General features: G+C 45.0%; 2 protein-coding genes and 1 non-coding gene across 3 annotated transcripts; 2 read left to right on the plus strand and 1 right to left on the minus strand.

The window, feature by feature from the left end:
• Nucleotides 1-11,514: 11,514 nt before the first annotated feature.
• On the minus strand, nucleotides 11,515-97,051 carry RAB7A (RAB7A, member RAS oncogene family). The gene is given in 6 exon segments (NM_001133944.1): nucleotides 11,515-12,981; nucleotides 18,578-18,706; nucleotides 19,657-19,875; nucleotides 27,942-28,068; nucleotides 30,594-30,654; nucleotides 96,852-97,051. Coding segments are annotated over 5 exon segments (624 nt in total). The 5' UTR covers nucleotides 30,647-30,654; nucleotides 96,852-97,051; the 3' UTR covers nucleotides 11,515-12,885.
• On the plus strand, nucleotides 57,397-60,031 carry LOC112132615 (ferritin heavy chain-like). Its single transcript, XM_063722453.1, has one exon. The coding sequence runs from the start codon at nucleotides 59,291-59,293 to the stop codon at nucleotides 59,840-59,842; it is 552 nt and encodes a 183-aa protein (XP_063578523.1). The 5' UTR covers nucleotides 57,397-59,290; the 3' UTR covers nucleotides 59,843-60,031.
• Nucleotides 97,052-109,004: 11,953 nt separating the features above from the next.
• On the plus strand, nucleotides 109,005-109,135 carry LOC112132896 (small nucleolar RNA SNORA24). Its single transcript, XR_002914598.1, has one exon. It is a non-coding gene; the product is annotated as a small nucleolar RNA SNORA24 (small nucleolar RNA).
• The last annotated feature ends 35,044 nt before the right edge of the window (nucleotides 109,136-144,179 follow it).

The raw sequence follows: 144,179 nt of genomic DNA on the forward strand, positions 1-144,179 counted from the left end.
ATAAGGCCATGTATGCTCTGAATCAGCATCCAACATACGGTACTGTTTCTCCCATAGCCAGCATTCACAGATCCAGGAATCAAGGGGTGGCACCATTCACCATCACCCCTAGTGACCCACTAGCAAAGTTTTGCTTCCTGTTCCTGCAACATTATGTTCTGCTGGCCTAGAGGTTTCAGTTCTAGAGGGAGGAATGTTGGCACCAGGAGACAAAATAATAATTCTATTAAAGTGGAAGATTGCCAACTGACCACTTTGGGCTCCTCTTGCCTCTAAGTCCACAGGCTAAGAAGGGAGTTACAGTGTTGGCTGGGGTGATTGACCTGGACTATCAAGATGAAATCAGATTACTACTCCACAATGAAGGTAATAAAGAAGAGTATGCATGGAATATAGGATCCCTTAGGGCATCTCTTAGTATTACCATGCCCTGTGATTAAGGTCAATGGGAAACTACAACAGCCCAATCCAGGCAGGACTGCAAATGGTCCAGACCCTTCAGGAATGAAGGTTTGGGTCACTCCACCAGGTAAAAAACTACAACCAGCCGAGGTGCTTGCTGAAGGCAAAGGGAATACAGAATAGGTAGCAGAAGATAGTTATTAATACCAGCTACAGCCACGTGACCAATTGCAGAAACAAGGATTGTAATTGTCATGACTATTTCCTCCTTATTTTGTTAAAAATGTTTGTGCATGTATACACTTGTACTAAGAAAACATCTTCATTTTATTTCCTTTTTCCATTATCATGTGACATAAGATTTATTGATTTTATATCAGCATTTAAATGTTGTTAACTTTATGAAATAGCATTTAGGTTAAGGATTAGTGTGCTTCTGGTTGTATGAAGGATAGCTGTATTACATTAGGTGTAATTATGACCTTATTATTTCCTTTATTTGGAGATTAAATATGATTTCAGGAGATGTGTATGGGTTCAAGTTGACAAGGGGTTCAAGTTGACAAGGACTTGTGATGTTAATATAGCAACCTGATCGGATTGAAGGATGCCTAGATAGCTGGTAAACTTGTTCCTGGGTGTGTCTGTGAGGGTGTTGCCAGAGGAGATTAACATTTGAGTCCATGGACTGTGAGTGGCAGACCCACCCTCAATGTGGGTGGACACCATCTAACACCTGCCAGTGTGGCTAGAACAAAACAAGCAGAAGGTGGGATAAGTTGGCTTGCTGAGTCTTCTGGCTTTCATCTTACTTCTGTTCTGGATGCTTCCTGCCCTTGGACATCAGACTCCAGGTTCTTTGGCCTTTGGACTCTTGGACTTACACGAGTGGTTTGCCAGGGGCTCTCGGGCCTTTGGCCACAGACTGAAAGCCGCACTGTCAGCTTCCCTGCTTTTGAGGCTTTTGGACTTGGACTGATCTACTATTGGCGTCTTTCTTCCTCAACTTGCAGATGGCCTATCATGGGACTTTGCTTTTTGATTGTGTGAGTCAATTCGCTTTAATAAACTCCCTTTCATATATACATATATCCTATTAGTTATGTCCCTCTAGAGAACCCCGACTAATACATTATCTCTCTCCCAGGGGCCACAGACTTGCAGGCCTACCTGGCCGGGGAGATGATCTAAATCTGCCTGAGAGGCAGGAGGTGAGGAGCCGGTGCTGGAGGTGCGGTGGCCCTGCCTGGTAGCACCAGCGGCTCCAGTTGCTGCAGCAAGGAGAATGGGGGCCTGGGGCTGCAAGACGGTTTGAAGAGATGTGGGCATCAGCATTTTTTATGTGTCATCTTGTGTGTGTGTGTGTGTTTTGAACATTGGAGCCATAAAACTTCAGATTAAAGAAAAACTGCAGGACTTAAAACCCACTGGCAGCTCAGGGCTGGCCTGCAGGCCTGTAACTGGTGCAGTTTCCAGCCTGTGCTGCCTGTGACTGCAGCAAGGCTCCACTGCACGCCCCATGGACACGGTCTCTGTCTGCGGCTGCAGCCCTGAGTGCCACAGAGGTCCCTCCCCATTGACAGGGCTGTCTGGCTCTGAGTCTGTGCGCTCCTGTGGGTCAGGCGTCAGCTTCTTGACCTGGTTTTCCTTCATAACTGCTCTCTGAGGGTAGCGGCTGGCCAGAGATCCTTTGCCAAATGGATCCTGGAATCCAGCCCCAGTCCCTGGGCCTCTCCCCACTGGAGCCACTCACCACTGCCAGGCTGGCCACCAGGGTACATTCTTCTTCCCTTGACTTTCTGTCCCAAGCCTGGAAGGCATCCAGAAGTCTCCTCCTAGCACCAAGGAACCCAGAGAGCAGGAGAATGGAGCAGCAGGGTCACAGCCTGGCTTGCAGGGCCCGTTCCTGGCAACTGCCACACTCAGCTGTAGGTTTCCAAACACAGCCTGGAACAGCTGCAACCCCTTCTCGGGCCTTCTCTGGTTGGTCTATGTGCAAATTAGCAACCTGCCTCTGTCCATAACCCAGCACCCCATGTAGACACAGTGGCTCAGGGGTCCCATCATTCCAGGGAGCCCCTGCCTCCTCCAGACCTTGGTGTGGCCTCTGGAGGGGACAGTAGAGCCACAGCTTCCTACAGGAACCAAGTTCACATACTAGAAAGGCCAGGTGGAAGAGCAGTTCTGCTGGTTTTGGGCCTCAATGAAGAAAGATGGGATTTCTTTTCCTACACAGAAACACCCGAGCAGAAACAGAAAGAGATCTTTTGTGCCCACTGATATATGTCTCTCTTGCCCAGTGTGTCATTGTCCAGAGCCATGGGTGGTGGAAGGCAGGAAGTGCGGGCTCCCTGCCTGCTTCTACAGAAGCCCTGGGCCAAAGGCCTCTGCTGAGAGCATCCAGTGCTGTGCGCTTCTCCACCCTGGCCACACACTCCAATCATCGGGTGAGTCTTCAACACACCCAGACCAAGGAAATCCATGGCACTGAAGGTGGAGAAAAAAAAAAGCATGAAGTTTTCTTAAAGCTCCAGCTCTCCAGTGAGTTTCCTGCCTTGGTACTCCTGGAGAGGTTGTGTGGGCAGCTCAGGGGCCTGCAACCCTGCCTGAGGCAGAGCTCCAGGGACTTGCAGGGTCAAAGGTGCCTCAGGCAAGCTTCCCAGCATCCCAGTCTCCACACTGGCCTCAATGGGTGTGAGTGACTAAGGCTGGGAGGAAAGGAAGGCCACTGAGTTTCCAGGTCCCTGCTCCACTGGGAAGAGTCTTCTCTGCACTCTCTACCTACAGCCTCCTTCAGCAGCAAAGCCGGCTAGAGTTGCCAGGGGATGCTTGCACAGCCTTAAGGCCCAAGAAATGAGTCCTAACTCATGTGTCCCCTGAAACTGAGTAAAAATTTCTGGCCCCCACCCTGATTCAGAGCCCTGAGTTCCAGAAATGTGCGTGCAGCAGGAGGCTCAGCGCCAGGACTCAGGAGCTCTCAGCCCGGGGGAGCCCTGGTCTCCTGTGCTCCCTCTGTCTCCTGTGCTGGGTGAGGCCTCAAGGCCAGCATGGCTGCTGGGAGGGCTGACAACAAAAGGGCCACCAGCTTGGGGCTCAGAGACACATGGGAAGGGGGCAGATGCAGAGGCAGCTGGCGTTTTTGTGAGGTGAAGCCTCATTTTCAAGTTCATGGGCTTTAGGCACTCATTGATCTTTGATTTTTTTTCACTCAGAAGTTTCTTTTTTCAATTAAAAAAAGTATAAAACTTGCATAAAATTTACCATCTTGTGTCAATTCCAGCATCATTAAATACATTCACAATGTTGTGCAAACATCACCACTGTTTACTTCCAAAACTTCCATCATCCCCAACAGACATTGTGTACCCTTTAAAGAGTAATTCTCCATTCCCCTCCCCGCGCTCTGTTCTACTTTTTGTCTCTTATGAATTTTCCTATTCTAGGTACTTCCTAAGAGTGGAATGATAATATTTGTCCTCCTGTGTCAGGCTTATTTTACTTAGAATAATGTTTTTTCTTTTGAGATAGGATCTCGCTCTGTTGCCCAAGCTGGAGTGCAGCAGCACAACCACAGCTCACTGCAGCCTCTCTAGGCTCAAGCAATCCTTCCACCTCGGCCTCCAAGTAGCTGGGACTACAGGCGCATGGCGCCACACCTGGCTAATTTTATTTTTTGTAGAGATAGGGTCACACTAAGTTGCCTAGGCCAGTCTTGAACTCCTGGGCTCAAATTATCCTCCCACCTTGGCCTCACAAAATGCTGGGATTACAGGCGTGAGCCACCGCACTCGGCCTTGGAATAATATTTTGAAGTCTCATCTATACTGCAGCATGACTCAGAATCTTACTCTTTTTTTTTGAGACGGACTCTAGCTCTGTTGCCGAGGCTGGAGTGCAGTGGCATAATCTTGGCTCACTGCAACCTCTGCCTCTCGGGTTCAAGCGATTCTCCTGCCTCAGCCTCCCGAGTAGCTGGGATTAGAGGTGCGTGCCACCACACCCAGCTAATTTTTGTATTTTTAGTAGAGACGGGGTTTCACCATGTTGGCCAGGATGGTCTCGATCTCTTGACCTCGTGATCCATCTGCCTCAGCCTCCCCAAGTGTTGGGCTTACAGGCATGAGCCACCATGCCTGGCCTTACTCCTTATGAATAATATTCCATTCTACATACATATCACATTGTGTTTATCCATTCCTCTGTAGATGAACACCTGTTTCCACTTTTTGGCTAATGTAAATAATGTTACCACGAACATGGGTGTGCAAGTATCTCTCTGAATCCCAGCTTTCAGTTCTCTTGGGTACACATCTCAAGAGAGGAGTTGCTGATCCCAGGGTAATTCCATGTTTATCTTTTTGAGGAATCAACAGGCTATTGTCCAAAGTGGCTGCACTGTTTTACATTCCCACCAGTAAAACACGAGGGTTCTGATTTCTCCACATCTTCACTAACACTTGCTGTTTTGTGTGTTAAGTAGCTCAGTGTGGTTTTGATTCACATTTTCTGGTGGACTGACAGTGATCATTGTATCTTCTTTGGAGAAATACATATTTAAGTCCTTCACTCATTTTTGAATCACTTTTTAAAACTGAGTTGTAGGACTTCCTTATATATTCTGGATATTAATCCCTTATGAGATATATGGTGAGTTTTTACTCTCTTTGTAGTGTCCTTTGATGCACAAAAATTTTTAATTTTCATCATGTCCAATCTATCTGTTTTCTTTTGTCGCCTGTGTTTTTAGAGTCATATCAAATAAATCACTGCCAAAACCAATGTCATGAAGCTTTCCCCCTATTCAAAGGGTTTTACAGTTTTAGCTCTGACACTTAGGTCTTTGATCCAGTTCAAGTTAGTTTTTGTATATGGTGCAAGGTTAAGACTCCAACTTCATTCTTTGCAGATGGGTATGGGTATCCATATCCCAGCACAATTTGATGAAAAAACTGTCTTTTCCCCATTGAATGGTCTTGGCAACCTTGTCAAAAATCAACTGATCATAGATGTGAGGGTAGTTTCCTTTTACCCGAGAGTGCAGCTAGAGAATCAAGTGACTTAACAAAATCTTGATGATCTCTCCAAGACAACCTAAGTTAATGTCTAGAGTTGGAGGATCCTGTTCTATGGCAAGGAATGAAATTTGGCAAGAAGTTTCCCTGTCCTTCCACAACAGTACCCCAGCAGGCATTCCTATGAGTGCAGAGATGACTAGGGACCCAGGGTACTTTTACAAACTGCAAGCCAAGCTTGCTTCTGAAAGCAGAAGCAACAGATACCAATGGAAACCCAACTACTGAATTCACCACCTCCATTCAATGGGCCATCCAGAGTGGCCTTTTCCTCCTCTAAGCTAGGGATTTTCTATATAGCCTTTACCCTTTCTCTTTCCTGGCATAAAGTAGGGAGTAATAATACACCCACGGGCTATGATTAGACCCCAAAAAGCTAACAAAATTCCAGTTCTGGCTCCCTTCCATGAAACTACAACAAAAATAAGCAAAAAGGGGCATCTTTAGCCCTGCAGTGTGAATGGAGGCAGGACTTCTGGCAAAGGAAAGGGGTACTGTGAGGAAGGGCATTGTGAAGGCACATGGTTCCTTTCCTTAAAGGAAAGAAGTGGGGACAGGATGTGCCACGCTGGCAGTTTTGGGTTCTCCTCCAGACTTCCAGTATCTTCTACCTGGCCAGGAAACTCAGGACATGGAAACTTGGTAGTCACCATGGACCAGGCCGAGCTCACTTGGCAGAGCAGCAGCACTCAGTGCACCACATCCCAAAGCCCGGTCTCTTGGAGCACGCGCATTCCACTTAGAAGCTGCCGGGCCGCCCTCAGACATAAGTTGGTTTCTTAGCATGGGAGCCAGGCAAGCAAGTTTAAATAAGGTGGGTCCTCAATTAGTGGTCACTATGAGAAATTCAGGAGTGTGATCCAAGTGTTGCACTTTCTTCCAATTTTTAAAAGACAAACTAGAGTTGCATTTTATGTGCTATCTTCCCATTTACAAATATTGGTTGGAAGTATGTAGGGAAAGTGGGTCAAACAAAATCTGCAGTGTTGCAACTCAGTGGCGGTGGTGGTGGGGAAGGCTAGAGCATACATTTGAGATCTTTTTTTTTTTGAGATGGAGTCTCACTCTATTGCCCAGGCTGGAGTGGCACTATGTCTGCTCACTGCAAGCTCCACCTCCGGGTTCACACCATTCTCCTGCCTCAGCCTCCCGAGTAGCTGGGACTACTGGCACCTGCCACCACGCCCGGTTAATTTTTTGTATTTTTAGTAGAGACGGGGTTTCACCGTGTTAGCCAGGATGGTCTGGATCTCCTGACCTTGTGATCTCCCGCCTAAGCCTCCCAAAGTGCTGGGATTACAGGCGTAAGCCACTGCGCCCGGCCGAGATCTTTAATTTTTTTTAAGGCCAAACTTTTTCCTGTCTCTTAGCAACCAGCTGTGGACTTTACACATTTGTGGTTGATAAAATATTTAGGGAAATATTTTTATACCAGTTCAATGCCAGCTACACATTAGAATCACCTGGAGGGGTTTTAAAAGCATACCTGAGCCACACCCCAGCACTGTCAAGTTCAGTAAATCAGGTGGGACACAGGCCCTCAGGTGATTCCAACATAGAGCTACTCTTAGGAAAAATGAACCTCCCAGCAAGTGCTCAGCTTTCTAGATCTGTTGTTTTTTCCTCTTTACAAAAAGGGTGGGTTGTACCTCACAAAACTGTTAAAGATTAAAACGAGTCAGGGGAGGGGAAATTTGGAATGAAGCCAGATTTAAGGAAAGAAAAATTAGACAGTGATGGCTATGAGAGCTAAGATGTACATAAGGGAGGTGATAGGGGAGGTGATGTGCTGAGCTGTGTCCCCCTCCAATTCCTATGTTGAGGCCTAAACCCCAGTACCTCAGCAAGTGACTGCAGTTGGAGACGGGACCATTAAAGAGGTAACTAAAGTAAAATAAGGTCATATAGTTGGGCCCTAATCAAATCTGACTGGTGTCCATAGAAAGGAGATTCAAACCCAGAAAGGCAAAGAAGGGAAGACCATGTGGAGACACCAGAAGGAGAGAGGCATCCACAAGCTGAGGAGAGGGGCTGAGAGGAAACAACCCTGTGGACACCTGGATCTTGGACTTCTATCATCCAAAACCGGGAGAAAAGACATTTCTGCTGTTGAAGCCCTGCAGCCTGGTATTTGTTATGACAGTCCTAGCAAATGAATACAGGACACATCCATGAGAAGAGCCAATGGAAAAGAAGAAAGTGGGCGCTGAGATGTGCTGGTGGTTTGGGACACAAGCCAAGGCTCTAAAATGGTCAGTCATGTTCAGTATCAGGGTCAATTCAGATCAATGATCATCAAAAAATCAAAGCACATAAGAGTGAAGGTAAGGATCGGAGTCAGTGCCAAGGCCAATTTTTTGGGTAAGATCATTTCAATGTTGGCGTGGGTCCAAGCATGGATGTCTGTGTTCAAAGGATAGTTAAGGTCAGGATCCAAGTAAAGTTCAAGGTCATTGTCTGTACAATGGCAGGATGAAGGTAAGGCAATTTTAGAGTTAGGTAGGGCAAGATCAGGATGATTATGTCAAACTGAGGCTCCATGGTAGGGTCAAGGTCAAGTGCAAAGTCAAGTTAAAAAAAAAAAAAAAAACTAAGACAAGGCTAGAATGATGTTCAAGGTGATAATCAGAGTCAGCCTCAAAGTCATGTCAAGGTCCGAATGGCTCAAGCTAAAGGTAAAGTTGAAACGTAGGGTCAGAATGCTGGTCAGCACCAGGACAAGGGTTGGTCCAACATCATACCAAGGCTAAGGATTAGAGCCAAGAGGATCAAGGTCATTTTAAGGCCAGAGCAGTTCAAAGGCAGACTATCATCAGTGGCAGGATGACTAAGGTTAAGGATAACTTAAGAATGGTTAAGGTCAGCTAGATTCAGGTATAAACTTAGGGGAAGTATAAACTTATGGCCAGGACAATGTTCAGGGTTGGCTTCAGATTCAGATTCAGGGCCATGAAAAGCATCAGTGTACTGGATTCAAAATCAATCAAAGTCAGTTTCAAGGACAAGTTTAAAATGAGGGCAAAACATGGTCAGGGTGATGGTTAGGGTGAGGATAAGGGTCAGAATTAGGGCCAGATTCAAATTCAAGGTCAAGTTCATGCTTATTTCAGCTTAAGGTCAGGATGACTGTATATGAGATTCAAGATCAGGATCAACACACCTGTAATCCCAGCACTTTGGGAGGCCAAAGTGAGCGAATCATTTGAGGTCGCAAGTTCGAGACCAGCCCAGCTAACATGGTGAAATCCCCTCTCTACTAAAAAATACAAAATTTAGCTAGGTGCAGTGGTGCACACCTGTAATCCCAGCTACCCAGAAGGCTGAGGCAGGAGAATCGCTTGAACCTGGGAGGCAGAGGTTGCAGTGAGCCAAGATCGTGCCACTGCACTCCAGCCTGGGCCTCCGTCTCAAAAAAAAAAAAGAAAAAAGTCAAGGTCAGGACACATGGGTCAGTTTCAAAGTTAATCCAAGGTCGCCTCAAGGGGATCACGGTCAGGATGATCGTTAAGTGTAAATCGATTAGAATGAGTCTCATGTGGTAATGAAAAGAATCCATATTAGTACAAGTACATCCGGTCTCAATCATTTGATTCATGTAACTCCTAATTGCATGCGAGTGACAACTGAGAGGAAGGTAAGCAGGACACACACATTCCTCTCTAGGGCACATTCTTACTGCAAGGTAGAGTGAACCAAGATGCACCTACTTCATGCTATTGGAAGGCATCATTTTCAGTGCAAAAAAGCTTAGTCTCAGACATTTATCTTAAGGTGAAATCTTATTGCTGGTCAGTGTTAACTGACATCAATGTAAGCAATACAATACACATTAACCTCAAAGGCATATTCCTACTAAAAGATGAGAGGAATCAGAATGAACCTGAGTAGGAGTTTGGATGAGAATTCCTGTTAGTACAACAAACTCAGGCATTCTTATTAAAACCAACTCCTCATAGCTTATTGGGGGAGATGAAAGTCGGCACAGCAACACACACTCACATGCAGGCAGAATAAGCTGGGATCTGAGGAAGGAGTACTACTGAAACAAGTACATACTAATACAACAAACTCATTCCCAGACGTCCTTTCCAAAACTTTTTTTGTGTGTGTGAGATGGAGTCTCACTCTGTTGCCCAGGCTGGAGTGCAGTGGCGCAATCTTGGCTCATTGCAACCTCTGCCTTCCAGGTTCAAGCGATTCTCCTGCCTCAGCCTCCCAAGTAGCTGAGACTACAGGTGCCCACCACCATGCCCGCCTAAATTTTGTATTTTTATTAGAGATGGGGTTTTGCCATGTTGCCCAGGCTGGTCTCAAACTCCTGGCTTCAGGTGATCCACCCACCTCGACCTCCCAAAGTGCTGGGATTACAGGTGTGAGCCAGTGTGCCTCGCCAAAAGTAACTTCTGAATACTTGTTAGCGGAAACTGAGATGGATACAAACCCAGCAACACACTCATCTCATTCTCACCTCAAGGCAAATACAAATGAACCCAAACAATCCATAGTACTGCAGACAAACTCAGTCCCAGATATTCTTCGCAAAAGTAAATCCTTACTGCTTATTCCAGCAAAATGACAAGTTCCCCTCTTTTGAGAGAAAACACATGCTTATGCTGAATCTAAATAGGAATATAGAAAAAGGCACTGTGTTGATGCAGAGCTCAGTCTCAGCCATGGCTTCCTATTGTGGTTAAGCTGAATCCCTTAGATGAACATTACACAATTTAGGGTTAAAATATGACACCAAGCTCAGCCATCAGGCTGATGGGACATAAGACTAATTAGTCCCAGGTCAGAGAGTAAGACCTATTGTCATGGTAGGGTTCCATGTTAACTTCAAAGTCAGGTGATGATTACGGTCAGGAGGTGGGTCAGAGTCAAGGTCATTCAACAGTGATCATGTTTAGGGTAAAGTCAAAGCCAGTTCAAAGACAAAGTCATTAAAATTAGGGTAAGTTATGATAAGGACAATGGTTGAAATCAGCCAATTAAAGATTACATTCATCTCAAGCTAAGTAAGGCAGGTTAATATCAGGATGATCATCAGTTTTAGGATAAAGGTCAAGCAGGTCAGAAGTCAAGGTCCATTTTAATGTCACATATAAGGTCAAGACCTGTGGAACACAATCAGAGGAACAGATGCCTGATTTGCAGAGGTGAGCATCACACAAGGTCCACACACTGTGGCCCAGTCACTGGACCCCAAGCTGGAGAGAACTCTGCTCCTCTAGAGGACAAACACCTGATGAGGCCCAAGCAAAATATAGGACCAGAGAAGATTTAAGCCATGCACCACCAGCCAGGGTGGAATTGCACTGTGGATAATCTCACATTGTGCAGCATCTGAGCTTCTAAACTATGCTATTTTTAACACATAAAGTACATGCCAAGAGGAGCCACGAGGAAAGAAACCAGCTGAGAAGCCTGAGAAGTGGAAATGTAGAAAAGTGTAGCAAAGTAGAATTCAAGATCTAACTCAATGAGGCACTTCTGCAAAACCTGAAGTGACCCACGACCTGAACTACTACTATTTTAATAAAATTGCTTCTAAGTGGCAACTATTCCATTCCAGGTGGGGGCTTACATATGTTGGAATACAGGGCCTCTGCTGCCAAGTCTTCCTCTCCTGTGACAAATGCAGAATTACACACCTAAGTGTTAGCAACTAGGTCAACTAAAAATAAAACACATAACACACGACTAGGTTACAGTTACATCTACAGGATATGCATGGCTCAGAGTCCCCAGCAGTTTGTGGCTGCTCTTCTAAAGGGACAATGCTTTCTCCATCCATGGTCCTCAACCTCCAACAATGTGATTAAAATACACCCTCCCTGCCCCGAAAAAAAAAAAAAAAAACTAGGGACAGGCACTACAGGACCAGAAATGAGAGGGCCTTTCTGCCTCAAAGCACCACACGTGCCCATTTATGGAGGGCTCTCTTGCTTGACAAGGCATTGGCTATGATTAGCTCATGTGGTCTCTACTGAGCCAAGGCTCTTGAAGAAGGAAAAAAAGACATGGCAAAGGCAGATGATCATTGTTCTTGTTCAATTTTATTGGCATTGCGTTCATCTCTTTACAGAAGAACTCAGCCCACACCCTAGAATGTAGACCTTTGGAAAAAGGAGAAGTGCTCCGTTAAGCAAGCTACAATGCAGGGGCAGATCCTAGGAAGGGAGCAGAACTGCCAGGGTTCCAACCAAAGAAACAGGTTAATTAATAATGGGCAATATTGGGGAGATGGGTGGGGAAGAGGAAAAAGCTCCGCTAACCTAAGGATACCACCTGAAAGGAGTGCCTTCTAGAACAAAGGTAAAATCACTAGGACAGATCTGTTAGGGTTTTCCTTTCACTCTTGTAGTAGGATGCTGATCTAACAGGGGAGTTTTGAAGTGTGGAGCAGGGGGGAAAAAAAGAAAGAAAATGAGAATTTTAATTTTTGAAATAACGGCAATTTATCCATTGCACATACCACTGTATTATGCAAATCAACCTTTTGGAAAATTTAGACACAGAAGGGAACTAGACAGTTTTCCCCCTGGAGAGATGAAAAGCTTTTTGGCTCTTAAGTCTTTGATAAAAGGCGTACATAATTCTTGTGTCTACTGTACAGAATACTGCCGCTAGCTGGATTTCCCAATTCTGAGTAACACTCTGCAATCCAAACAGGGTTCAACCCTCCATCTTACATGCCTGCATTACAGGACTTAAACACATAATCCAAGAATTTCTTACACTAATTTATACATTTTAATTGGTTGCATATATTAACATGTACTATAAGATTCTTTTCTAAGAAGCATTACATAATAAATGGATACTGTAAAAAGATCTGATTAGTTAAAAGTAACAAGCATTAACAGATAGATACATACAAAACTCAGCCTGATCAGACTGGGTGTGAGCCTGTAATGGGGCATGGGGCACCAGCCTTCCCAAGGGGTAGCCTTCAAGGAGGGAGGGGAAAGGGGGGGTAAAAAGACCACAAGACCATTAAAAAAAATCAGATAATTAGACACAGATTAACTGTAAACAGTTCTCTCTCTCTCCAGTGAACAAAAAAAATAAGCTTCCAATGCCAACTCCATATCAGAATGACTTCCACCGCTGGCTTGTCCTGCTGCCATACTCGCGGGCTCATGTGGGTGGGCAGGCAGACCCCAAGGAGCCATCACGGGCAAGAGCTGGAGTTTGATTACGTCAGATCTGTGTGTGTGTGTGTGTGTGTGTGTGTGTGTGTGTGTGTGAGATACGTGGGGTGTAACTGTGTTTGATGGGGTTTTCTTTTGGCAGCTGGATGTGAGAGATCAATGTATGTTTTGTTTGGAAGAGGAGAGGGGAATTGTGTTGAAGGCCTACGTGTGTTCTTGGTTTGTGAAGGACTCTGTGCTCAACTCTCACTGCCCCCTCAGCAACTGCAGCTTTCTGCCGAGGCCTTGGCCCGGTCATTCTTGTCCAGTTTGATAGGTTCAGGAAATTCGTTGTACAGCTCCACCTCCGTTTCCTGGACAAGGAGACAGAGAAAGGTTGGTTACTCAGGGAACAGAAACATTTCAGCCCTCATTGCGGGCACTTTCTGCCCAGGAGGGGCTCACTTCTGCTTGGGCAGAGTGGGTGGGGAGCTGTGGAGCAGAGCCTGCCCACACAGTTAAGGGAGCGCTCTGGCAGAAGGTGCCATGCTCAGGGGAGTAGCAAGAGAATAACAGATTTTGTGACAACTCCAGGTCAATGTGAAGAGAGGAGTCTTGCCAGGAGAAGCAGCGGTCTGCACCGAGCAATCAGGACAGAAGTTCATGGACATTCTCGATCAGATCATGATCTGGGAGCTCTGGGACCACATCCAGTTCAGATGCTTTCTGTATGTTCCCTATAGTTGCCAATGGTTAACAATGGTCTGGATTTCTAGCTTTTCTCAAACATCTGGCAACCCTCAGCCAGTGTGTGCACGAGGTGAAGTGGCTGGAGCTGAGTGTGAGCTGCCCTCTCAGCCTGGAACATTCCTTCTACCTCCCCATCTTCCATCTACTTTTCGGGACCAATGGCCTCTGGTCTCTTTTTTGTTCCAAAGGTTTAGCAGAGTTTTGTCTCCCAAATGCTGCAGGCCTAGAAAGGCAGCTGTGAATGAATTTTACCACCATCTGTGACAAGTGATCAGAGCAGATGGACTATGGTCATTTTAGTGGGACTTTGCTAAAGTAACATGCTTTCAATGAGGAGCAGCATTCTACTTTTGGGTGCAGGAAAACAATGTCACTTAAACACTGAGCACTTGTGTGCCAGTGACTGTTCTAGAATTTGGAGATAAAGCAGGAACTGTTTCTATTCATTAAAAGTTATCTAGGAAAAAAATCATTCCATTGACAATAACTATAAAAGTATAAAACATCTAGGAATACATACTTAAAAAAATAACAGCTTTGGCTGAGCATGGTGGCTCACGCCTGTAATCCCAGCACTTTGGGAGGCTGAGGCAGGTGGATCCCTGAAGTCAGGAGTTCAAGACCAGCCTGGCCAACATGGTGAAACCCTGTCTCTACTAAAAATACAGAAATTAGCCAGGCATGGTGACAAGCACCTATAATCCCAGCTACTCAGGAGGCTGAGGCAGGAGAATTGCTTGAACCCGGGAGGTCAAGGTTGCAGTGAGCCAAGACGGTGCCATTGCACTCCTAATAGCTTTACTGGGTTTTAACTCACATGCCATAAAGTGTACAATTCAATGGCTTTTAGTATATTCAGAAAGTTGGGCAGCCAGCAACATTAAGTTTAAAATACTCTCATCACCCCCCAAAAAACCCTATGCCCATTAGTAGTTCCTTCCCACTCCCATTCTACACCATCTTGGACCCAGCAACCACTCATCTACTTTCTGTCTCAATAAAGTTGCCTATTATTCTGGACACTTAATTTTTAAACATTATTTATTTATTTTAATTTTCCCCATTTCTTCTAGTGGACTGTGATTTCTTTTTTTTTTTTGAGGCAGAGTCTTGCTCTGTCCCCCAGGCTGCAGTGCAATGGCATGATCACAGCTCACTGCAGCCTCTAACTCCTGGGCTCACACAATCCTCCAGTCTCAGCCTCCCAAGTAGCTGGAATTATAAGCTCCAGCTATGTTGCCCAAGATGGTCTCAAACTCCTGGTTTCAAGCGATCCTCCAGCCTCAGCCTCCCAAAGTGCTGTGATTTTAGGCATGAGCCACTGCATCCAGGCTGGACATTTCACTGAAATGGAATCGTACAACATACGGTCTTTTTGCAACTGGCTTCCTTCACTTAGCACCCATGTGGCAGCATGTGTCACTACTTCATTCCTTCTTACAGCTGAATAATATTAGAATGCATGGATAAGCTGCCCTTTGTTTATTCACTTATCAGTTGATGGACATTTGAGTTGTTCTTACTTTTTGGCTGTTACAAATAGCGACATTTTATATTCCCACCAGTACCTAGGAATATGTTTACTGTGAAAAGCAAAGGATCATATTATAAATCAACTATAGCCTGGGTGTGCCTGTAGTCCTACCTACTTAGGAGGCTATGGTGGGAAGATCGCTGGAGCCCAGAAGTTGGAGGCTATAGTGAGTGATGATTGCACCACTGTGTATCAGCCTGACTGACAGAGCAAGACCCTGTCTCTAAAAAAAACAAAAAGAATCAATCAATCTTACTGAAGGAACAGAAACAAGACCTAAAATAATATCATGGGTGGAATGTTTTGGTTTTTTTTTGAGATGGAGTTTCGCTCTTGTTGCCCAGGCTGGAGTGCAATGGTGCAATCTCGGCTCACTGCAACCTCCACCTCCCAGGTTCAAGCAATTCTCCTGCCTCAGCATCCTAAGTAGCTGGGATTACAGGTGCCCACCACCACGCCCAGCTAATTTTTTGTGTTTTTAGTAGACATGGGGTTTCACAATGTTGGCCAGGCTGGTCTTGAACTCCTGACCTCAGGTGATCCACCCGCCTCAGCCTCCCAAAGCGCTGGGATTACAGGCGTGAGCCACCGCACCCGGCTGGGCAGAATGTTTGTGTTCCTCCAAAATTCCTGTGTTGAAGCACTAACCCTTCAGCTGGCTGTATTTGGAGTAAGGAAGGAATGAAGGTTAAATGAGGTTGCAGGGTAGGGCCCTGATCTGAGAGAATTCGTGTCCTTATAAGAAGAGGTGACACCAGAGACACCTTGCTCGTGTGTCCTCTCTCTGTGCACACAGCGGAAAGGGCATGGGAGGACACAGTGAGAAGATAGCCCAGAAAAGCACCCTCACCAGAAACATGTGCCAGCACCCTGCTCATGGACTTCCAGCCTCCAGAACTGTGAGAAAACAAAATGTCTGTTGTTGGACCCTCCCAGGCTGTGGGGTTTTGTTAACGCAGCCTGAGCAGACTAATGCAACAGCCCCAGGAAAACTGCAATCAATGAGAAAAAAACAGTGGGCTTGAAGAAAAAAATTCCAGTCAAAATCTCAACAGAGTTTTATTTGGGGTGTGGAAGGTAAGAGAGGAAAATGGTGGAACTGAAAGAAAATTATTAAAAAAGAATGTGGCAGGCCAGGCGCGGTGGCTCACGCCTGTAACCCCAGCATTTTGGGAGGCTGAGGCGGGCGGTTCACAATGTGAGTTCCAGACCAGCCTGGCCAACATGGTGAAACCCTATCTCTACTAAAAAATACCAAAATTAGCTGGGCATGGTGGCGGATGCCTGTAATCCCAGCTACTCAGGAGGCTGAGGCAGGAGAACTGCTTGAACCTGGGAGGCGGAGGTTGCAGTGAGCTGAGATCACGCCATTGCATTCCAGCCTGGGGAACAGAGCGAGACTCCGTCTCAAAAAAAAAAAAAGAATGTGGCAAGAGGAAACTTGCCTCATCAGGCAGTCAAATCAACACAGTCCAGATAAGGGAACATGGCATGGACATCACCAGAACAGACTGGAAAGACCAGAAACAGATCCCAGCACATATGAGCATTTAGCACAGGCCACAGTCTATTCAGGGAGAGAAATGGCTTGTGTAACATAGCCGAATGATTTCAAACAACTGGCTGAGCTCTCTTGAGAGAAAAGGCAAGTCTCTCTTTCCTGCCATAAGCCAAAACAAATTCCAGCTGAATTACAGAAAAATCTGATGTAGACACAGGAAACATAGAAACTTAAAATGACATAACCAAATAAAAAAATACTTTTTCCCTATGTTCAAAAGACTTAAAAAGACCACAGAGTTGGAAAAGTCACTTAAGATGCAAGTAGAGTTAACTTCAATTCACCAACAGCTCATGAGAACTGAGAGAGGCCCAACCATGTGCTGTGTGCCGGCTGTGTGCAGCAGAGAAAATCCAAATGGCTAAGCCCCAGGGAGGGGGACTCAGAGGGACCAGTAGTCACGATGGTGGCAATTTATACACCCAAAGATCAGCAATGTCAGCAGTGACAGGTGACACCTATTGTTGCTGGCAAGGAGGTAGAACAAAGCAAGCCCACACTGCTGAAATGTTATTCCCCTTGGGGAAAGCAACCTGGCACCCTAACTTACAATTAAATAGACCCTCCGATGTAACAATCTAACTTCTTAGGGGCTAGCTCTAAAAATAAAAGCATAAAGACAACAGGGACAGTAGTGATGGAAGAGAAAAACTCAGACAGTGATGCCAGGCAACAGGGAACAGGTGGGAAACACTTTCCTACACATATTTGGATTTCCCTTCCCTTATATGAACATTAAGAAAAACACAAACATTATTATTTGGGGGTGAGGGTGGCCAAGTCTGCATCTTGGTCTGCTCCTTACCACTTGAGGGCTCTCCTGGCATTCTGGGTGGAACAATTTCCTCATTGAGTAGATCTGTCCCTTTCATTCTAGAACACTTAGTGCAGACCCCATCCATGCCAGAATTTCCCTGGTCCTTGGAGCAACCATTCCAAACAACTCTTTGTCCTGCTGAAAGCCATTACCTTCATTCAGCCGGCTTCCTGGAGTCAGCAGAATCTGCCTTGCCCTTCACAGCCACCATGTGCTTCAAGTGTTCTATGCATCCTCCCAAACCTGCCACACCTCTGACCACCCCCAGACACTGTCTGATGAGGCTTCGTGACCTGCCTTAATCACCACTGCCCCTAACAGAGCTGTACATCAAAACAGACTTTCAACTCGCATGAGTGGTTGTATCTAATCACAGAAACAGTAAATAAGAAATTCTAGGTATTGTATTCCTTGAATAGTTTTCCTACATCTTCTTCCTTCTTTGTGTTGTTTACTTAACTGTTTCTAAGGAAAAAAGTTACCAGTCAGTATGTGAGAGCTGGAAGAGTCTGTCTCATTTAATCTTCATAATCACCCTGCAAAAGCAGGTATTCCCATTTTTCAGGTGAGGGGGTAGAAGTTCAGATATAATTTTTTTTTATTTTAATGTTTTATTTTTTTTAGACAGAGTCCCACTCTGTCACCAAGGCTGGAGTACAGTGGCATGATCTTGGCTCACTGCAACCTCTGCCACCTGGGTTCAAGAAATTCTCCTGCCTCAGCCTCCCGAGTAGTTGGGATTACTGGCGACCGCCACCAGGCCTGGCTAATTTTTTTGTATTTTTTAGGGGAGAGGGGGTTTCACCACGTTGGCCAGGCTGGTCTCGAACTCCTGACCTCAAGCGATCAGCCCGCCTTGGCCTCCCAAAGTGCTAGGATTACAGGCATGAACCACAGTGCCCGGCCATAATTTTTTTTTAAGCCCAAACTAGATATAATGATTGGTAGGCAGCAGAGCTGGGATTCATATTCATGTTTATTTCCTCCTTAAATAGAAGCAGCAATCTGTTCGGGGTCTCCCAGTGACCTGATCTCCTAATCGCAGCAAAGAAAATAAGAACAAGCCTAGTAAAAGAAGGGCAGCCTCAGACTTCACAGCCTCTGCATCTTTTAGATTATTCCCCCCAAAGTGGGATTTCTGGAAGCTTAAGCAGAACATGTCATACCCTTCCCAGATGAACCATAGGGTATTCTGGCTATACAGAAAAGAGTGGGTTAGGGAAGAAGATTAAGGGCAGGAGGCCAGGCAGGGACTGGGTCAGTGGTCCGGCATCACCAGAGTGGGCTGGTCAGCTGTGGGAGACCCACCTGCTTAAGTGCATTCCGTGCAATCGTCTGGAACGCCTGCTCCACGTTGATGGCCTCCTTGGCACTGGTCTCAAAGTAGGGAATGTTGTTTTTGCTGTAGCACCAGGCCTGTGCCCGCTTTGTGGCCACCTGAAAGAAGAAGCAGAGTGCACATAGGCTCATGACAGAAGCAGCCAGCACTGACTCCATCCTCCCCAGGAAGTGTCATGGCCCCTTGTCTACAGGTGGTACAGGTGAGGACACAGACACGGGGAAAGAGGGTGTTGGAGGAGACCTGCAGACCCGTCCAAACTTGTCTTGCTGGCTATGCTCAGGATTGCTAGGATTCAGCTAGAGAGCTCAAAGCCTGTCTCGGTCTACAGCTCATACCTTCTGACCCTCAGTTATACTTAAAAGCCATTTGTGAATGGAGTAAGAAGCCAGTCCAGGAAGAAATGAAGAGTGTTTACTGGGACCTCAGGGATCCCAGGACAGGAAATGCCCAGCAGCTTGGTCTTAAGGTTTATAGCCCCTTCACCATTACTGCTAGTGTGATATCACCCATGCCACTCACACATTCTCATTCCTTCCCCAACCCCTAGCCCATTTTCAGCCAAGAGATAAGGACTAAGTCACTTAAGAAAAGATCCATGGTCAGAAATAAACCTAGTTGTAATTAATCAAAGAGTCCATGTTCCAACAGAAATGATATTTGAAACTACAGTACAGCAATTTCACTCAAAGCCCAAAGCAATATTCTGCACACATGGAGATCCACGCATGGCCTGGAGGTACTGGGAGGGCACTACTGAGAATGACAAAACCGAATTCCCTCCTTCAAAGTGCAGAAAGGGAACTGAAGCTGAGAGAGCCAAGACAATAGCCCAAAGTCACAGCCAGCTGGGGGCAGGATGGGGACTTAACCCAGGTCACCTGGGTCCCAGCCCTTAAAGGCAGTTGGCCTGAGGGGCTGGCATATGGTAATGAAGACTCCACCAGCACCTCCTAGAGCCATGTGAGCTTAGCAGAGAACCCTCCAAATTCACAAGGCCCCTGGGGAGCAGGTGTCTGTGACGATATCTATCATCATTGGTACTTACTTGTCTGTTTTCGAGGTCAATCTTGTTTCCCAACACAACAAAGGGGAAGTTTTCAGGATCTCGGGGACTGGCCTGGATGAGAAACTCATCTCTCCAGCTATCTAGGGTTTTGAATGTGTTGGGGGCAGTCACATCAAATACCAGAACGCAGCAGTCTGCACCTCTGTAGAAGGCCACACCGAGAGACTGGAACCGTTCCTGTCCTGCTGTGTCCCATATCTGTGAGAGACAAAACATTTATTCCTTGGGAGAATGCTAGGCAGAGCACCAGGAGCATGTATGCAAGGGGTGCCAGAAGAAAGAGGCTAGATTGTGGGGCCACCCACAAAGACAAATGACACCAGACTTCAGGAAGCAAATTTCAGCACCAGAGTATCTGAAACAATCCTCACAAATATTGTAAGTATGTGTCTGTCTATGAGCGAGTGACATTGAGTCCAATCTCCAGGGTGCTAGAAATTTCTTATATCTTGATCCAAGTAGTGGTCACAGGTAGGTTAAGTGTGTAAAATTTGAACTATAAATAAAACTTAGGTACTCTGGGAACTTTCTGAGAGCAATGGAAATATAGGGAAGTGAGGTGATGACTCACGAATGATACAGTTCAATCTATGCATTTTACTGTATGAAAAGTTTGCCTAGCCAGGCACAGTGGATAACCGGAGGTCAGGAGTTTGAGACCAGCCTGACCAACACGGAGAAACCCTGTCTCTACTACAAATACAAAATTAGCCAGGCATGGTGGTGCATGCCTGTAATCCCAGCTACTTGAGAGGCTGAGGCAGGAGAATCGCTTGAACCTGGGAGGCGGAGGTTGCGGTGAGCCAAGATCGTGCCATTGCCCTCCAGCCTGGGTGACAAGAGCGAAACTCTGTCTCAAAAAAAAAAAAAGAGAAAAGTTTGCCTAAACAACAAAAAAGATTAGCATGTTATATTTCATTTGTATTATACCTCAATTAAAAAACAAAACAAATGAAAAACTCTTGACAAAAAGAGATCAAGAGAAAGACAATGAGAACACACATCAGAGTAAAGATTAAACCAGGTACTACTGCCCAGCTCTAAGCTGGTCACATCAATCACTGCCATGCTAGGTTTAAGAGCAAGGCTGGGTATACTTACTGCCCTAGATCCGTAACAGGCACTCAAACAGAGCCGGACGAACATGATAACAACTCAGATATAAGGATGAAGGGCAAAAAAGACAAATTTATTTCTAATGATTCCACTGCCTCTCAGCAGGCTAGGGCACTAAATGCTCCCTTGCCCAGGTACAATAAACAAAGTCCACACATGTAGACTAAACAGGATCGGGGCTGCTGGTGGTACTTATCACTGTGCTCTCCTGGTTCTCCAATGTTCTACACGGAATATGTATGCATCTCTGTCAGCGGAGAAGTGACCCCATTCTCAAACAAACAACAAACAAAAGAACACTTGGCATCCTCCCACACAGGAAGGAGTTCATGTCTTGTTCTAGTCATATGCGCGGAGAGGTTTTCTGGAGCTGAAATCCTAGACTGCACACGTGACACTCTCCACATTCTCCCACGTTCCTCCCCTCTACCCTGTCACGCACTAGGGCACTCTGGCAACAGCAGATGGGGTGACATGGGAGAGCAGGTTCACTGGACTTTACTGCTGCCCAACAGATTTAGTGAACCATCGATTCCTATTTTTAAGAAAATATTGCTGACAATTTCCTATCATTATAAACAACTCAGCAATGAACTTAGCACAGGGAGCTTTCTCTGTATTTCAAATGGCTTTTTTCAGATGGACTCCTACAAGCAGAATTACATAAGAACTCTGTTACTGTTAGGTGGAACCAATTCATCATCTGGAACTCAGATACACAGAGAAGGCAAAGTAATACATCAAAAAGAAGTCAACAAGTTGACGGGTTCCTAGAAAGTTACCAAAATTAATTTAACTTTACAAAAGTAAAGGCCATATTTATCAAAACATCAACAAGTACAGTCCTATGGTTGACTGTGATCTTTAATTTTTTAAATATTTTAATTGAAATTGTTAACAGCGACCCGGGTTCTTGGAATCTTCCACGATAGAAATCAAGAGAGATCACCAGACACAACAGCAAAGAGAAAGTGAAAGTGTATTAGCTTGTGCATAGTGAGCTAGCACTGCAAAAGGAAAGGGGCAGCTGTTCTCTGAAAGCAGTGTGGGAGTTAACTTTAAAGGGCTTTCCTGTGGGGAGGGGTGATGTCAGGGTATGTATATAGGAGGGGTTTTTCTAGTGCACGCACAGTGGCTATACATGCTTCTTCAGAAATTGCGTGTAGCACTAGCAGGTTAAATCTCCACCTTGGGTGTGACTTTTGGCATTAAATGAGGAAAAGGTAACTGTAAGTTGAAGTTTAAGTCTAACTGCACATGCTGGGGGGCCCCAGGGAGGTCCCTAGCCCCATGAAGCAGGAACTTTTGATAACAGTTTCTCAGGGTTTTTTGTTGCTGATTGTCTGGAAGTTAGGTAAGCTACAGCTTGAGTAAGGGGCTTTTATTCTTTTTCTCTAGACCACATCAAAACAGGAAACCAGCCAGCCTGCTTGTCTCAAAATGTTTTGTTTTCTCCATTTAAAATTATACCCTTATAACTATCTACCCAATATTCTGATGTGACAAAAATTAAGTTATTTTAATCCGTTTTTTCCAAGAGTTAACCCTTCCCCCATTGCATTTTCTTTCTTCTTCACCACAAGTAAACGCTCCTGAAGAGATGCCTTACATAAACAGTATCATCCTGTACAGCTTTCTGCAACTTGTCTTTTTTCATTCCCAAAAGTTAACAGTTATATAATATTTCATTGCCTTAATAGACTACACTTAGTTTCCCAGATCATTTGAGTTATTTGCAGTTTTTCACTCCCCATGCAAGGCTGCAATGATAACTCTCATTACACCTCTCTCATAATGCCCAGAAATAAGTTTCTCTAGGCCATACACTCAGACTCAGAACTCTGGATTGCTGTATAAGTGTATGTTCAACACTGGGGAGCAGAGTGGCAGTTTCTACTGAAAAGGTTGTACTCATTACTACACTCCTAACATCAACCTGAGGCTGTTCCACTCCCTATATTCTAGCATCCACCAGGTTGCCTACTGCTTGGATACTATTAGGCATTATCATCTTTTTCGCCTGCTTGTGTGGTTTGTTCTTGTTAGTCTGAGAATTTTGTTATTTAGATGTTTAATGTAATCTATTAATCAATCTTCAACATTTTATGATTTGTACTTTCTGTATTTTCAAATGCCAAAGGTGAAAAGTATTCACTATTTTCATTTTTAAAGTTTTCACTTTGTATTTTTTCCACCTTCAGGTCTTGAATCCTCTGGTTCCCCCAAGCTAGAATGTAAAGCCCTGTCCTGGTCCCACTTATTTACCCTACTGGCTGAGCGCAGTGGCTCACGCCTGTAATCCCAGGACTTCGGGAGGCCAAGGTAGGTGGATCACCTGAGGTCGGGAGTTCGAGACCAGCCTGGCCAACATGGTGAAACCTCGTTTCTACTAAAAATAAGTACAAAAAATTAGCCAAGCGTGGTGGCAGGCGCCTGTAATCCCAGCTACTTGGGAGGCTGAGGCAGGACAATTGCCTGAATCGGGGAGGCGGAGGTTGCAGTGAGCTGAGATCAGGCCACTGCACTCCAGCCTGGGTGACAGCAAGACTCCTGTCTCAAAAAAAAAAAAAAAAAAAAAAAAGCCTGGGTGTGGTAGCTCACGCCTGTAATCCCAGCGCTGCGGGAGGCTGAGGCGGCCAGATCATGAGGTGAGGCGATCAAGACCATCCTGGCTAACATGGTGAAACCCCATCTCTACTAAAAATACAAAAAATTAGCTGGGCGTGGTGGCACGCACCTGTAGTCCCAGCTACTCGGGAGGCTGAGGCAGGAGAATTGCTTGAACCCGGGAGGCGGAGGTTGCAGTGAGCCAAGATCACGCCACTGCACTCCAGCCTGGGCGACAGAGACTCCGTCTCATAAATAAATAAATAAATAAATAAATAAATAAATAAATAAATAAAATAAAATATGTACCCTACAACACCCTTCTCCCCATGTATTACCAGAGAGGTGCACCCTGTGCCCTCTGTTCCTGTGATCTGTGTATTACTATACTAATATCACTGTTTAAATTACTACGAACTCACAACATGTTCCCTGGAAATTTGTCATGCATGCCTATTTGATTCCATCTAAGATACTAATCAATTTCCAGATTCTTTCTGAACAGTATAGAGAACTTTAAAAAACAAGAAACACAGCAGTCACTAATCTTTCCCTACACATTAGATTACATAGTTCTGATCTTTGTTTCCTCATATTACTTTGGAAGTTACATACTCATGATTCCAAAAATAGATACAAGTATACTATTGAAGTGTTCTTCCTTCAGACCTATCTACATGAAATCACTTTCTGCCTGGAGTTATCCTTTAGAACTTCTGCCACTAGCCCTTAAACATGTACTCTTTCATTCAGGAGGGTTATTTCAGCAGAGACAGAACACTGTGCTGCCTGTCTCTTTCCCAACATACCCCACTGCCTGCTGGGCTCTGCTGCTACTGCCAAGAGTCACCTGGCAGCCTCAGTGCTGTGCTTGTCAGGTTTTCCTCAGTCTATTTTTAAGACTTTTTTTTTTTTTTTTAATTTCATTATGACTTACACAGAATTCTTTTTATTTATCCTTCCTGGAATTTGGGCTTCTTGAGTCAGTGGATTGGTGCCACACCAATTCTCGAAAATTCTCAGCAAATATCATCTTTGATCTATTATTCTCTCTCTACACCTTCTGAGACTGATTAAAAGTAAGTCCAACCTTCTCACTTTCACTTATCTCTTTCATATTTCCTGCCATTTTTCTTTCATTCTTCCAGACCTTTTCTGGTGTGGCCAATCTGCTATGCTTTAGCAGCATTCTCTGAATTTCCAAATTTCATTGATTGTGCTTCATTTTCTCCCCCCATCAATGTCAACTGTTTCGTTTCTTCCCTGCAGATAAAAGATTATCTTATCTTTAACCAAAGCCCCTTTAGTGAGGTATGGCTGACATACGAAGGCTGCACACATCTAATGATCTAATGCATACAACTCATGAGTTTGGAGAGAAAACCATCATTACAATGTAGGCCACAAACCTACTCATCAAAAGGTTTCCCCCCATCCTTTTATTACTACTTTTTGTGATAAGAACCCTTACAATAAGATCCTCTTAGTAAATTCTTTCAAAAAAATTTTTTGTAGAGATGAAATGTTGTTATTTTGCCCAGGCTAGTCTCGAACTCCTCTCTTGGCCTCCCAAAGCACTAGGATTACAGGCATGAGCCACCGCATCCAGCATGCAAATTTTTAAGTGTACAATACAGTATTGTTAACTACAGGCACCATGCTGTACACATCTCTAGGATTTATTCATCTCATATAACTGAAACTCTGTATCTTCCTTATTTCTTTAAATATAAAAAACACTCTGGAATTACCAGGGAAGTTTCCACTGGTTCTTTCTGTGGTGCCTTGTTTTATTTTGATTATGTTTTACTGCAAGCTGCTAAAAGCCCTCGAAAAACACATGAGGATTCCTCAAGATCAGGATAATGACGCCTTTGTGCAGAGACAATGATTTTCATCTACTTCTAGTATTTGAAACTGGCTGCAAAAGCACAAGGGCTATCCTTTTGCTTCAATCTCTTGGGAACTTGTTATCTTTTTCCACTCTTTCCTCATCTACATGAAATCACTTTCTTCCTGGAGTTATCCTTTAGAACTTCTGCCACTAGCCCTTAAACATGTACTCTTTCATTCAGGAGGGTTATTTCAGCAGAGACAGAACACTGTGCTGCCTGTCTCTTTCCCAACATACCCCACTGCCTGCTGGGCTCTGCTGCTACTGCCAAGAGTCACCTGACAGCCTCAGTGCTGTGCTTGTCAGGTTTTCCTCAGTCTATTTTTAAGACTTTTTTTTTTTTTTTAATTTCATTATGACTCACACAGAATTCTTTTTATTTATCCTTCCTGGAATTTGGGCTTCCTGAGAAGCCCATAGTGCCCTGTGGATCTCCTGATGGGGTTTACTTCAAGAGTGCAGCGCCCCAAGGTCCCAGCTTAGTAGTACAGACAGGAGTGTTATGACAACCCCCGACCCAGCAGGGGCCGAACTCTGATTTCTGAAGTCGCTGGCCCACATGGCTATCAAAACCACAGCTCAGCTGGAGAAGTTCTATTTTCCCTGAGCAAAAGGCAGTCTGAGTCTTGCTGCGACACATGGAGAATCTTCAGATGGGCCTTTACCCCAGCTCCCTGAAGTAATTCTACTCCCTTCTGCCTTCTGTTGAGAATTTGTCAGTCTGTTGTTCCTTTATAAGTCATGTCTTTTTTTTCTATAGTTGCTCTTAAGATTTTGCTTTTCAGTCGTCTACAATTTTAAGTCTTCTTTTAGAAAATTTGCTCAGCTCTTACGGCTTACTGCTTTTTTCAGTTGCATTTAATCTACAGTTTAACTGTTCATTTAGCTTATTTCAATACTATGTTTTCACTTCTTGAAGTTCTAAGTTTTCCATATCCTCATTTTTTTATAGTATCCCTTTCCATTATGGTTTCTATTTCTTTTTAGAACATCTCTAGTCATTGTGAACATCTCCTGTGGCACATTATTTCCTCATGTGGTTATGAACTCATCTTCTCTCCTGCGGTAGAGTACATGTCCCTACAGAGTGGTCTTACCCTTGTTTTTGCCAGGAATGACAGGGATTTATGTTAAATCCTTTGAGACAAAGATTTCTGTACATGTGGAGAGTGGGACTGAGATTCTCCAACAACTGCAGACACAAGCTTTGCCAATTCCTTGGGCCAAGGTTTTCCAGTTCTATTCTCAAGATTGACTTGCTTAAACTGTAGTTACATTTTGAAGATCTCTAGGTGTATGTGTGTAGGTGAGGTAAGGATGAGAGATTCATACTAGCTCTGTCCTAGAAGTGTGAGTCAATTAAGAGTCCTGATCCTCTAGGAGCATGCCATGGCTGGAGGTCAACACGTGCACAAATTTCTACCTTTAACCTACATCATTCACACATTTCAGCAAGCCCCACTATTTGCCAGGTACTTTCTAGGACTACAATGGGATTAGAATTGTATTTGCCTCCAGAAGCATATAGGAAAGAAAAACTGCCATAGAGATAGAAGTTTCAAAAGAACTGAGCTAAAAGTTGGAGACTTCAGGTGGGTATACAGGCCCTGCTGGAAGCAAAGACATATCCACCAACACAAGTCTGTAAGAGCAGCACATGATTTGGAAGGACTGGAAGGAGAAAACTGCCCCTGGAATGACTGGCCCCAGATTTGATGTGCAACTCAAAGATCTAGACAAACGACAGAATAATCTACTCCTATCCCAATAGTTGGGTTTCAAAGTGAGGTTGTACTGACAACCTCAGCTGGCATCATGGACCATGAAGAAAGAGATGAAAATACAGGAGGGAAAATCCTGGGATTCTTTTTTTTTTTTTTTTTTTTTAAATTTAGAGACAGGGTCTCACTCCATCACCCAGGCTGGAGTATAATGGAGCAGTCACAGCTCATTGCAGGCTCGAACTCCTGGACTCAAGGTATCCATCCTTCAGGGGTTTCTTTTCTAGGGATGTAATACATGTATACAAACAAAATGACTCAATGGGGGAAAAAAAGGGAATAATAATTTATAGCCAGAATGCGAAGGCTTTTCAACAAGTCATATGAAAGAATCTGTATCTTATCCTAACTGTTGAAAGGGAAACCCTTGAAAGATTAATAAGCTGATACATAAAAAAAAGATTGGCTCAATAGACACACAACTCTTGAAGTTACATATGAAATAGGAAGTCAAAAAAATAAAGAAAGTTTATGTCTTGCTAATGAGGTGAGACAAAGATGTTTACCTAAAGCACTGGGCAAGGATGTCAAGAGAGGCACAAGACAGAGACCTGCAGGTTGCCAAATTTAGCAAACAACAAAACTAAAAACAACAAAAAACAAGAAAGGATAAATCTGAGTTTTTTTTTTTAAGAAGAAGAAATTTTAGTGTGTCTTAGAAAGTCGTATCTGAGATACACTAGAAGTATACTAAAAAAGTATTCACTATTGATCTGAAATTCAAATTTAACTGAGTATCGGCCAATTATCTACAAATAGGAAAATAAGATTTGAAGAACAGGGAAGGAAAATGTCTACACATGAGGAAAGATTAAGACTAAATGAACTGTCAAGGCCTGGTCAGCACAGCCAAGACATGTGCTTACCTGCATTGTGACTAGCCTGTCATCCACCATCACCTCCTTTGTCAGAAAGTCAGCTCCTATTGTGGCTTTGTACTGATTGCTGAATTTCTTATTCACATACTGGTTCATGAGTGATGTCTTCCCGACTCTGAAAATGGAGAAAAACCAGAAGTATAAGTCAAATAGGAGGGTCCTGAAACTGACATGAATTACTTGAAGCATTTAAAAGAATCTGCCTGACCTGAAGGACAAGAAACTGCCCTCACAGCAAAGGGCAATGCCAGTAGCCTTCCAAGCATTACACTTCTGAAGTTTTGTGTTTTCTATCTGGGTAAAAATACAGGGTACAGATGTGGGGCAGATGTGGAAAAGCTGCTTACATGTTTTGGCACAGCCAGGTCAAATGGTAGAGCCTAGTATTATTTTTTCCATTCTAGAAGGATGCCAGCAAATATACTCCTTTCTAAAAGAAGCTTCACTATTAAGACTGCTCTGCTATTCCAACAGTATCCCTGCTATCTTAGATGTTTCTCCGTTTAGTGGCTGCTATTTAGCTTGATGAAGTAACACCAGGGGGAAGACCTTGGCTTTCAGCAGACATACACCACTCAGACAATTTGCTGCTTTAAAGTTTAAAATCTGAAGCAGAAAAAGCACCAATATATCACCAAAACAAATCTACCTCAAAGAATGCTCCTCCAAATATGTTTTCCAGTAAGAAAACTCAGCAAGAGACAATGTGTGATTTTTGTGTGATGAGGTTAAGGTAACCTAAAGATAATACAAAAACCTTCCCCCATAGCCAGTGATATCACCTTTCTTGGCCACAAAGGAACATGTTCATATTTGTGTTAAAGAACCTGGAGGTACCTAGACAGCCGAAGGCAGTGTTTTCCAACCCAGACCATCTGAGCCAGAATCTACAAGGGGAGAGGTGGCAAAACCTGGAATTAAACAAGGGCTTGGTGAGACTTTTTGCACAAGTTTGGGGAAGGCAGACCTAAAAGCACTATCTTTCCATCCCGACGGGGATGGAGTTGCAGGGTAGGACAGAGAGCACAAATCTAGGCCCTAGCCCACTGGTCTGGGGCTGGGCAAATGCTAGCAAATAAAAGGTTCTTCAAAGGCTGGGCATGGTGGCTCAAGCCTGTAATCCCAGCACTTTGGGAGGTTGAGACGAGTGGATTGCTTGAGCCCAGGAGTTTGAGACCAGCCTCGGCAACATGGTGAAACCCTGTCTCTACAAAAAATACAAAAATTTAACCAGGAGTGGTAGCACATACTAGTGGTCCCAGCTACTCTGGAGGCTGAGGTGGGAGGATAGCTTAAGCCCAGGAGGTTGAGGCTGCAGTGAGCTGTGACTGCACCATTCACTCTAGTCTGGGAAACAGAGCAAGACCCTGTCTCTCACACACATACAAAAAAAGGTTCTTCAGGTGATTCAAATAAGCCAGTCAAGACAGAAAAACCTCTGGCTTTTCAAAGGAAGGGCAGGGGACTTTGGAATAAAGAAGCATACCTGCATTTGCTATTGTTGTTATTTTAAAAAATACATAAGCTTCCAATGAGTCAAAGCTTTCATGGGTCCCTTCAGATGCCAAGTCTGAAAAGCCTACCACAGAATCTTTTTAAGAGTTGGGGTCTTGCTCTGTCACTCGGGCTGCAGTGCAATGGCATGATCATAGCTTGCTACAGCCTCAAACTCCTGGGCTCAAGCCATCCTCTCGCCTCGGCCTCCCCAGCAGCTGGATCTACAGGTACGGCACCTGGCTAAATTTTTTTTGTAGAGACAGGTCTCTAACTCCTGGGCTCAAGCAATCCTCCTCTCAGCCTCTAAAGCTCTGGGATTATGGGCATAAGCCATCTCACCCAACCTACCACAGAATCTTAAGAGCCATGAGAGTTAGCTACATGGTTAGTGGCACATCTAGAATTAGAACCCAGTTCTGCCGTCTCAGGCTCTTTTGCAGATAGATCTGAAGCAGGCACAGCAGCAGGATACTGTATGGTGTACTAAGAACGCACATCTGGGTCGGGCGCAGTGGCTCACGCCTGTAATCCCATCACTTTGGGAGGCCTAGGCGGGCGGATCACGAGGTCAGGAGATCGAGACCATCCTGGCTAACACGGTGAAACCCTGTCTCTACTAAAAATACAAAAAACTAGCCGGGCGTGGTGGCAGGCGCCTGTAGTCCCAGCTACTCGGGAGGCTGAGGCAGGAGAATGGCGTGAATCCGGGAGGTGGAGCTTGCAGTGAGCCGAGATCGCACCACTGCACTCCAGCCTGGGCGACAGAGCGAGACTCTGTCTCAAACAAAACAAAACAAAACAAACAAAAAAAACGCACATCTGCTAGGCCAGATGCCAATGGCAATACATCCACGTAAGGAAGACTCCCCAGCCTGGCCGGCTTGGAGAAAAGGGATTCCATGAAAATGCCTATCCTTAGTTGAGTTCAAATAGCCATCCGTTCCCCATAAAAATCATGCTAAAAACCAGAGAACAAAAGGTTATATAACAAGGGATCATCTAAATTTCTGCCATGGAGGGAAACATGTAAGGCCCTAAGCCTCACTATGAAAGCAGGAAGTGGCAGCACGGACAGTGTGGGCTCCGCAGCAGAGAGGCTTAGCTCTGAGCCAATCTGTTAGCTCAAATTCATGAGAAACTTACCCAGAATCTCCCAGGATGATAACCTTCAGCAACACTTTCTTCCTAGAGGTCATCCTTCAAACTAAAGGGGGAAAAGGAGAAATCACTGTGAGTGTGATGGAAACACCAAGACAAAACACCTCCCTTGCACAAATGTCTGAGCAGCCCCAACAGTGCAGGGCCCTGAACCTTCCTGCTAGTTATCTTCTTTCCACCCAGAGGGCCCTGACAAAGAACAGTATCACTCACCAGAACTCTGGACCCAAGAGCTAGGCAGAACAGCACAGCAGGGCCATCCTGCCCCTGCAAGCTGTTGGAGAGAATGTGTTCTCTCGCTTGGGTGGCGGATCAATTGAATGGATCGGCAATTTGAACTAATGCTCCAACTTACTCAACAGCTTGGTCCTTGCTTCATTCAGGTTGCTGCTTCAGTATCACTTTCTCAAAGAAGTGACCGCTTTATCTAAAGCAGCGTAACCCCTCATTTGCTCTCTATCCCGTTACTCTGCTTGCTTTTTCTTCAGAGCACTTACCACTAATTGACATTTTTATGTACTATATTAATCTGTTCTATCCCTTTTCTAATAATCTCCATGAAGACAGTTTTACTCCCCACTGTATACTCAATGCCAAGTAGAAATGTATTAAATGTTGGGTACCGTCTGAATACTTGACTCTGCAGCTCTAGGGACTACTCTTTTCCAGAAAATCTTTCAGGCAGCCTTGTCTACTCATGACCAGAAGATGTGAAAAATGCCTGATCTCTGCTCAACTGTCTTCCAGGACTTGCCACAGCATGGTCTATCTACTCATCAAGACAGGGCTCCTGCCGTAATTGCCTCTCATTTGCCAGGGTATGACTCAGTGACTTCCAGAAAATGAATGGGACTCAGAAGAACTACTTGTTAGTTTCCTCTTTAACCACCTACCTTTTGAAGGCAAGGCTGACAGCAGTGCCTACAGTGGGAGTGACTTAAGCAGCAGATATGAACCCAGGCCACAGGGATTTCTATTCTGGTTTTGCCGCTTATTAATTTAGCTATATGACCTTGAGCCAGTCATTTAATTTCTCTGCTGGAATAAGGAATACAGAGATGATAGCTCTTATGTCCTAAGAATGCTGTGAAGACTAAATGAATAAAATGCTCAGGACAGTGACTAGAATACAGTAGATGATTAGTAAATACTGGCCACTACCATCTTAAGGTATGCCAAATACAGAGATGAGTAACAGAACACAGAGTCTAGAAGACAGTGAGAGAAGCAGCAGGTTACAGCTTCTAGGCAAGGTAATCCAGCTCTCCCCCTCTTTCCAGATGCTCGGCTGTCAATTGTTCTCTTTCTCAACAGGTGGTATTACACCCAAGACCACTAACTAAAAGGAAATATCAGACCTGACTACTGTCCTAAAGGGCAGGACTTGCTAACAAGGCCTACGCTCTTGAAAGTGACCATCCTCGATGGCTTCAGAGTCTGTTTCTGGCTACAAGAACAGTATGGGAATAAGAGCCAGACTAGAGGATGGTTTGCTAGGCACACACCCCAGGTCCCATGACCTATGCAGAGGGTCAAGCTGTTTCTCTGCCAAAAGCCTCATGCCCATGGCTGGACTGTGAAGACACTGTATCTCAGCCCACCAGCATTCATCTAGAAAGTTCTTACTAGTGCTAGTTATGGGCAGTATAAGATGACTTGGAGTTCTGTCTTCCATCATAATCAGCACTGAGAGGTATACCCCAAACTATCCATTATATGTGGAGCCCCACTATTCCCCTACCTTTCTCCCCAGGGACCGCTTTGACTGGTTAAAGTTTAAATGTCACACTCTAAGGTCTGGTATCACATTTCAAGATAGAGATCAGATGATGATAGTAGGGGCAAGTTTCAAATAGAAAGAAGGTGAGGCCAAGGTGGGCAAATCATGAGGTCAGGAGTTCGAGACCAGCCTGGCCAACATGGTGAAACCCCGTCTCTACTAAAAATAGAAAAGGCTGGGCACGGTGGCTCATGCCTGTAATAACAGCACTTTGGGAGGCCCGAGGCGCGTGGATCACAAGGTCAGGAGTTCAAGACCAGCCTGGCTAACATGATGAAACCCTGTCTCTACTAAAAATACAAAAATTGCTGGGCACAGTGGCTCATGCCTGTAATCCCAGCACTTTGGGAGGCTGAGGTGGGCGGATCATGAGATCCGGAGATCGAGACCAGCCTGGCTAACATGGTGAAACCCCGTCTCTACTAAAAATATGAAAAATTAGCTGGGTGTGGTGGCACGTGCCTGTAGTCCCAGCTACTCAGGAGGCTGAGGCAGGAGAATGGCTTGAACCCGGGAGGTGGAGGTTGCAGTGAGCCGAGATTGCGCCACTGCACTCCCGCCTAGGCGACAGAGCGAGACTCCGTCTCAAAAAAACAAAAAACAAAACAAAATTAGCTGGGCATGGTGGCACGCGCCTGTAATCCCAGCTACTCAGGAGGCTGAGGCAGGAGAATCGTTTGAACCTGAGAGGCGGAGGTTGCAGTGAGCCGAGATCATGCCACTGCACTCCAGCCTGGGTGACAGTGCGAGGCACTGTCTCAAAAAATAAATAAATAAAAATTAGCTCGGTGGGTGCCTGTAATTCCAGCTACTCGGGAGACTGAGGCAGGAAAATCGCTTGAATCCAGGAGTCAGAGGTTGCAGTGAGTGCTGGGGAAGGGAAAAAAAGGCTGGGTGTGGTGGCTCACACCTGTAATGCCAGCACTTTGGGAGGCCGAGGCAGGTGGATCACTTGAGGTCAGCAGTTCAAGACCACCCTGGCCAACATAGTGAAACTCCATCTCTACTAAATACACAAAAAAATAGCTGGGCATGGTGGTGCGCACCTGTAGTCCTAGCTACTCAGGAGGCTGAGGCAGGAGAATCGGTTAAATCCAGGAGGCAGAGGTTGCAGTGAGCCGAGATCACGCCACTGCACTCCAGCCTGGGCGATAGAGCAAGACTCCTTTTCAAAAAGGAAAAAAAAAGAAAAGAGATAAAAAGATGATAAAAGGATCTGCAAAGATATTTGGAGAATATTTATGAAAGTGACTGACTTTGAGAATGGGAAAAGGGATTTGCATAACTTGCTTTGTTAATAGGTTTCACTGGTGTACCAATGTTGTTTAATAATATTAAAAAGAAAAAAAAAACAGGAAATACACTTCAACCTCCACACTCCTACATGACAGAATTCATGTTTGTTTCCTTCCCTTTGAGTCTCTACCCACACGTGTCACAAAGCAGTGACCGTGACGCCACCTTAGGTCTTAATGTCTAATATTCCTCTGAGTGAATTAAGCATTTAAATAGCCATTCCCGCTCTTTATTTAATATAACAAAAATTTGGAAAAAATGCTGTAATCTATGGGATTACTTCCTTGAGATACAGCAACACCTTTGTGAGGGCTGAGGGGTGGGTACATCTTTCTAGATTCTGACTCATAAGACTATCACAGGCTACCTGTGGCACAAGTCCACTGAGAAAGACTGGGACAGACAAAGCTGGCAGGCAGGGCAGTGGCAGGTCATCAGCAGCAGAAGTTCTTGCAAGAGTCCATACAGAAGACGGCTCAGGCACAGGGAGACTGTGCCGACTCAATACCTTGACTTAGAACGCTCAATCTTGGGGGTGCAAGTATCTCTTTTGACAGATCCTTAGGCTCCCCATAAGGACATGCCCAGCAGAGTCACTGTGTTCCATGAAACAAAAGCCTGGGTGGCCCATCAGTCATCCATGGCTCTTTCCCATCCAAATGTAATTTACCAACCAGGGGACATTTTACCATAAGGACCATGCCCAGAAACAAATGTTATGTTCTGCCTTATCTAGCTCCCAGGGAAACAGAGCTAGAAAGTTAAACAAAGGTCAAATTCTCATGCAAGGAAAGGATTTTGTCAACTGTAACTCACAGATTCTGTTTAGGGATGGGATTACTGAGTCCAAAGCGAAGTTTTGGCCAGGCGCGGTGGCTCACACCTATAATTCCAGCACTTTGGGAGGCCGAGGAGGGTGAATCACCTGAGGCCAGGAGTTCGAGACCAGCCTGGCCAACATGGTAAAATCCTGTCTCTACCAAAAATACAAAAAATTAGCTGGTCGTGGTGGTGGGAAACTAATCCCAGCTACCAAAAAGGCTGAAGCAGGAGAATCGCTTGAACTCAGGAGGCGGAGGTTTCAGTGAGCTGAGATCACACCACTGCACTCCAGCCTGGGCAACAAGAGCAAAATAGTCTTAAAAAAAAAAAAAAAAAAGCAAAGTTTTCATGATTTTTGCTAATTCACTTTCCTGAAAGATTTTTCCAATTTATACAACAATCACTATTACAGTGGTTAGCAGGAGTACAGGACCTAAATGAGAAAAATAATTTTACAGAGAAAAAAAGAATCCGAATAAACAGTCTATGGGAGCCTTAATGTAAAGACTTGCATTCATGCATTCTCTCCTATTTAAACAAGTCCAGGGTTGTTGTTGTTTTTGTTTTTTTTGTTTTTTTTTTTTTTTTGAGGTGGGGAGGGGAGGCTGGGGAGCATTTAATTAAACAATTCCGTTTTTATTCATAAAAATAAATAAATACACAAGAAAATGTCCCTTCCCCTAAAACACTAATGACAAGAGACTTGCCTTTACAGTCTTGAAAAGCATGTTATAAAAATACACTATTAACAGTGGGGTGCTGGAATAGGACTAAACCAATCAAGGAAAGAGACACCAGAAATGAACAATTTTGACAAATATGGCATTATAAAATTCAGTGGCAAAAAGATGAACAATTCAATAAATGGTAAGAGCCAGAAAAATTTTGGTGAGAATTAAGATCTCTACATCTCCTCTTCCAAGAGATTCCCAAAGAAGTAAAGATTTAAATGTAAAAATGGTTACACATGAAGCAGAAAGGAATACACACAAATATTAGCAAGTTGTTCCATGTGGTGGGATTACAGATGTTTTTGTTTCCTTATACTTAACCGTGACTCTTAGAGGAGCACATTACCTTTACACTCAAACAGCCACCTCCACTTTGGAGAAAAATGTTAATCTGTTGATTTTTTCAAATCAATTTCCAATGACAAAAATCTCCACTCATCATGTAAGACAAATTACATTTAAATGCAGATTTTCATCTTCACTCAGGGCTTGCTAAGCATTTCAGAGTTGTTGCAAATGGTACTAAACAGCCGATCCTAAGAATTCCACATCTTCTTTTACCAGGACATTGATGGCTTTAAACTGGCAAAAGTTAAAAGGTATATTTTTGTACTTAATGTTCTCCCAGATCAAGAATGGGACACTTGTTTCTAGAAAAGAGCCAGGGGCCAGACGCGGTGGCTCATGCCTGTAATCCCAGCATTTTGGGAGGCTGAGGTAGGTGGATCATGAGGTCAAGAGATTGAGAAATCCATCCTGGCCAACATGGTGAAATCCCATCTATACTAAAAATACAAAAATTAAGCTGCGCATGGTGGCACGTGCTTGTAATCTCAGCTACTTGGGAGGCTGAGGCAGGAGAATCGCTTGAACCTGGGAGGTGGAGGCTGCAGTGAGTCGAGATCACACCACTGCACTCTAGCCTGGGCAACAAGAGTGAAACTCCATCTCAAAAAAAAAAGCCAGGAACAAAACACACTAAATCCAACTTTTGCTACAAGAAGCTGCCCAAGCAGAGTTAGCTTCAAAATGTCCACCAGCAATTTCTGCTTTTGTTACCAATTTCTATTTCCATCTTCATGGATTTCTGAAGACTGAAATTATTTTTTAAAAGCCTATGGCCAGGCATGGTGACTCATGCCTGTAATCCCAGCACTCTGAGAGGCTGAGGCGGGCAGATCACTTGAGGTCAAGAGTTCGAGACCAGCCTGACCAACATGGTAAAAACCCATCTCTACTGAAAATACAAAAATTAGCTGGGTGTGGTGAAATACACCTGTAATAGCTACTCGGGAGGCTGAGGCAGGAGAATCACTTGAACCCGGGAGGCAGAGGTTGCAGCGAGCCAAGATCGCATCACTGTGCTCCAGCCTGGGCAACAGAGCGAAATGAAGTCCAAAAAAAAAAGGCTACAAAGTTTGAAATTTCTAACTGGAAAGTAGTTCTCTAAAGCACCGACCACTTCCTCTCACAGGAGAATCTGCAGCCGGCAGAGTAGAAAGGAAGAAAGAGTTACATAAGATCTCTGAGACCTGGTCCTTCAAGGAAAGCATTTTAGATAACATCCATTAATCCATGTATATATTAATATCCTCTAAAAACTTTCTAGAATAAGGTATATTCATAACACATTTCTTTCCTTCTGCCACCAAACCAGACCTCACCAGTGTGCATTGGAAGAAGCTCCTCAGAGCGAAACTACCAGTATTGGTACCAGTATTTGAACGATGAAACAATTCTTTCTTTCAAGTACAACGTTTCTCATAACAAATCAAAAGCTGGCATCTTCCTTTATTCTCCTGCAGTCATCACCTTCTTCATCTATGCCACAGAAAAGTCAAATGGCCACATAAGCTGACAAAATAAGGAAACACCAGCAGGTAAAAAGATCAAGAAAAATATTGTTCAAGGGCTTGGGTGGGCAGAGGTCGGTGGTCAGAAAGAGGTTAACCAGGAATGCACAGGGGTACCTAGGGGAAGGGCAAAGGACTGCTATGGTGAAAATGAGGACAGCAGGAAAGGGCTAGGAAGTTGGGGGTCAGTTAGCAATTCGAAAGTCTGAATTCTTGCAGGTAGGATAATAGCTCACGTGGAGGTGAAGGCTTTATGGTGTTGCAGGAATTGAAAGCAAAGTATAGTAGTCCCCACTTATCCATGGGAGATAGGCCCCAAGACCTCCAGTGAATGCCTGAAACACAGCAAGAACCAAACTTGTCATCCGTCAGGACACACTGATGATGTTCATGTTTTCCACCTACAAATTTAATGCTTTTTCCATTGTAACTAAGCACTCATCATATACTGTGGCTTTTACCTTTTGCAGCATGAGGTGTCACAGCAAAATTAGCATGATTTTCTTTTTCCTTCTTCACAATTTCAAGGATAGAAAATATGTTCTCACAAATTTTAGCAACCTCGGCATACGATTTTTTCACTTTCCTTATTAAGTCAATAATTTTTACCTTTTCACTTCAAGAGCTTCTCTGTGGCATAACCAAATTGCCAGCATCTTGTGCTTTGGGACCATTATTAAGTCAATTATGAGTTACTTGAACACAAGCATTGCAATATTGATGTGATAACCAAGACAGCTACTAAGTGACTAACGGGCAGGTAGCATCTATGGTGTAGAAACCCTGGACAAAGCGATGATTCACTTCCTGGGTGGGACAGCACAAGCTTTCATCAAGTTAATCCAAACAGCACACAATTTAAAACTTATGGCAGGGTGCAGTGGCTCATGCCTGTAATCCCAGAACTCTGGGAGGCTGAGGCAGGAAGACTACTTAAGGCCAGGAGTTTGAGACCAACCTGGGCAACATGTTGAAACCCAGTCTCTGCAAAATATTTAATACATTACCTGGGCATGGTGGTACACTCCTGTAAGTCCCAGTTAAAGAATAGTATTTCTATAGTTTCCCGTTTAATATTTTCAGACCACGATTGACTGCAGATAAAGAGGATTACTATATCTGCAAAGCCATCAAAACAATGTAAAATGCAGGAGATGAAATTGAACCAGGTGTTTATCACATCCACGGTCAGACAGCAACGAAGTGGCAGAGCTGGAATTACCAGGAGTGTCAGCCCACGTCCTACCATGCCATTTTGCAGTACCAGCTCTCACCCAAAGGAGGATTCTGGCTTGTGAGGGCTGGGACTTTTAACAAGTCTTTTATGGCAATTCAGGCATACACACCAAGTTTGGAAACCATTGATGTGAAGAGTCTACAACTACTGTTCTGATTTACATGTTGTGCCCGATCCAAAACCGTAATGATAGCACTAGATATTTGAACAAATGCTAAAGGTTCAAAAAAGCCATGACAGTTAAACCAATTAATGTTCTATAGTTTGTTAACATTTTAGTTGCTTGGTGTTTCCAAGTTGCCTGTCTGCAACACAGCTGGGTCCTAATCAGAGTTGGCTTTTCTGCTCCCCTGCACTGTTCCCACCCTAACTATGGTATCAAATTGTAGAAAACTCAGGAAGGTACGAAAGAATGAAGACAAAAAGCTACTGACAATTCCATCTCCCAGAAGCAATCACTATTAGTATGAGTATATGTCTTTCTAGTTTTCCTTCAAATGGTTGAGGTTATATACCATGTGTAACTTTGCATCTTGCTTTTTCTATATTAAATATCTTCCCATGTTATTAACATTAAGGTTGCATGATATTCAGCACATGGATAATCTCAAAATTTCCCTTGCTGCTAAGTATGCATTGTTTTCAATTATGATGAGATGAACCTACAAATACACTCTGTCAGCATAATCTGATCAGACTCACAAATGTTTTAATCACTCGGCATTTCTTGGATTAGTAGAACACATTTCATCCATGTGCCTCTCAGTCTACTGATGGTCTTTGCCTACTTTGCCTACTAGAATTGACTTACTGCACATATGATCTAAATATAGCACTGGGAAGGAAGCATCATAGGGATACGGAGTTCGGAAGTAGCAGGCTTCTGAGCAGATTCCAAAGTAACATTCCACACTTTCACCAGCACGGAACATGGATAAATGTCTCTCTCTCCATCTCATTTTCTTCCAAGACTTCATGCTCTGTATATGACCATTAGAGAAGACCCAGCAGTCATCCTGCCCTCAAAACTGATAGACTTCAAGGCTCAGAGTGAAGTAGGCAAGCAATATTTGCTCATAAAGTTTTGGAGAAGGTCATGAGGAGAGACCAGAAAGGCATCGAAAGTCACATAATACTACTGCACTGGGCATCAAGCAGAACAGCAGTGTCTGTTGTAGGCAGACTCTTCTCAACTTCCCAAACTGAGGAATCTAATTAGGGCCTGAATAGTGAAGACCCCCTGAAACAGCAAGACATCACTACCACTTACTGAATGCACTTTGTGCCGGGGACTGTACTACAGACTTTCCTGGGGCAATTTGTTTACTCCTCCAACAAACCAAGCCTATAGGGTTACAATGAGCCTATAGGGAAACAGATGAAGAAAAAGAAGCTCATCAGCAGTCACTTGGTTTCTAAAAATACTCATTCTGGGGAGGGGGTAGGAATAGAAAGACCAGTAGTCTGACAAGGAAGAAGGAAGGGGATGAGTGGATGGCTCTGGCCAAGCCACTTTTGTGGAATAATGAAGTCATTTGGGGGCACTCGGGAAGTAGGCTGTCAGTCTGTTGTTCCATTTAGAATTACCACCTCTAGTAGGAAACTCAGTAGGAAAAGATAGAAGCCTTCGAAAAGAAACATTAAGGATCTAGGGGGGCAGGATAAACACTTTCATTACAATGAAAATATCTAGTGAGAGAAGCACATCAAGGAGCTGACCAAATATCTTAAAGAATTTTTTTTTTTTTTTTTGAGACAGTCTTGCTCTGTCGCCCAGGTTGGAGTACAGTGGCACGATCTCTGTTCACTGCAACTTCCCCCTCCAGGGTTCAGGCAACTCTGTCTCAGCCTCCCGAATAGCTAGGACTACAGGTGCGAGCCACCACGCCTTTTTTTTGTATTTTTAGTAGAGATGGAGTTTCACCATTTTGGCCAGGCTGGTCTCAAACTCCTGAATTCAAGTGATCTGCCTGGCTCAGCCTCCCAAAGTGCTGGGATTACAGGCATAAGCCACTGTGCCCAGCCTAAAAAATTCTTTTAATTTTTTTATTTTCAAGAGACGGGTTTCACTATGTTGTCCAGGTTGGAGTGCAGTGGCTTTTTACAGGTGCAATCCCACTACTGATCAGCATAGGAGAGATGTTTGATCTGCTCCAGTCGCAACCTGGGCCAGTTCACCCTCCTTGGGCAACCTGGTGGTCCCCTGCTTCTGAGGGGTCACTCTACTGATGCCAAAGTTAACGCAGACACCCAATTGGTATAATGCCCTAAAACTCAGAACTCCTGTGGCTCAAGTGACCTCCTGCCTCAGTCTCCTGAGTGGCTGGGACTATAGGTATGCACCACTGTGCCCAGATGCAAAAATTTAATTCTGTTCTCTCTTCTACAGAGTTAGGAAGCTCTACTCCAATATTTGGTAATCCCAGCTACCAGGGAGGCTGAGGCAGGAGACTCACTAGAACCTGGGAGGTAGAAGTTTCAGTGAGCTGGGATTGCATTACTGCACTCTAGCCTGGGTGACAGAGCAAGACTGTCTCCAAAAAAAAAAAAAAAAAAAAAAATCATGCCATGAATAGAACTTTTAAGCCCCAGGACTACTAATCATTGTGTTATTAATCTTACTAGATTATTCAAACATATACCAAGGGCAAAAGTAGATACGAGACTATAAGGAGAAATCATACCAAATGCAGAAAGTAAAATACTACTGTGATCAAGACGTGTTAAGTTTACTTTAAGGGTAATTACCTTAGTTGGGAGAATTAGGGAAGGATTCCTCTGGGAAGAACTGAACCTGGATGTGAAGGGGGAAAAGGGAGCAAACAGTTTTCCTTAAAGAACGCACATGCAAGGCCTTACTTGGAGGGGGATATGAAAATGAGGTGCTTGGGCCTGATCACGCAGGACACAGTGGGCCGTACTAAGGTCCCAAAACCACAGAGTAATGAGAAGCCTGACTTGTGGAGATTTCTAAGCAGCAGTGTTCATCCTGCAGAGCCAGCGCCCTGCCTGCCTGCAGTGGGGAGGGTAGGAGACCCTGCGGTGGACAGTGAGGATGCTGCGCCACCTTCAGGCAAGAGAGGACTGTACTAGACCAGTGTGAAAGCAGAAAGGAATGGGGACAAAGTAAAGGTGGATGGCATCTAGTGATGGATTGGATTGGGATGGGTATGGGAAATGAGGGAAAACGCCAAGGAAGTCACCTGTGTTTATGTCTCATGGGACCAAGAGGATTTCTTAGATCAGGGAAGTCTGAAAAATAGTGAGGTGTTTCTTGGGGAGGAATTGTGTTTAATTTTAGACATGGTAAGTTTGAGGTGACTCTCAACCAAATCTATTTTTAAAGATACAGTGGTATTTAGTTATATTTAAGCTTCACTGTTAACTGAGGGAATACTAGTTTGTGCTAGGATTTTATGGCTGAAGTCTATCTAGACGCCTGTGCTAAACTGGGAATGTTATGTGCATTCACCAGACATGGAGAGCAAAAGAGAAGAGATGGCTGGACCTGCCATCTAGAGGTCTGCTGTCTGGTGGCCCAGATGACATAATCATGGCAAAGTACAGCAAAGGAGACAGCACTACCAGCAGAAATACTGAATGTTTTCAAAGGCAAGACTAAACAGCTGAACGTGCAATGCCTAAAAAGAAGTGTTCAGCATGTTAAAAATAACTGGTCAAAACATTTTACTAGTTATCAATCCCTTAACAAGCTTCAGAGAAGTTCCCAGAAAGCATGCTGGAAAATGTTAAATGACTGGAATGAGTAAGAGCAAGATTGATGGGTCAGGTACAGAGAGCAGCTAAGCATCAGGGGGGTGGTGCAGTAAGTTATCTTGGCAGGCCAATGAGACAGTTAGGATTCAGGAACAAGGCCCAAAGGCATAGATCCACCAAGGCTAGAGGCCTGAGCGGGCACATAAAAGCAGCCAGGTGAGGGAGATATCTAGTCTACCCTTACAGTCCTTCTCCAGAATACACCTCGTTCCCAGCCACCACACGGCTTGTCTCAAGTGGGCTTGCCATTCCTCCCACAGGGTCCCACCTTTCCCCCTAATGTAATGCCCTTTCTGCCCAGGAGCTTGCTCATCTGGAGGGGGCAGGTGAGGTCTAGGCAGTGTTGAGAGCCTGTCTTCCTGGATACCACTCCCTCAAACCCAAGAGCACCTGGGGGCCAGACACCTTTTTAAAAAGCATACTTGAATCATGACTACCTGGGTCTCTGCCTCTCATCCAAGTGGGGGTAGGGCAGGAGGAGGATAGGGCAGGTGGGAGGTGTGTGTTTGTGGGGGGTAGGGGAGACGGGGGATAAATTCTCCTTGAAGGTATTCTCTCCTTCATCCCCAAATTCCTAATCCCAGTAGTGCCTGTGGTGCAAGGGCTTGGTAAACAATAGTGCAGGGACAGTGGACACGCCCAGAGGCCAAGGAAGAGATGATAGAGAATGCCAGCCTGTCTTTGTTTAGATATACATTTTCGGGTCACTGCCTCTGTGAGAGTGCCTTCTTTTAGGCTCCCCTGAGGGCTGCAGATTCTTAGCACAAGACACTCTCTTATTCAAATGAAGACTTTGAGCCTCTTGCCCATTATGACACCTCATATGTACCACTAAGCAAGAAAAGGTAGGCTGACAATTCTGGCCAAGGAGAATTCTCTGAAGCAGCAACAACAATAAGTGCTACCTGGACTCTTACTTAAAACGTATAGACAGTACTTCCTCATGCTTGGTGACCTGTGATCCTTTGGTAATAAACAGTTGAAGAGAGTAAACAAAATCTAGAGAGATTATACAAGACATAAAGAATGCCTGGGCACTTCCCCCACCGCCCCCCCACCCCTATTTCCAGGTTTCAATAAATTCTGCTGACAGCCCTGCATCCTACTAGAGCCTACTATGGACAACAGAGGCATGCTGATGTGTGTCACAAGAAGGGGTGGCTAAGTATCAGAAGGTACAGTCACTTTTGCTGTTACTACTGGTCACAGCAGGCCTTTGTGCCATGAACACAGTGCTGTCCCTTAGAGCCAGCCCATGGAGCTTATGTGGCACTATTAAAGGTGACATCGCATGCTGCTTGTGAGGCTGGGAAAAGGGCACAGGGAGGAAGACAGCAAGCATCTCCACCCATGCGGGCATCAGCCTGGATGGATCATGAGGGAGAATGGTTCTGGCATGTGCAGTGTTTGTGCATTCAGCTAGAGCTCAAATGGCATTTTCTTCCTGAGAATTCAAGATTTACACAACTTGTCTAAGGCTCCATAGCTAGTCATGTGCAAGGTAGCAGGCCAGGTTCTATTTTGTCCCATTCAAAGATGCTTAAGGAACTTGAGATCACAGTCCCCATTGTAGGTAACCAGAAGGAAATGCTCCCAAATTCTCAGGAAGACTGCTAATTATACTGAACACTGGGGAAAGAAAGATGGCTAGTAATTGCCAAAACAAGACAATGGAAAGCCAACCTTCTAGTTTTAGGATCACAACCATGGGTTTTGTTTTTGAGATGGAGTCTCGCTCTGTCACCCAGGCTGGAGTGCAGTAGGGCGATCTTGACTCACTGCAACCTCTGCCTCCCAAGTTCAAGGGATTCTCCTGTTTCAGCCACCTGAGGAGCTGGGATTACAGGCACGTGGCACCGCACCCAACTGATTTTTGTATTTTTGGTAGAGATGGGATTTCACCATGTTGCCCAGGTTGGTCTCGAACTCCTGGCCTCAGCTAATTCAGCGCCTCGGCCTCCCAAAGTGCTGGGATTACAGCAAGCCACAGTGCCCGGCCACAACCATGGGTTTCAATCCCACCTCAGATACATTCAGCTGTGTGAACTGTTTTTTGTTTTTTGAGACAAGGTCTCTCCCTCCTTCCCAGACTGGAGTGCAGTGGAGCATGATCACTGTATCCTCGACCGCCGGGGCTCAAGAGATCCTCCCACCCTTGGCCTCTTGAACAGCTGGGACTATAGGCACACACCACCATGCCCAGCTTTTCTTCTTTGAAAAAATTTTTGGTAGAGATGAGGTCTCTACATTGCCCAGGCTGGTCTCAAACTCCTGGGTTCACGCACTCTTTCCCACCTTGGCCTCCCAAAGTGCTGGGATTACAGGGATGAGCTACCCCATGTGGCAGCTGTGTGAACTTAAATACCCCTCTGCTTCCATGTGAAAAATGAGAATCCTCCACAAATGAGATAATGCACAGAAAGCTCCCAGCATTCCATTTGACCCATGAAATATGGGTGGCTTTGTTATGAGGGCTTTTCTAACTTGAATGAAAAATATGCACTTAATCAACAAGTATTATTCCATCTTCCAAATCTCACTACTGTAATCTCTCACACTAACTTCAAGATTTTTGCTATATCCATGTCAGTGAAGACATGTGTCTAAATGTCCTTGTTATATTTCTAATACAAATTATGCATTCAGCTATATATTACCTAAAACTGCAGTGTGATCTGCATTGGTGTACTGCATCATATGTTAACAAACAGGGCAGTGGAGAGTCATATTTAGCATAAGACCCTTGTCATTTGAGGAAGATATGGAGACCTTTGTGAAGTCCTAATTGGCCAATACCAATTTTTACAAAGGGCAAAAAATGCCCTTTGTTAGAAGAAAAACAAAGCAGCACTGAAACATGGGCACTGGGTCACTAAGTGGCTCACTCCCATATACTAATTTGAATTCTTGCCTCCACTTTTATTGTTTTGCAGTGACCACAAAGGCACATGAGCCCTAAGAACATGGGTTACCACTCATGATCCTATTCACTTCATGCTAAAATATCCTATGCCCTAACAGCCTCTTTCTGGGCCCCACTTAAATCTGATCATGTGTTGCTATTTTTAATTCAGAAGCAGTAGTCACTGACCATGAGCTAGGGGGTAAACACACCAAATCCAGTTCAAACACTTGCTGAGTGCCATGAAGTGTCCATTACTGAGCTAGGTGCTGGGGATGACCACAGACAAAACCGCAAACACTTTCTTACTTCAAAAAGGGGCCATCTCAGTTCTCTATAAGCTGGTAAGTACAAGATTGTGTCCTGTAGCTTTGTAAGTGTTAAACTGGAAACCTCAGTGGCTATATTCAACTAGCTACTTCACAACTCCTTCCTGGACAAGGACATCTACACAATTCTGAAACCGCCTCCATAGAGTTGACAAAAATGGCCTGCTGGTTCTGGATAGAAATATAGTTACAACAAAGCATTAATCAGACCGCACTTTGGCCCCTTTCCTTGTTGCTACAAGTCCGATCTTTTGCATCCCCGCTGTTCCTAGAGATAGGATTTCTAACATCAGGGTCATAAGATTGTGTAAAAATTGATTTGTGTCCCCACTGTTCCTATAGACAGCATCTCTGACATTAGAATCATAAGGCTTTTATTCAAGGATCGCTTAAGATGTATATCAGACCCCATTTCTAGCAACCAGTTTAAGACCCCCATGGAGGAACATGATCAGCACGAGAATACAGCTTCTCTCCCTGTCCCATGACTTCACTCTGCACTCTTTGACCAATCAACAATCTCCACACTTCAGCCCACTGAAAACCCTTAGAAACCCCAGCCCCAAACTCCCTAGGGAAATAGATGTGCAGTTCTCTCCTATCTCCTCATGTGGTGGCCCTATGATTAAACCTCCTTCTCAGCTGGGCACGGTGGCACAACTGTAATCCCAACAATTTGGGAGACCAGGAGTTTTGAGACCAGCCTGGGCAACATAGCAAGACCCCGTCTTTACAAAAAATAAAAAATTAGCCAAGCGTGGTATCGTGCCTAGACCCAGCTACTCAGGAGGCTAAGGCAGGAGAATCTCCTGAACCTAGGAGTTCAAGGCTGCAGTGAACTATGATCTTGCCACTGTACTCCAGTCTGGGTAACAGAGCAAGATCCTGTCTCCAACACACCCCCCGACCTCAACACACACACAGCTCTTTCTCTGCTACAACCCAGTGTCTCAGCATTGCTGCATGCATCAGGTAATGGACCTCTTATGGTTACAATTCTATGTATTTAGAAACGGTGAGGCCAGCTGTAGAACAAAACCAAAGCACCTGAAACTCAGCCACAATGAATCTCTTTTTTTTTTTGAGACAGAGTCTTACTCTGTTACCCAGGCTGGAGTGCAGTGGCGTGATCTTGGCTCACTGCAACCTTTGCCTCCCAGGCTCAAGCGATTCTTCAGCCTCCTGAGTAGCTGGGATTACAGATGCCCACCACCACGTCTGGCAAATTTTTGTATTTTTAGTAGAGACAGGGTTTCACCATGTTGGCCAGGCTGGTCTCGAACTCCTGACCTCAGGTAATCTGCCCGCCTCAGCCTCCCAACGTGCTGGGATTATAGGCATGAGCCGCCGTGCCCAGCCCCACAATGAATCTTTAAAAGTCATTTTATTTCAGCTCTATATTAGTCGATATACTTGGTCCACAACACTGAAACATCACCTGGTTTCTGCCCAAACACTTTCAATAATGATTAACTTCCTCCTATACAGTGTTCCATCTTCAAACTATTCTGGCTGCAAAATCATGCAGTGAACTAGATTCTGTCTCTGCGTAGTTCTTCTCCCTGCCTTGTTCTGTGAGGCAGCAAAGTACCAATCTAATCCTTTTCCCATATGATATCCCTCATTATTTGGAGACACCCAGTCTCTCGATCACCAAAACTGCACATCTCTGGTTCACTCAACTCTTCTGCGAGCAACATGGCTTCTAGATGCCTTAACTTCTTGGTTGCCTACCTCTGGCTGGATTAGGCTCCTTTTATTTCTTTAAATGTCTGTATCTTTGTACAAGTACTATCCATTACTAAAACAGGTTGATGCCTTAAGAATGTCACATATGAAGAAAAACAGGATGACTGAGCATTTTATAAACTTCCAAAACTCCAAAAACTTCCTCAGTTCTGAAGTTCTGAATAATACTCATCATAAGTATGATTAGCCTTTAGTGATTTTAACTGCCCAAGAAATATAACAACAGTTGGTTAGGCTTCACTATGAGGCCAATCCCTGATTAGTCTACACCACACATTCCTAACAGAGGTGATAACTAACATGATCTGCAGCCCTCTAGGAGCCACAACGTATGCACAGTATATCCATGGTATTAAAATTACACTGAAGCAGGGGAGACATTAGGAAAAAAAGGTCTAAAAAGGCTTGGGGGTAAAAGAGAGGTACAATAATGAAAAAAAATTGAGAAAACTAGTTTAAACCTGAACTGTCCAATATAACAGTTATTAGCCACCGGTGGCTATTTAAAGGAAATTGCATGATATCAAATACATTCTCTCAGCCATAGCTACTATATTGTACAGTTCTACTATACGGTGTTGGTCTAAACAATTCTGAGGCATTTTACTAGGATTAATATATACTCTTCAAACATCTCCAGACTCAATTTATAGCCCTTACTCGTTTCACTACTTGATATGTACACCATCTTCTTTCCCTCCTGACACACAATAAAAATACTGGCTCTTTGGCCAGGTGCAGTGGTTCATGCCTGTAATCCCAGCACTTTGGGAGGCTGAGGCGGGCAGATCACTTGAGGTCAGGAGTTCAAGACCAACCTGGCCAGCATGGTGAAACCGTCTCTACTAAAAATACAAAAATTAGCCAGGTGCACACCTGTAATCCCAGCTACTTGGGAGGATGAAGTGGGAGAATCGCTTGAACCCGGGAGGCAGAGGTTGCAATGAGCCAAGATCGCGCCACTGCACAGGAGACAGAGTGAGACTCCATCTCAAAAACTAAACAGAAATTGATCACACTGATTGACTGGAGCAGCTTTTATAGAGTCCTTGGCTGAGCAGGGTAAAGTTTTAAAACTTCAATGCAAATTTTTACAATTCTGTGTAACACCAAGTTTTCTCTGATTATGTGTGAAAATCTGCTAGTGATAGTTTAGTTTCATCAGATTGGAGACAGTCCTCTTGAGTTCTAAGGAGTTTTGTAAGGCAGTCACATGTGTTTTATTGTCAAGTATTATAAGAACCACAGAGGCTGGGTGCAGTGGCTCTTGCCTGTAATCCCAATACGTTGCAAGGACTGCTTGAACCCAGGAGTTTAAGAACAGCCTGGGCCACACAGGGAGACCCCATCTCTACAGAAAACAAAACAAAAGAAAACCTTAGCCAAGTGTGATGGCATGCGCCTGTAGTCCCAGCTACTTGGGAGGCTGAAGTGGGAAGATCACTTGAGCCCAGGACGTCAAGGCTGTAGCGAGCAGTGATCATACCACTGTACTCCAGAGGCTGGGTGACAGAGTGAGACCCTGTCTCAAAGAAAAAAAGAATCATACTGAGAAACAACAGAGTGCAGAGTTAATCTACGAAATGGGAGAATATATTTGCAAAACATGTATCTGATAAGGGCTTAATACCCTAAACATATAAGGAACTCAAGCAACTCAACTGCAAGAAAACAAATAATCTAGTTTTTAAAATGGGCAAAGGACCTAAAAAGACATTTCTCAGAAGAAAATAGACAAATGGCTAATAGGGGTGCGTGTGTGTGTGTGCGTGTGCGTGTGTGTGTGTGTGTAGCTCAACTAATCATCAGGGAAATGAAAACTAAAACCACACTGAGATACCACCTCACACTGTTAGAATGGCTACTATCAAAAAGACAAAGATTGGTGTTAGGATGTGGAGCAATGGAACTCTTGCACACTGTTGGTGGGAATGTAAATCAGTACAGCCATTATGGAAAACGGTATGGAGGCTGCTGAAAGTATTAAAAATAGAACTCCCATTTGATCCAATGATATAGCCAAAGGATATGGAATCAGTACGTGGAAGAGATCTGCACTCACATGTTCACTGCAGTATTATTCACAGTAACTGAAATATGGAATCAACTTAAGTATCCACCCATGGACAAATGGATCAAGAAAATGTAGTCGGTCAGGCACAGTGGCACACACCTGTAATCCCGCAACGTTGGGAGGCCAAGACGGAACGACTGCTTGAGCCCAAGAGTTCGAGACCAGCCTAAGCAACATGGTGAAACCCCATCTCTAAAAAAATTAATACAGTAGTTGGGTGTGGTATTGTGCACCTGTGGCCCCAACTACTTGGGAGGATGAGGCAGCTGGGCCCTAAGGGATCCGGATCACTTGAGCCTGGGAGACCCAGGCTGTAGTGAGCTGTGTTCGAACCATTGTACTCCAGCCTGGGCAACACAGTGAGACCCTGCCTGTAAAAAAACAAAAAAAAATGTGGCATATATGCACAGTGGAATACCAGTCAGCCTTTTAAAAGAAAGAAATTATGTCATTTGCCACGACGAGGATGAACCTGGAGAACATTACATTAAGTGAAATAAGCCTGGCACAGGAAAGACAAATAGAGCATAACCTTACTTATCTGTGGAATCTAAAGAAAACAAACTCATAGAAACTGAGAGTAAAATGGTAGTAACCAGAACCTGAGGGTAGGGTGACTGGGGAGACAATGGCCAAAGGACACAAAATTTCAGTTACCCAGGAGAAATAGGAGATCTGTTGTACATCATGGTGACTATGATTAATAACAGTGTACTGTATACTTGAAAATTGCTGAGACTAGATTTTAAACATTCACACCACAAAAAAAAAGGAAGTTAGGTAATGCAAATGTTAAATAACTTGATACAGCCATTCTACAATGTGTGTATATATATTTCAAAACATCATATTGTACACCACAAACATATACCATTTTTATTTATCAATTAAAAATTTTTACTTCTCAAGTTAAAAAAAAAAAAATTCTAGTTAACAGGCATTTCACGGGGCTAGATTTATATTCCTCAACAATTTCCTTACGACCACTTCCAACAACATCCCAAAGTAAAACAAATTCAGTCAGGTAAAGGATAATCTGTCCCCACACTTGGAATTTTTTAATGCTCCAAAACAAGTGTAGTAAATAATGCAAATCATAACATTATGCCTGCTCAGGACAAATGGAGAAAACTTAAACTTAACCTCTACCACCATCCATGGGATACAAGCCCCAGAGTTCTCAAATTAGGAAGCCCAGAGAATGTGGTACGGCACTGCTACTAAGAAAGGAGAGAAGGGGAAGAGGCGAGGGATGTTACACCAGGTGAAAGGCAAATGTGTCCTCTTCTCTGCTAGTGGAGGAAGGGTGGAGACTAACGGAAGACAGACTGAACTAGAGTTGACCAAGACAATGGGGCTCAACAGAAGGCAAGGTGAACAGTCTCACTAAAAGCCAGGTGGCCTACCAGTTCCCATCTGAACACAAGCTGTGGCCAAAGACTACAAATGTCTAGGTTGCATTTCTACCTCTCCTCCCCAGTACTACTTCTATTCTCCAATCAAAGGACCCCAACCAGGGCTCTCCCTGCTCAGTGGCCCACTCCTCATACATTTAAGAAAAGGACATTAAGAAGGGATGTCGGCTGGGCGCAGTGGCTCATGCCTGTAATCCCAACACTTTGGGAGGCAAAGGTGGGTGGATCATCTGAGGTTGGGAGTTTGAGACCAACCTGGCCAACAATGGTGAAACCCCGTCTCTACTAAAAATACAAAAATTAGCCAGGTGTAGTGGCCCACACCTGTAATCCCAGTCATACAGGAGGCTGAAGCACAAGAATCACTTGAACCCAAGGCCAGGCGCAGTGGCTCAAGCCTGTAATCCCAGCACTTTGGGAGGCCTAGGCGGGCGGATCACAAGGTCAGGAGATCGAGACCATCCTGGCTAACACGGTGAAACCCTGTCTCTACTAAAAATACAAAAAATTAGCCAGGCGTGGTGGCAGGCGCCTGTGGTCCCAGCTACTCGGGAGGCTGAGGCAGGAGAATGGCATGAACCTGGAAGCGGAGCTTGCAGTGAGCCAAGACCACGCCACTGCACTCCAGCCTGGGCAACAGAGCGAGACTCCGTCTCAAAAAAACAATAAATAAATAAAAGAATCACTTGAACCCAGGAGACAGAGGTTGCAGTGAGCTGAGATTGCGCCATTGCCCTCCAGCCTGGGCAAGAGTGAAACTCTGTTTCCGGAAAAACAAAAAAAAACAACAAAGATCCAAGAGCCTTTCAGTTCAAAAGATGATCCAACTGACTGGAAGAGTGGTTGAAAGGTGAACTTTTTGCCACCCTCTCCCAACGACTCTCCACCCAACACCACACAGAGTTAAGATCAAAGGAATCAAAAACTTTGGCCATATAGCATTTATCTCTTGCTGACATTAGAAAGGGGGAAGGGGGAAGTCACTCCTAGGGGCGTCAGACTGCCAACTCTTACCCTAACAGCCTAAGTTTCTGCAGGCTTTTAAACCCTTAATTGAGTCTTCCAAATCAGATACTAGGGACACAAGACAACCACCACAAGTCCAACAATTTGTGAAAGGGCACAAGTTCATTTTGTGGCTACCATCCTCAGAACAGATATCCAAAGTAGAACGTGCTTCTAAGTGCATCAGGCTTAAAATAAGTGTCATATCACCCAAGTACACTAACAGATTAGGCATAACATGTAACTATTAGGACATGTTAGGAATTTAATTCACAACCCCGTATTCCCATCAAAAACATTTTTAAGCAAGAGTTTTAAACATGTGTTATGGAAGAAAAAAAAAACGGAGACAACAGTATTATAAACTCTCACATTCTGTAAACAAATTTTAAATAAAAAAGACCATGGGATGTTTCCAATGGGAAACTGCAATATTCAGATTTATACTCTAAGCTTTGGAACACATCCTTCTGGGTTATATGATTCTAGCCTTTCACTGCCCTTCAGCAACTCTAAGTTGTGTAGAACTGATGGAAATGCAAATCACTCTTGTCTATGGATATGTAAATGAACTGTCTTGATAATCTTTCCCTGTGGAAAAGCCAGTTATGTTCATTTCGACATTACTGACATTACTACATGTATGTCTGCTCTTTGTTGTCCCCCTCTCCCTGAACTGGTTGTAACTGGTTGTCTTATGAGTTAAAATTTTTAACATGTGTTCATTTTATATTTAAAATGAGTCATGATCTTACCTTTCTTGAAAACTATCTTTTAACAATATCTCCACCTGAGTTTTGAGGGTGTTTCGATCATCTTCAGAAGGAAAATATAATATATTTAGGAGAGAATTTAAGGAGTGACAAGAGTCCTCATAGTCTACAAAATGGTTACACAAAGGTTGGTCAGAATGCAATGGCTTCCAGGGGTGAAGCCAAGGCATTCAGGTCTGCTCCTTATTCATATACAAAAACAACTCTGGTATAATAGACCAAAGAGACTCTCAGACGCTCTGGTTCAAATCAGGGCTCTGAAACTTTAAAAGTAATTGCGAAAACCACAATTACTTTTGCACCAACTTAATATTAGCTGTACAAGTAAAAGTTCAGTTATCTGGCCTCCTTCAAGCTTCTACTAAATCCCTAAATCTGTAAAAGGTGGATGGTTTAATTTTCTTGTGCTCCTGTGAAGATATGAGTACAAAGATTGTAAGATGCCAGAGACCAATGCCTGGTATGTTACCAATAAGTGGTATCTTATTACCATTCAGCATAATATCTCACCACCTCTTGAATTCCTGGAACCAATGCTGGTTACTGACAAAATGGAGTAAAACCCCTTATTAACCTGCTACAACATTCTCCAGCTCACAGTGCTATAGAATTCTTTCTTCTTTAGCCAGAGCAATTACAGAACCTATTTTAGCTTCCACTCTTGAAGATAAGCCCCCCAAACTGAGGAAATTTTCTACCAATTATAGAACTTAAAATTGTAGGCTGGGTGCAGTGGTTCATGCCTGTAATCCCAGCACTTTGGGAGGCTGAGGCGGCCGGATCACTTGAGGTCAGAAATTTGAGACCTGCCTGGCCAACATGATGAAAACCCCATCTCTACCAGAAATACAAAAATTAGCTGGGCGTGGTGGTGCACGCCTGTAGTGCCAGCTACTCAGGAGGCTAAGGTGGGAAAATCGCTTGAACCCAGAAAGTGGGGGCTACAGTGAGCTGAGATTGCACCACTGCACTCCAGCCTGGGTGACAGAGTGAGACCCTGACTCAAAACAAAAAACAAAAAACAAAAAAAAAAGTCACATTGCCTTTCTTAACATTTAAATATTAGGGGAAATAGCGGCAGAGCTTTCAGGCTACCCTAACAAGCAATCAGTTCCCAAATGCTTTATAGAAAAGAGTAGTATAACGATTTGCTTTATGTTAAAAAAAAAAATCATTTACACTTGGATTTTTTCAGGAAGAAAAAGATGGGAGATTTGCCTTCTTAATTACTATTTATTACGTTTTTGGATTTTTTCTTTATATATTCATTTGATAGCAGAAAGAACGAAACTATAAATCACAGAGACAATGCAGGAGATGGGGACTGCACACTGGATTACAGACCTGGCTCATGAGGGGCATTCACACATAAACTGACAGATGACTGAGCAACTGATGATCTACTTTTGTAACTGGCTTTCTTCCCCTCCCCCATGACTCTCCAGTGTATCCGGTGAGACAGGTTATAAACTTAAACGCCTTCTGGATACCTGAGATCCTAGCTTAGTTTAAAATCCAGTCCCATTTCAAAAGACTGTCAGATCTTGGGTTAGGCAAGGATTTCTTAGATATGTTAAACAAAAATGACAGGAGGCCACTGATTTGGACTGAGCTCCTGCACTAGGCCTCAAGAGACTAGATCAAACAAAACAGAGTCACTCGAGCTAAAGTTCCACGTCACCAAACGAAAAGTAAGTTGTGGGCTGGGTGTGGTGGCTCACACCAGTGCTGTAATCCCAGCACTTTGGGAGGCCAAGGTGGGCGGATCACAAGGTCAGGAGTTCAAAACCAGCCTGGTCAATGTGGTGAAAACCCATCTCTACTAAAAATACAAAAATTAGCTGGGCGTGGTGGCAGGCGCCTGTAGTCCCAGCTACTCAGGAGGCTGAGGCAGGAGAACAGCTTGAACCCAGAAGGCAAAGGTTGCAGTAAGCCAAGATCGCGCCACTGCACTCCAGCCTGGGTGATAGAGTGAGACTCCGTCTCAAAAAAAAAAAAGAAAAAAGGAAAAAAGAAAAGTAAGTTGTTTATCTGACCTTCTAAAAAATCAAGAGAGACAGAATACCCAAACAAGCCAGTTTTAGCAGGCATGATAAGGAACTACCCTCTGCTTTAATCATTACAAAAAAGTAACCTGATGTTAACCAATCAGTTATCTTTCAATTACTGTTTCATTGTTCCCACCTTACAAAGCCCATTCTTCTGCTACTGCCCATTGGGAGTTTTCATCCTATTTTGTAGAATGGAGGCTGCCCTCATTCGCGAATTGCAAATAAAAGCCAATTAAGATCTTTAAATGTGTTGTAATTTTGTCTTTTAACAGATATCACATCAAAAGCACAATCCCTAGAAGGATCGACAAATTGGACTTCATCAACACTAAGAGCTTCTGCTCTTCCAAAAACACTATTAATAGAATGGAAAGACACAGACTGAGAGAAAATATTTGGAAATCACATATCTGACAAAAAGACTTGTAATCAGAATATACAAAGAACTCTCAAACACAGTAAGAAAAAAGCCAACCCAATAAAATAAGTGGGCAAAAGATCTAACAGATACTTCACCAAAGAATAAGCAGGTTAAAACATGTCTGTTCAACATTGCTAATCTTTAGGGAAATACAAATTAAAAACATAATGAGACACCATCACATACCTATTAGAAAGGCTAAAAATTTTTTAAATGACCATGCTGTGTTGGCAAGGATATGGAGCAGATGGAACTCCCGTACACTGCTGGTAAGAATGTGAAATGGAAAAACCATTTTAAAAGTTAGATATATACTTCGGGGTGATGAAAATGTTCTGGGCCAGGTGTGGTGGCTCATGCCTGTAATCCCAGCACTCTGGGAAGCTGAGACAGGCAAATCACTTCAGCCCAGAGTTTGAAGAAATCCTGGGCAACATGGCAAGACTCTGTCTCTACAAAAAAAATACAAAAATCAGCTGGGTATGGTGGTGTACACCTGTAGTCCCAGCTCCATGAGAGTGAGACCCTGTTTCCTTAAAAAAAAAAAAAAAAGAAAGAAAGAAAGAAAAAAGGAAAGGAAAAGAAAAGAGAAAAGAAAAGGTTCTGTAATTAGATGGTGATGGTTGTATAACCTTGTGAATATTTGAACTGCACACTTTAGGCTGGGCGCAGTGTCTCACGCCTGTAATCCCAGTACTTTGGGAAGCTAAGGTGGAAAGGCTGAAGCTGGGAGTTTGAGAGCAGCCTAGACAACAAAGTGAGACATTGTCTCTACCAAAAAAAAAAAAAAATTAGCCAGGTGTGGTGGCGTGTGCCCTTAGTTCCAGCTACTCGTGGGGCTGAGGTGGAAGGATCACCTGAGCCTGGGAGGATGAAGGTGCAGTGAGCTGTGATCACACTATTACACTCCAGCCTGGGCAACAGAATGAGACTCTGTCTCCAAAAACAAAACACGCACACTTTATATAGGCGAATTTTATGATGTATTAAGTATTTCAACATTTTAAACAAAGTTAAAGCAAACGCCTACCATATGCCCCAACCATTCCCCTCCGAAACAGCTACCTACCCAAGGGAAATGAAAACACAGATCTAGACAGAGATTTGTGCACCAGTGTTCACAGCAGCTTTTGTTGTAACAGCAAGAAACGCAAATCAACCCAAATGTCCATCAACAGAAAAGCTAATCACAAACTGTGATATAGCTATACAATGAAATACCACTGAGCTACAAAAAGGAATGAACTATAGGTACATACAGCACAAATAAAATCATAATGTTGAATGAGGCCAGATACTCCCCCCCCAAATAAATACACAGTATACTTAAAGTATATATACAGATCCCATTTATACAAAATACCAGAAAATGCAAACTAGAAAGCAGATCAGTGGTTACCTGGAGAGGGGGAAGGAAGGGCGAATTACAAAGAAATACTGGGATACTTCAGGGTAATGGATTTGTTCATTCTCTTGACTATGGTGATGGTTTCACACAATACATACCATCTGTGAATGGTATGTATTCATAATACATATGTCAAAACTCAAAGTGTATAGTTTCAACATGTATGGCAATTATATTCCAATGAAGCTGTTCTTTTAAAAAAAAAAAAAAAAGGTATAGTCAGAGGCCAGGAGGCTGCAGATATCTGAGGGGATGACATGGAAGAAGCAGCCACTCTGCATTGCCTCATTTCTCACTGCATTCACGATTGCTGAATCTGGATTCCAGCTTCAGCTTTTCTTAATTCTCTGCTGCAAACATCTGCCTTGTGTTGTGTTAGCACCTAAAGTCACATTAGACAGAAACTTTCCGCTCACCCCATCTGTCCTTCCCAAGAGGAACACTTACTCTTGTTCTCATATCCAAAACCACTTCCTATGTCCCTTTACCCCAACCATCACATCTGGTTTAGCCCCAGCCATACAAATCTTTCCCTAACCTCTTTATATTTCCACAATCCTAGCTGCATCATTACTTCTTGACTCCTGATTTATTTCCTTACCCCAGGCTCCCTTCACTCTACTCCAGCCTGCTTTGCTACACACAGGAGCAGCTACTGAAAGCCAAAGCTCCTTGGGATAATTCCTCACACACTCCAAGAGCTTGGCTCCACATCCCTTCCGAGGGTCCCACAGCCCAGGTCTGTGTGTTTGCTTGCTACAGCTGACTTCCTCCTCTATCTTAAACCTGCCTTGCCACACTTTCCCAACCCCCAGATCCTGGAAGGGGCATCCCTTTTGTATTCTGTGACTCAAACCCAGCAACTCCTCAGGAGACTAGTTGCAAACACCTGACTGAAGGGACAATTCAGAGCAGAGGCTGAGCCACTCGGATTTTAAGTCAAATTGAATGCCAATGCGCAGCAGGGTGAGGCAGCATCAGGCACTAGATATGAAGGCTGCAGCGAGATGGTATCAGGGCAAATCAGACCCCAGTGATGGTCAAAAGAAAGAAGAATCCACTTCATACCAACTAGGACCACTAGAATAAAAAAAAAAAAACAGACAACGAGTTTTGACGAGCATGTGGAGAAAGTAGAACTCTTCTACACCGCTGGTGGGAATGTAAAGTGGTGCAGCCATTTTGGAAAACAGTCTGGCAGTTCCTCAAAGAGTTAAACATATGACCCAGGCCAAGCACGATGGCTCATGCCTGTTAATCCCAGCACTTTAGGAGACTGAGGTGGGTGGATTGCTTGAGTACAGGAGTTCAAAACCAGCCTGGGTAACATGGTGAAACGCCATCTCTATAAAAAATAAAGAAAAAAAAAACAAACACACATGACCATTCCTATGGGATCTGCTCTGCCATCTCTACAAAAAATAAAGAAATAAACCAACCAACCAAAATGTATGACCATTCCTATGGGATCTGCTCTGCCACTGTAGACAGTGATCTTTGGTTCAGGAGCTGCTTTCTCTTCCCCCAAGAAAATCATGGTTGACTTTTGATTTTTATTTTCAAACCTTCTTGGTAGTTGATTTTAAAATCATGATCCCAGAAAAGAACTCTACAATAAATTTAGTCCAATTTTATGCCTTCTGCCCTAGTGAAAGACCTGTCTTCTGTTTCCCATGACAGTGGTTACTCAGGCCTTCTTGGGTGTCCTAATTTATTGTTGAATAACTGTTATTTACTTGGTTTCACTGTTTGAAACTTACTGGTTAAACAACTGGTTCAGATTCTGTCCTCTGGAGAGATGCAATTTTGCAAACATACTGATTTTATATATTGAGGGTGCCATGTTTGAGTCTCTGCATTCAGTGGAGCATATCAGAGTTCATGTTAATTTTTACACTGGTATACATCTAAGTAGAGGGGCTGCTCTGGTCTGAATGTTAATGTCCCTGCAAAATTTGTATGTTGGAGCCTAAGGCCCAAGATGACAGTATTAAGACGTGGGGCCTGGCTGGGCGTGGTGGCTCATGCCTGTAATCACAGCACTTTGGGAGGCTGAGGCGGGTGGATCACCTGAGGTCAGGAGTTCAAGACCAGCCTGGCCAACATGGTGAAACTCCGTCTCTACTAAAAATACAAAAATTAGCCCAAAGTGGTGGCACGCACCTGTAATCCCAGCTACTCGGGAGGCTGAGGTAGGAGAATCACTTGAACCTGGGAGGCGGAGGTTGCAGTGAGCCGAGATTGCGCCCTCGTACTCCAACCTGGGCGACAAGAGAGAAACTCCATCTCAGGGAAAAAAAAAAAAAAAAGTAGGGATAGAGCCTTTGAGGGGAGTGAGTAAGTCAGGAAGGGCAGGGACTCTGTGAATGGGACTAGGGCCCTTAGGAAAGTGGCTGCAGGGAGCCACCTCGTCCCTTCCACCATGTGAGGACATATAAAAGACACCATCCAGAAGTGTGACCCTCACTAGACAGTGAATCTATTGGAGCCCTGATACTGGACTTCCTCAGCCTCCAAACTGTGGGCAATAAACTTCTGTTGTTTACAAATTATCCAGTCTAAGATATCTTGTGACAATAGCCCAAAGGAACTAAGACAAAGAGGTTAACTGAAGATTTAAGGGATTTCTTCAGTTTAGGAGGTGTTTAATTGTATTACTTGAGTTGAATTAGCAAGAGTAATGGTAACTTGATTTAGTAAGAGTATGGGTAAGTGTGAGAAGCAGGGATAGTGAGGAAGGACAGGAAGGTCACTCGACTTAAACACAGTATCGCTAGCAGAGGAGAGGTAGAAAAGGCGAGGGTACTGGACAGGCACTGATTTTGGAACAGTGAGAAAGTTGTGAGTAGCAGAGACATTCTTCGCCGAGAGTCGAGAGTCGTCGGGGTTTCCTGCTTCAACAGTGCTTGGACAGAACCCGGCGTTCGTCCCCTACCCTGGCCGGCCGCCAGTAGCCAGCCCTCTGTCCCCTCTTTACCGCACCCTGGGACCGCCCCAAGGCCCCCGCCGCCGCTCCAGCGCCGCGCAGCCACCGCCGCCGCCTCTCCTTAGTCGCCGCCATGACGACCGCATCCACCTCGCAGGTGCACCAGAAGTACCACCAGGACTCAGAGGCCGCCATCAATGGCCAGATTAACCTGGAGCTCTACGCCTCCTACATCTACCTGTCCATGTCTTACAACTTTGACCACGATGATGTGGCTTTGAGGAACTTTGCCACATACTTTCTTCACCAATCTCATGAGGAGAGGGAACATGCCGAGAAACTGATGAAGCTGCAAAACCATCGAGGTGGCCGAATCTTCCTTCAGGATATCAAGAAACCAGTCTGTTATGACTGGGAGAGCGGGCTGAATGCGATGGAGTGTGCATTACATTTGGAAAAAAATGTGTATCAGTCACTATTGGAACTGCACAAACTGGCCGCTGACAAAAATGACCCCCATTTGTGTGACTTCATTGAGACACATTACCTGAATAAGCAGGTGAAAGCCATCAAAGAATTGGGTGACCACGTGACCAACTTGCGCAAGATGGGAGCACCTGAATCTGGCTTGGCAGAATATCTCTTTAACAAGTACACCCTGGGAGACAGTGATAATGAAAACTAAGCCCCAGGCTAATTTCCCCATAGCCGTGGGGTGACTTCCCTGGTCACTAAGGCAGTGCATGCATGTTGGGGTTTCCTTTACCTTTTCTATAAGTTGTGCCAAAACATCCACTTAAGTTCTTTGATTTGTACCACTCCTTCAAATAAAGAAATTTGGTACCCAAAAAAAAAAAAAAAAAAAAAAAAGAAAGTAAGTTGTGGGTAGCAAAGCTATTACAGGACAGAAATGTGGTATGTGGTCGAGGCTGTCACTGCACTACTCATCACTCACACTGAGGTGACTGGGAGAAGCCAGGGAAGGACAGAGAGGAGTCACAGGGAGCTCATTTCCAGCCCCGCTAAATGGGAGGGAGAAGGCTGCCATCTCTGTGGGACAGCTCGCGGCTTCTCATCTGTCCTCCCTTTTGACCTCTGTAGTCCTGCCGGGCCCAGATTATTTTGCTCACTTGTTGCTTGCTCTCCTGAGATAATCTGATGAACAAAATAATTTCATTAAAGATGAGTGAATACTTCTAACAATAACTCCTCACTCTGAAAATACATAGGTAGAGGAAAACAATGTATCCTGTCTTTTAAGTAGGAACTGTATTAGCTGAAAAGCAGGGGCGGGGGGGGAATCTAACAGGTGAATGCCAGTAGAAGGAATGTATTTAAAATGATTGAAATAAAAAATAATTTTGCAATCTTTAATGAAGGGATTCAGGTAAAGATCATCAGTGATACCATAGGTGAAAGGTGGGTGGCAAACTAAAAGATCCACATGGCACCAAAGTATTACCCCACAGAGCACTTCCTAATCACACAGGAATGGGGGTAGAGGAAGGAAAAGTATCTTTACAATGCAGTGATATGGCTGTGACTACCTTAATACCATGATTAAACTTACTGTCTCTAATAGTGGAACAATCAGAGGTTCCTAATAAAGTATTCTTGTCAAAAATTTATAAACTAGGATGGGCGTGGTGGCTCACACCTGTAATCCCAGCACTTTGGGAGGCTGAGACAGGCGCATCACAAAATCAGGAGATCAAGACCATCCTGGCTAACATGGTGAAACCCCGTCTCTACTAAAAATACAAAAAAAAATTAGCCGGGCGTGGTGGCAGGCGCCTGTAGTCCCAGCTACTCGGGAGGCTGAGGCAGCAGAATGGCGTGAACCTGGGAGGCGGAGCTTGCAGTGAGCCGAGATCGTGCCACTGCACTCCAGCCTGGGCGACAGAGTGAGACTCCGTCTCAAAAAAAAAAAAAAAAAAAAAAAAAAAAAATATATATATATATATATATATATATATGAAAGCTAAATGTACTCAAGCCTTTAGACCCAACTTCCACTTCACAAGAAAGAGTGGGGATAGAGAAATACACTAAACATCAAAAGATGCACCCAGACAAACCTAGAATGTGGAACACTCTGTTAGGACAACTGGCTTATCTTTCCAAAACTAAAGATAATGACAGAAAAAGGAAAGGAGGGACCACATTCTAGATTAAAGGACTTGAGAGCATTTACAGGTGAAGTATCATGAGGTCTAATTTACTTTGTAGTAGCTCAACTGAAAGAACAGATAAAGCAAATACAGAAAATGTTAACTGTTGAAAGTAGGTAGGAGAGTGTACTTTTACACTGCGTCTCTTTGCTTTGTATATGTCTGACATTTTTTCATAATAAACTGCGACAGCTATTCCACATTAGAAGAGGAGTGGCTTTCTGAACAGGACAGTTGGGGCAGAAGCTCTCATTGGATCCTAATCTAGCTAAACAGATTCTGCTTCTAATCTCCACCCTCAGGCTCTCCCACTGGAGTGGGGTCCAGGTAACTTCAACAATGAGAAATGCTCCAAACCAAACCTTCCAAAGTACTTCAGGTTTCTCTGACCAGTAACTCTCACCCCATCTCACTCCCCACTCCCAGTAGGCACTCAATACTCATTGAGATTTAAGTAATCCTTCAGGTCTTCATATAATCACTTCCATTTTGGGGGTCATGGTGGGAAGTAGGGGGGTGATAAGACTTGAGGAGGTTAAGAAAAACTGTGACGGGGAGGAATTTTATTATAAAGAATAAATAACAGTTTGCTTGGTTAACTGTGTTGGGAGAAGAGAGCTTAAAAGGGAATGGAACATTTAGTAAACATTCCTTCCAATTCCTTGGGAAGAGTTAGCAGGAACCCTTAAAGTTTCCACTTTTCTTTTCCCTTGTCCCTCCTCCTTAGCCTTTTTCATCTTTAATCTTCACACAGGAAAGTCTATCTGTAGCCTAGAACAAACTGACCCATAGTTCAACACTGCCAGCACAATTTCCCCTCTGGGTTTTCAAATTTATTAGCGTAAAGTTATAAAAAGTATTCCTATATAAAGTACTGTGGTAAAATATTATAACAATTACCATTTTCACCATTTTTAAGTGTATATTTCAGTGGCATTAAGTACCATGAAGTTTATTTTTGTTTTACAATAGATTTAAAATCCCACTTTAAGATGACTGGCAAAACATGCAAACACGGTACCAGGTCCAGGGAGAGGAAATGTAAAGGCTCCACACCTTCTGCACAGTTAAGTGCACCATAGACATCTTGATAGGGCTGGTGCCACAGTTTGGCAGGCATAAATATAAATGAAAACATTAAATGCTCGGTTGCTTTTCAGTAATGCCTAAAGTAGTCTTATTCACATCCCTATTTCAATATGTTAATTAAGTTGTATACAATCACACTCTGTCCCTGTAATTTAACTAAAATTCCAATTTTCAAAACAGGATTTATGGGTTGACAGCTGCTGCTCTAGAGGAGAGGTGCCTTTTTCCAGAGGGCAAATCTGTGGCAGAGAACTCAGTCCTGAAGATCTAAATAAAGGACCGTTAACTCAGAGGTCATGCCAATCTGGACACAGACCTTGGTACATAAGGCCTGTTCAGAGGCTGGTGATCTTAACACAGATTCATTTCCCAAGTACCTGCACCAGCCCAACTGCTAGAGATGCAGAGATGACCAAGATAGTCTCCCTACCTCAAGCTTGGTTTAAGGAGACCCTGGAGAAGCAGACAGGAAAATGGCAATATATGTGTGATGTCACAGGAATAGTCAAGACTTCTTCCTCCGAGTGGGATGGGGGGGTATAGAGGACTTTGACTATGGTTTGCCATATTTTAAGTTTTAAAACAATGACTATGTATGACTTCCTAATCAAAAGAAACTCTCAACACAAAATAAGGGGCTGGAGGTGATCAGGAATCTAACCCATTATATGACGGCTTTAAGAACGCTTCCCAAAGAGGATACCTAGATGTTGAATCCTCAACCAGGTACAGAGATTATCTTCGAAGAATAAAGGCCAGAATTTTAACATGGGGAGGAGGCAACAGGCTAAGAAACCCCAAGAACAGCCGTGCTTACTTTTTATACACTTACGCCAAGGATTTGGGGGCCGGAAAAATCTGACCTCTTGGTACTCTTGTTTCTACTTAGCTTTAGAAACAAATTCGTGCATCTGTACAATTTCCATCCTTATCTGTAAGAAACGCTTCCTCTCCATCTCTTAGGGTTGTAGGGAGGATTCCACAGGCAAATGGGAGATGAAGCTTTTTAAGGGATAAAACACTTTATATAGGTCTATACCTTAACTGAAGTCGCTATGGGACCAGCAGTGGAAATGACATGATTTTACCTAGGTCCCCCTACAAAGAGGATTAGACCAGAAAAGATTTCAAGGTCTACACTAGTTTCATATGTTTATAACTCAGTTTAAGCTAGAGGCTGAGTGCTTTTCTGAAGCTCTTGCTAGCCAAAAACCTATCCGCCTTACACTTCCAGGCTTTGCCTTTGTTATGGTTGCTAGATGAATTTCCTTGCTTCCACACAAAGGCTTGACAATCAACACACGGTTAGGTGACAGCATTAACCTTACTGCTCATCCCAGTATATCTAAGGGGTACTCACAAACCAGCTATTAGCACTCTACATTGTAGGAAGTGTTTCTGAAACAGAGATATGGGAAGGATCAATATAAGAATCCTCCAAGATAAAACCTATCTCTGGGAAAAAGTGACTCTATTATTGCTGGAGTATTTGGGCTCTCCAGAGATAAACAGAACCAAGAGATTACACATAAGGACAGTTATTACAAGGAATTGGCTCACAGGATTATGTAGGCTGAGAAGTCCCATGACCTGCAGTCGGGAGGTCTGAGAATCGGGAGAGCTGACAGAGTTAAGCTCTAGTCAGAGCCTGGAGTCCAGAGGGCAAAGAACACCTATGTCCCATCTCAAGCACAGTCAGGCGAAGAAAGAACACTTTCCTGCTCAGCCTCCTTCCCTATTCAGCCTCCCATGGATGAGGCTCACCCACGCTGGGGAGGGCAGTCACCTTCACTCAGTCCACCAAATCTCATCCAGAAACATCCTCACAGGCACACCCAGAATAATGTTTAGCCAAATATCTGGGCACCTGAGGACCAGTTAAATTGACTCATAAGTCATCATTGAGGCTGGGCACAGTGGTTCATGCCTGTAATCCCAACACTTTGGGAGGCCAAGGCAGGCAGATCACCTGAGGTCGGGAGTTAAAGACCAGTCTGACCAACATGGAGAAACCCCATCTCTACTAAAAATACAAAATTAGCCGGGCATGGTGGTGCATGCCTGTAATTCCAGCTACTTGGGAGGCTGAGACAGGAGAAATAGCTTGAACCCAGGAGGCGGAGGTTGCGGTGAGCCAAGATTGCGTCACTGCACTCCAGCCTGGGTAACAAGAGCAAAACTCCGTCTCAGAAAAAAAAAAGTCACCATCATACACGAGCAGATATGAAAACCTAACAGAGCTTACTTGAGGTTCAGGTACCACGGGGTGTTGTAATGCCCAAGCAAAAGCTGAGATCTTCAGGCTGAGGAGGAAGTGTTAAAGAACACAATGTCAAAGGTTTCGCAACACTTTGCTTCTATTTCAAAAGCTACATTCCTGCAAAGGAGGTGTAAAGGGACTAAAACTTAAAACCAATTCTCCAACTGGGCCCACAAGATCTTGGCAGAATAGACGTCCACCTGCCTCACAAGATCACCCAGTGCACAGCCTCCCTCAGACAACTTTTACGTAGTCATGGCTAGAAACTGATCCGAGATGGCAATGCACAGCAACTGGGATAATCTGGGAAAGGAACTAACATAAACCTTCCTTACCTACCACATTAAGCTCCTGTGGCTTTTCCACTGCTAACACTGAATTCCTGCCACATTATGAGGAGCTAATACACAGTTTACTTAATTTTATTCCTCTTAGGTTAACACATTTGCCTCAGAATGTAAATTCTGTTTCCCTGTAGCTACTCAACAATCTCAATGTAACTATGAAACCATATTTCATGGCCAGAGACCTATCAGCTTATGGCACATTTGGATTTCTTTGGAAAAAGAATTTGAACAGAACATATTGATCTTAATTTACTCATTTGTAAAACACAGGAGCTGTAGGTTGAAGATCACTGAACTCAAAAACAAGCTGTAGTTTGTTTACTACTCAACCAAAGCCTGAGTAGCATTAGAACCGTAAGTCCCCTTAAAACTCTGAGCCAGGGATTTTGTTTCTTTGTGGCAACAGAAACATTTCAAATGAACTCATATGTTAAATCTTAAGCAAAAAACAGATAAAACACAGCTATTCGTGGGATGGCGAAGAGCAATCCAATGCTACCAAAGGATCATGTTCAGGGAACCCTCAAGAGTTCTATCCACAACCAGAACATCATTGATTTACTCCAAACCCTTTTATCTGATAAATGAGAAAACTAATGCTCAGGACAGAAGCATGCTTGCCCAAGAGTAAAAATCCCTACAGATTTTTTGTTGTTGTTTTAAAGTCATTCATTCTTGATGAATGTCACTACAAACAAGCAGAATTAAAAAACCAAACGCAGGAGGCCGGGCCGATGGCTCACGCCTGTAATTCCCAGCACTTTGGGAGGCCGAGGCGGGTGAATCACGAGGTCAGGAGACCGAGACCATCCTGGCTAACACAGTGAAACACCGTCTCTACTAAAAATACAAAAAAAAAAAAAATTAGCTGGGCGTGGTGGTGGGCGCCTGTAGTCCAAGCTACTCGGGAGGCTGAGGCAGGAGAATGGCGTGAACCCGGGAGGCAGAGCTTGCAGCAAGCCGAGATAGCACCACTGCACTCCAGCCTGCGCGACAGATCGAGACTCTGTCTCAAAAAAAAAAAAAAAAAAAAAAACACTGGGGTGGTGGCTCACACCTGTAACCCCAGCGATTTGACAGGCTAGGGCAGGAAGATCATTTGAGGCCGGGAATTCAAATCCAGCCTAAGTAATATAGTGAGACGCTGCCTCTACAAAAAAATTTAAAAATTAACCAGGTGTGGTGGCTCACACCTGTAATCCCAGTGATTTGCAAAGCCAAGGACAGAAGACTGCTCGAGCCCAGAACTTTGAAGTTAGACTGAGCTACAATCGCACCACTGTACTCCAGCCTGGGTGACAGAGCAAGACCCTGACTCTAAAAATAAAAAAAATAAAATAGGCTGGGCGCAGTGGCTCACAAGTGTAATTCCAGCACTTTGGGAGGCTGAGGCGGGAAGACTGCTTAAGCCCAGGAGTTGGAGACCAGCCTGGGCAACACAGCAAGACCTTACCTCTGTTTTCTTAAAAATATTATTCTTAGGCCAGGCACAGTGGCTCATGCCTATAATCCCAGTACTCTGGGAGGCTGAGACAGGTGGATCACTTGAGGTCAGGAGTTCAAGACCAGCCTGGCCAGCATGGTAAAACCCCATCTCTACTAAAAATACAAAAATTAGCTGGGCGCCACGTGGCGGTGGGCACCTGTAGTCCCAGTTACTCAGGAGAATGAGGCAGGAGAAATTGCTTGTAACCCAGGAGGCAGAGGCTGCAGTGAGCTGAGATCATGCCTGGGCAACACAGTGAGACTTGGTCTCAAAAAAAAATTGTTTTTAAAATAAATAAAAATATTTTATTTTAAAAATAAAATATAAAACATTCATCTCATGCCTCTGCCTCTCCTGTACTTCTAGCTTTGCTTTCAAACTGCTAAGCACACCTGGCCTCAAAATATCACACTTGTTCCCTCTCCTGCACTGTCAGTGGCTCAAATGCCATCTTTCCCTGACCATCCTAAATAAAATGGCACACTTTCACTTCACCCTGTGTTACTGTTCTCCATAGCACTTACCTCATATTCATGTTCTATCAAGTATGGCTGGGGGAGAAGAAAATGGAGAATAACTGCTTAATTTGCATAGTCTCTGGTTGGCACGAGGAAAGGTTCTGGAAACAGGTGGTGGTGATGGATGTACAAGAGTGGGACTGGGCCAGGTGTGGTGGCTCACACCTGCAATCCCAGCACTTTGGGAGGTGGAGGTGAGCGGATCACCTGAGGCCAGGGATTCAAGCCCAGCCTGGGCAATATGGCAAAACCCCGTCTCTACTAAAAAATACAAAAACGAGCCAGGCGTGGTGGTGCACACCCGTAAACCCAGCTACTTGGGAAGCTGAAGCAGGAGAATCGCTTGAACCCACGAGGTAGAGTTTACAGTGAGCTGAGATCATGCCACTGCACTCCAGCGTGGGTGACAGAGCGCAACTCTGTCTCAAAAAAAAAAAAAAGATAGCGAATACTAAGGTGAAAAACCCCAACAGTCCAAATATGAACCTTGGCCATTACCACACTGTTTTCATTGGTGTAGCTTTGCAGTACATTTTGAAATCAGGAAGTGTGAGACCTCCAACTTGGTTGTGTGTTTTCAAGATTATTTTGGCTACTGGGGATCCCATGATTTTCTGTATCCATGTTAGGATGGATTTTTCTATTTTCTGCAAAACCATCAGTGAGATTTTAGTAAGAACTGCATTGAATTTCTTACTTTGGGGAGTACTGTGATCCTAACAATAGTAAGTTTTTAAATCCATGAACATGAGTTACCTTTCCATTTATTAAAGTCTTTAATTTCTTTTTGCAATGTTTTGTAGCTTTCTATACACGTCTTTCCCCTACCTAATTTACTATTTTATTCTTTTCCATGATATTGTAAATATAACTGCTTTCTTAATTTCCTTTTCAGAGTGTTCATTGTTAATGTTATAGAAACAGAACTTTTGTTGATTCTGTATCCTGCAATTTTGCTGAATGAGTTTATCAGATCCAAAAGGGTTTTATGTGTGAGAAATTTTTACAGTTCTCTACATATAAAATCATATCACTTTCAAGGTTGAGGAGATGGCATCATCCAAAGCGGAAAAAGTACAGTCCCAGGAACTGAGCAAAGAAAGGTGGTTATGAATTTGAGATTCTCATCTCAGGCCTAGTCAATCTAGGTAAGGGATTGTCAATTTTGTTAGTCTTTTCCAAGAACTAACTTTTGGATTTGCTGAATTTTTCTATTTTATTTATCTCTACTGTATTAGTTCCTTCTTTCTGCTAGCTTTGAGTTTGTTGTTTTCTTTGTTAAGGTATAAACAGTTAGATTGGGGATTTGAGGTCTTCCTTCTTTTTTTAATGAAGGCATTTATAGCTATAAATTTCCTCCTTTAACACTGCTTTTGTAGCATATCATAGGTTTTGCAATGTTTTATTTTCTGTCTGTTAAATTGTTTCTAATCCTTTTTTTTCTTTTCTAATTGCCCTTGTGATTTCTCCTTTGACCACTGGTTCTTGAAGAGGGTGTTACTTAATTTACACAAAGTCTCCAGTTTTCCTTCTGTTACTGATTTCTCACTTCATCCCATTTTGTCAAAGAAAATACTTGGTATAGTATTTTAAAAAATCTATTGAATCTTAATTCCTCGCCTAATGTATGGTCTATCCTAAAGAAGGTCCTAAGTCCACTTAAGAAGATGCATTCTGTTGTTGTTGAGTAGAATGTCCCGTGTATGTCTGTAAGATCTTCTTGGTTTCTTATATTGTTCAACTACTATATTCTATTTCCCTACTTATCTTCTGCCTGGTTCTTCTACCCATTGAAGTCCCCAACTACTACTGTAGAACTATTTCTCCCTTCCATTGTCAGTCATGCTTCACATATTTGAGTGGTCTGTTATTAGGTGTGTAAACATGTGTTTTGTCTTTTTGCCGTATTAAACCTTTTATTAATATATAATGTCCTGCTTTGTCTTGTAAACTTTTTTGATTTAAAGTATATTTTGTCTGATATTAGTGTAGCAACCTCGATCTCTTTTGGTTACTATATGAAGAGAGTATCTTTTTCCATCCTGTCACATTAAATTTTTTTGTCTTTGATCTAAAGTGAGTCTCTTATGGCAACAAGCTGGATGTTTTTTCTATCCATTCTGCCAATCTGTCTTTGGACTGCAGGGTTTAAGCTATTTACATTTAAACACTGATAAGGCAGAACTTTTGTCATTTTGCTGTTTGTTTTCTATATATGCCTCACAGTTGTTTTGTCCCCTATTTCCTGCATTATTATCTTCCTTTGTGTTTAGTTGATCTTTGTAGAAAAACATTTTAATCCCCCTTTCATTTCCTTTTGTGTATATCCTACAGTTATTTTCTTTTTGGTTACCATGGGGGTGATATTTAACACCCTAAAGTTATACTACTCTGATGTGAACGTATACCAAGTTAACTTCAATAACATATAAAAACTGTTCCTATACAGCTCCAACCCCATCACCTTTCAGCCATTAATGCCACAAAATTACATCTCTATGTGTTGTGTGTCCAAAACACAGACTAATAACTTCTTGATACATAAGTCTCTTAAATCATGTAGAAAACAGAAACACTACTAGCTTTTATAATTTTTCATGTATTTACCTTTATCAGACATGATTATATCTTCATACAGATTTGATTTCCTGTCTAATGTCCTTTTATTTCAATATTTCATGACTTCCTTCATGAAGGGAGATCTAGTGGTAATAAACTCCTTAAGCTTTTGATCATCTGGTGCTGTAGTTTTAGTGTTTGTGTTCCTCCAAAATTCATTTCGAAACTTAATCCCCAATGCAACAGGATTAAGAGGTGTGGCTCACACCTGTAACCACAGCACTTTTGAGGCCCAGGCAGAAGGATCACTTGAGCCTAGGAATTTGACACCAGCCTGGGCAACACAGTGAGACTCCACCTCTACCAAAAATAAAAAATAAAGAGGTGGGGCTTTCAAGAGATGATTAGGCCATACTAGCTCCACCCTTATGGATAGGATTGATGACTTTATATAAGGACTCAAGGGAGCAAGTTCATTCCTTCTGCCAAGTGAGGACACAGAAACAAGGGACCATCTTGAAAGCAGAGGGCAAGCTTATCAAACACCGTATCTGCTGGAGCCTTGATTTTGGACCTTCCAACCTTCAGAACTGTGGGAAACAAATTTCTGTTCTTCATAAATTATCCAGTCTTAAGGTATTTTGTTATAGCAGCAAAAAAAGACTAAGACATCTGAGAATGTTTTAATTCCGCCCTCATTTTTTAAAATATTTTTTATTGAGGTTAAACACACACACACACACACACACACGAAATTTACTATCTTTATCATTTTTAAGTATACAGTTCAGGGTAATAAATATATTTACATTCTTTTCTTCCCCCTTTCATCCTCTATCTGCTTCCCCACCAATATATGGTCTATTTTCATAAAATCTACTTTTCTAGCTCTGACATGAGTGAGAACATGCAATATTTGTTTTTCTGTGCTTGGCTAATTTCACTTAACATACTGGCCTCCAGTTTCATCCATGTTGCTGCATATGACAATATTTCAGTTTTGCTGAATATAGAATTCGTAACTGACAGTTTTCTTCCATCAATAACTGAATACATCCACCCACTAACTTGTGTTCTTGAAGGTTCTGATGAGAAATCCGATGATGATCTTCTAGGGAAATTATGGATATCCTCCTCTCCATTCTACAGATGTTAATAATGTACCCAATTGTGTCTTATGTAACAGAACATTTCCTTAGGGTATCATGATGTCAGTTAATTTGTAGCATCATTTTGAGACCAAACATTCAGAGTTTAATTCAGAAAAAGGTATTGAATATTCTGAGTGTACACATTATGACATGTTTAAAAGCCAAAAGGTGTTACAGATTTTGAACCTGGAAATAAAAAAGGCTCTTGTAGCATACTTCAGGTTTCAAAAAAAATAAATATCAACCTCTATAACCCACCTAAAGAATAAGCACTTTAAAAAAAAAAAAAAAAAAAAAAAAGAGGAAAAGCTTCTTGAGACCAAAAGTGAGAAAACCACTATGTATTATTCCCAGCTATGACTGGCCCATTTCTTGCTCTGGATATTATAAGGAGCCATTGTTCTGGAATTACAAACACCTAAATAAGCACTTGGCTGGATGTAAGTTTTTGGTCTGCACAGCCCAGTAAGCTGATTTTTGGTGACCTGACAAACAGAGACCACAATTATGTTGTTTCCTCATGTGTGTGTTTTTTTCTATTTATCTTTTTTCTCTACTTTGTCTTTGTCCTCATTTTTCTTTTTTTTAATTTCCTTTTTATTATTCTTTTTTATTTTCTCATCCTCCTTTACTCTTTTGTCCCACTTTTTAAATTCTTATATCTTCTTCCCATTTTTCTTCCATTTCCTTTGTTGTTTTTCTCATTTTTTCATTTTTTATTTAGTTAATGTTGTTGGTTAGTATTATTAGTATTGTTGGTTATCACTGTTACTGTAGTCAGTATACAGTTGGTATTGTTAGTATTATGTTCATTAGTTAGTTAGCATAGCTTGTAGCACCAGTATTATTGGTTAGCATTCTTAGTTAGGATTTGTAGTTAGTGTAGCTAGCAGGTCATTGTATTAGTCTGTTTTCATGCTGATGATAAAGACATACCCAAGACTGGGCAATTTACAAAAGAAAGAGGTTTAACTGGACTTACAATTCCACATGGCTGGCGAAGCCTCACAGTCATGGCAGAGGGCAAGGAGTAGCAAGTCACATCTTATGTATGGTGGCAGGCAAAGAGAGGAATGCTTGTGCAGGGAAGCTCCCCTTTTTGTAACCATCAGATCTCGTAAGACTTATTCCCTAACTCGAGAACAGCATGGAAAAGACCTGCACCCATGATTCAATTACCTCCCACTGGGTCCCTCCCATAACCCATGGGAATTCAAGATGAGATAGGGATAGGGACATAGTCAAACCATATCATTCTGCCCCTGGCCACTCCCAAATCTAATGTCCTCACATTTCAAAACCAATCTTGCCTTCCCAACAGTCCCCCAAAGTCTTAACTCATTTCAGCATTAACACAAAGGTCCACAGTCCAATGTCTCATCTGAGACAAGGCAAGTCCCTTCTGCTTATGAGCCTGTAAAACCAAAAGCAAGTTAGTTACTTCCAAGCTACAATGGAGGTAAAGGCATTGGGTAAATACAGCTGTTCTGAATGGTAGAAATTGGTCAAAACAAAGAGGCTACAGGCCCCATGCAAGTCCAAAATCCAGCAGGGCATTTAAATCTTAAATCTCCAAAATGATCTTTGATTCCATGTCTCACATCCACGTCACACTGAAGCAAGAGGTGGGTTCCCATGGTCTTGGGCAGCTCCACCCCTGTGGCTTTGCAGGGTACAGCCTCCCTCCTGGCTGCTTTCACAAGCTGGTGTTGAGTATCTGCAGCTTTTCCAGGTGGATGGTGCAAGCTGTTGGTGCATCTACTATTCTGGGGTCTGAAGGATGGTGGCCCTCTTCTCACAGCTCCACTAGGCAGTCTCCCTGTGGAGAGCTCTGTGTGGGGGCTCCATCCCAACATTTCCCTTCCACACCGCCCTAGCAGAGGTTCTCCACGAGAGCCCTGCCCCTGCAGTAAACTTCTGCCTGGACATCCAGGCATTTCGATGCATCCTCTGAAATCCAGGCAGAGGTTCCCAAACCTCAATTCTTGACTTCTGTGCACTCGCAGACTCAACACCACGTGGAAGCTGCCACAGCTTGGGGCTTGTATCCTCTGAAGCCACAGCCTGAGCTCTACATTGGCTCCTTTCAGCCACGGCTGGAGCGGCTGAGACGCAGGGCACCAAGTCCCCAGGTTGCACAAACCACGGGGACCCTAGGCCCGGCCCATGAAACCATCTTCTCCTAAGCCTCCAGGCCTGTGATGGGAAGGGCTGCCATGAAGACCTCTGACATGCCCTGGAGACATTTTCCCCATTGTCTTGGGGGTTAACATTCAGCTCCTCGTAATTTCTGCAAGCGCTTGAATTTCTCCTCAGAAAATAAGTTTTTACTTTCTATTTCATTGTCAGGCTGCAAATTTTCCTAACTTTTATGCTCTGCTTCCCTTATAAAACTGAATGCCTTTAATAGTACCCAAATCACCTCTTGAATGCTTTGCTGCTTAGAAATTTCTTTGGCTGGCGAGGCTCAGTGACTCACACCTGTAACCCTAGCACTTTGGGAGGCTGAGGCAGGTGAATCACCTGAAGTCAGGAGTTCGAGACCAGCCTGGCCAACATGGTGAAACCCCGTCTCTACTAAAAATACAAAAATTAGCTGGGCGTGGTGGCAGGTGCCTGTAATCCCAGCTACCCAGGAGGCTGAAGCAGGACAATCACTTGAACCCGGGAGGCAGAGGTTGCAGTGAGCTGACATCACATCATGGCACTCCAGCCTGGGCAACAACAGTTGAGACTCTGTCTCAAAAAAAGAAAAAGAAATTTCTTCCTCTAGTTACCCTAAATCATCTCTCTCAAGTTAAAAGTTCTACAAACTTCTAGGTCAGGGGAAAAATGCCACCAGTCTTTTTGCTAAAACATAACAAGAGCCACCTTTGCTCTAGTTCCCAACAAGTTCTTCATCTCCATCTGAGACCACCTCAGCCTGGGCCTTATTGTCCATATCGCTATCAGGCTTTTGGTCAAAGCCATTCAACAAGTCTCTAGGAAGTTCCAAACTTTCCCACATTTTCCTGTTCTCTTCTGAACCCTCCAAACCCTTCCAATCTCTGCCTGTTACCCAGTTCCAAAGTGGCTTCCACATTATTGGTTATCTTTTCAGCAGCACCCCACTCTACTGGTACCCATTTACTGTATTAGTCCGTTTTCATGCTGCTGATAAAGACATACCCATGACTGGGCAATTTACAAAACAAAGAGGTTTAATTGGACTTACAGTTCCACACGGCTGGGGAAGACTCACAATCGCGGCAGAAGGCAAGGAGGAGCAAGTCACATCTCACATGGATGGTGGCAGGCAAAGAGAGGAGCGCTTGTGCAGGGAAACTCTCAACAGCCATCAGATCTCATGAGATTTATCCACTATCATGAGAACAGCACAGGAAAGACCTGCCCCCATGATTCAATTACCTTCCACCGGGTCCCTCCCACAACAAATGGGAATTCAAGATGAGATCTGGGTGGGGACACAGCCAAACCATATCAGTCACCATGTAGCAGGGTCTCACCTTGTCTGGTGAGGAGACACTTATTTACAATCACAGGGTCCTCAAGACCATCGGCCAGGGTAGCTTCGCTAAGGTGAAGCTGGCCTGGCATATTCTGACTGAGACCCAAATAGCCATGAAGGTCATCCACAAAGCTCAGCAGAGATCCTCCAGCCTCCAGAGACTATACCAAAGTGTATATATATTCAGTATAATGAAGGTCCTGAATCACTCCAATATCAGCAAACTCTCTCAAGTAACCAACACAACAGAAACATTATATTTAGTCCTGGAATGTGCCAGCATAGCAGAGCTATTTGACTACATCCTAGAGTATGGCCACAGAAAGGAGAAAGAGACCTGAGGCCAGTTCCTGCAAATAGTATCTACTGTGCAGTATTGCCACCAGAAGAAAATTGTCCACAGGGACCTGAAGCCAGAGAACTTCCTTCTGGATACCAATTACAACATAAAAACAGCAGACTCTGGCTTTGGCAGCAGGTTCACTGTTGGCCAGAATCTGGGCACATTTTGTGGGAGTCCCCCTTATGCTGCCTCAGAACTCTTCCAGGGACAAAATTATGACTGCCCTTCTCCCTGCCCCAGTGGATTTGTGGAGCCTGGGAGGCCTTCTCTACACCATGGTGACAAGGGTTTTGCCATTTGTCAGACAGACTTTTGTGGAACTGCAAGATGAGATATGTTACGGGAATTACAAAATCCCATTCTTCATTTCCTCAGAACGAGAAAGCCTCATGAACAAACTGCTTACCCTCAACCCCAGGAAGAGGAACACAATAGGCTAGATTATGGGGCATCCATGAGTCAATAATGACCAGGGGATACTAAGGCCACACCAGGAGCCACTCCCTGATTACCAAGTCCACGGCAAGACACAGCTCATGGTGTCCATGGGGTTCAAGGCAGACCACATCCAGGAGTCCTTGTTGGGAAAACAAATATGACCACACCATGGCCACATACCTAGTCCTGGTGTATAGGAAACTGGAGGAAGGCTCCATCATGAGAGTGCAGCCCCTGCCTTCTGGGGGTCCCATCAATTCTTCCCCATTCCCCAAAGTATAGTCCACCTTCTCTGTCTACTCAAAGAGGAGGAGTCTAAGCTAGCCTGCCTTTCCCACCTTTACCTTGGTTACTTCTAAAAGTCAGCCAGCTGAGAACAAGTGTTAGGGCAGAAGACCACCAGAAAAGCCACCATGCCTGCCAGTCCCTTACTTGACCTGAAAATGAGACCAATATTAACATAACCCCCTCCACTCAATGTACCAGCAGCAGTGGAGGAAACCCAGAAGGAGTCACCTGCCCCCAACAATAATCTTAGGAACCAAATCCCTCCATGCTGAGCGACCAGATGATGTGACCTGAGCCTCATCCCTATGGCAAGTGCCAGGGCCAGTAGGGGGCCACTAGGATGTTTGTCAACTTCATCTTAAGAATACTTTGCTGGCCGGGCACAGTGGCTCATGCCTGTAATCCCAGCACTTTGGGAGGCAGAGGTGGGTGGATCATTTGAGGTCAGGAGTTCAAAACCAGCCTGGCCAACATGGTGAAACCTCGTCTCTACTAAAAATACAAAAATTAGCTGGGCGTGGTGGCACGTGCCTGCAATCCCAACTACATAGGAGGCTGAGGCAGGAGAATTGCTTGAGCCCAGGAGGCGGAGGTTGCAGTGAGCCAAGATCGCACCACTGCACTCTAGCCTGGGAGACAGAGTGAGACTCGTCTCAAAAAACAAAACAAAACAAAAAAGAATCCTTTGCTTCCTGCAGGCCCAAAGACCCACCACACAGCTAGAAATAAAGTGGCACCAATGGACAGCTGAGGCCAAGAAATAAACCAAGTATGTGGGGTGGCTGAGGTTCATTTTCTTTTCATTTCATTTCATTTCATTATTTCATGTAGTTTTGCTCTTCTTGCCCAGGCTGGAGTGCAATGGTGCCATCTCGGCTCACTGCAACCTCCGCCTCCCGGGTTCAAGCAATTCTCCTGCCTCAGCCTCCCAAGTAGCTGGGATTACAGGCATGTGCCACCATGCCCAGCTAATTTTGTATTTTTAGTAGAGATGGAGTTTCTCCACGTTGGTCAGGCTGGTCTTTAACTCCCAACCTTAGGTGATCTGCCTGCCTCAGCCTCCCAAAGTGCTGGGATTACAGGCATGAGCCACCGCGCCTGGCCTATTATTTTTTAAGAGACAGGGTCTTGCTCTGTCACCCAGGCTGGAGTACAGTGGCAGGATCATAGCTCACTGTAATCTCAAACTTCTGGGCTCAAGCGATACTCTTGCCTGATCCTCACAAGTAGCTAGGGCTACAGATACACACTAACAAGCCTATTTTTTTGTAGAGATAGAGTACTGCTATGTTGCTCAGGCTGATTAAACTCCTGGCCTCAAGTGATCTTTGCCCTTCGGCCTCCCAAAGTGCTGGGATTACAGGCATGTGAACCACCGCACCCAGCCTATTATGTTTCAGTTAATGTGATTTTTAATTACCAAATCATAATTGTATACATTTATGGGTACCATGTGATGTTTAGATATATGTATACAATATGGAATGATTAAGTCAAGCTAGCTAACATGTATCTATCACCTCAGAAAAACAATTACCACATGATATCACCAATGTGTTGAATCTTAAAAAGTTGAACCCCAACCCGGTCAATACAGTGAGACCGCATCTCTACAAAAAATAAAAGTAAACAGTGTGACAGTGTAGGCCTATTGTCCCAGCTCACTGAGAGGCTGAGGCAGAAGGATCACTTGAACCCAAGAGTCCAAGGCTGCAGTGAGCTATGATTGAGCTACTGCACTCTAGCCTGGGTAACACGGCAAGACCCTGTCTCTAAAAATTAAAGAAAAATTTAAAAGCTAAAAATAAACAGCTGAACCCACAGAAGTAGAGAGTAGACTGATGGTGAACAGAGGCTGGGGTGGTGGGAGAGAGAAATAATCAAGGGTTGTTTATCAAAGGGTACAATGTTTCGGACAGGAGGAATAACTTTCTAATCTACTGCACAGCAGGGTGACTACAGTCAATAATATATATTTGGACATTTCAGAATATCTGAGTCTATTTCAAATGTCTCCTTGCATTTAGAATTTCTTAGAAAGCAACAAGATCCCGAGCTCCATGGATCCTGACAATACAGCATGGCAGGTCAGCCACGCATGGACTTAAATAGGTGCCAGGGGGCACTGGTCAAGAAGCCCACGTTGCTGTGTGACCAGCACACCCAGCTCAGAGTACTCAACCAGCAGAGGATGGATGTGTGCAAACTGCCAACAAAGTCTCTGCATGGGATTCAAGTCAAGAGGACAACTGGCATCCCTGTGGCCTTCAAAAGTATCCTATTCAAAGTAAGGGGTGAGCCCCTCCGTCCCACCTGGGGCAATGTCAGAGCCTGGACTGTGTTTCCTGGAACACTTCTCCCCTTCCCTGCTCTTCTGTGTCTTTTCTTAATAAGATGGTTCTCACCCGGGCCTGGTGGCTCAGGCCAGTAATCCCAGCACTTTGGGAGGCTGAGGCAGGTGGATCACTTGAGGTCAGGAGTTTGAGACCAGCCTGGCCAACATGGCGAAACCCCGTCTCTACTAAAAATACAAAAATTAGTTGGGCACGGTGGCGTGTGCACCTGTAATCCCAGCTACTCAGGCGGCTGCGGTGGGAGAACTGCTTGAACCAGGGAGGCAGAGGCTGCAGTGAGCAGAGATCATGCCACTGCACTCCAGCCTGGGCAACAGAGCAAAACTGTCTCCAAAAAAAAAAAGATGGTTCTTAATAAACTACTGTTTCTTCCAAATTTTACAGTACAACTGAAACTCCAGAAAGATGGGTCACACCTAATTTTGCTGTTTTTCACCCTCCCTGCACAGAACTGTGGCAGTGCATACCCCGGTTTAGGCAACAGGTAGACACGTAGTACTTAAAGTTAACCAGAAAAATTTAATGAAAAAGTAACTTCAGACCGGCGCGGCGGCTCACACCTGTAATCCCAGCACTTTGGGAGGCAAGGGCGGGTGGATCACGAGGTCAGGAGGATCACGAGGTCAGGAGATTGAGACCATCCTGGCTAACACAGTGAAACCCTGTCTCTACTAAAAATACAAAAAAAATTAGGCGGGCGTGGTGGCGGGTGCCTGTAGTCCCAGCTACTCGGGAGGCTGAGGCAGGAGAATGGCGTGAACCCAGGAGGCGGAGCTTGCAGTGAGCCGAGACTGCGCCACTGCACTCCAGCCCGGTCAACAGAGTGAGAATCTGTCTCAAAAAAAAAAAAAAAAGAAAAAGTGACTTCAGAGAAGTATCAAGAAAACCCCAACAGCAAAAAATTATTACAAGTGGCTCTGAGCCAAATGCAGGGCAGAAACACACACATTGTATGTGACCTCACACTGACATTACCTGGTTAGCTTTTCATAAGGACCAATGGCAACTTTAAATCCTGTGGGCCTGTGTTAATTGGGCCAAAGGGTCCACAATAGGATAAGGAAATCTTGTGAACCAGGCTGTGCTGGGAGCTATACAAGTGGCATGGGTGTGGTCCCCAAAGCAGCTTAGCAGATCACTTGGCTGCGCTGCTGAGGTTCCCAACTGGATAATGAAGGAGTGTGGCCTTTCCACTGTGATGTTTTCTTTTTATTTCAGTGGAATGTAGTCAATAATAATGCATCATATTTCAAATAATAATGTATCATATTTCAAAATATCTAAGAGAATAAATTTCAAATGTCTCCCAAATGGATCAGTCCCTCTAAGAGGCCTGACCCAGGTATGGGCCTTTCTGTCTGCTCAAATCTATTGGTGAACCCTTCTAATAAAGTTTTCATCTCAGTTATTGTACTTTTATGCTCTAGAATTTCTGTATAGTTCCTTTTTATAATTTCTATCTTTTTGAGACTGGGTCTCACTCTGTCACCCAGTGGAGTGCAGTGATGTGACCATAACTCAATGCAGCCTCCAACCCCAGGGCTCAAGTGATCCTCCCACTCTAGCCTCCTGAGTAGCTGGACTACAGGCATGTGCCATCAAGCCCAGCCAATTTTTTTTTTTTTTAAGAGAAAGAATTTGGCTGGGTGCCGTGGCTCACTCCTGTAATCCCCGCACTTTGGGAGGCCAAGGCAGGTGGATCATCTGAGGTCAGGAACTCAATACCAGCCTGGCTGACATGGTGAAACCCTGTCTCTACTAAAAATACACAAGTTAGCTGAGTGTGGTGGTGGGCGCCTATAAACCCAGCTATTCAGGAGGCTGAGGAGGAGAATCGCTTGAACCCAGGAGATGGAGGTTGCAGTGAGCTGAAATCGTGCCACTACACTCCAGCCTGGGAGACAGAGCGAGACTGTCTCAGAAAAAAAAAAAAGAGAGAGAGAGAAAGAATTTTGTCATGTTGCATAGGCTGATGCTGAACGTCTAGGCTCAAGCAATCCACCCATCTTGGCCTCCCAAAGTGCTGGCATTACAAGCGTGAGCCACTGCACCCAGCCTCTTTCTTGATTTTGTTCAGAGACTGTATTTCTGCTCTCCTTTAGTTCTTCCTCCGTGGTTCCTTTAGTCCACCGAGCATATTGCTGACAGTTGCTTTAATGTCTTTGGCTAGCAATTCCAATGTCCAAGCTGAGACCCCATCTCTACAAAAAAAATTAGTCGGGCATGGTGATACACACCTGTGGTCCCAGTGAGAGGTGACAACGTGCTGGCAGCCCTCACTCGCTCTCAGCACCTCCTCGGCCTCGGCGTCCGCTCTGGCCATGCTTGAGGACCCCTTCAGCCCGCTGCTGTACTGTGGGAGCCCCTCTCTGGGCTGGCCGAGGCTGGAGCCAGCTCCCTCTGCTTGCGGGAAGTTGTGGAGGGAGAGGCATGGGCGGGAAACTGGGGCTGTGTGCGGCACTCACAGGCCAGGGCGAGTTCCGAGTGGGTGTGGGCTCGGAGGGCCCCACACTCGGAGTGGCCGGCTGGCACCACCGGCCCCGGGCAGTGAGAGGCTTAGCACCCAGGCCAGCAGCTGTGGAGGGGGGCACCGGGTCCCCCAGCACTGCCAGCCCGCCCGCGCCACGCTCGAATTCTCACCGGGCCTCAGCTGCCTCCCTGCAGGGGAGGGCTCCAGACCTGCAGCCCGTCATGCCCAAGTCTCCCTGCGGTGCGCTCCCGTGAAGCCCAAGCCTCCCCAACGGGCACTGCCCTCTGCTCCGCGGCGCCTGGTCCCATCGACAGCCCAAGGGCTGAGGAGTACAGGTGCACAGCACAGGACTGGTGGGCAGCTCCGCCCGTGGCCCTGGCACGGGATCCACTAGGTGAAGCCAGCTGGGCTCCTGAGTCGAATGGGGACTTGAAGAACTTTTATGTCTAGCTAGAGGATTGTAAATGCACCAATCAGCACTCTGTATCTAGCTCAAGGTTTGTAAACGCACCAATCAGCACTCTGTGTCTAGCTCAATGTTTGTAAATGCACCAATCAGCACCCTGTGTCTAGCTCAAGGTTTCTAAACGCACCAATCAGTGCTCTGTGTCTAGCTAATCTAGTGGGGACTTCGAGAACTTTTAAGTCTAGCTAGAGGATTGTAAATACACCAATCAGCACTCTGTGCCAAGCTCAGGGATTATAAACACACCAAGCAGCACCCTGTCAAAACGGACCAATCAGCTCTCTGTAAAATGGGCCAATCAGCAGGATGTGGCTGGGGTCAGATAAGTGAATAAAAGCAGGCTGCCCGAGCCAGCACGGGCAACCCGCTCGGGTCCCCTTCCACACTGTGGAAGCTTTGTTCTTTCGCTCTTTGCAGTAAATCTTGCTGCTGCTCACTCTTTGGGTCTGCACTGCTTTTATGAGCTGTAACACTCACTGCGAAGGTCTGCAGCTTCACTCCTGAAGCCAGCGAGACCATGAACCTACCAGAAGGAATAAACTCTGAACATGTCCGAACATCAGAAGGAACAAACTCCGGACACACTGTCTTTAAGAACTGTAACACTCACCGCTAGGGTCCATGGCTTCATTCTTGAAGTCAGTGAGACCAAGAACCCACCAATTCCGGACACACTAGCCACTCAGAAGGCTGAGGTGGGAGGATCGCCTGAGCCTGGGAGGCCAAGGCTGCAATGAGTCGATGAGTCGTGATCGCAATACTGTACTCCAGCCTGGGTGACAGAGCAATGCCCTGTCTCCAAGGAAAACAAAAAATGTGTGTGTGTGTATATGTATGTGTGTATGTATCTGTGTGTATATATATATAAAACAAAACAGACGCAAATAAGACAGTAGTACTGTCCCACAGACAAAGAATGAAACAGAAGAGTTAAAAAACAAAAGACACAGCCACGCATGGTGGCTCACGCCTGTAATCAGAGCACTTTGGGAAATGGAGGTGGGAAGATTGCTTGAGTGCAGGAGTTCGAGATCAGCCTAGGCAACATAGTGAGACACCCTCTCTATTTCATAAATAAATCTATTTAAAATAAAAATTAAAAAAGACATGGAAGTAGGAAACATACTGTGTGATAAAAAAATTTCTAGTCAATGAGAAAAGATAATACAATAAAATACTGGGAAAACTATGCATTTGGGAAAAGATTCTGACATATTATACCTGGCTAAGTACTAGAATTACTAGAAGAAAACATTGTTTTTATTGTCCTGGGGGTGGGAAAGGCCTAAGCATAATATGAAACACAGAAAATGAATTGACAGATGTGACTACAGAAAAGTTTCTATGTTACAAAAACATGCCATCAGCCAAACAAGACCAAGAGATACAAGCCAGGAACAATGTTTGCAACATGAAAAGGATCAAAATTCTTGCCATATAAAGTTTATAAACTGGCAGAGAGGTGAGGTCCAAGAACCTCACATGGGCTTTAGAGAACAAAAGCCAATTCACAAAAGACTGTAAGTATACAAAAGCAGAAAGTGAAAGTTAAAAAAAAAAATTTAAGTGTATATAAAAAAATGTAGTTAATATTTTTTCAAAAGTTTAATCTAACAAAGAAATATGAGTCTTTTTTTTTCTTTTTTTGAGACATCTCCCTCTGTCACCTAGGCTGGAGTACAGTGGAATTATCATGGCTTCCTGTAGCCTCAACCTCCTGGGCTCAAGTGATCCTCCACTGAATCTCCCAAGTAGGTGTGAATACAAGTATGTGCCACCGCACCCAGCTATTTTTTTTTTTTTAACTTTTTCTAAAGACAGGGTCTTACCATGGTGCCTAGGCTGGTCTTGAACTCCTGGGCTCAAGCGATCCTCCCACCTTGGCCTCCTAAAATGCTGGCATTACAGGCGTGAGTGACCCACCAGGCCTGGCCAAAACACAAGCCCTCAACAATGAGACATCATTTAAATTTTTCCCATTCATTAAACTGGCAAAGATTAAGAAAACTGACAATTGACAACTATATAAATGAAATTTTCAAACTATAAAATGTAAAGTATACAACCTTCCTGAAGGCTATATGGCAATGAAAACCAAATTTTAAGTATGTATACTCACTAAATCTTAAGGAAATGATTAGATAAGTAGGAAAATATAAATATTAAATAGTTTTCTTTTTCTGTTGCCCGGCTGGAGTGCAGTGGCGCGATCTCGGCTCACGGCAATCTCTGCCTCCCGGGTTCAAGCGATTCTCCTGCCTCAGCCTCCGGAGTAGCTGGGATTACAAGCACATGCCACCACACCCAGCTAATTTTTGTATTTGTTTTAGTACAGATGGGATTTCACCATGTTGGCCAGGATGGTCTTGATCTGACCTCGTGATCTACCCATCTCAGCCTCCCAAAGTGATGGGATTGATTGCAGGCGGGAGCCACCATGCCCAGCCCTTTTTCTGTTTTTTTTTTTGAGATGGAGTTTCGCTCTTGTTGCCCGGGCTGGAGTGCAATGGCACAATCTCGGCTCACTGCAACCTCCGCCTCCCAGGTTCAAGCAATTCTCCTGCCTCAGCCTCCCAAGTAGCTGGGATTACAGGCGTGTGCCACCATGCCCAGCTAATTTTGTATTTTTAGTAGAGACAGGGTTTTACCATGTTGGTCAGACTGGTCTTCAACTGACCTCAAGTGATCCACCCGTCTTGGCCTCCCAAAGTGCTGGGATTACAGGCGTGAACCACTGCGCCCAGCCCTATTAAATACTTTTCTTAAAGAGCTGGAAATAACTGAAATGTTCATTTAGAGGATTGTTAAATTACAATCAATATTATACAGTCATTAAAAATAGTATGTACTTACAAGAAAAGCTGACTATATGGTTAAATTTTTAAAAAGCTAATTGCAGAAGAGTATGTATTTTATGATCTCATTTAAATTTTACAAAAAATAAACGTTTTGAATTATAGTCATCAAATTATCCAGAATGATAGAAAACTGTTCACTTTAAGACTTTTTTTTTTTTGAGACAAAGTCTTGCTCTGTTGGCAAGGCTGGGGTGCAGTGGTGCGATCTTGGCTCACTGCAACCTCTGCCTCTCAGGTTCAAGCGATTCTCCTGCCTTACCCTCCTGAGTAGCTGGGATTACAGGAGCGCGCCACCACACCCAGATACTTTTTGTATTTTTGGTGGAGACGGGGTTTTACCATGTTAGTCAGGCTGGTCTCGAACTCCTGACCTCAGGTGATCCACCCGCCTCAGCCTTCCAAACTGCTGAGATTACAGGCGTGAGCAACCACTCCCAGCCCACTTTAAGACTTTTATACTGCTTCTGTAATTTAGAAACGAGTACGCGTTTTAAAGAAAAATCTAACTGCCTACCAGTGCCTCTTGCCTCTCAGAAATGAATGGGCAAAGCTCCATATACTTAATGGCTAACAGGGTCCTTAAAGTTTCTGATGGTGTCAACTAACCAGTTAGGATGTTGCAAAAGCCACAGCAGCATGTCCAAGAGTCAGAGAAGTCAAAATACGAAAGGATCTTAAGGATTACCCATTACTCTCGTTTTTCAGAAATGGAAACTAAAGTTTAGTAACAGACTTGACAGCCATACTATGGCCTTGCTTAAGAAAGCTTCTACAATCCTACAGCTTCTGACACACCGATTTCAAACAATGTGAAGAATTTACAGGCATTTTTTTTTCCAACCAGGTATGACAACAGATGTATTGTACATGTATCTATCAAAAGCCATTTGAGAAACATCCATTTAGTTCTTTCTTTCAAATGGTTAACATTTGGGGAAAAACAGGTAAATCAGTCTGGGACTTACCCTTAAGGCCCCCTCCTAAGGTAGGAAAGATACATATACAAAATCCACAACTATAAGATAATCTGTGGCAAGCCCCGGGGATTCAGTAAAAAAAAACAGTATGGACGTAAGTGGTCAAGAAAAGCTTTAAAAGTGGACTGGTACCTGAGTCAGGCAGGATGCCAACAGAGTACTGGAGCTAGAAAACAGATGAAGGGGAATTAGCAGGAATCAAGATAAAGGAAGTAGGGAACAAAGTGTGGTAAGGAAAAGGTGAGTAAAGCAACTCAGAGGAACATGTGTCTTTATCAAAAAAAAACAAAGCCAGGAAGGCAAGCTGGAGACCATTTGTGGAGAGCCTCAAACAAGAATAATGGAAAAACATAGGGTTCTTGACAAGTAGTGGCTCACATCTGTAATCCTAGCACCTTGGGAAGCCAGGGTGGGCAAGTTACTTGAGCCCAGGAGTTTGGGACCAGCCTGGGCAATATGGCCAAGACCCTGTCTCTATCAAAAAAACAAAATTAACTGGGCGTAGTGGCACACAACTGTGAGCCCAGCTATTCAGGAGGCTGAGGCAGGAGGATGACTTGAGCTCAAGAGGTCAAGGCTGCAGTGAGCTGTGTTCAGGCCACTATACTCCAGCCTGGGCAACAGTGAGACCTTGTCTCAAAACATCAAAATATAAAATAAAAATAAGAACAAATCCTTAAAAAAAAAAAAGGGGGGGGTTTCTAAAGACAGGGGAGAGCTGGGCGTGGTGGTTCATTCCTGTAATCCTAGCACTTTGGGAGGCCAAAATAGGAGGATCACTTGAGGCCTAGAGTTTGAGACAAGCCTGGGAAACATGGTGAAACTCCACCTCTTAAAAAAAAAAAAAAAAAAAAAAAAAAATTAGCCAGATGTGGTGGCATGTGCCTGTAGTTCCAGCTACTGGGGAGGTTGAGATGAGAGGATCACCTAAGCCTGGGGAGGGCGTGGCTGCAGTGAGCCATGATGGCGCCACTGCACTGTAGCCTGGAGAGTGAGACCCCGTCTCGGAAAAAAAAAAAAAAAAAAAAAAAAGAGAGAAAGATAGGTGGCTCACACATGTAATCCCAGCACCTTGGGAGGCTGAGACAAGCAGATTGCTGGAGCTCAGTTCGAGACCAGCCTGGGCAACATGGTGAAATCCCATCTCTATCAAAAATATAAAAAATTAGCTGGGGCATGGTGGTGCACACCTGCAGTCCCAGCTACTTGGGAGGCTGAGGTGGTAGGATCACTTGAGCCTGGGAGGCAGAGGCTGCAGTGAGCTGGGGTTGCATCGTCACTGTACTCCAGCCTGGGTGACAGAGCGAGACTCCATCTCAAAAAAAAAAAAAAAAAGGCCGGGCGCGGTGGCTCACGCCTGTAATCTCAGCACTTTGGGAGGCTGAGGGAGGCGGATCACAAGGTCAGGAGATCGAGACCATCCTGGCTAACACGGTGAAAACCCGTCTCTACTAAATATACAAAAAATTAGCCAGGTGTGTGGCGGCGGGCGCCTGTAGTCCCAGCTACTCGGGAAGCTGAGGCAGGAGAATGGCGTGAACCCGGAAGGCGGAGCTTGCAGTGAGCCGAGATGGTGCCACTGCACTCCAGCCTGGGTGACAGAGGGAGACTTCATCTCAAAAAAAAAAAAAAAAATTGTCTTAGGATCGGAAGGTGATTAGTGAGTAAAGGCAGGCAACACAGTATCTATAACCAGGCTCTTTTTAGCATTTAAATTACCAGCTGATTTGTAGAAAGAGAATCTGCAAATGAGAGTTATTTCCCCCAATAGCTATTACATATTATAAGCCAAGTATGATACTAGTGCTATTTCCCAAATATTTCCAACTCTGTGCCTTCCAAGTCCACACATGTAGGATCACACTTGATTCCTTGTGTGGTGTGACTCATTTTGGCCAATGAACCCTAAGCAGAAGTGACATGAACTAATGTGTCATTCCTGTGCTGGAATTTAACTGTATTTAACTGTATTCAAATTTTTTTTAATTTAACTTTATTTAACTGTATTTAAATTTATCTGTATGTGCTGGATTTAAACTGTATGTGCTGGAATTCAACTGCCTCCAACAGTTCTTTTTCCCTTTGCCAAGACAGCCATCAATACTCCTATCATGGCTGCTCCTTTGGTTGGAGTAAGAATGATGCAGAGCCTCTAGAAAACCCATGCTCTTTTTGACCATTTTGAGGTTATTGGTTACTACAGCATAACCTAGCGTATTCTGTCTGATAGTGCTTGAAGATTCACCACCTGAAAATTTATGTTTCAAAAGAAACAGACTAGTCTGAAATCCCTCTTTTAAAAACATTTAAATAAAACTGAATGATAAAATTTACAAAGGCTGTTCTTCCACAGAAGATGCTATTATTCTTTTGCCATTATTAAAGAATTATCTGTCAACTTGGAATACTGGATGCTAGTCCCAGTCTCACTAACACACAGTGGCTCCAAGATACTGAGCATGACCTTTTAGTCCATTTCCTCACCTGAAGAAAAAAAAAAAAAAGACAAATCAAATGCTGCTTAAATTGTTAAGTTTAAACAAGGTAACAACCTCTATGAAATGTAAAGACATTGTTTATGTACTTTGCTCTGGGTACTGCATTCCTGCTGGGAGGGAAAAAGCAAAGGCAATTTACACAAAGAGTCTCTTGGAAGGCAATTCTTGTGAAGAGGACTTCACTCCTAGATCAATAGATTCTTCAATACGATGCACCACTGTTATCAAGCTTTCTAAACCCAGGTACTAAGCCAAAAGTTTAGTCTCTAACGAGAGACCAGGATGATTCCTGCCTTTTTTTCTTTTTGGTAAGACAAACTGGAAAGCAGATAGCTAGTAAAACAGTTACATAAGAACTATTTTTGATAGCTGGAAGCTTTTGATATCAACCCTAGATTATCTCAGGCATTTAACCAGTAAAACAGACTACCCATAAATTGCTAAGAGGAGCCCACAATGGGCTGGCTAAAGAGGAAAACCAAACTAACTGCTCTCTTCCTCTATCCCACCTCCCCTAACCAGCTTCCATGTTTAACTTTTCATTAAAGCCACTTCTGAAGAAGCAGCTCTCTGAAAGTTTAAGCACAACACTTGTACTATTTCAATCCTGGCCCACTAAGCTCTTAATGCATGGTTTCTTTAGACAAATTACATCAAAGCCATTCCTCACCCATAACTGGGGTACTATATGACTTAATTGTGAGGTTCAAGGGACAGGATTATGCCGTGTCTATTACAGCATTACAGAGTGAAGTGCCACTTGGTTGAACTTAAATCCTCCAACAAGGGATTGCAGTGCCTGCCCTCCCCACCAGGATCTGGTTTCCATACATACAGTCATTCCCAAATTAGAGCTACTGCAATCCCTACATCCATTCATTGACTTATGCCATTCTTTCCAACTATAATGGTTTCCCAACTCTCACCTGCCTACCAATTTATTTAAAAATCCACTCAACATGTCCCTCACCACCCCAGGCATTGAACAACTCTAAACTAAATGATTCTCATCTGCCCTGTATTTACAATTATTCCTGAATAATTCCCCACAGGGGCCAACAGTGTTTTCTTATAGTAGAGAAGAAAAACCTGTTCTCTACAGAACACATAGTTCATCATTCAAGAAACCCACACATATTAACCACTGACCCAGAAGCATAACTTACATGCTATAAACGGTAACTTACTCTGAAAAGTTAGAACTGGAAAAAATTTAAACAAAAGCTTAGTAGTATTTCAAGATCCTTTCTAGAATAGTGATTCATCCTTGTCCTCAAGTGGCTTAGAGTTGGAAGACAGGCAAAGTCGTGTAATATTATTTCAATCAAACTAAGGTCTATAATGGATACAGAAAGCTGAAGATGATGCAGCCAAAAAGCTGGTGGTCAAAGGCCCACTAATATCTGAAGGGTCGGTCAGAATATGCAAAACAGACCTATTTCTAGCATATGTATGATAGAATGTGATATTCTAAGGGCTCAAGTGTCTGACCAAAAAAGAGAGTTGGAATGAAAGCACCATCTACTATGGTTAGATTTACACCCCACAGATTACTCTTTCACAGGCCAATTCCACCACCAGGAATATAAATACACTATAAAAGTAAGCTATGGGCAACTACGGAAGACTAACTGCTCATTCACTGGACTGAAGCGGTGTTTTCCTTTCTTTCCTTTTCTTTTTTTTTTTTTTTTTTTTTTTTGAGGCAGGGTCTCATTCTGTCGCCCAGGCTAGAGTGCAGTGGTGAGATCTCAGCTCCACCTCCCAGGTTCAAGCGATTCTCATGCAACATCCACCTCCCAGGTTCAAGCGATTGTCATGTCTCAGCCTCCCAAGTAGCTCGGATTACAAGTGCCCACCACCACGCCTGGCTAATTTTTTGTATTTTCAGTAGACACAGGGTTTTGCTATGTTGGCCAGGCTGGTCTTGAACTCCTGGCCTCAAGTGATCCGCCCACCTCAGAGTCTCAAAGTGCTGGGATTACAGGCATGAGCCACTGCGCCTGGCCGAACCTCTGCTTTTAACCCCAATGGATTTAAGTAGCATTTACAAGAGGTAGTCTCAAACTGACACGTTTTACTCCAGGATAACCTTCCCCAGTCCCTTGAGGTTCCCCTACACTGGTGAGTAAACAAGCTGTACCATGGTGCCATAAAGAAATGGGTTTCTACCAGAGGGAACTAAAATTAAAGAGAAAAAGTTACAAGTGCTAGCAAGGATGTGGAATATTTAGACTTCTTATATACTGCTGGTGGAAGAGTACACTGGTACAACTTTTGAAAACTGGCCATATCTACTAGAGCAGAATAGATACTCTTATGAAGTGAACTGTGTCCACCTAAAATTTTTAAGTTGAAATCCTAATCCCCAATACATCAGAATGTGAGATGTGACTTATTTGCAGACAGGGCCTTTAAAGAGGTAATTGAGATTAAGTGAGGTCAAAAGGGTGGGCCTCAATCCAGTACGACTGGTGTCCTAAAAGAAAAGGAGAATAGGACACAGACAATACAGAGGAAAGACCATGTGAAGATACAGAGAAGAGAAGACAGTCATTTACAAACCAAGGAGAGGCTTCAGAAGAAACTAATCCTCCCAACAGCTTGACCTCAGATTTCTAACCTTCAGAATTGAGAAAATAAATTTCTGTTTAAGCCACTCTATCTGTGATACTTGTTACGGCAGCCCTAGCAAATGAATACAGACACATACCCTAAAACTCAGTCTTTTTACTTAAATACATTATGATATATCATATAATACTACTGAGCAATGGAAACTCCAGTTACAACTGCACACAACAACACAAAGTCTCACAAACAACACTGAGTCAAAGAAACCAGATAAGGAAGAATACACAGTGTATGATTCCATTTACACAAAATCCAAATCAGGCAAAATTAGTCTACAGTTCTAGAAATCAGAAGACTCACTACCCAAGCATCAGGGCATCGATGATAATGACTTAAAGGAGACTAAGAGGGCCTCTGGGTTTATAAAAATTCTCTAAGCCGTCCACCTATTTGTGCGCTTTTCTGTATATATATATGTTTACTAAAATACAGAAAGGATAAATTACTTGGAAATACAGGCAACAATGTACTTATCCAGTGTTACCATGGCAAATAAACCTTACTCTGGAGCTGGATGCATCAGGTTCCTCCCTCGTTACCATCAAAGATTTGAAAAATACAGCTATTCCTATGATCCCCAGCTTCTCATCATTCAGTGTCTACTGGAAGTATCACAGGTCACATGACCCAAGAGTATCCGGTCTCCTCCACAGTTAAATTCTCATATCATTTTTGGGGAGGGTTCAATTTCTTTTTTCTTGAGACAGGGTCTTGCTCTGCCACCCAGGCTGGAGTGCAGTGCCATGAACACAAACCACTGCAGCCTTAAACTCCTGGAATCAAATGATCCTCCCGTCTCAGCCTCCCACGCATCTGGAACCACAGGTGTACCACCACACCCACCTAATTTTTTCTTTTCTTTGTAGAGATGGAGTCTCACTTTGTTGCCCAAGGTGGTCTTGAACTCCTGGGCTCAAGCAATCCTCCTGCCTTACCCTCCCAAAGTGCTGGGACTACTCCTCCCACAGTACTGACCACCATGCCTGGCCAAGAGTTCAATTTCATTAAAGGAAGGTATTAAAATATACATTCAAAGGAAGAAAATAACTAGTTAACACTTTGGTCTTCCTTGGGGTAGTGAATCACAAATTTTCCTTCTTTATATTTCTGAATTTTCCTAGTTTTTAACTGAATAGTTTAATAATCTGCAAAAAAGATGTATCATTTTAAATAAAAGGTAGTGGGCCACGCGTGGTGGCTCACGCCTGTAATCCCAGCACTTTGGGAGGTCAAGGTGGGCAGATCACAGGGTCAAGGGATTGAGACCATCCTGGCCAACATGGTGAAACCCCATCTATACTAAAAATACAAAAATTAGCTGGGCGTGGTGATGCACACCTGTAGTCCCAGCTACTCGGGAGGCTGAGGCAGGAGAATTGCTTGAACCCGGGAGGCAGAGGTTGCAGTGAGCCGAGATCATGCCACTGCACTCCAGCCTGGCGACAGAGTTTAACTCCGTCTCAGAGAAAAAAAAAAAAAAGGTAGTGGAAGAAAGAGACACCTTTTTTTTTTTTTTTTTTGAGATGGAATCTCCCTCTGTCCCCAGGCTGGAGTGCAGCGGCACGACCTCGGCTCACTGCAAGCTCCGCCTCCCCAGTTCAAGCAATTCTACTACCTCAGCCTCCTGAATAGCTGGGACTACAGCGCATGCCACCACGCCCAGCTATTTTTTATATTTTTAGTATAGACGGGGTTTCACCACATTGGCCAGGATGGTCTCTATCTCTTGACCCCACGATCCACCCGCCTCGGCCTCCCAAAGTGCTGGGATTACAGGCGTGAGCCATCGCCCCCGGCCGAAAGATACACTTTCACAAGGGGTGAAATGTCATGGTCTTTAGGGCACTAGCATATAATGGAAAGGCAGGATGGTACCTCAGAAAGAGCACTGAGCTGAGTTAGCAGACCTAGACTGACATTCCAGCTGAGCCACCTGAGCATACAGCCTCAGCTATCTCAGGCAGATTCACACAACAGTTGTGAGCACCAAATGAAATCATATGTAAACTACAAACACCACAGAAATATTAAAAAGCACTTAAAGGCAAATGTGTAGGAAGGTTTCTACAAAATGTTATCGCTCTTTTAACAACCATTAACATGGTGCAGGTCAGAAGATTGAAGAGTGGGTTTTAAATGACTCGAAGTTATCTCAGGGATCCCCATATCTGTAAGTGCACAGAAGAACTGTTGGTAGGCTGACTGAATACCACATATAAGGGACACTATTTTTCATAAAGTCTATGCTTTATTTAAAGTCTATGGTTATTTAAGGTTAATTCATAGCAGCTTTGTAATTATGCACTCTCAAATAACTCAAACTACAAAGCTTATTAAATGGAAACCAACTTTTTATTACACTTACATACCAATATTGGATATCAATGATGTAACTATTTACTTCACTAAGTAATTTTTAAAGGACTCCTGATCTGAGATGGTTAATGCCCAGCAGTATGAAGCAAAGCTGGAAAGGAAAGGCCGAGGGAGAAGAGAGAACTTTCTTTCCTTTATCTGGCAGTAGCCACACAAGAAGGACCAACTAAGAGACAAGCAAGGCTGGAGAATTCCTAAACTGTCCAGGCTCCCCTTAATAGGCTCCCTTGGATTTGCTTGGTCCCAACTGTAGACAGTCCCAGGAGACCAGAAGTGGACAACAGAATAAGGCAAACTTAAATTTCTCAGCAGTGATGCCATCACCAAAACAGAGACTCCAGGCCCCATGAGTTAAGTACTGCATCTTCAAGCAAATGAACAAGGCCAATACTGTAGGTCAGCATTGGAACCAACTTCCAAGCTTTCTTCCTCCCCCAAGGAGACATTTTGCAAGTAGCTATTCTTAAATATGTTTTTGTAATCACAGCCTGGGATACTAAAATTGAAACTGGTAACAGACACTGCTAAAAAACCTGTTTTGATTTCACTCGCCACATCACTTTTACCTCTGATTCACAAATCGCAGTGACCACCACCATTAAGAAATGTTTTAAAAATAAGTTTTACGCTGGGCACGGTGGCTCACGCCTGTAATTCCAGCACTTTGGGAGGCCGAGGCGGGCGGATCACAGGGTCAGGAGATCAAGACCAATCTGGCTAACACGGTGAAACCCCGTCTCTACTAAAAACACAAAAAAATTAGCCGGGTGTGGTGGCAGGTGCCTGTAGTCCCAGCTACTCGGGAGGCTGAGGCAGGAGAATGGCATGAATCTGGAAGGCGGAGCTTGCAGTGAGCTGACATGGCACCACTGCACTCCAGCCTGGGCTACAGAGTGAGATTCCGTCTAAAAAAAAAAAAAAAAAAAAAGTTTTAAAACACAAACGCAACTATTTTTCTGTCTTTACTGCCATATGGAGTGTGGGGAAAAACAGAATAGAGGGAAGATGTAAGAGCAAGTAACTGAAAAGATCGGCACATTGCAAAAATGTTTCTGCAGCAAACTGCAGACAGAGAAGCATAGAGAACTATTAGATAATATTAACAGATAAGCGTGTGGTAACACAAAGGAATGGATGCCTGAGAATACAATGGCAGCCTTCCTTTATGAGAGGTAAGAATCATCAACAGCAAGCCAATAGCCAAAAAATAAGGGGGGAGGCAGGGAGTTCATTTCTCAAGTTTCAGTCGCCTTCAGAAGACATTTAGTGCCAAGGGGAACCTCTGTTTAGACTTATTCAGGAGGACTTCTAATCCTTACCTCCTCAGGAAAAGCCTGCCTACAGCTCCAAGTCCAACATCTGGTCAAATCTATCTCAGCTGTATTTGTTGAATTAAATGAATGGGGAGTTAAATACTTTATCATAGGAAAAATTAAAATATTTGTGTCAAATGCCAGAGAGGAATGTGCGTAAGACAACTGTCATATTTGTATGGTCTGTGTTTGCTACATCTTCGTATACAAAGTCTAATGCCAAAGTAAGAGCAAAAACATTATTAGTGACGATCCTTTGAAGACGTATTTTTTTTTTTTTGAGACGGAGTCTCGCTCTGTCGCCCAGGCTGGAGTGCAGTGGTGCGATCTCTGCTCACTGCAAGCTCTGCCTCCCGGGTTCACGCCATTCTCCTGCTTCAGCCGCATGAGTAGCTGGGACTACAGGCACCCGCCACCACGCCCGGCTAATTTTTTGTATTTTTAGTAGAGACAGGGTTTCACTGTGTTAGCCAGGATGGTCTCGATCTCCTGACCTCATGATCCACCCGCCTTGGCCTCCCAACGTGCTGGGATTACAGGTGTGAGCCACCGCGCCCGGCTGAAGACATATTAAAAGCTAATCAAATAACCAAAATTTTTTGGCTTCACTTGGCAATGGGGTCAGAAAACTGATTCAAAGCCACACTTTACTATAAAGAGTTGTTCTCTGATTACAGGGTTTGTGAGCTTAGACACAGTTGGCACCAAAAAAAATATGAAAAAAAAAATTGCCCCAAGTGGTTGCTAACTACCTAGAAGGATATACTAATAAAACTATTTTTAGAGTATCTTCTACATTCCACCCTCTGTTTACTCATGCAGTTCTACCACAAATGTAAAATCCAAATCTTCCCTTAAAGAAGGGAATCTAGAAAGTTGTGGGAGATAGGGTAACACAGCTTTTCTATGTAGAATGGTACTGAAACTATGGCCAGTACAGTTTCAGTGCTACATTAAACTTTCTTGCCAGCTGAAGAAAAAAATCCAGCATGCCAAATGTACCTTTTCTCAAAGACACGGCAGTGCAAGGTAATTACAGTAGTGACATGGACTACCTCTTGAGTGAACAAAAAAATGCCACCAGAGTCGGCTGGGCGCAGTGGCTCATGCCTGTAATCCCAGCACTTTTCGGAGGCCGAGGCAGGCGCATCACCTGAGGTAGGGAGTTCGAGACCAGCCTGACCAACATGGAGAAACCCTGTCTCTACTAAAAATACAAAATTAGCTGGGCATGGTGGCGCATGCCTGTAATCCCGGCCACTCGGGAGGCTGAGGAAGGAGAATGGCTTGAACCCGGGAGGCAGAGGTTGCAGTGAGCCGACATCGCGCTATTGCACTCCAACCTGGGCAACAAGAGGGAAACTCCGCCTCAAAAAATAAATTAAATAAAATAAATGCCACTAGAGCAAAAGGAGAAACAAGTTGAGTGTTGAAGGTTACTCTTTAAAAGATGTGATTAATTAGAAACTGTAATATTATCTTCTACACTCTCTGAAGAGCAAACCATACAAATGCTGTTGTTAAAATTAACAAAGCCTTAAAGTTAGCCAGAACACCATCCTTTGGGTTACTACTGATTCACCAGCAGGGATGAGAAATAACTCTTTCCAAAAAGCCTCAAGTTCTACCGCCAAATTATTCCACAACAGAATTTCTGGCCAAGATCATTCACCTTTTAAAAATGTCAATGTCCCACAATGCCTGATACATCGCTGATACTCAATGGATACTCAAAATACTTCACGAATGAATAAAAAGGTGCCTATCATTACTCTAAACTCAAACATTATATAAAGCTACAGTACTTATTACTCACTTAAATATTTTTAAGGCTAGGTAGCAAAGTACTACCTAGTACTTTGAGTAGTGAAGTACTCAAAATACTTCACGAATGAATAAAAAGGTGCCTATCATTACTCTAAACTCAAACATTATATAAAACTACAGTACTTATTACTCACTTAAATATTTTACGCTAGGTAGCAAAGTTTAAAAAAAAAAAAGACAAATTTTAATACAACAGGATTGTGAACGCTAAGCTTTAACTTAGCCAGTCCCTTCTTCAGAAGTACTCCTAACTCACCTTCCAGCTCTTAAACTCAAATGTGAACAAACCTTCCCAAGTTTGAAGAGAGAAACACACTAAGAGGAGACTTTATTAATCCATGGATGAGAAATCATGTGCTTCATCAGCTGCTTAAGTCACAAGAAAGAGACAAGAGCCTGTTCTTTAGGAAACCAAAGATGCAGTATTTTGAATAGGGAAGAACCAACTGGCTGGACAGCCATCAACTAAGGTTGTAAGAAAGGTTCACTAAGCAGGTTTGCCAGGCCTACCTGCAAAATTTTTCAAACCTCAGTTAAGCACCCTGCCAGTATTCAAGAGCTCCTAATTCGGTGACACTACACTACAATGTGTGATAAGTCGCAAACGGCATTTCTTATGGCTTTAAGGGAGAACTGATGCTACCAGAAAGACTTTCAAATGACATCAATAGAAAGGAGGTGGTGGGAGGCAGTGAGGTACAGATACCAGGTGGCAAAAGATAAACCACAAGCTTCAGGGGTACGTGAAAGCAGTATAACCTAGAAATTGAATACAGTGCTCTGGAGTCTGACAGCCTGGGCTTGCACCTCTGCTTCGTAACTTATTAGCTGTGTGACCTTGGCCAAATGGCTTAGCCTCTCTGTTCAACTTCCCACTGTGTTAAGTGGGCACAACAGTGGCACGTCAGAGGGTTGTTCAAAGAGCTAAACATAACGATCTGTTAAAAGGTCTTGCCACGCTGCCTAGCATACAATAAACGCTCAAATATTTGCTGTCAGTATTCTCAATATTCCCCTTATGACCCATTAGGTATCAAGCCTAAAATGAATGCAGAAAGAGGCCCCCAACACGGTCGGAATGGAAACACAACTCTACATCCAACTACCATCTTTCCTCAATTAAGTTGAAAAACTTCTCTCAGAATTTACCGTAACATGCCTAGGACAAAAAGCTCCCTGTCTCCCAGCGCCAGAGGCGCCTCAATGTACACAAGTGTCGAGGCGAGCCCCGCGCACGTGACCTGACTCACTGCCTTGACTCAGTTGCCGTCAGGGAACCTCTCCCACTAACAGGGTCAGGCTGTTCAGCTGAAGAACCGGATGGGAACGCGGCTCGGCCCCCAGCGCCTGTGACCCATGCCCGCCGGGTGGGCACCGCAGCGGGCGGCGTGGGCTGACACCCTCCTGCTCGCCGCGCTAAGCAACTCCACCGGCCAGCGCGTCCTGCCGCGGCGCAGGGCCGCCCAAGTCAAGGAACCCTCTCGGGTCTCTGAGATCGACGCCAACAGTAAACAGAGCGTCCGAGACGGGTGGCCGGGGCCGGCAACCCGGCCAGAGGTCACGCCCGACGACCTCCGACCTCTCCAAGCCGGGTGGGGTCCTGGCCTGCTCCGGGGGCCTGAGCGATGCCGAGTATCCCCGCGAGGCCAGGGCTGGGCCTGGACCCTGCCCAGGAGGACAGCGAGGACGCGAAGCCCTGGCGACCGAGGGGCTGAGGAGGGGGATGGGGCCAGGCCGCCGGCCGGGCTGGGCCCGCTGCTTACCGCGGCCGCTGCGCTGGGGGCTCCGGGCCGGGCGCGTCGCGAGGGCTCCCGCCGAGGAGGAGACTAAACGGAAGACAGAAGCGAAGAGGTCCAAGTTCTGGTTCCAGGGAACTCTCCTGAGCTCTTCAAGACGCCAACTCCGCCGCTGCCACCGCCTCAGGCTTTATGGCCAAGACTCCAGGCCCGCTCCCACTTCCGCCACCGCCGCCGCCCCGAGCGGAAGTACCTGTCACGAGACGCTCGACGCCAGGGTGCGGGGGAGGAGCCCCGCCTCAACCTTGCGTCACGTTCCGGCTGCCTCGGGACTGAGCCTGGATCACGTGCTACAAACATGTCTGCCCCCAAATGGTTGACCCCATCTTTGAGGCTCATACAAGGAGCAGGACGGCGCCATGTTGGACCCACAGACAGATTCCCTCAGCCATCCCTCCTTACTCCAGAATAAATAATGCCACCGAAGAGGGGACAAGGGGTAAGCTGGCCATTCCACTTGTGTCCTTCGAAAGGCATCATTTATCCTTACTTTAACTACTTAACCAAAAATTATTATCACCATTTTACAAATAAGGAACTGAGACTCAGTATATCATGTCACTTGGTCTAGCTCAACACAGAAACTGGTGGAGAGGGGTTTGGCATCTGTCTGATGCCAATGTGTGTTATCGTTCTAGTAGACTGCAAATGACTACAGCAATTGTGTGGCTCGGTGATGGAGACAGGAGAAATAGACACTTTGTCTGGCAGAGAAGACAGCCCAAGAAAATGGAAAATGAGCTAAAGCCTCTCTGAACTTAATATTAGAGAAGATGTGATAAAGATGGACTGGTAGAACTCTTCTTGCAAGCACAGAGCAGCCTCCCAAGCACCAGCCCCATCTGAACACAACAGGATCCACTCAGAACTTTTGTCTCCATCTTCAACAATGCCCTCTCATAGTCTTTTCTTATTTTGGTTCATGCAAGCTCCATTCTTTCAATTGTTCCATCCAAAAACCTTGCAATTGTTACAGTAAGTAAGTAGTCAGACCTGAGCAGGGCAGGAGAGGGGCCACTCCCCCACGAGCAATGTGAGGCAACCATGACGTGGTGGTCAGGTTAAGCTGTCTCTCTAAAATAATAATTGGTTGCAGCCAGACCAGAGAAAGGCAGTCTCCCAATAGATAAAAACACCTAAAACTGGTGATCAGCAGCTTCCCGATAAGATCTCAGGAGTTGAGGGGTCTGGGGGAAGAAAAAAAAAAATCTCAAAAGCTAGGCAAACAGTCTTAACCCTGAGATGGTACAATGTCTGGGGTTTCCCCTACTTTTTCAACCAAAATCGGCTCTTTCCCCAAAACCCTCACCACCTATTCTCCTGTTTCCTCTATGTGTACTCTGAAATGGCCTTGCACACTGCAGAACCATCCGCCTCTGGGGTAAGTCTACTCTTTCTCTGCTTTCACTTTGCATGTGCCCAGGAGTTCAAGACCAGCTTGGGCAACATAAAAAGACTGTCTCTTCCAGAAGATAAACAAAAAAGAAAAGAGAAGGCACACATCTACATCAGACCTCTGCAGTTGTGCTTCTCTCTACCTGGAAAGCTCTTCCTCCAGGTATCTGCTTGGCCACTCCCTCACTTTCCTCTGGTCTTGACTTTAAAGTAACCTTTTCAGTGAAATAGCCTTCCCTATTTAAAACTGAAGTCCCTCTCTCTGTCACCACAATACAAACACAAAAATTGACATCTCCCTACTGCTTTTCTCCTGTTTTTTCTTTTTTTTTTTTTTTTTTTTTTTTTGAGACAAGGTCTTGCTCTGTTGCCCATGCTGGAGTGCAGTGGCATAATCAGGGCTTACTGCAGCCTTGAAGTTCTGGGCTCAAGTGATCCTCCTGTCTCAGCCTCCTGAGTAGCTGAGACCACAGGCATGCACCACTATGGCTGGCTAATTTTTTTTTTTTTTTTTTTTTTTTTGTTAAGAGAAGTTTTCACTATGTTACCCAGGTGGTCTTGAACTCCTGGTGTCAAGTAGTCCTCCCGACTCAGCCTCCCAAAGTTTTTCCTCTTATACTACTCACTTATTTGCATATTGTCTGTCTTCCCCACTAGAATGGCAGCTCCACAAGGCAGATATCTTTGTCTGTCTCATTCACTGCGATATCCCTGATTCTTGAAACAGTGCTGGGGTACAGTAGGTGCTCAATGTGTACAATTTACAGAGTATTCAGGGGAATGAAAACTGAAAATAGTTTCAAAGGCCAAGAGTTATGATATTCCACCCCGTTCGGCAGCCAATCAAAATGCTACGTTTGAAGATAAAGTAGCAACTGGGAATGCAGTAGTCCTCATCCCCACGTTTGGCAGGGCTGACTGCAGGATTTGAGCATCTCAGACCTAGAACCAATCCACCACAAATAGCAAGGGACAATTATACCAGAAAAGGCAAAGCACAAAAATAAAATGGGACATGTGGGCCCCAGCCTTCTAAGAAGCCTTCTGAGAAGGCTATTCAGATGCAAACATGGACTATTTCCTATGGGAAAGAAAGGACAACTTAGAAGAAACCCATGAGCCAAGAGGATAGAGCCAGGAGCTGCAGATAATCATTCCCAAGGAGCAGGAGGGGACTTGAATCAAGGAACTGGCATCACGTGCCTTGCTGGATTTCAGAATTACTATGACCCAGTGGCAGCTGTCGCTCCTGTTTTTTCCCCTTTTGAACAAAAGTGTCTACTATGCTTATCTTCTGCTTGCCAACTCTGTATGCTGGGTACGTGGACAGCAGATAACGTCTCTAGCTCACAGGCCTTCAGAGGAACAGTGCTCAGAGCTGTTCTTAAGGAATTATATCTGAGGAACCTCATCTACATCTGGACCTGATTTACATGGCAAGATCCATTATGAGCCAGTGATGTATTGGGATTGAGACTTTTAGGGTTCTTGGGGAAGTTAAGTAGAGCAGGGCCTCCAGTAACATCATTTCAGTTATAACATTGATGAGAAAAAATTGATTCCTGGCTGGGGCCCCTGTCTGTGTAGTTTGCATTCTTTCCCCATGTCTGAGTTTTCCTTGGTTCCTCTGGTTTCCTCCCACATCCCAAAGATGTGCCCTTTGGGTGAATTGGCTTGTCTGAATTGTCCCAGTCTGTGTGTGTGTGTGTGTGTGTGTGTGTGCACTTGCGCACACGTGTGCACAATGGGATGGCATCCTGTGCAGGGTTGGTTCCTGTCCTGAGCTGCCAGGATAGACTCTGGCCACTTGTGACCCTGAGATGGAATAACTGGATAAATAATTATCTTGCTCGTTTTCATTAATCTGTCTTAAATATATATATAGTTCACATTTAATATTAGAAGTGTTTTTGGTCTTTACCAGCCTGACCAACATGTTGAAACCCTGTCTCTACTAAAAATACAAAAATTAGCCAGGCACTGTGGCACGTGCCTGAAATCCCAGCCCAAATCCAAGGGACATCTTGGCTTTAGCACAACCTACTCTCTTGGGAACTAATCCATTCCTGTGAGAACTCATCCAGCCTCACCAGAGCCAGAACTCACTCACTCACTCACTACCTAGAATGGCACCAAACTATTCACGAGGGAACCCCCCACAACTCAAATACCCCCAACTAGGCCCCACCTCCCAAATCTCCATACTGGGGAATCACATTTCTTTTTTTTTTTTTTTTTGAGACAGAGTTTTGCTGGAGTGCAGAGGCTGGAGTGCAGAGGCACTATCAGCTCATTGCAGCCTCCACCCACTGGGTTCAAGCAATTCTTGTGCCTCAGCCACCCGAGCAGCTGGAAGTACAGGCGTGCACCACCATGCCCAAATAATTTTTGTATTTTTAGTAGAGATGCGGTTTCACCAAGTTGGCCAGGCCCATATCGAACTTCTGGCCTCAAGGGATCTGCCCCCCTCAACCTCCCAAAGTGCCGGGATTACAGGCGTGAGAGCCACCACTCTCAGCCTGCCTGGATCACATTTCTTTTTTTTTTTTTTTTGAGGCAGAGTCTCTGTTGCCCAGGCTGGAGTGCAGTGGCGCAATCTTGGCTCACTGCAACCTCCATCTATGAGGTTCAAGTGATTATTGTGCCTCAGCCTCCCGAGTGACTGGGATTACAGGCACCTGCCACCATGCCCAGCTAATTTTTGAATTTTTAGTAGAGACGGGGTTTCACCGTGTTGGGCAGGCTGGGCTCAAACTCCTGAGTTCAAGTAATCTGTCCAGCTCAGCCTCCTAAAGTGCTGGGATTACAGGTGTGAGCCATTGCACCTGGCCTGGGGTCACATTTGAACATAAGATTTTGGGGGCACGAACACATCATATCCAAAGCACAGCAGGTAGGTTGGAGGAGATTAGGGGTGAGACGTTCAGTTCTGGAAATGCTGAGACAGAGGACTTCCGTGAAACATCCAAGTGGAGATGGGGAGGAGGCAGTTAGACATTTTGGGCTGAGGCAGAGATGGGAGTTGGGTTTCTGGGTCCTTCAGGGTAGCCTCGGCTGAAAATAGAAATTTAAGAGTAGATGGAAATGAAAGTAACGGGTGTTAACAGGATTGCCCATGGAGAAAGTGGACAAGTACATCCTTCTTTCAACAAACGATCTACTGAGAATCTCCTATATGCTAGGCTTTGTTAGGTTCTAAGGACACAAGGAAAACAAGGTCCTTGATGTCAAGAGCCTTACTACTTGGTGTGGTACACAATGTACAAACATGTACACACACACACACACACACACACACACACACACACACACACACATCCCTGCACAATTTTCATTCAAATTTCTATCAATAGGGAACTGGTAAAAAAGGTATGGTACATCTCAACAATGAAATACTATGCAACTCTAAAAAAGCAATGAGAGAATTCTCTATATATTGGTATGGAAGGATCTCCAAGAGATATTGTTACGTGATAAAACCAGATGCAGAAGAGTATCGGGGAACCTGCCCCCGATAGTCATGTAGGTTCTTTTCTATTTTCCCTAAGTGTCAGCCGGGTTGAGAAATAAAGGGACAGAGTACAAAAGAGAGAAATTTTAAAGCTGGGCATCCGAGAAAGACATCACATGTTGGTAGGTTGGTAGGTTCTGTGATGCCCCACAAGCCGCAAAACCAGCAAGTTTTTATCAGGGACTTTCAAAAGGGGAGGGAGTGTACAAATAGGGTGTGGGTCACAGATATCACGTACTCCACAAGGTAATAAGTATCACAAGGCAAATGGAGGCAGGGGGAGATCACAGGACCACAGGACGGGGGCAAAATTTAAATTGCTAATGAAGTTTCAGGCACCATTGTCATTGATAACATCTTATCAGGAGACAGGGTTTGAGAGCAATTGGTCTGACCAAAATTTATCAGGCAGGAATTTCCTCGTCCTAATAAGCCTGGGAGCGCTATAGGAGACTGGGGTTTATTTCATCCCTACAGTTTCGACCATAGAAGACGGCCACACCCGAGGGGGCCATTTTAGAGACCCACCCTCAGGGGCGCATTCTCTTTCTCAGGGATGTTCCTTGCTGAGAAAAAGAATTCAGCGATATTTCTCCCATTTGCTTTTGAAAGAAGAGAAATATGGCTCTGTTCCGCCTGGCTCACCAGCAGTCAGAGTTTAAGGTTATCTCTCTTATTCCCTGAACATTGCTTTTATCCTGTTCTTTTTTCAAGGAGCCCAGATTTCATATTGTTCAAACACACATGCTCTATAATTTGTGCAGTTAATGCAATTATCACAGGGTCCTGAGGCAACATGCATCCTCCTTGGCTTACGAGATGACAGGATTAAGAGATTAAAGTAAAGACAGGCATAGGAAATCACAAGGGTATTGATTGGGGAAGTGATAAGTGTCCATGAAATCTTCACAATTTATGTTTAGAGATTGCAGTAAAGACAGGCATAAGAAATTATAAAAGTATTAATTTAGGGAACTAATAAATGTCCATGAAATCTTCACAATCCACGTTCTTCTGCCATGACTTCAGCCAGTCCCTTCGGCGTCTCTGACTTCCCGCAACAGAAGAGTATATATCATATGCTTTAAAAGGTAAAGAATAAGAACATCCTTCAGCAACTAATAAAAGTGGTTACCTGGTATACCAATTAAAATCACAGAAGTAGAAGCACTGTGAGTGATTAGAATGAGGAATTAACGGAAGGGGTTAGACCTTATCGATTTGTGGGAGTTGGTAGAAAGTCTACACAGGCTGTTCCTTCTGTGTCTGGTGTTGAGCCCAACATCAGTCACTACAGGTCAGTTAGACCAGCATTCAGGAATAAAAGCTGGATGTGGATAAGAATAATGACACATTGGGGCCAAGGAGGATAAAAAGAGCCACCCATGAGGACCAAGTGGGAGACATATCTGTCTCTCGTCACCTCTAAGTTCAGTGCCATGAATGGGTGAGCAGCAGCAGAACCCAACACCTTTCATCCAGAGCTACACACATACTTGGGCCAGGATTCAGAGAAGCCAAAGGAGGAGATCTGGTGGGGGCTGTAGGAGATGCACTTCTGGGTTGGCACCCTTTGCCAACAAGTCTAGTGACACAATGAATGAGCTGCCCCATTGCCTGGCATGCTGCATGACCTTCAGAGTACAAAAATATTGGCCGGGCACAGTGGCTCACGCCTGTAATCCTAGCATTTTGGGAGGCCGAGGCAGGCAGATCACAAGGTCAGGAGATTGAGACCATCTTGGCTAACATGGTGAAACCCCGTCTCTACTAAAAATACAAAAAATTAGCCAGGTGTGGTGGCATGCACCTGTAGTCCCAGCTACTTGGGAGGCTGAGGCAGGGGAATCACTTGAACCCAGGAGGCAGAGGTTGCAGTGAGCCAAGATCACGCCACTGCACTCTAGCCTGGGCGACAGAGAAAGACTCCGTCTCAAAAAAAAAAAACAAAAAAAAACAATAACAACAACAAATCGGCCTGGCACGGTGGCTCACGCCTGTAGTACCAGCACTTTGGGAGGCTAAGGCAGGTGGATCACCTGAGGTCAGGAGTTCAAGACCAGCCTGGCCAACATGGCGAAACCCCGTCTCTATTAAAAAATACCAAAAATTGCCAGGCGCGGTAGGCTCACCCTGTAATCCCAACACTTTGGGAGGCTGAGGCGGGCGGATCATGAAGTCAGGAGATAGAGACCATCCTGGCTAACACGGTGAAACCCTGTCTCTACTAAAAATACAAAAAATTAGCCGGGCGTGGTGGCAGGCGCCTGTAATCCCAGCTACTCTGGAGGCTGAGGCAGGAGAATGGGGTGAACCTGGGAGGCAGAGCTTGCAGTGAGCCGAGATCGCGCCACTGCACTCCAGCCTGGATGACAGAGCAAGACTCTGTCTCAAAAAAAATAAATAAATAAAAATAAAAATACAAAAAATTAGCCAGGTGTGGTGGCAGGCATCTGTAATCCCAGCTACTTGGGAGGCTGAGACAGGAGAATTGCCTGAACCCAGGAGGTGGAGGTTGCAGTGAGCTGAGATTGTGCCATTGCACTCCAGCCTGGGCCACAGAGTAAGACTCTGTCTCAAGATTTAAAAAAAAAATAAAAAAATAAAAAATTATTGCTGGACGGGCGCGGTGGCTCACACCTGTAATCCCAGCACTTTGGGAGGCCAAGGCAGGCAGATCACTCGTGATCAGGAGTTCGAGACCAGCCTGGCCAACATGACGAAACCCCATCTCTACTAAAAACACAAAAATTAGCCAGAGATGGTGGTAGGCTCCTGTAATCCCAGCTACTTGGTAGGCTGAGATAGGAGAATCGCTTGAAACCAGGAAGTGGAGGTTGCAGTGAGCAGAGATTGCACCACTACACTTTAGCCTGGGTGACAGTGAGAGACTCTGTCTCAAAAAAAAAACAAAAAAAATCACTGCTGTTAGAGAAGAGAATTCTGGTAAATGGTAAATGTAGCTTAATTGACACAGCACAAAACCACTACACTATACCTGATAATGGGACAGGAAAGGGAGCTGGGTTTTTCTGTGGACATCAGTTTATATATGTTTAAGTTTTAACCATGATATTTCATTAACTATCAAATGTTTCAATTTTTAAAAAAAAATCCATAATGTGATCAATGAGATGCAGGCTATAAAACAGTGTTACAGAACAGTGATGGAGGTGGAAGTGAGGAGAGGTGACTTAGACATAGGTGGTCAGAAAGTCCTCTCTGAGGAGGTGCCTTTTTTCTGGAGACAGAATCTTACTATGGTCCCCGGACTGGAGTGCAGTGCTATTCACAGGCACAATTACAGTGCACTGCTGCCTCGAACTCCTGGCCTGTAGCCCTCCGTCCTCCTGTCTCAGCCTCCAAGTAGCTGGGACAACAGGCATGTGTCATTGCACCCCACTGGAGGTGACATTTGAGAAGAGATCTGCTGACATGGAGCCGGCCTTTTGAGAATACCTGAGCAGAAAATATTACAGGTGGAAGGAATGGCAAGGGTAGAAGCTTTGTGCGGAAAAAGGTGTCCTGTTCAAGGAACAACAAGGAAGCCAGCATGGTTGGAGCAGAGTGATCGAGGGAGAGAGTAGAAACAGTTGAGGTGGGAGCAATGTGCAAACCTAGGTCATATAGGGTCTCACAGGTCATAGCAAGGCCTTGCAAATTTATAGCACGTGTGATGAGAAACCTTGTGGAACATTTTAAGCCAGGGGGTGGGGATTATGTCTGTTTGTGTGTGTATGTGTGTGTGTGTGTGTGAGATGTGTCTTCCTTCACAGGTTGTTTGTACAGCAGAGCCTTTTCTGGCCACCGCCCTTTTCTCCTCTTTTCCCACAGTGAACCCATGGCTCTCTGGCTGTTTATTTATCATCTAAATTGGGGGGTCTTCCAGGGCCAGGACCTGCTCTGGTCTACTTTGATGTCCCCAGCACCCTACTGGGCATTGACAAATGTCAACACATTAGTTGAGCAATTTAAAGCAGAGAAAAATATTGAATTTTTCTGACATAGCTTTGCATGATTTATAAAGTTCTCTGGATTTTGCTACCTTGTTACTTTGCATATATTTATTTATTTATTTGTGGGACAGAGGCTTGCTCTGTCACCCAGGTTGGAGTGCAGTACTGTGATCATAGCTCATCGCAGCCTCAACCTTCTGGGCTCAAGTGATCCTCCCGTCTAAGCCTCCCGAGTACCTGGAACCACAGGTGCACCACTGTGCCTGGTTAATTTTTTTTGTTTTTGGTAGAGATAGGGTCTCACTGTGTGACCCAGCCTGGACTCAAACTCCTGTCTTCAAGCGATTCTCCTGCCTTAACTTCCCAAATAGCTGGGACTACTGGCACATGCCACCACACTGAGCTAATTTTTAAATATTTGTAGAGATAGGGTCTCACTATGTTGCCCAGGCTGGTCTCTAACCCTTGGGCTCAAGTGATCCTCCCACCTTAGCCTCCCGAATTGCTGGGATTACAAGTGTGAGCCACTGTGTCTAGCCAGGTTTTGCTGCTTTAAAATGGACAATTTTATCCAAGGTTTCCTTCTTGGCAGTTTTTATTAATCCAGAAGTCACCAGCTGGCTGTCCCAACATGCCGCACCATAGTCTTTCATCCTTGGTAACTTCTCCTGGTCCCCAGCACCCAGTCTAAGCTCCTGTGTCAGTGCAATTCACTTGAGCTCTCTGGGCCCCAGTATCCTCACTTCCCATGGTGGTGATATGGTCAGGCTCAGTGGCTCACTCCCAGCACTTTGGGAGGCCAAGGTGGGCAGATGACTTGAGGTCAGAAGTTCGAGATAAGCCTGGCCAACGTGGTGAATACAGTCTCTACTAAAAATACAAAAAATAAGACCAGGCATGGTGGCTCACACCTGTAATCCGAGCACTTTGGGAGGTCAAGGTGGGCAGATCACAAGGTCAGGAGTTTGAGACGAGCCAGGCCAACATGGTGAAATCCTGTCTCTACTAAAAATGCAAAAGTTAGCTGGGTGTGATGGTGCACACCTGTAGTCCCAGCTACTCGGAAGGCTGAGCCAGGAGAATCAATTTAACCCGGGAGGTGGAGGTTGCAGTGAGCTGAGATTGCGCCACTGCACTGCAGCCTGGGCAACAAAGTGAGACTCCATCTAAAAAAAAAAAAAAAAAAACCCAAAAATTAGCCAGGTATGATGGCTCAGGCCTGTAATCCCAGCTACTCAGAAGGCTGAGGCACAAGAATCACTTGAACCTGGGAGGCAGAGGTTGCAGTGAGCCACGATCGCGCCACTACACCCAGCCTGGGCAACAGAGCAAGACTCTGTCTCAAAAATAAAATAATAAAATAAAATAAAATAATAAAATGGGCCAGGCGTGATGGCTCACTCCTGTAATTCCAGCACTTTGGGAGGCAAGGTGGGCAAATCACCTGAGGTCAGGAGTTCAAGACAAGCCTGGCCAACATGGCGAAACCCCGTCTCTACTAAAAGTACAAAAGTTAGCCTGGCATGATGCACGCCTGTAGTCCCAGCTATTCGGGAGGCTGAGTCATAAGAATCAATTGAACCCGGGAGGTGGAGGTTGCAGTGAGCTGAGATTGTGCACTCCAGCCTGGGCAACAAAGCGAGACTCCGTAGAAAAAAAAAAAACACCAAAAATTTGCCAGGTGTGATGGCACAGGCCTGTAATCCCAGCTACTTGGAAGGCTGAAGCATGAGAATCACTTGAACCCATGAGGTGGAGGTTGCAGTGAGCCCAGATCATGCCACTGAACCCAGCCTGGGCCACACAGCAAGGCTCTGTCTCAAAAATAAAATAATAAAATAATAAAAGTGGGCAGGTGCAGTGGCTCACACCTGTAATCCCAGCACTTTGGGAGGCCAAGGTGGGCAGATCACCTGAGGTCAGGAGTTCGAGACCAGCCTGGCCAACATGGCAAAATCCCATCTCTACTAAAAATACAAAAAAAAAAAAAAAAAAATTAGCCAGGTGTGGCATCCGCCTGTAGTCCCAGCTACTTGAGAGGCTGAGGCAGACTAATCAGTTGAACCTGGAAGGCAGAGGTTGCAGTGAGCCGAGGTCACACCACTGCACTCCAGCCTGGGTGACAGAGCGAGATTCCTTCTTAAAAATATATAAATAAATAAATAAATAAATAATAAAATGGTGATGATAAACCCTACCTCTGAGTTCTTGTGAAAATGATTTATAAAGCACTCCTTCAGCCAGACACAGTGGCACATACCTGTAGTCCCAGCTACTCTGGAGGCTGAGGCAGGAGGATCACTTGAGCCCAGGAGTTTGAGTCCATCCTGGGCAACATAGCAAGACTCCATCTCTTTAAAAAACAACTTAAAAACAAATAAATAAAGTGCTTCTTTACATTACAAGAGAATGACTGACATTACATGTCAGTTGCCAGGTGAGATAAATCTCATGTGGTAGCTTGAGGCACTTTTCTATTAGGTGCTATAAAGGAAATGAAGGTTTGTCCATTATTTATTCAAAAGTAATCAATTTTTAGCTTCCAGAGTATGACCATAGGGACACAGAGATGAACCAGTGCACCAGGAGCTCCCAGTTCTATGTATGTGGCTGGGGGAACACCCACAGGAAGACAACCACACATCACACTAGCACGTAATCTCCCATCCTTCCTCTTCCTTGTGTCACACTAGCCACAGCTGCTTTTTAGAGCCTTCCTGCACACAGGCTGCATTGCACCCCTCTGCCCACAGTAACTCTTTTGGAAGAGGGCACTTGACCACATCCAATAAATATTAAATATTTGTAGGGCCAATAACACTCAATGAATCGGTTTTAGGATGGAAGGAGCATGAAGAAAGATTAAAGCATGTCTAGAATTGTTGGGGACTTCCTGTTACCTTGAGAGAACCTACCTGAGAGTGAAGCTGTCTTTGGCCATGCCTGCTGCTATAACAAAATACCTTAGACAGGGTCATTTATAAACAATAGAAATTTATTCCTCAGAGTTCTGGTGCCTGAGAAGTCCAAGATCACAGCACTGGAAGATTCAGTGTCTGGTGAGGGCTTGCTCTTTGCTTCCAAAATGGTGCATTCTGTCTGAGTCTTCCCATGGCAGAGGGAGTGGGAAGGATGATCAGGTTCCCTCAAGCCCTTTTGTAAAGCCACTGATCTCTTTCATGAGGGTAGAGCCCTAATCACCTCCCAAAGGGCACACCTCTTAATACCATCATTTTGATGGTGAAGTTCCAACATAGTCTCCATGTGTCTTTGGAACCTGTCAGCTGTGGCAGTTGCCCTTCCTAGCCGTGGAAGAGTATATTCTTGTTTATTGGCAAAGCTGTCACCATTTCATTGGTATTAGATTCTGACTTGCACAAGTAACATTCTTCACCATTAAAAACCTGGAGGGTGCTGGGTTATTGGGCAAACTTTTCCAAACTATTGTTCAAATGTTTCTAGAAAAAAAAAGTTTCCAACATAGGAATTTTGGGAGGGGGCACCAACATTCAGTCGCTAGCAGAAGCCAAGTCAAAATAAGAGGAAAACAGGCCGGGTGGAGTGGCTCATGCCTGTAATCCCAGCACTTTGGGAGGCCGAGGCAGGTGGATCACCTGAGGTCAGGAGTTCAAGACCAGCCTGACCAACATGGAGAAACCCCGTCTCTACTAAAAATACAAAATTAGCCAGGCATCGGGGTGCATGCCTCTAATCCCAGCTATTCAGGAGGCTGAGGCAGGAGAATCGTTTGAACCTTGGAGGCAGAAGTTGCAGTGAGCCGAGATCATGCCATTGCACTCCAACCTGGGTGACAAGAGCGAAACTCCATCTCAGAAAAAAAAAGTGGGGGGGCGGGTGATAAGACCCTATCTCAAAATAGAGGAAAACGAAATGAAGAGGGACTTGTCTGAGTGATGTAATTTTGGGCACCTGTATTTAGCCATGCCAGAAGCCATCTGCTCCCCTCCCTGTCCCTCTTGGTCCCCAACCCCACTTTTAGGCCTTTACCACTTGCTTAATGAAAAGTCATAGCCGCACCTGGGGGCTGCCTCAGAGTGGACTCAGAGGCTTTGGCTTCCCCAGTGACTGCCCAGATGAGCCAGATAATATAACCCAGAAATGTGGGGAGTGAACATTCCTATGAGTAAACTCTGACCAGCAAGACTGAGGATTCAGAAAGGAACTGCGGGGTAAAATCTCTACTTTACCTCTTCTCAGTAGACTGTTGAGCATGACTTCCCTGGAGATGTCGCATGGGACTAGGTTATCAGAATTTGCAAATACAAATACTTATGTTAAAACATTCTTTGCGTTCATCTGAAATTCAAATTTAACCAGGCATCCTTTTTTTGATCTGGCAGCCCAAACCCAACGACCATGGTTTGCTGAGACTCTGTGGCCAGTTTGGTGACACGCGACCTTGTCTTTGCTTTTCCTCCTGCACTCCGTTCTTTACTCCTCTCTTTCCTTTACTCTTGCTGTCCTGGGATTGAATCCCATAAGATTATAGCGCGTTAAGCTTGTTCTCTGGCTCTTTTTCTAGAGGGCAAACAAAGAAAGGCAAGCTAAATCAAGTAGGATTTCTGTCACTTGCATCTGAAGAATCCTTAAAACAAAAATGTAGCCTCAGTTCCCTCTCCAGTGGGATAAGGATGACTATTTCTGCCTCATTGACAGCCTTAGATGGATGGTCTATTGTTTGGATATTTGTTCCCTTCAAATCTCATGTTGAAATGTAATCCACAGTGTTGGAGGTGGGGCCTGATTGGGGTGTTTGGGTCATGGAGGTGGATCCTTCATGAATGGTTTGGTGCCCTCCTTGTAATGAATGAGTTATCGCTCCAAGTTCACACAAGATCTGGTTGTTTAAAAGAATGTGGCACCTCCCAACTTCCTCTCTCTTGCTCTCAATCTCACCATGTAACATTCCTGCTCCCTCCTGGCCTTCTGCCACAATTGGGAGCATCCTGAGGCCCTCGGCAGAAGCAGATGCTGGCACCATGCTTCCTGTACAGCCTGCAGAACTGTGAGCCAATTACCCAGACTCAGGTATTCCTTTATAGTGATGCAAATGGACTGACACAGATAGGAAGATCAAATGGCCTGAGGAAGGACAGGCGGTAACACCAGGACCAATGGGCCACTCTAGTGGGCTTGAGCTGCAGTGCTGCCCCCTGCCACACTGAGCTCATGAGGCTGCTAGGAAATGGGCTGCTTGCCCTGCTGTGGCTGTGGGTTCCTTTCGTGTTCTCTCAGTGGGATGATGTCTCCCCTGGCTCTGCTTCACCAGACCACAGCAACTGCCTGCTTCAGACTTTGCCAGTGAGATTAACAAGCACAAGGGAGACCAAGAGGACTGGGGCACTGCCTTTACCCTGCCACTCTTTCTACGGTGTGGACTGCAGCCCTCCTCTGGCTCCATGCTGACGGGGTTGTGGGAGGCTTGGCTTGTCTTTACCCAACGAACGCTTGCCTCTCCCTGAGTGCGCCTGCAATTCCCTTTGCCTAGAATGACCCTAGCATGGCCTTCAAGGCCCTGCACTATCTGGCCTTTATCCATCTTTCATTTATTTATTCACTCAACAAACACAGCTCGGGCAGACTGTGTGGCAGGCACTGTTCTAGGCGCTGTCTACCAAGAGACAGCAGTGAACAACACACAGACAGAAATCCCTGCCTTCATGGGACTTACAGCCCAGTGGCAGAGATAGAAAATAAAGCATGTACGTAAGAAAAATACATAGCATATTAGGCGATAAGAAGTGCGATGGGGAAAAATAAAGCAGGAATGAGAGGTGGGGACACACCCTGGCCCCATCTAGCCCCACTCTCTCCCCAATCAACCCATTCCCACCATGCTGGCCTTCTTCCTGTCTCAAGTGCACCAAGCTCCTTCCCACCTTGGGGCCTTTGTGCCTCTAGTTCCTCTGTCTAGGAAAGTCTCCTCCTTCCCCTTCCCTAATGCAAAGATTGTTGCATGGCTGGATTCTTCTTACCATTGGGGTCTCAGCTCAAGTGACGCTCCAGGGAGGCCCTGCTGGATCATCTGGTCCAGTGCCTTTTCCCGGTTACTCTTTATCCCATTACCTTTTTACACTGGTATGTTTTCTCCATGTCACCACTCTGAGAAATGCTCCTCTGTACTTCATGTGTTTTCATGCTCAGTGCTTCTCCCCCTAGAATTTCAGCACCCATGAGAGCAGAGGACTTTGTCTGTCTGGTTTGCTGCTGCCCCTCCAATGCCTGGAACATAGTAGGTGCTCAGTGAGTAGTTACTGAGTTCCTGACACAGTTATTGCTCTTTTGTTCTCCCTCCACCCCCACCCCAAGTTCATTTTCTTTCACCTAAAGAACTCCTACTTTTCCTTTAAGACTAGTCTAGCAAGAGACTGGGCGCAGTGGCTCATGCCTGTATTCCCAGCACTTTGGGAAGCTGGGGTGAGCAGATCACAACATGGTAAAACCCCATTTCTACAAAAAATACAAAAGTTAGCCAGGCGTGGTGGCACACGCCTGTAATTCCAGCTGCTCAGGAGGCTGAGGTGGGAGGATGCCTTGAGCCTGGGAGGCAGAGGTAGCAGTGAGCCAAGAACACGCCACTTCTCCACTCCAGCCTAGGCGATAGAGCCAGAACTTGCCGCAAAAACAAAACAAAAACAAACAAACAAACAAAAAGACTATCTAGCGGAGAGACACCAGTAAACACTACAATACTGTATTAATTAAGGTAACTCTAGCTGCTATAACAAATAGGCCTTCAAAGGAATTACGTCTCAGACATAATTGAAGTAGGTGGCTTTCCTCTATACATTGATCCTGGGCGCTGGGCTCTGTCCACCTTGTGGCAGCACCATTCCTAAGAATCTTGTCATTGTGCAAATACAGTTGGTAGCAGGACATTAACAGCGTGTAGATGACACACCCGCTTCTTAAAGGCCTTGGTGTGGAAGTGACACATATGGGTTCTGCTCACATTCCTTTGGCAAGAGCCAGTAGTATGACCACACTTAGATGTAAGAGGCAGTAGGAAATGGGGTGCCAGATGGACAGCTGCTTTCCAGCAACATCCACATGCTGTAGAAGAGGGAAAATAAACTGTGCTTGAGAAACTGTATTTCTGGGCCAGTTGCGGTGGCTCACGCCTGTAATCCCTGAACTTTGGGAGGCCCAGGTGTGCGGATCACTTGAGGTCAGGAGTTGGAGACCTCAGAGTTGGAGGTCAGAGAGATGGTGAAACCCTGTCTCTACTAAAAATACAAAAATTTAGCCTTGCGTGGTGGCAGGCACCTGTAATCCCAGCTATTCAGGAGGCTGAGGCCAGGAGAATCACTTGAGCCCAGGAGATGGAGGTTGCAGTGAGCAGAGATCACGCCACTACACTCCAGCCTGAGTGACAGAGCAAGACTCCATCTCAAAAAAAAAAAAAAAAAAAAGAAATTGTATTTCTGCCTCTGCCACAAATACAGTGTATCTGCCACAAATACAGTGTGGTAAAGGAAGCAAAGGAGCTAGGGTGACCCAGTAGAAGCACTTAATATAGCCAGAAAGTCAGAGTAGTCAAGGAGGGCTTTCCTGAGGAGACAGTGCTGAGGTGGCTCGTGAAGGGTAAGAATCTGTTAGGCAAAGGAAGAGGAAGGTTGTTTCCAGCAAAGGGACCACCATGCGCAGAGGTTTGGTGAAAAGAGAGCATGTCATAAATTGTCCCAGAAAGTGCTGATATATTCATTGCCAAAGGGACAGAGAGTGAAGGAAGCAGGAACAGCAAAGAAACCCAAGCAGAAAGATCAGTTCATGCCAGGTGGTGAAAGCCTGGACTCGAATGTTTAAGAGTGACTTTTCCTGTTTTCCTGGTATTGACAATGGAGATCCAAAATTGACGACAAATAGTGCTGTGGACCTCACGCTTAAGGATGATTCAAAGACTCTGTTGAGACTGGGGCAAGAACATGCCCCAGGTATGTACAAAGAGGTGGCAGAACCGGCCCTACTACAATCACTCATCCCTCCCCACCCCCAATATGAGCACAAGTGTGAGAAGAAGTGACAGAGGGAATCCACGCTAGTCACTGCCCACTGGGGAATGCTGGGGTTTTCTTTCCTTCCTCACTATTGCCAAAGTGAGGGGATTCTAGAAAACTTATTCTGAAAGCCTCGGGGGCAGTGCTATCAGCAGGGGAGATGAGCATCTCATTTCCCAGTGGAACCTCCAATGAGGCAGCAGATGGGTCGATCCTGCCCTCTGCCTCCCTGGAGAGGGAAGGAAGAGTGAAGTAGCCAGAGGGGGTTGGGGGGTACTAGGAGGGTTGAGGGGGTTGGGCACGGGGGCAGGGTGTGGCAGGGAGGGAGGAGATTGCAGGGGAGCTGCCTGCAAAGCCTCAAGCTTCAGGGAAGTGAACAAGGAGGAATTTCCCAGAGTGTAGCACTGGGCTTGAACCATTGTATCAGTTATCTATTGCTGCAAAACAAAACACCTCAAAACTTAGTACCTTAAAACAATAGTCATTTATTATGTTGTGATTTCTGTGGGCTAGGAGTTCTGACAGGGCACGGTGTGAATGACTTATCTCTACTACATCATGCTTGGGGCCTCAGCTGAAAATCTCAAGGGCTGGGGCCTAGAGCCATGTGAAGCCTTGTCTGGGGCTGGAGGGCCTGCTTCCAAGGTGGTTTGCTGGAGTGGCTGGCAAACTGGTGCTGACAACTGGGCTTCTCTCCACAGGGTTGCTTGAGTGTCCTCCAGGTAGGGCAGCTGACCTCACCCCGAGAGAACAAGCCAAAGGCCCAAGGTAGCACCGCAGGGTCTCATATGACCAAGCCTCAGAAGTCATGCACTCTCCCTCTGACAGAATGCTTTTCGTCACCCAGGCCAGCTTTGATTCAGTGTGAGAGGAAACTACAAATGGACATGAACAACAGTGGGTATGCACCATTAGGGCCAACCCAGAGGCCGAAGATCACATGCATCTTGCTGGCTTCTCACCCAGGAGGACTGGCCTGGGAAGGGGGAGCCCTGGAGAGGAGCTGAGGGGGCAAGAAGACATCAAACCTGAGGCAGATCTCTCTCCTTATGGCCCTAAGCTGGGGGAAGGCCCCGCAGTGTTCTGTGGATAACGTGCAGGTGCCCTATGTGAGACTCCTGGGCACACAGAGGGCGCTGATGGCCAGTGAGCATAGCTGGAGAAACAGAAGTGACCCCATATCATCTATGAAGAAAACCTCTGGCCAGTCATGGTGGTTCAGACCCCTAATCCCAGCATTTTGGGAGGCCAAGGTGGGCAGATGGCTTGAGCCCAGGAGTTTGAGACCATCCTGGGCAACATGGTGAAACCTCATCTCTACAAGAAGTACAAAAATTAGCTGGATGTGGTGGCATGTGCCTGTGGTCCCAGCTACTCAGTAGACTGAGGCAGAAGGATCACTTGATCCCAGGAGGTTGAGGGTGCAGTGAGCTGTGATCATGCCACTCTACTCCAGCCTGGATGACAGAGCAAGACTCTGTCTAACAAAATAAAAATAAAAAATTAGCTGACCATGCTGTAACGTGCCTGTGATCCCAGCTACTCAGGAGGCTATGGTGAGACGATCGCTTGAGCCCAGAAGTTTGAGGCTACAGTGAGCTATGATTGCACCACTGCACTTCAGTCTGGGCAAGAGTGAGACCTTGTCTAAAAAAAAAAAAACAAAAACACTCCTTTCCCAACTACTGTCACCTTTGTGATAAATCAGATGACAGTATGTTAATGCGTCTATTTCTAGACTCTGTCCTGTCCTATTGATCTGTTTGCCTGTCCTTATGCCAATACCACACTGTACTATAATATGTGTATTATGTTTACATAACGGGTCCTAATATCTGGTGGTGTAAGTCCTCCAACTTTTTCTTCCTCTGACAGATTGCCTTGGCAATCTGAGGTCATCTCCAGCCCTGACTGGGGAGGGATCCACTTTGAAGCTCAGCAGTTCATCCCCTGCCTGCTGGTTGGTGTCTGGAGACATCAGTTCCTTGCCACATGGACCTCTCCACGGGGCTGCTCATGCTCATGACATGGCAACCGGCTTCCCCGGGGGGAGGATGCAAGTAACAGAGAGAAGGAGGGACCCAGAGTCTCCATCGTGGGAGCCATCGTGTCTTTTCACAGCTTAATATCGGAAGTGACATTCTATCATTTCTGCTGTATTCTGTTTGTTAGAAGTGAGGAATCAAATCTGGCCCACACCAGAGGGGAGAGGTTTACACAAGAACGTGACTATCAGAAGGTGAGAATCACTGGGGGTCATCTTACAGGCTGCTGACCTACCACATGTACAAAACAGATTGCTTTGTAACCTACTTTTTTTTATTATTAAAATATAATTTGGCCAGGCGCGGTGGCTCACTCCTGTAATCCCAGCACTTTGGGAGACCAAGGCGGGCATATCACCTGAGGTCAGGAGTTCGAGACCAGCCTGGCCAACATGATGAAATCCCATCTCTACTAAAAATATAGAAATTAGCTGGGTGTGGTGGTGGCTCCTGTAATCCCAGCTACTCAGGAGGCTGAGGCAGGAGAATCACTTGAACTAGGGAGGCATAGGTTGCAGTGAGCTGAGATCGTACCATTGCACTCCAGCCTGGGTGACAGAGCAAGACTCTGTCTCAAAAAAAAAAAAGAAGATATAATTCACACTTCAAAGTGTGCAATTCAGTGGTTCTTGGTATATTCATAAGGCTGTGGAAATACCACCACTATGTTATTCCAGAATATTTCCATTATCCTATAAAGAAACCGTGTCTGGGGCCGGGCGTGGTGGCTCATGCCCACAATCCCACCACTTTGGGAGGCCGAGGCAGGCAGATCACTTGGCAGGCAGATCACTTGAGGTCAGCTTGCCCGACATGATGAAACTTGGTGTCTATTAAAAATACAAAAATCAGCTGTACACTGTGTCACACCCCTATAATCCCAGCTACTGGGAGGCTGAGGCATGAGAATTGCTTGAACCCGGGAGGCAGAGGTTGCAGTGAGCCGAGATCGCACCACTGGACTCCAGCCTGGGCATACAGTGAGACTCTTTCTAAAAACAAAACAAAACAAAACAAAACTACAAAACTGTGTCTGCCTTAGCAATCACTGCCCCATTCCCTTCTTCCCCTGCTCCTGGCAATCACTAATCTACTTTCATTCTGTGTGGATTTGCCTATTCCGGACATGGAATATAAATAGAATCATACAATATGTGGCCTTTTGTTTCCAGCTTCTTAGCAGAATGTTTTCAAGGTTCATTCATGTTGTATAATGCATCTGTGTTAAATGATGTATCAATACATCATTCCTTTTAATGGCCAAAAAAATATTCTATTGTATGGATATACCACATTTTATCTATCCATATATCAGTAGATGGATATTTGAACTGTTTCTCTTTTTTGACTGTCATAAATCATGCTGCTAGGAACATCCATGTACAGGTATTTAGTGAATATATGTTTTCAGTTCTCTTGGGTTTAAACCTGAATGCTTATATGGAAACTCCATGTTTAACTTTTTGAGGAACTGCCAAATTATTTTCCAAAGCTACTGCACCATTTTACATTCTCACTAGCAATGTATAACAATTCTGTTTATCTGGCCAGGCGCAGTAGCTCACACCTGTAATCCCAGCACTTTGGGAGGCCAAGGAGGGTGGATCTCCTGAGGTCAGGAGTTCGAGACCAGCCTGGCCAATATGGCGAAAACCTCGTCTCTACTAAAAATACAAAAATTAGCCAGACATGGTGGTGCACGCGCCAGTAACCCCAGCTACTCAGGAGGCTGAGGCAGGAGTCTTGCTTGAACCTGGGAGGTGGCAGTTGCAGTAAGCCAAGATCGTGCCATTGCACTCCAGCCTGGGCAACAGAGCGAGACTCTGTCTCAAAAAAAATAAAATAAATAAATAAATAAGAAAATAATTCTGATTTTTCAGCATTCTAGCCAACACTTGTTATTGTCCGTCCATTTTTTAACTGTAGTCATCCTAATGGGTGTGAATCAGTATCTGATTGTAGTTTTGATCTGCATTTCCCTAATGACTAATGAAGTAAAATAATGTGCTTATTGGCCTTTTATATACCTTCTTATGAGGGATACCTATTCAAATCCTTTGTCCATTTTTAAAAATTTATTTTATTTATTTATTTTTTGAGACCAGGTCTTCCTCTATCACCCAGGGTTGGGTACAGTAGTGCAATCATAGCTCACTGCAGCCTCAAACTCCTGGGCTCAAGTGATCCTCCCACCTCATTCTCCTTAAGTGTTGGGATCATAGGTGTGAGTCACCTTGTGGGCCAGTCTATTTTTAAGTTGGGTTGTTTATCTTTCGATTGTCAAATTGTAAGTGTTCTTTGTATATTCTGGTTAACAGACTTCTATCAAATAAAGAATTTGCGCCGGGCGTGGTGGCTCATGCCTGTAATCCCAGCACTTTGGGAGGCTGAGGTGGGCAGATCACAAGGTCAGGAGATCCAGACCATCCTGGCCAACATGGTGAAACCCTGTCTCTACTAAAAATACAAAAAAATTAGCTGGGTGTGGTGGCTCGTGGCTGTAATCCCAACTACTTGAGAGTCTGAGCAGGAGAATCGCTTGAAGCTGGGAGGCGGGGGTTGCAGTGAGCTGAGATCGCACCACTGCACTCCAGCCTGGCAACAGAGACTCTGCCTTAAAAAAAAAAAAAAAAAAAAAAAGAATTTGCAAATATTTTCTTCCATACTATGGATTGTCTTTTCACTATTTATTTATTTGTTTATTTATTTATTTATTTATTTTTGAGATGGAGTCTCACTCTGTTGCTAGGCTGGACTGCAGTGGCACAATCTCGGCTCACTGCAACCTCCACCTCCTGGGTTCAAGCGGTTCTCTTGCTTCAGCCTCCTGAGTACTTAGGGCTACAGGCATGCACCACCACGTCCAGACAATTTTTGTACTTTTAGTAGAGATGGGGTTTCACCATGTTGGCCAGGATGGTCTCGATCACTTGACCTCGCGTTCTGCCCGCCTTGGCTTCCCAAAGTGCTGGGATTACAGGTGTGAGCCACTGCGCTCTGCCACTTTTAATTTTTTTCAGACAAGTTCTCCCTCTATTGCCCAGGCTGGAGTGCAGTGATGGGATCATGGCTCACTGCAGCCTCCTCCTCCTGGGCTCAAGTGATCCTCCCACCTCAGTGCCCTCCCCTCCGCCCCCAACCCCTGCCCGAGTAGGTGGGACCACAGGCATGCGCCACCACACCCGGCTAATTTTTGTATTGTTTGTAGAGAAGGGGTTTCACCATGTTGCCCAGGCTAGTCTCGAACTCCTGAACTCAAGCGATTTGCCCACCTTGGCCTCCAAAAGTGCAAAGTGCTGGGATTCTAGGTGTGAGCCACTGTTCCTGGCCTCTTTTCACTTTCTTTACAGTGTTCTTTTTCATACAAATATGTTACATTTTTATGAAGTCCAATTTATCTGTTTTTTTCCTTGGTTGCTGTGTTTTCAGTGTCATAGTTAAGAAACCATTGGCTTGCTAATCCAGGGTCACAAAGATGTATATCTATGTTTTCTTCTATAAGACTTTTATAGTTTTAGCTGTTACATTTAGGATATTGGATCCATTTTGAATTATTATTATTTTTTTCTTTTTGAGACAGAGTCTCAGTCTGTCACCCAAAGTGGAGTGCAGTGGCACCATCTCGGCTCACTGCAACCTCCACCAGCCGGGTTCAAGCGATTCTCCTGCCTCAGCCTCCTGAGTAGCTGGGATTACAGGCACACACCACCACGCCCAGCTAATTTTTTGTATTTTTAGTAGAGACGGGGTTTCATCATGTTGGTCAGGCTGGTCTTGAACTCCTGACCTCAAGTGATCTGCCTACTTCAGCCTCCTAAACTGTTGGGATTACAGGCATGAGCCACTGTGCCTGGCACAACAGTATGTCTTCTAATCTATGAACATGAGTGTCTTTCTATTTATTCAGGTTTTCTTTATTTCTTTTAACAATATTTTGTACTTTTCAATGTACAAATCATGTACTTTTTTGATAAAATTTATTCCTAAGTATTTTATCATTTTTGATCTATTGTAAATAGAATTTTCTTAATGGCATTTGCAGATATTTCATTGCTACTATACTGATTTTTTTCATTGCTAGTATATTGAAGTAGAACTATATTAAAAATATCTCATATCTTGCAACTTATTAATATCTCATATCTTGCAAAGCTTATTAGCTTTATATATTTATTTTTATTTTATTTTATTTTATTTTATTTTGAGACAGAGTTTTACTCTGCCACCCAGACTGGAGTGCAGTGGCACAATGTCGGCTCACTGCAATCTCTGCCTCCCGGGTTCAAGTGATTCTTCTGCCTCAGCCTTCTGAGTAGTTGGGATTACAGGCATGCACCACCATGCCTAGCTAATTTTTGTATTTTTAGTAGAGCTGGGGTTTCACCATGTTGGCCAGGCTGGTCTCAAACTCCTGGCCTCAGGTGATCTGTCTACCTTAGCCTCCCAAAGTGCTGGGATTATAGGCCTGAGCCACCACGCCAGGCCAAACAGTAGACCACGCCTAATTTTTGTATTTGTCTGTAGAGATAGGGTTTTGCCATATTGCCCAGGCTGGTCTTGAACTCCTGAGCTCAAGTGATGCGCCCACCTTGGCCTCCCAAAGTGCTGGGGTTACAGGCATGAGCCACTGCACCTGGCCCAGAAGTTCTTCTCTTATTCCTATTTTAAGTGTCTGTGCTTTTGTTTTGTTTTGTTTTCTCTTTTTATTTTGTAAGTGTCCGTTTTTTTAAAAAAATTAGGAAAGAGTGTTGGTTTGGATGCTTTTCTGCATGTATTGAGATAATCATGTGTTTTTTCCTCTTTATTCTGTTAGTATGGTATATAACCATTAATTTTCATATGTTGAACTAATCTTACTTGGATCAACCTTACTTGATCATGGTATATAATTGTGATATTGTGATATAATAAGAAAAATATATTTGGTCTTCATCCTTGTTCCTGGCACAGAGTTTCTAAATCCTTGGAATTTCCTGAGTAATAGAGGTGAGGGGCATGTCTTTTGTTACTTATTACAAGACTCTTTCAACCATGCCTGGGTTTATGTTAGGCATAACATAATGAGATGACTGATGGCTGAAAGCCCCTAGATAGCTTCAGGATGGGGGTTGGTTGCCAGAGGAACCAAGCCTGTGATTCCAAGGTTGGAACTTTCAGCCCTACTCCTTCACCTCCAGGGAGGGGAGAGAGGCTGGAGATTGAGTTAATCACCTACAGCCAATGATTTAATCAATCATGCCTCTGCAGTGGAACCTTCGTAAAAACCTTAACTACTGGGTTGGATTCCTGGTTGCCAGATGCGTTCACGTGCCAGGAGGGTAACACATCCTAATTTTGTTGTTGTTGTTTTTGAGATAGAGTCTTGCTCTGTTGCCCAGGATGGAGTGCAGTGGCATGATCTCAGCTCACTGCAACCTCTGCCTCTGGGGTTGAAGCGATTCTCCTGCCTCAACCTCCCAAGTAGCTGGGACTACAGGTGTGTGCCACCATGCCTGGCTAATTTTTGTATTTTTAGTCGACACGGGGTTTCACCATGTTGGCCAGGCTGGTCTCGAACTCCTGGCCTCAAGTAATCTGCATGCCTTGGCCTCCCAAAGTGCTGGGATTTCGAGTGTGAGCCAACGTGTCTAGCGATACATCCTAATTTTATGGGGACAGAAGCTCCCACGCTTGAGACTCTTCTGGACCTCACTCTGTGTACCTCTTCATCGAACTGTTCATTGGTATCATTTATATTCTTTATAATAAACCAGTAAACAGAAGCGTTTCTTAGTTCCGTGAGCAAATTCTTGAACCTGAGAAGGGGATTGTGGGAACCTCTGATTTGCAATCAAGTTGGACAAAAGTGTGGGTAACCTGCGAACCCATTACTTGTGATTGGCATCTGAAGTGGGCGACAGTCTAGTGGGACTAAGCCCTTAATTTGTTGGATCTGTTGTTAACTCCAGATAGTGTTAGAATTGAATTGAATTGGCCAGGCATGGTGGCTCACGCCTGTAATCCCAGCACTTTGGGAGGCTGAGGCAGGCGGATCACCTGATGTCGGGAGTTCGAGACCAGCCTGACTAAAATGGAGAAACCCCGTCTCTACTAAAAGTACAAAATTAGCCGGTCGTGGTGGCGCATGCCTGTAATCCCAGCTACTCGGGAGGCTGAGGCAGGAGAATCCCTTGAACCCGGGAGGCGGAGGTTGTGGTGAGCCAAGATCGCGCCACTGCACTCCAGCCTGGGCAACAAGAGCAAAACTCCGTCTCAAAAAAAAAAAAAAAAAAAAAAAAAAAAAAAATTGAATTGAATTGTAGGGACACCCAGATGATGTCAGAGAATTGGTTGGTGTGGAATAAAACTTACATATTTGGTGTCAGAAGTGAGTAGAAAAACAGCTTTCTTTTAATAATTCTTTTTTCGGCCAGATGCAATGGCTCACACCTATAATCCCAGTACTTTGGGAGGCTGAGGTGTGTGGATCACCTCAGGTCAGGAGTTCAAAACCATCCTGGCCAACATGGTGAAACCCTGTCTCTACTAAAAATATAAAAATTAGCTGGGCCTAGTGGTGCACTCCTGTAGTCCCAGCTACTTGGGAGGCTGAGGCAGGTGAATCTCCTGAATCTGGGAAGTGGAGGTTGTGGTGAGCTGAGATTGTGCCACTGCATTCCAGCCTGTGTAACAGAGCGAGACTCCGTCTCAAAAAATATATATATATATATTTTATAATAATAATAATTATTATTATTTTGAGATGGAGTCTCACTCTGTCACCCAGGCTGGAGTGCAATGGCAGGATCTCAGCTTACTGCAACCTCCGCCTCCAGGGTTCAAGTGATTCTCCTCCCTCAGCCTCCCAAGTAGCTGGGATTACAGGCGCTTACCACCACACCTAGCTGATTTTGTGTGTGTGTGTGTGTGTGTGTGTGTGTGTGTGTGTGTGTGTAGTAGAGACGGGGTTTCACCATGTTGGCCTGGCTGGTCTCGAACTCCTGACCTCAGGTGATCCACCCACCTCAGCCTCCCAAAGTGCTAGGATTACAGGTGTGAGCCACTGTGCCCGGCCAAAAAATTATTTTTTTATATACTGCTGGATTCAGTTTGCTAGTATTCTGTTTGTCAGGATTTTCACTTCCACAATCATAAAAGATACTGGTTTGTAGTTTTCTTTCAATGTCTTTATCTGGTTTAGATATCAGGGTAATACTGGCCTCTTAGAATGAGTTGGGAAGTTTTCTCATTTTTTTGTTGGAAATTGAACATTTTAAATAATATAATGTGGCAACTGTAGGATTTGTCATCATTACTGCTTGCTGTAGTGGTTTTGTTTGTTTAGTGACTTCCTGAACTAATTCTGTAAAGTTTGTATTCTTTGTCATGTGAGACCACTGAAGTCTCTACTTGGTAGGTTAGCTTAGTGATGAGCTACTGATGGGACAGAGATGTCTTTAAAAGCCTGGAACCATAGATCCCTCAGTCTTTGCAGGGGGGGCTCTGTGTGCATGTTAGGACATGCTTTCAAAGTGTAGGCGGGCTGTTTACAACCCCACCTTAGCCTTTTCTTCCTGCTTGGGCAATGCTTCAAATTCACCCAGAGATGAACTTAGGGACTTCTGAATGCTTTCCTGAGCATGTGCACATCCCTGGGCATGCACAGTGATCTATGATGTGCCTGGCCTTCTGGATGCCCAGGAATCTGCCAGAGATTTTTTTTTTTTTCAGACAGAGTCTTGCTCTGTCGCCCAAGCTGGAGTGCAGTGGCACAATCTTGGCTCACTGCAACCTCCGCCTCCTGGGTTGAAGTAATTCTCCTGTCTCAGCCTCCTGAGTAGCTGGGATTACAGGCACAAGCCACCATGCCTGGCTAATTTTTGGTGATCTTTTTTTTTTTTTGAGTTGGAGTCTTGCTGTGTCACCTAGGCTGGAGTGTAGTGGTGCCATCTTGGCTCACTGCAACCTCCATCTCCCAGGTTCAAGCGATTCTCCTGCCTCAGCCTCCCAAGTAGCTGGGATTACAAGCACCTGCCACCATGCCAGGCTAATTTTTGTATTTATTTATTTATTTATTTTTTTGAGATGGAGTCTTGCTCTGTCGCCAGAGTGGAGTGCAGTGGTGCGATCTCAGCTCACTGCAGCCTCCGCTTCCCGGGTTCAAGCAATTCTCCTGCCTCAGCCTCCCGAGTAGCTGGGACTACAGGCATGCACCACCACGCCCAGCAAATTTTTGTATTTTTAGTAGAGACAGGGTTTTACCATGTTGGCAAGGATGGTTTCAATCTCGTGACCTCGTGATCCGCCCACCTAGGCCTCCCAAAGTGTTGGGATTACAGGCATGAGCCACCGCACCCGGCCTAATTTTTGCATTTTTAGTAGAGACGAGATTTCACCATGGTCTTAAATTCCTGACCTTAGGTGATCTGTCTGCTTTGGCCTTCCAAAATGCTGGGATTACAGGCATGAGCCACCGAGTCTGGTTTTGCCAGAGTTTTCAAAGCCCTTATGGACATTTATTCCCTAACTTTTAGGCTTTTTAAATTTTTTTTTTTTTAGTCTATTGCTTGATCCAACTGTTATCCACTGCCTCAGGCAGTCACAAAGTTAAAACTCTTGCCTATGATTGCTTTAAAAAAAAATCCCCAGAGAAGACGAGTCTTCACACTGGATGAGCTCCAAGTCAGGCCAAATTCAGACAGCCTTGCAATTGACGTCTTCCAGGGAACACCAGACAGGTGAAATAATGACAACCACTTGTGAATGAGTCTTTGAAAAGGTTCCAGCTCCGCTCTTCTTCCTGCAGCAGCTGCTGAGCTGCACCATGGATGCAGGCTGTTATTTTTGAAGGCTACTGTGGGCCTGGAGGACAGAGGATGGATTTAGGGCAAGTTAAAATGTCACAGAGTTGGCCAGTTGTGGTGGCTCATGCCTGTAATCCCAGCACTTTGGGAGGCCAAGGTGGATGGATCACTTGAGCTCAGGAATTCAAGACCAGCCTAGCCAGCATGGTAAAACCCTGTCTCTACAAAAAATAAATAAATAAATAAAAAGAAAAAAGTATGTCACAAAGCTTTCTCATTTTACTGAGATTCACCCACATTATTGAATAATGTTCCCCAGGTTGTTGCCAGCCTTTTTTTATTTTGAAGATTAGTCTCACTATGTTGCTCAGCATGGAGTGCAGTGGCTTTTCACAGGCGCGATCCCATTAGTGATCAGCACCGGAGTTTTGACCTGCTCCATTTCCAGTGTGAACCTGTTCACCCTCCCTTAGGCAGCCTGGCAGTCCTCCACTCCCAAGAGGTCACCATACTGATGCTGAACTTAGCGCGGACACCCGCTGAACATAGTGCACCATAGCCCAGAGTTCCAGTAGCTGAGACTACAGACGTGTATCACCCTGCCAGGCTCCAAGACTTCGACTATTTTCCACAGTCTTCAGAATGTGGATTCTGACAATTTTGGCCATTTTTCTGTTTGGTTTTCTGAGAAGAAAGGTTTTCAGAACCTTTACACTGCTTTACTTTTAATTTTCACTGACCTCACTCACTGCCGCCACTGGCTTTTTTTTTTTTTCCTGGTTTGAGACAGGGTCTTGCTTTGTCACCCATGCTGGAGTACAGCGGCACGAACACAGCTCACTGCAGCCTTGACCTCCCAGGCCCAAGGCAATCCTCCCACCTCAGCCCCCACAGGTAGCTGGGACTACAAGCAGGCGCCACCACACCCGGCTAATTTTTGTATTTATTTATTTATTTTTTGTAGAGATAGGGTTTTGCTATGCTGCCCAGGCTGGTCTTGAACACCTCAGCTTAGGAGATCCACCTACCCTGGCCTCCCCAGATGCTGGGATTACAGGTGTGAACCACCAAGGCCAGCTGCCACTTGCTTTTTAAGCTTGGAAAGAAACTCTGAACTTTTTTCCTCTCTGTTTTTTTTTTTTTTTTTTTTTTTTTTTTAAGCAGAGTCTTACTCTGTCACCCAGGCTGGAGTGCAATGGTGTGATCTCGGCTCACTGGAACCTCCATCTCCCCGATTCAAGCAATTCTTCTGCCTCAGCCTCCTCAGTAGCTAGGATTACAGGAGTGCGCCAACACGCCCAGCTAATTTTTGTATTTTTAGTAGAGATAGGGTTTCACCATGTTGGCCAGGATGTTCTTGAACTCTTGACCTCATGATCCACCCTCTTTGGCCTCCCAAAGTGCTGAGATTACAGGCGTGAGCCACCACACCCGGCCCTCTTTTTTTTTTTTTTTTTTTTTCGAGACGGAGACTTGCTCTGTTGCCCAGGCTGGAGTGCAGTGGCGTGATCTCAGCTCACTGCAAGCTCTGCTTCCCGGGTTCACACCATTCTCCTGCCTCAGCCTCCCAAGTAGCCAGCACTACAGGTGCCCGCCACGATGCCCAACTAATTTTTTGTATTTTTTTTAGTAGAGACGGGGCTTCACTCTGTTAGCCAGGATGGTCTCAATCTCCTGACCTTGTGATCCACCCGCCTTGGCCTCCCAAAGTGCTGGGATTACAAGCTTGAACCACCGTGCCCGGCCTTTTTTTTTTTGAATGGCATTATAACTAGATGAACTTCTTCAAATATGACTAATTATTCTACAGTATGATATTTTCATGACTGATTAGGATTCCATCCTATGAATAAATTATTGCTTATTTAGCAACCACCTCCCAAATGTGCTGCTGAAGCTAGTTTGCACTGACTCTCAAGAGCCGCTTATGTATATCTCTTTCCAATTCTGTGTTAGTGAAATTCCATCGGCACCTTGAAATCAGCCTGGTGAAAATGTTTACGTCACAGAAATTGGCAAAAGCTCTAGAACATTCATCCCCACTCACAACCAACAGGCAGCTATCAAACATTTAACGTGCTTTGTCATGAGGAGGTTCCTGGTAAGCGTTCTGGGGGCAGGCACCACAACAGAAAGCCACATCGACACATCGAGACCATATTTTATTCATTGTGTATCCCTGAGACTCAGCAGAAGGCCTACCACATATTAGATGATAAGGACATTTTTTTCTTTTTGTGTATGTTTCTTGACATAGTTGGATTCCCAATCTGAGTACCATTTTATAATCCTTCTTGATTTAGTATTACTTCAAAGCTTCTTATACATTGACACATAATTGTCATTATTTTAATGGCTGTAATTTTCCTTTGAATGAATAAGTCATTAGTTCTTTAACCCCTTCCATGTTGACTTACTCTTAGGTTATTTCCAGTGTTTCACAGTGATGGACATCTCTACATAATGAGCTTCCTGAGTCTCGTTGAACCTCTTTTATTATTTTTAGAGATAGGGTTTCACCCTCTCACCCAGGCTGGAGTACAGTGGTGAGATCACAGCTCACTGGATCTTTGAACTCCTGGGCTCAGGGGCTCCTCCCGCTTCAGGCTCCCAAGTAGATAGAATTACAGGTATACATGCCACCATGCCCAGCTAATTTTTTTTTTCTTTTTGAGAGGGAGTCTTGCTCTGTCACCCAGGCTGGAGTGCAATGGCGTAATCTCAGCTCACTGCAACTTCTGGCTCCCAGGTTCAAGCGATTCTCCTGCCTCAGCCGCCTGAGTAGCTGGGATTACAGACATGTGCCACCACGCCTGGCTAATTTTTGTGTTTCTAGTAGAGATGGGGTTTTACCATGTTGGCCAGGCTGGTCTCGAACTCCTGACCTCAGGTGATCCACCCATCTTGGCCTCCCAAAGTGCTGGGATTACAGGCGTGAGCCACCGCACCCAGCCTAATTTTTTTTTTTTTTTTTTTTTAGAGATGGGGTCTCACTATGTTGCCTAGGCTGGTCTCGAACTCCTGGGCTCACACAATGCTCCTGCCTTGACCTCCCAAAGTGCTAGGATTACAGGCATAAGCCATCATGCCTGGCTGGAGCTCCTTTAAAGCTGGAAACAGGCTACTTTGCCAAAAGAGCAGTTGAGACAGTGTGAAAAATACATATGGCCTCCTAACTCATTAATTACTTTGTATAGTGAGAGTCTGTTTATGACTGAGTCTAGCACCTGCTTTAGGGATCCAAGAAAAACATAGGCCTGGATCTCACAGTCACAAAAAAGGTCCTACATTTGGAAGTTTAATGCTTATCACATCACTCCATAGTCCTGAACCAGGATCAATCACAGTATATATTCGGCTGCTGTAAAAGAGAATCAAAATACATGTGCAGGTGGACAGTCACTGGCACCTGTAATCCCAGCTACTTGGAGGCTGAGGCAGAAGGATCGCCTGAGCCCAGGAGTTGTTTGGTCTTTTGTTTTTTGTTTGTTCGTTTGTTTTTTAAACAAGATCTCACTCTGTCACCCAGGCGGGAGTGCAGTGGCGCAATTGCGGTTCACTGCAGCCTTGACCTCCTGGGCTCAAGCGATCCTCCTGCCTCAGCCTTCTGAGTAGCTGGGACTATGTATGAGCCGCAGCACCTGCATCATCATTTTTGTGTTAAAAGCATTAAGTTGGCAAACTTAAACCTTTAGACTGTTCTAGAAACTTTAATACTTTAATACCCTATTTCAATCTCCTTTTTTTGTTTTTTAATAATAAGCCAGGAGCTAAAAGGAATTGGCTCAGACTTTCCTCAGCTGTGATAACAAAGAGATGATCTCTGTCCTCTTAGTCAAGTGTGGGAGACACACATGTAAATGTATCATTTAAAAAGATACACACAAAAAGCTACAGAGGGCCAGAATATGACTTCTTCTCCAGAAGGTAAGAAAAAGCTTGTAAGAAGAGGCAATTCATTCATTTGGTGGAAAAAGCAAGAAAGAACATTCTAGACAAAGGGAATGGCTTGGGCTGGTTGTTGTGGCTCATGCCTGTAATCCCAGCATTTTGGGAGGCAGAGATGGGAGGATCGAGTGAGGTCAGGAGTTCAAGACCAGCCTGGCCAACCTGGCAAAACCCCATCTCTACTAAAAATATGAAAATTAGCCAGCCGCAATGGTGCGCGCCTATAATCCCAGCTACTCAGGACACTGAGGCAGGAGAATCACTTGAACCTGGGAAGCAGAGGTTGCAGTAAGTGGAAATTGCGCCACTGAACTCCAGCTTGGGTGACAGAGCAAGACTCTGCCTAAAAAAAAAAAAAAAAAGGGAGCAGTTTGAGCAAAGGCACTGAGTGGTGGAGGTACCCCAGTGTCTTAATCTGTTTTATGCTGCTATAACAAAATACCTGAGATTGGGTAACTTATAAGGAACAGAAATTTATTTTTTCTTTCTTTCTTTTTTTTTTTTTTTTGAGACGGAGTCTGGCTCTGTTGCCCAGGCTGGAGTGCGGTGGCGAGATCTCGGCTCACTGCAAGCTCCACCTCCCGGGTTCCTGCCATTCTCCTGCCTCCGCCTCCCGAGTAGCTGGGACTACAGGTGCCTGCCACCATGCCCGGCTAATTTTTTGTATTTTTAGTAGAGACGGGGTTTCACCGTGTTAGCCAGGATGGTCTGGATCTCCTGACCTCGTGATCCGCCCGCCTTGGCCTCCCAAAGTGCTGGGATTACAGGCATGAGCCACTGAGCCCAGCCCAGAAATTTATTTCTTAAAGATCTGGAAGCTGAGAAGTCCAAGCTTAAGGCTCCAGCAGATCCAGTTGTCTGCTCTCTGCCTCCAAGGTGGTGCCTTGTTGCAGTGTCCTCTGGAGGGAAGGAACACCGTGGCCTCACATGGAGGAAGGCAGAAGGGCAAGAGAGCTGGAGGCTGCTGCACCAAGCCTCTTTTATAAAGGCCTTAATCCCATCCATGAAGGAGGAGCCCCTATGATCTAATCATCTCCTTAAGCTCCCTCCTCTTACTATCACTTCAGTAGCTATTAAGTTTCAACACTTGAATTATGGACGGGACACGTTCAAACGATAGTACCTGACAATTCACCTGAACACAGAGTACATGTGGGTTGGATGAGTGGCTAGAGACCAGGCTGAAGAGGTAGGCTGGGCCCAAGTGTTGGAGAGCAAGATTTTTTTTTTTTTTTTGAGATGGAATTTCGCTCTTGTTGTCCAGGCTGGAGTGCAATGGCGCAATCTCGGCTCACCACAACCGCCGCCTCCCGGGTTCAAGCGATTCTTCTACCTCAGCCTCCCGAGTAGCTGGGATTATAGGAACCCACCACCACACCTGGCTAATTTTTTGTATTTTTAGTAGAGAGGGGGTTTCTCCATGTTGATCAGGCTGGTCTTGAACTCCTGACCACAGGTGATCTGCCCGCCTTAGCCTCCCGAAGTGCTGGGATTACAGGCGTGAGCCACCGTGCCTGTCTGAGGAAGACGTTTTATTTGTTAAATGGTGGTGGGTATGTTAAATTGGTTTTTATCATCTATCTCAATCTTTTAGTGTGATTTCTTAAGCTGCAGAGATTAGAGAGCTTAAAAAAAAATTCACATTTCCCAGACTTTCTTGCAGTTAGAATTCTGGATAAGAGTTAGCTTTACTCCTTAAGTGCACTGGTACATAACATAACAGCTAGGAGATGGGGGCCATTGTTTTGCCGCTTAAGACCAAGACCTCACTGCTGGCCAGCACAGCCAGGGAGATACTAGGTTTCAGCATAGGCCAGTTCTGCTGTTTTGTTCTGGGTGCATTCTTTTTTTTTTTTTTTTGAGACGGAGTTTCACTCTTGGTGCCCAGGCTGCAGTGAATGGCGCAATCTCGGCTCACTGCAATCTCTGCCTCCTGAGTTCAAGCGATTCTCCTGCCTCAGCCTCCTGAGTAGCTGAGATTACAGGCATGTGCCACCACGCCCAGCTAATTTTATATTTTTAGTAGAGACAGGGTTTCTCCATGTTGGTTGGGCTGGTCTCGAACTCCCAACCTAGGCTGATTCGCCCGCCTCAGCCTCCCAAAGTGCTGGGATTACAGGTGTGAGCCACCACGCCCAGACAAGTTCTGGGCACAATCTTGGAGGTCCACCAGAGCCCCTTTCTTTAGGTCCTCTAAGATTTTGTAAGCATCTAATCGCCTGTATTAAATGCCTTTCTGATGAAAATGGCTAGAATGGCATGTCTTCTGTAACTGAGCCCTGATTAATGCAGAAGGTACGTGGTTTGACTGCCCAGCTGCATTCCAGCTAAAACATGGCTCGAATTCAGGCTCTGGCCCACATTTTAGAGGGCCTGTTATGTCCACAAGGCAATGTGGACACCCCCACCAGAAAACTCTTCTGGTCTGGTCTGCTGCAGGTGAAGACTAGACCATTCCTGAGGGCAACTTAGGGCAAATATAAAAGCCTTCTCTGTAGGGATCTTGCTTCTGTGACACCATTGGTCTTCTCTTCCACACTTAAAGGTGAGGATTGTACAATCCTGTTCATGACAAGGGTCAACTGTCTGCAACAGTATACCAAACGAGTTAAAACACCTGTCATCACTGAGATTTTGAACCTATTTCCCTATAAACAAAGCTGGAGACTGGAGGAGAGGAAGGGTAGTGGTAGAGGATTCAGAAACAAAGAGGAGGAAGTGAATATAGATGAACATTATTTTTTATTTTAGCAATCATCTATTTTAAGTAGAGTAGGAAACAATAACCTGTAAAATAAACCCAATTTTTCAAGCAGTTTTGCTTCGGACACGCCCATGTTTAAAAAGCAAAGCAGTTAGGGGAAATCTTAGATAAACAATAGTATAATAGAACTGGCATGACGGTATAGCACAGATTTGTGCAGTTATCATTCCAGTGTCTGACATTTGGAAAGCCCGCTGCGGGATTACATTAGTCATCATGACAACAGTAGGCGCTGCTTATTTTGCCCCCACTTTAGAATGGAAACTGTGGGTTAAAGGTTGAAATGGCCTGTCAGGATCACGTGACAAGGTTGGGATTTGATCCTGGCCAATGTCTTCTTCACTGCCCTCCCACCTCCTGCCTCCTTTATCTTATATATAGACCCTGGAGCTACCAGGAACAATATCTTTGGAGAAGTGAAAACTCTTCCAGGCCACTTCCTGGTGGCTGTGGTCATTTGCCAGATCCCAGTTCCCCTCTGGTGGGCCGGGTCTGTTGCAGAGAGCACTCAGGAAATCTGCCAGGCCCTCCGCCTGGGTCTCCAACCTGGCTGCTTCCTCAATGGTGCAGGTTGGAGGAAAGCAGTACATTGAGGTTCCAGGGCAGAGAGGAGAGATGGGCTGGCTGGGTCTCTGCTGCTTTTCCTTGTGCAGTCTCTGGCCTGCAGTCTGCATTCCAGGAAGACAGTACAGGAAGAGCAGCAGCGATGGTGCAGGTGGATGGGAATGCTGCCTGATGACAGGCCAAGAGTTCTTTCTCAAAAGCCATTGGCCCCAGGACTCAGGCCAATGTTGTATGAAGCAGCAAACGAGAGGTGGGTAAGGTCCAAGCCAGCCTTCCTGAGGAGCTAGAGGCCACTGGTGTGCCTGATTAAGCCAGAGGTTTCCATACTTTCCCAGGGTGTGGAATGGGGTACTTCAGAGGCCAGCCAGTTGGGGAGAAGGTCTTCTGGGGGTGGCTGCAGCCCACTGCTTTTGCTCCCACCAAAACAACTTCCCTTTTATCTGTTTTAGATACTAAAACCTTTTTGAGAACCATTGCCCTAGCATCTTTTAGGCCCTAGGTTTGAAGAAATGCTCCCCAAGGCCTCATTCAGCCACTGGCTCTGAAGATATCCAGGGCAGAAATGGATGGGCTGGAGGACAGCAATGGTAAGTATGACAGAGGGATCTGGGAACTAGGTGAGTGAGAGGAGAGTGGATCCCAGAAGCAAACTTTTACCAAACCCTCTTCCAAGGTGCCTCCTTTTCATTCCCCTACTTAGTTAAAAAACAACATGCCTGGCACGGCGGCTCACACCTGTAATCCCAGCACTTCGGGAGGCCGAGGCAGGTGGATCACAAGGTCAGATCGAGACCATCCTGGGTAACACGGTGAAACCCCGTCTCTTCTAAAAATACAAAAAAATTAGCTGGGCGTGGTGGCGGGTGCCTGTAGTCCCAGCTATTCCGGAGGCTGAGGCCAGAGAATGGCGTGAACCCGGGAGGCGGAGCTTGCAGTGAGCCGAGATCACACCACTGCACTCCAGCCTGGGGGACAGAGTGAGACTCTATCTCAAAACACCACCACCACCACCACCACCAACAAAAACCACCACCACCACCACCACCAAAAAACACAACAACAAAGCATGTTGGAGGCCAGGCATGGTGGCTCATGCCTGTAATTCTAGCACTTTGGGAGGCTGAGGTAGGTGGATCAGCTGAGTCAGGAGATCGAGATCACTCTGGCCAACACGGTGAAACCCCATCTCTACTATAAATACAAAAATCAGCAGGGCCTGGTGGCAGGTGCCTGTAGTCCCAGCTACTTGAGAGGTTGAGGCAGGAGAATTGCTTGAATCTGGGAGACAGAGGCTGCAGTGAGCCGAGATCACGCCACTGCACTCCAGCCTGGGCGACAGAGTGAGACTCTGTCTCAAAAAAACAAACAAACAAAAAACACATTGATCTCAAAATATGTGAGTACAATTGTTAATTGTAAAATAATAACTTGGCTGGGCGCGGTGGCTCATGCTTGTAATCCCAGCACTTTGGGAGGCCGAGACGGGTGGATCACCTGAGGTCAGGAGTTCAAGACCAGCCTGACCACCATGGTAAAACCCTATCTCTACTAAAAATACAAAAATTAGCTGGGCGTGGTGGCGAGCACCTGTAGTCCCAGCTACTTGGGAGGCTGAGACAGGAGAATCACTTGAATCCAGGAGTGGGAGGTTGCAATGAGCTGAGACCGCGCCACCGCACTCCAGCCTATGTGACAGAGCGAGACTCCATCTCAAAAAACCAGTAAAATAAAATAAAATAACTTTACAGTGGAAAAATCTGGTAGACTCCACCTTAACCAAATGATCACATTTAACATTCATAATATTGTGCTAAAGTACAATCATGAAGCCTGCAGGAGTGTCACGTGCTTGTAGTCCCAGCTCCTTGGGAGGCGGAGGCAGGAAGTGTGCTTGAGCCCAGGGGTTTGAGGCAGTAGTGTACGATAGCCACTGCACCCCAGCTTGGGTAGCACAGTGAGACCCTGTCTGGGATACTGAATGTTCTCAACACCAAGCTGTAATCCTAGCTACTCGGGAGGCTGAGGCAGCAGAATCATTTGAACCCGGGAGGCAGAGGTTGCAGTGAGCCATTGCACTCCAGCCTGGGCAACAAGAGCGAAACTCCGTCTCAAAATAATAATAATAATAATAATAATAATAATAATAATAAATAAATAAATAAAATATAAATTAAAAATCAAGATTAGAAAAGACAAAGGCTGATAAACTCTTCTGGATTAAGAGACTAAAGAGGTGTGACAACAAAATGCAATGCACCTTAATGGATCTTGGATGGACCAGGTGGGGAAAAGCCACAAAGGATGTTGTTGGGACAATTGAACAACCTGAACATGGACTGTGAATTATATAACAGTATTGTATCTTTTTATTTTATTTTATTTTATTTTTTTGAGACAGAGTCTTACTCTGTCGCCCAGGCTGGAGTGCAGTGGCGTGATCTTGGCTCACTGCAACCTCCGCCTCCCGGGTTCAAGCGATTCTCCTGCCTCAGCCTCTGGAGTAGCTGGGATTACAGATGCGCGCCTCCACGCCCGGCTAATTTTTTGTATTTTTAATAGAGACGGGGTTCCACCGCATTAGCCAGGATGGTCTCAATCCCATGATCTTGTGATCCGCCCGCCTTGGCCTCCCAAAGTGCTGGGATTACAGGCGTGAGCCACCGCACCTGGTTAAAATTTTAATTTTTAAAAACATTTTTTAAAATTTCTTTTTTATTTTTTGAGACAGGATATCGCTCTTTTCCCCAGGCTGGAGTGCAGTGGCCTGATCAGGGTTCACTGCAGCTTCACTCTCCTGGGCTTAAGGGATCCCTCCACCTCAGCCCCCCATGTAGCTGGGACCATAGGCATGCTCGACCATGCCCCACTAATTTTTTTTTATTTTGTAGAGATGGGGACTCCCTATGTTGCCTAAGCTAGTCTCGAACTGGGCTTAAGCAATCTTCCTGCCTCGGCCTCCCAAAGTGCTGGAATTACAGGTGTGAGCCACTGCACCTGGCCTGTTTTGTGTTTTTTTTTTTTTTTTAAGTTTGAAGGAGTTTAATTGAGCAATGAACAATTCGCAAATCGGGCAACTCCCAGAATCACAGCAGATTCACAGAGACTCCAGGGGTGACTCATGATCAGAACAAATTTATAGACAAAAAGGTAAAGTAACATACAGCAATAGGAAGTGAGGTACAGAAACAGTGAGATTGGTTAAAGCTCAGTGTTTGCCTTATTTGAATGCAATTTGAACATTCGGCAGTCTAGGAGTTGTTGAAGTATGGCCGCTGGGATTGGCCAACATTCAGCTATTGTTACAGGTATATACTTTTTTTTTTTTTTAATTTATGAAGTATTTATTGATGATTCTTGGGTGTTTCTCGGAGAGGGGGATATGGCAGGGTCATAGGATAATAGTGGAGAGAAGGTCAGGAGATAAACACATGAACAAAGGTCTCTGGTTTTCCTAGGCAGAGGTCCCTGCGGCCTTCTGCAGTGTTTGTGTCCCTGGGTACTTGAGATTAGGGAGTGGTGATGACTCTTAAAGAGCATGCTGCCTTCAAGCATCTGTTTAACAAAGCACATCTTGCACCGCCCTTAATCCATTTAACCCTGCGTTGACACAGCACATGTTTCAGAGAGCACGGGGCTGGGGGCAAGGCCATAGATCAACAGCATCCCAAGGCAGAAGAATTTCTCCTAGTCAGAACAAAATGGAGTCTCCTATGCCCACCTCTTTCTACACAGACACAGCAACAATCTGATCTCTCCTTCCTTTCCCCACACTTCCCCCCCTTCTTTTCAACAAAACCGCCATCGTCCTCATGGCCCGCTCCCGATGGTCGCTGACTCTTCGGAGCTGTTGGGTACACCTCCCAGACAGGGCGGCCGGGCAGAGGCGCTCCTCACCTCCCAGACGGGGCGGCCAGGCAGAGGCGCTCCTCACTTCCCAGACGGGGTGGCGGCCAGGCAGAGGCGCTCATCACCTCCCAGATGGGGCGGCCGGGCAGAGGTGTTCCTCATCTCCCAGACGGGGTGGCCGGGCAGAGATGCTCCTCACTTCCTCCCAGACGGGGTGGCAGCCGGGCAGAGGCACTCCTCACCTCCCAGACGGGGCGGCCGGGCAGAGGCACTCCTCAATTCCCAGACGTTGGGCGGCCGGGCAGAGGCGCTCCTCACTTTCCAGACGGGGCGGCCAGGTAGAGGCGCTCCTCACTTCCCAGACGGGGCGGCCGGGCCGAGGTGCTCCTCACTTCCTCCCAGACGGGGTGGCGGCCGGGCAGAGGTGCTCCTCACCTCCCAGATGGGGCGACCGGGCAGAGGCGCTCCTCACTTCCCAGACGGGGCGGCCAGGCAGAGACGCTCCTCACTTCCTAGACGGGGTGGCGGCGGGGCAGAGGCTGTAATCTTAGCACTTTAGGGGGCCAAGGCAGGCAGCTGGGAGGTGGAGGTTGCAGCGAGCGGAGATCACGCCACTGCACTCCAGCCTGAGCAACATTGAGCATTGAGTGAGCGAGACTCCGTCTGCAATCCCAGCACCTCGGAAGGCCGAGGCGGGCAGATCACTCGAGGCCAGGAGCTGGAGACCAGCCCGGTCAACACAGTGAAACCCTGTCTCCACCAAAAATACAAAAACCAGTCAGGCGTGGCAGCGCGCACCTGCAATCCCAGGCACTCGGCAGGCCGAGGCAGGAGAATCACAGGAGCCCGAGGCAGGGAGGTTGCAGCGAGCCGAGATCATGGCAGTACAGTCCAGCTTTGGCAACAGAGGGAGACCGAAAAAAGAAGGAGAGGAAGACCGAAGAAAGGGGAGGGGAAGGGGGAGGGGGAGGGGGAGAGGGAGAGGCTTATTTTTTTTGAGATGGAGTTTTGCTCTTGTTGCCCAAGCTGGAGTGCAATGGTGCGATCTTGGCTCACTGCAACCTCTGCCTCCCGGGTTCAAGCAATTCTCCTGCCTCAGCCTCCCGAGTAGCTGGAATTACAGGAACGTGCCACCACGCCTGGCTAATTTTTTGTTTTTTTAGTAGAAATGGGGTTTCACCATGTTAGCCAGGCTGCTCTTAAACTCCTGACCTCAGGTGATCCACCCACCTTAGCCTCCCAAAGTGCTGGGATTACAGGCATGAGCCACCATGCCTGGCTTTTTTTTTTTTTTTTTTCAAGAGACAGGGTCTTGCTGTGTTGCCCAGGCTGGTCTTGAACTCCTGGGCTCAAATAATCTTCCTGCTTCAGCCTCCTGAGTACCTGGAACTAGAGGCATGTGCCACTGCACCTGGCTTAACAATTTTTTTTTCTTTTGAGACAGAGGCTCGCTTTGTTACCCAGGCTGGAGTGCTTTGGCGTGATCTCAGCTCACTGCCACTCCTGACTCCTGGGTTCAAGTGAGTCTCCTGCCTCAGCTTCCCGGGCAGGTGGGATTACAGGTGTTTGCCACCACGCCCAGCTAATTTTTGTATTTTTAGTAGAGATGAGGTTTCACCATGTTGGCCAGGCTGGTCTTGAACTCCTGACCTCAGGTGATCTGCCTGCTTTGGCCTCCCAAAGTGCTGGGATTACAGATGTGAGCCACTGTGCCTGGCCAACAATGTTTAAGTGTATTGTTTAATGGCATTGTAAGATAATAATAAATATCGGCCTGATGCCGTGGCTCACACCTGTAATCCCAGCACTTTGGGAGTCCGAGGTGGGCAGATCACCTGAGGTTAGGAGTTCAGGACCAGCCTGGCCAACATGGTAAAACCCCATCTCTACTAAAAATACAAAATTAGCCAGGGGTGGTGGCACATGCCCATAATCCCAGCTACTCAGGAGGGTGAGGCAGGAGAATTGCTTGAAGCCAGGAGGCGGAGGTTGCGGTGAGCCGATCTGTGACACTACCCTCCAGCGTGGGCCACAAGAGTGAAACTCCGTCTCAAAAAAAAAAAAAAAAATTACACAGGCATGGTGGTGGGCACCCATAATCCCAGCTACTTGGGAGGCTGAGGCAGGGAGAATTGCTTGAACCCAGGAAGCAAAGGTTGCAGTGAACCAAGATCTCACCAATCCACACCAGCCTGGGTGACAGAGACTGTCTCAAAAAATAAAAAAAGGCCGGCTGGGTGCAGTGGCTCATGCCTGTAATCCCAGCACTTTGGGAGGCCGAGGCGGGTGGATCATGAGGTCAGGAGATCGAGACCATCCTGGCTAACACGGTGAAACCCCGTCTCTACTAAAAAATAGAAAAAATTAGCCTGGCTTGGTGGCGGGTGTCTGTAGTCTCAGCTACTCGGGAGGCTGAGGCAGGAGAATGGCATGAACCTAGGAGGCAGAGCTTGCAGTGAGCCGAGATCGTGCCACTGCACTCCAGCCTGGGCAACAGAGCAAGACTCCGTCTCAAAATAAATAAACGAATAAATAAAATAAAAAAGGGCCAGGCGCAGTGGCTCATGCCTGTTATCCCAGTACTTTGGGAGGCCGAGGCAGGCAGATCACGAGGTCAGGAGTTGGAGACCAGCCTGGCCAACATGGTGTAACCCCATCTCTACTAAAAATACAAAAATTAGCCAGGCGTGGTGGCAGGCACCTGTAATCCCAGCAACTCGGGATGCTGAGGCAGGAGAATAGCTTGAACCTGGGAGGCAGAGGTTACAGTGAGCCAGGACCTCGCTATTGCACTCCAGCCTGGGCGACAGAGCGGGATTCCATCTCCAAAAACAAACAAAAAAATAATATATATACACACACACACATATATATACATACATATATACACATATATACGTATATATACACACACACACACATATATATATATACACATTGGTCTCTGCTCCAGTTGCTGGCACAGAGCCGCTAATACTCATGTAATTTTCTAAGCAGTAGGGGTGCTAAGACAATCTTTTGTTCTAACATTTGGTCTTTGACCCTGGTTCCTGACACAGAGTTCCTAAATCTGTTGGAATTTCCTGGGTGACAGGAGCGGAGCTCTTTTGTTCTAATGAGGGAACTCTTGGCAGATCCCTGATATCCTCAGGATTGGGGCTGGTTGACAAGGGAACCAACCTGTGATTAGAGGGTTGGAACTTTCAGCAGCCCCCTGACTTTGGGGAGGAGAGAGAAGCTGAAGGCTGAGTTGATCACCAAAGGCCAATGATTTAGTCAGTCGTGTAGGTCATGAAGCCTCCCTAAAAACCCAAAAGGACAGGGTTCAGAAGAGCTTCCCAACAGCTGAGCACAGGCAGATTCCTGGAGAGGGGCATGCCTAGAGAAGGCACAGAAGCTCTGTGCATCTTCCCCACACCTCTTCCTGGGCATCTCGTCCATCTGGCTGTTCATCTGTTTTTTGTTTGTTTGTTTGCTTGTGACAGAGTCTCCCTCTGTTGCCCAGGCTGCAGTGCAGTGGCACAATTTTGCCTCACCACAACCCCTACCTCCCAGGTTCAAGCGATTCTCATGCCTCAGTCTCCTGAGTAGCTGTGACTACAGGCACATGCCACCATGCCCAGCTAATTTTTATGTTTTTAGTAGAGACGGGGTTTTGCCATGTTGGCCAGGCTGATCTCCAACTCCTGACCTCAGGTGATCTGCCTGCCTCACTCGGCCTCCCAAAGTGCTGGGATTACAGTGTTCATCTGTATTCTTTGTAATATCCTTTATAAGAAACCAGTACACATCAGTAAGTGTTTCCCTGAGTTTTGTGAGCCACACTAGCCAATTAACGAATCCTGGGAGCCCCAGTTTATAGCCAATTGGTCAGAAGCACAGACCACGACCCGTGCTTGCAGCATCTGAAGTAGGGGGCAGCCTTGTGGGACTGAGCCCTCAACCTGTGGGATCTGACGCTATCTCCAGGTAGATGGTGTCAGAATTGAACTGGAGGACACCCAGCTGGTGTCTACTGGGGAATCCGCAGAATCAATGTTTGGTGTGTGGGGAAATAACCCCCACATATCTGCGGTTGGCAGTGTTGAGTGACTGGGTAAGAGTAGGAAAAATCACTTAGGTTTGTTCCTCTATCTCACACAGATATTAAGTATGCTCACATTGCTGTGCAACCCTTGCTTATTTTGAAAGTGGGTTTTCTGTTGTTGAGTTTTAGGAGTTCTGCATGCATTCTGGATTATGAATCTCTTATCAGATATATGACTCACAAATATTTTCTCCTATTCTGTGTGTTGTGTCAAGAACACAATTTCAACACATTGAGTTTTAAAGATTTGGCTAGATGTGGTATCTCATGCTTGTAATCTCCTTACTTTGGGAGGCCGGGGTGGGGGGATCACCAGAGCCTAGGAGTTTAAGGTTACAGTGAGCTAGGATTGCACTACTGCACTGTAGCCTGGGTGACAGAGCAAGACCCTGTCTGTAAAAAAAATAAAGATCTAATTAGCTTTTATTGGTGATTCATGAACTGAGCAATATCCAGCCTACAAAATAGACAGGAGTTCTACCAGGCATGGCAGAGCAGTAGGTTTTTCTAAGGCAGGCAGCTTGACCAGGAACAAGGAAACAGCATAGTGGAAAAAGTGGATTGGTTGGCCGGGTGCGGTGGCTCACGCCTGTAATCCCAGCACTTTGGGAGGCCGAGGCGAGTGGATCACGAGGTCAGGAGATCGAGACCATCCTGGCTAACATGGTGAAACCCCGTCTCTACTAAAAATACAAAAAAAATGAGCCGGGCTTGGTGGCAGGCGCCTGTAGTCCCAGCTACTCGGGAGGCTGAGGCAGGAGAATGGTGTGAACCCGGGAGGCAGAGGTTGCAGTGAGCCGAGATTGCACCACTGCACTCCAGCCTGGGCTACAGAGCGAGACTTCATCTCAAAAAAAAAAAAAAAGTGGATTGGTTAACATTAGGTTCCTTCAGGTTACTTTCCTTGCATGGCTTAAAGCAGAGGGGACTTCCTCATCAAGCAGCTTAGCTTGAATGGGCCCCTTTTGATTGGTTGCTGTGAATCTATTTTTTTGTAAAACTGACCTATTGGGGATTTGACTGTTGCCTCTCTCCTGATTTCTCAGAAGGTCAGATTTTTTGTTTTTTTTTTAGACAAAGAGTTTTGCTCTTTGGCTGGAGTCCAGTGGCACGATCTCAGCTCACTGCAACGTTTGCCACCTGAGTTCATGCAATTCTCCTGCCTCAGCCTCCTCAGTAGCTGGGATTACAGACATGCACCACCATACCCAGCTAATTTTTGTATTTTTAGTAGAGATGGGGTTTCACCATGTTGGTCAGACTGGTCTCGAACTCCTGACCTCAAGTGATCCACCCGCCTCGGCCTCCCAAAGTGCTGGGATTACAGGCATGAGCCACCATGCCCAGCCCTAATGTCAGATCTTATAAGCAAACAGCTTAGGTTTCAGTTTGGTGACATGGAACCTTAGCATGAGTGACTCCATTTTGGGTTGGCCTGTGGGGGCCTAGTGTAGGAGGAGCTCAGTACAAATCAATGGCCTCCATTTGGCCAGGCACTGTGGCTCACACCTGTAATTCTAGCACTTTCAGGGGCCGAGGCGGGAGGATCTCTTGAGCTCAGGAGTTCAACACTAGCCTGGGCAGTATGATGAAACCTCTTCTCTACAAAAAAATAGTAGTCCCAATTACCGGGGAGGATGAAGTGGTAAGATCGCTTGAGCCCAGGAGGTCAAGACTGCAGTAAGTCATGATGGCATTGCTGCACGCCAGCCTGGGCAACAGAGTGAGACTGTGTCTCATTAAACAAACAAACAAAAAAACCAAATCAATGGCCTCCCATAAATATACCAGAACCCTTTGTTTTCCTTTGATGCTGTTCAGTCTCAGAAAATGATACCCCAAAGTATGCTGCTTTGGCATGCTGAGTGCTTTGAACTAAAGGAGACTGAAAGGTTCCAGAAGCAAAGTCTCTCTCTGACCTTCTCCTGCCCTCCTATCTCCCATCCCTCTTTCTCCACTGAAGTGAGAATCAGAACCCTTCTTCCCAAGGCAGGTCATAGTAACTAGAATCTCACTCCTCCAGAGCTAGCCACAAAATCTAGAAAAGTTACTCTGTCTAGGCTGGACACGGTGGCTCATTCCTGTAATCCCAGCACTTTGGGAGGCCGAGATGGGCGGATCACCTGAAGTCAGGAGTTTGACACCACCCTGGCCAACATGGTGAAACCCCGTCTCTACTAAAAATACAAAAAAAAAAATAGCTGGGCGTAGTGGCACACACCTGTAGTCCCAGCTACTCAGGAGGCTGAGGCAGGGGACGCTGAGGCAGGAGAATCCCTTGAACCCAGAAGGCAGAGGTTGCAGTGAGCTGAGATTATGCCACTGCACTCCAGCCTAGATGACAGAACAAGACTCTGTCTCGAAAATAAAAGCAAGGTTACTCTCCTCTTCTCCCTTGAAGACTCTCAATTCCAGAAGAGTCCTGCCCATACCTAGGGCAAAGAAATGCTACACTGAGAGACCAAGAAGAATTTGAACCTTACTGGGTTTCTTCCCCTCAGTGTATTACTATTAGATCACACCCTTTTTGTCCAGTCATATTTCTATGTGGCTGTCCATTCTTCATTCAACCTAAGCATACAAACAGATAGTTTTCCCTTGGTCTTTGGGTCTTCACTTCCAGAAGCTCCTGTATTGTGTAAAATGTTGTAAATAAGTTTATTATTTTCTCTTGTAGTTCTGTCTTTTGTCATAGGCATGTTGGCCATGACCCTTATGATTGGTGAGGAAATATATCACACCTTTCCACCCCTCCAATGCACAAAAGTTAATTTCAATGAGGTCTAATTTGTCTTTTTTTTTTTTTTTTGAGACAGAGTCTCACTCTGTAGCCCAAGCTGGAGTGCAGTGACGCAATCTTGGCTCACTGCAACCTCCTCCTCCAGAGCTCAAGCAATTCTCGCCTCGGCCTCCTAAGTAGCTGGGACTGCAGGAGCACGCCACCATCCCCACTAATTTTTCTGTATTTTTAGTAGAGATTGGGTTTCACCATATTGCCATGGGTGGTCTCGAACTCCTGAGCCCAGGCGATTCACCCGCCTCAGCCTCCCAAAGTGCGTGAGCCATCACACCCGGCCCCAGTTTGTCTATTTTTCTTTTGTTGCCCGTGCCTGTGGTGTCATAGCCACAAAATCATCACCAAATCCAAAATCATGAAGCTTTTCCTCCATGCTTGCTTGTAAGAATTTTATAGTTTTAGCTTTTACTTTTTTTTTTTTTTCAGGCGGAGTCTTGCTCTGCTGCCCAGGCTGGAGTGCAGTGGCGCGATTTTGGCTCGCTGCAACCTCGACCTCCTGGGTTCAAGCGATTCTCCTGCCTCAGCCTCCTGAGTAGCTGGGATTATAGGCGCACACCACAACACCTGGCTATTTTTTTCAGTAGAGACAGAGTTTTGCCATGTTGGCCAGGCTGGTCTCAAACTCCTGACCTCAGGTGATCCACCGGCCTCGGCCTCCCAAAGTGCTGGGATTACAAGCGTGAACCACCACGCCTAGCCAGCTCTTACTTTTATGTCTTTGAGAGTGTATTGTGTAGCGAAAACGCCCTGTAAACCACGTCTTTCCTCTACTCTCACATGACAACAATCATCAACATCAAGACTTCTGTGACCAAATGTGTGGGGGGTTTTCCCCACACATCAAGCAGTGGACACCAGGTAGGTGTCCTCTAATTCAGTTCCGACACTATCTGATAGTGTCAGATCTCACAGGTTGATTGCTCATTCTCCAAGACCACCCTCTCCCCCAACACCAGTGACAAATCCAGGCCTCCAGAACCTTTTTTTTTTTTTTTTTTTGAGATGGAGTCTTGCTCTGTCACCCAGGCTGGCGTGTGCAGTGGTGTGATCTCGGCTCACTGCAATCTCCGCCTCCCAGGTTCACGCCATTCTCCTGCCTCAGCCTCTCGAGTAGTTGGGATTACAGGTGCCTGCCACCACGCCTGGCTAATTTTTGTACTTTTAGTAGAGACGGGGTTTCGCCATGTTGGCCAGGCTGGTCTTGATCTCCTGACCTCGTGATCTGTCCACCTTGGCCTCCCAAAGTGGTGAGATTACAGGCGTGAGCCACCGCGCCTGGCTTCTCTTGGACTTTTATGGAAGCTTCTCGCCATCAGCATTCCTTCCTCCTTCAGAGTATAATAAGATGGGACCTTCTCATGGGAGGGTCTGAAGACCCACAATCAGAGAGGTGGGGAACACTGGAGAACATTAGAGTGGAAGGAGGGCAGAGAAGGTCAGAGGCCTGCTGTGAGGCCTAACATACCCAGCATTGTAACAAAAGACTGTAACAAATGCTATAGAGTATGTGCCAGGAAACGTGGATCAGTATATATCAAAACACCACATATGTAGATTTTATAACTTATTAGAGTGGTCTTT

The sequence above is a fragment of the Pongo abelii genome, chromosome 2 (assembly GCF_028885655.2).
Source record: "Pongo abelii isolate AG06213 chromosome 2, NHGRI_mPonAbe1-v2.0_pri, whole genome shotgun sequence".
Classification (NCBI taxonomy): domain Eukaryota; kingdom Metazoa; phylum Chordata; class Mammalia; order Primates; family Hominidae; genus Pongo; species Pongo abelii.

What these genes read in the sequence shown, in the direction of transcription:
- LOC112132615 (XM_063722453.1), top strand. Translation starts at nt 59,291, where the DNA reads ATGACGACCGCATCCACCTCGCAGGTGCACCAGAAGTACCACCAGGAC.